The sequence below is a fragment of the Acomys russatus genome, chromosome 13 (assembly GCF_903995435.1).
Source record: "Acomys russatus chromosome 13, mAcoRus1.1, whole genome shotgun sequence".
Classification (NCBI taxonomy): Eukaryota; Metazoa; Chordata; class Mammalia; order Rodentia; family Muridae; genus Acomys; species Acomys russatus.
The window spans coordinates 50,469,793-50,591,688 of record NC_067149.1 but is presented as its reverse complement, the minus strand read 5'-3'; the positions used below and the strand labels follow the sequence as shown (position 1 = coordinate 50,591,688).

General features: G+C 48.1%; 3 protein-coding genes across 7 annotated transcripts; 2 read left to right on the top strand and 1 right to left on the bottom strand.

The window, feature by feature from the left end:
• Nucleotides 1-1,837: 1,837 nt before the first annotated feature.
• C1rl (complement C1r subcomponent like) lies at nucleotides 1,838-31,022 on the bottom strand. The gene is made up of 7 exons (XM_051155652.1): nucleotides 30,724-31,022; nucleotides 21,366-21,452; nucleotides 20,579-20,807; nucleotides 5,964-6,153; nucleotides 4,349-4,456; nucleotides 4,161-4,232; nucleotides 1,838-2,829 (listed from the first exon to the last, which is right to left on the bottom strand). Exons 1-7 carry the CDS (start codon nucleotides 31,020-31,022, stop codon nucleotides 2,057-2,059), a joined length of 1,758 nt encoding a protein of 585 aa, XP_051011609.1. The 3' UTR covers nucleotides 1,838-2,056.
• Nucleotides 31,023-44,623: 13,601 nt separating this feature from the next.
• Clstn3 (calsyntenin 3) lies at nucleotides 44,624-74,950 on the top strand. The gene is made up of 18 exons (XM_051155321.1): nucleotides 44,624-44,955; nucleotides 47,207-47,329; nucleotides 47,776-47,971; nucleotides 49,599-49,807; nucleotides 50,274-50,423; nucleotides 50,625-50,810; nucleotides 51,185-51,466; nucleotides 52,188-52,300; nucleotides 56,804-56,966; nucleotides 57,535-57,591; nucleotides 58,676-58,833; nucleotides 58,964-59,112; nucleotides 68,900-69,126; nucleotides 69,354-69,524; nucleotides 70,456-70,601; nucleotides 70,996-71,131; nucleotides 74,107-74,309; nucleotides 74,517-74,950. Exons 1-18 carry the CDS (start codon nucleotides 44,889-44,891, stop codon nucleotides 74,655-74,657), a joined length of 2,877 nt encoding a protein of 958 aa, XP_051011278.1. The 5' UTR covers nucleotides 44,624-44,888; the 3' UTR covers nucleotides 74,658-74,950.
• A 25,168-nt stretch (nucleotides 74,951-100,118) lies between these two features.
• On the top strand, nucleotides 100,119-119,457 carry Pex5 (peroxisomal biogenesis factor 5). 5 transcript variants are annotated; one of them, XM_051155319.1, is made up of 16 exons: nucleotides 100,119-100,200; nucleotides 100,780-100,942; nucleotides 101,228-101,263; nucleotides 101,531-101,663; nucleotides 101,857-101,988; nucleotides 109,622-109,727; nucleotides 110,152-110,242; nucleotides 110,636-110,746; nucleotides 110,974-111,069; nucleotides 111,417-111,536; nucleotides 116,579-116,722; nucleotides 116,888-116,958; nucleotides 117,501-117,713; nucleotides 117,976-118,141; nucleotides 118,380-118,537; nucleotides 118,676-119,457. In XM_051155319.1, exons 2-16 carry the CDS (start codon nucleotides 100,796-100,798, stop codon nucleotides 118,875-118,877), a joined length of 1,926 nt encoding a protein of 641 aa, XP_051011276.1. In that variant the 5' UTR covers nucleotides 100,119-100,200; nucleotides 100,780-100,795; the 3' UTR covers nucleotides 118,878-119,457. The 5 variants fall into 5 exon arrangements, with proteins under 5 accessions (XP_051011276.1, XP_051011275.1, XP_051011273.1 ...); XM_051155318.1 differs by lacking the exon at nucleotides 100,119-100,200 and having other exon boundaries at nucleotides 100,736-100,942; XM_051155316.1 differs by lacking the exon at nucleotides 100,119-100,200 and having other exon boundaries at nucleotides 111,441-111,536.
• Nucleotides 119,458-121,896: the final 2,439 nt, after the last annotated feature.

Below are 121,896 nucleotides of genomic sequence, written 5' to 3'. Positions count from 1 at the left end.
ATGTATTTTGCTCCATCAATAAGAAAATACATACTTTTTATAAAAATAAAATTTAAGTAATAAGAATGATGTATGCTTATTAAAATTTAGCGAGTAGAAAATAAGAGAAAATTAGTCAAATTCTCTCTAACCAAAACAACTTTGGTTTAGTATTTTTAGAATACGTTTACTTTAAACCTGCTTATTTATTTATTTATTTGGTTTTTCAAGACAGGATTTCTCTGTGTAGTCTTGGCTGTCCTAGACTCGCTTTGTAGACCAGGCTGGCCTGGAACTCATAGATATCACCTACCTCTGCCTCCCTAGTGCTGGGATTAAAGGCGTGCGCCACCACTGCCTAGCTTATTTGTTTACTTTTTTGAAGATTTTACTTATTTGTATTTTATGTGTATAAGTGTTTTGTCTGCATGTATGTATTGTGCTGTGTGCATGCAGTGTTGCCTGTGGAGGCTGGAAGAGGCTGTTGGAAACCTCAGAACTGGACTCGCAGGCATTTGTGAGCTTCTGTCTTTTGTGGTCCAGTTCCAGGGACCTTTGAAAGAGCAGCCGGCGCTCATAACCTCTGGGCCATCTCTCCCAACCACTAGACTATTTTTTCTTTTTTTTTTTATTAATTTATTCAGATTACATCTTAATTGTTATGCCCTTGCTTGTCTTCTCCTGTTCCTCCCTCCCTCTTACACCCTATTCCCCTCCCCTAGGTCTGTGACAGAGGGGGACTCCCCTCCCCCACCATATGGTCACAGTCTATCAAGTCTCATCTTGGTAACCTTCCTATTCTTTCTCTGAGTGCTACCAGGCCTCCCCACCAAGGGGAAGTAGTCAAATATGGGGCAGCAGAGTTCATGTACTAGACTATTCTTAATAGTCTTTTGAACTATGCATAGGACTTGGAAAGTAGAACCAACCATATTCAGATACCACCAACTTTTAATTTTATTATTATTATTATTATTATTATTATTATTATTATTATTATTAATTATTTGGTTTTTTGAGACAGGGTTTCTCTATGTAGCTTTGACTGTCCTGTACTTGCTTTGTAGACCAGGCTGGCCTCGAACTCACAGCGATCCACCTGCTTCTGCCTCCTGAGTGGTCAACTTTTTATTGATTGATTTTTTTTTAAGACAGGGTTTCTCTGTGTAGCCTTGGCTGTCCTGGAGCTGACTCTGTAGACCAGGCTGGCCTCGAACCTCCCCCAAGTGCTGGGATTAAAGGCATGAGTCATTACCATCCAGATATTTTGTTGTTGTTAACTTTGAAATGAGATCAAGGCAGGCCGTGAACTTTTAATCCCTTTTTCCTCAACCTCCTGAGTGGCTTAGATATTGGGTGTGTATCACTTGCTCAGCTTGTGGGGAGGCATGAAACCTCAAGCAAGAGCCAGCTCTGGTACTTCCATGAGCCACCGCACCTAGCAACTCCTCATTGTGAGACAGGGACAACATACCCTTTGCCAGCACAGAGCCAGCATTAGGTGAGGTAACAGGTGATGCTCCCAGATTCCCGCAGATGTAAAACGAGAAAGGAAATATTACTGTAACGGCATGTAGGAGTTGGGATAGGTGGGGAAGCCATCTGCTTTGCGTATTTGAAGGTCATTGTAAGGGTCTTGGGAATAGTTCAGAAACACAAGTCCATGAGTAAATACAGAAGAAACTGTCAGTAGATGAGGTAGAGGATTAAAAAGACGAACATGATGACGCTGTGTTTGCGAGCCGGAAGTGGGAGCACGGCCATGGGTCTGAGGCCAGCCTGGGCTACAGAGTGAAATCCCGCCTTGAACAAATGAAAGGATGCTCTAAGCAAAAGTTGCTTAGATGCACAGGGTACAAAGCCCAGGAGAACAGAATGTGAGACGGGTGCAGTGGGCGCTGCTTCTGATTTGGGATGCTGTAGGTTGGGGGAGGGGTTTCCTCTTGGCATTGGGGTTGCTGAATCGGTGACTTAAATCGGGTTCCCTGGCTCCAAGTGGATCCTCACTCCTGCACAATCTTGGCTGGGACCTCCACAGCGCTGCTTGGCCACTGCTCAGCCTCTCCCCGCCCCTCAGTTAGTCCTTACCTTCCATCACCCTCTTGATCCAATCCACATAATTGAGTACTTTGGTGTAGAAGCCATACCCCTTGCCACACCCGACGCCCCAGGATACAATGCCTGTGGCCACCCAGTGACGAGCACGATCGTCCCACACCACGTAGACGCTGCCACTGTCTCCCTGGCAGACGCTATTCGTCTGTAACTCGTCCCCAACGCAGAACATATTGTCGGAAAACACCTCAGTCCGCTGCTTCCGGCGGAGCCAGGCTTCACAGGCTTGCCGTGGAGCTACAGGCAGCTTTGAGTATTTCAATTTTGTCGTTAGCCAGCCCATCTCCACACCAAACCCACTGACGTAGCCCCACAGGCCGCTGTGGTACAGGGTCTCATTGTCGGGCAGACAGACTGGGAGGAGGTTGGGGCCCAGAGGGACACTGTGTTGAAGCTCCAAGAGAGCGATGTCCCCATTGAAGTTGTGGGACTCGTGTGGGCGGTAGTCCGGGTGAACCACCACCCTACGGACAGGATGGCTCCCCAGTTTCAGTAGTTCGTCTATGTCCGTGTGACCCAGAAACACTTCTACACTCCGGTTCTTTCTGAGATAGATGCTGTCCTTGGGATATATGGTATGGGCAGCCGTCAGGATCCATTTGTCACCCAGCAGGGCTCCGCCGCCACGACCATAGATACTGGTGAAGGCTTGCCAGGGAAAGTTGCCCAGTTTAGCTCGGGAAGAACCAGAAGTCTTTGGGTCCTGGGTAACGGGGATGACTGGTCTTCCACAGACTGCAAGAGAGGTGAGGTAAGGTGAGCAATCAACAGCTGTAGGAGATTACCCTCGAGGCCCATGAGGCGGTGTGGTAGGTGTAGGACGTTTCCAGGTGAGACTCGGGAGAGGGCCACGACCTTCCAAGCGTGCAAGGCACAAGTACTGAGGTGAGCAGAGAATCAGTCCTGACACCAGGAGGCACAAATCCTGTGCGGGACAGGACAGTCCTGCTGTTTCAGACATTTTCCAGTCCTTTCTTAACCCTGTTGTGCAATCTCTGGTCCACAGTTTGTCTTCAGTGTCTCTTGCTTCTGTTTTCTGAGTCCTTCTTTCATTTGTAATATCTCCCATGTCACCTACACTCCAACCCAGGCTGCCCTGCAATGTCCCATAGATCAGACTTGGTGGTGGGGGCAGTTCTTTCATTAGAAAATATGGATTTTGACAGGTGGCTTGGTGTATACTTGTAGTCCCAGAACTTGGGAAACAGGCAGAAAAATCAGGAGTTCAAGGTCATCCTTGGCTACATAGGGAGTTTGAGACCATTCTGGGATATACGAGATTGTCACAAAAACAAAATACATACACACAAAAAAAGATTGAGGTGAGGTTAAACGTGGATGACCTTGAATTTATTATGCTAAGGGGAGAAGCCAGTCATAAAAAGTCTTATGTGATTCCATTTGTACGAAATGACCAAAATGAACTCACGGAGGCAGAAAGTAGATTAACTGTTGACAGGTCATTGGGGCGGGGCAGAGAGAGGCTGTGTGTGTGTATGTGTGTGCGTGTGCACACACACCCATGCGCATTTGTATGTGCTTTCTTTTCTTTCTTTCTTTTCCTCTTTTTGTTTTTTGTTTCTCGAGACAGGGTTTCTCTGTGTAGCCTTGGCTGTCCTGGACCCTCTTTGTAGACCAGGCTGGCCTCGAACTCACAGAGATCCACCTGCCTCTGCCTCCCCGAGTGCTGGGACTACAGGTGTGCGCCACCTCTCACAGCTGTGTGTGTTTTCTTCATCTCCATTTTCTTTCTTTCTTTCCTTTCTTTTCTTTCTTTTTTAAAGATTGATTTATTTATTAAGCATACGGTGCTCTTCCTTCATGCCCGAAGAGGGCACCAGATCTCCCTATAGATGGCTGTGAACCACCCCGTGGTTGCTGGGAATTGAACTCAGGACATTTGGAAGAGCAGCCAGTGCTCTTAACCTCTGAGCCATCTCTCCAGCTCCTCACCTCCATTTTCTATTCTAGTACTTTCCTTTCACCTCATGTGCCAGCCTCCCAGGTACAGCTGAGGCCTGCTGGCACCTGGCCACTGCAACAGCACCAGGCATGTGGCTACTCACCTGGCACACAGTGAAGAATGTCTCCATCCTGTCTGTCCTTCCAATCCCCCAAGGATGGGCCACTAATTGTCCCTGCAGAGCAGAATGAGGGACAGCAAAGAATTGGGGGGGTGTCCAGCTAGGAGGACAGGCTCAGAAGGCCCCAGGCCTTTTTGTAGAAAGTGCTTCCTCAGCAGGCAGGGACTCACCAGTCTGTCCCGCCTGATAATAGGGATCTTGGCAGTGGTTCTGAATCTTGGGAGGGTCAGCTCCAGATGTGGTGACAGCCTCAGCGTCCCCATTGGGCTGGCTCACAGCTGTAGAGAAACAGCACTTCTCAGGGCTTCGCACAGACTTGTGAAGTGGCAACTCAGGGGATGGTTCTGACTGTGTCTACATGGTCAGTGCACAGGACTTAGCAAAATCCAAACTCTTTTTTTCTTCCTTAAAGATTTATTTATTTACTATGTATACAATGTTTTGCCTGAATATACACCTGCAGGCCAAAAGAGGGCACCAGATCTCATTATAGATGGTTGTGAGCCACCATGTGGTTGCTGGGAAATTGAACTCAGGACCTTTGGAAGAGCAGGCAGTGCTCTTAACCTCTGAGCCATCTCTCCAGCCCCCCCAAACTGTTTTTCATTGATCAGGTTTTCAGAACTCCAAGAGCTTGAAAACAACAGTTAGAAGTGAGTTGTGGAGAAACTAGCCTTTCCAAGCACAGCTGGTGAGAGTATTAATTAGCAAAACTTCTGTGGAGAGAAGTTAAACAGCTACCAAATTTAAAAATGTGAATGTGTTGTAACCCAGCATTTAAACTACTAAGAATTTACCCCAAAGAAATTGCCATACCTGTGCTCAAAGATGTGTGTGTAAGGATATACACAGCCACATTGTTGGTGGCAAGAAAGTATCCATGGTGGACTCACTAAATATATATGACAGCAGTGAAGGGAATAGTGTGTGCTATTAAAAACACAATGTGTCAATGCTCACTGTATGCACAAAAGAAGGCCCAAAAGACATACTGGAGTTGGGACTGGAGAGATGGCTGAGCAGTGAAGACCATTTGCTGCTCTTCCGGAGCACCCAGGTTCAGGTCCCAGCACCCACATAGCACTTCAGCACTCTAGCACTAGGTGATCTAATGCCCTCTTCTGGCCTCTGTAGGTACTAGGCACACACACGGTGCACAGACATACATGCAAGCAAAACACTCACACACATAATAAAAATAAATAAATCAAATAAATAAATAAATAAGTCTTAAAAAAATAAAGGCATACTGCACTTAAAATGGCAGCCCCAGAACGTTCTGTACATAATACAACAAACAGATGCAACGTGTCCTCAAGGGTGTAGCTGGAAAGCAAGGATGCTTCTGGAAAGTGTGGTCAGTGACAAAGACCAGAGATCAAAGAATTTTACTTTCCACACTTGAATTTAAAAGGTATCTGTTATGTGCAAATATTACTTTTTCCAAAAAGCAAGTCACTGTTTGAAAATCTAGATTTCCACCCACTCACCTGACTTTCTGATTTCTCTTGATCTGCACAGAGGGCCTGTAAACTTTCCTGAAAGTAAAAAAAAGTAAAAAAAGGAAAAAAAAACCTTTCCTGAAAGTAATGGCTGGAGCCAAGCTATGACAGCTGCCTAACTGGGCTGCTCACTAGCAAGGTCAGCACTGGGACAAGGATAGAGTCAGCTCAGGTATCCCCAAGTCTCACTTGTCACCCATGCTTCCACTTGGTCTGTCAAGGGTCAGGGACCAGGAATGGGGTCACAAAGATTCTCTGCCTACACTCCCGGAGGGACCCTCACCTATGGCTTGGTAGAGAGCCAGGAAGCCTTTGTGGAGGTTTGTGGTCTTGTTCTTGGAGGAAGAGTGTGCCCGGAAGGTCAGCCGCAAACTCCTCCCTAAGGACACAAACTCCCTGAGACCAGGAGGGCTCCCCAGAGAGGAGCCATGCTGCCCACACAGCCGGGTTGCATCTGTTCCTCTGGTTGAAATCTGAAAGAGGAAGCAGAGGATAGGAAGTGTGGGGCAAGTCTGTGCCACTGGCTACAGGGTGCGGGGTCATGCCCGCCATCCCTCCAGCTCTTCTGGGAAATGATGCACTTCTGTGGAGCCCAGAAGCTGTTCATGTTGAGGTCTTCCTGAATTAGCGTTTTGTCTCATTATTGACCCCCAAGGGTCCTCCAGAATGACCATGTAGTTGATGCTCTCTTACCCCTAATTACCTTGTAAAACTTTACTGTTTTTTTTTTCTTCCCTTCCAGAAGATTCCTTGACTCTCTGCATTTCTCGCTGGATTGTAATTTCTAAGAAAAGACTACATCTGCTTTGCCAAGTTTTGAGTCCCTGATACTTGTAACAGACCCCCTAGACCTTAGTAGGCCCCAGACCTTAGCACAACGATGTCATGATGGAAATGCTATTCAGGCCATAAAACTCAGCACGCAGGCAGCACCACCTGCTGAAAGGAAAGCAAAGACCGAATCCATCAAAGACCAAAGTTCTAGGCAAGAATCTAAATGCACTCACCTTGCTTTTTGGCTTTCACAGTTCTGCTTCTGGCTAATGTTCTTGTTGACTGGAGTATGCCAACCCAGGTTTTGTTTTGTTTTTTTGTGCTCAAAAGCTCTCCCTGAGAAAGGCTCAGTGCTATACTGGGGTCCTGTACAGCCAGTATAGTCACTGGCCATCTAATAAAGACTTTTTATTGGCTTAAACCAATAGTCTTCTCTGCTGGATATTTCACTATGTTTCTGGAAGTTCCGCAGAGATTCCCCAGAGATGAGACCTCAAGACATCAGGGGTCTTAGATCCTCTCGGAGCAGAGACCCAGTATGGAGGCCAAAGGGCTCCTGGTGGGCATGCAACCTGAGATGGTCCAGGTCCCTCCCTTTGATCAATGCCTGCCTAACGACATGCCAGAGAGATCTGACACTTCCACCCCACAAGGAAACGAATTAGAAGGTCTGGTCCGTCACCTCTGGGGGTAAGTCTGGTTAAGGTGCCTTCTGTTTGGACACACAGGAGAGGTCAGATGTGGTGCTGACCCAGTGTCCTGGATCCATCTGTGAAGCGTCACTGGATCTTCTGTTCAGGTGTATGAGTGTGTGGTGATCACTCTTGGTTGTCTTTACTGGGGCTCTCTCTGTCTCTGTCTCTGTATCTCTCTCCTGCCCCCCATCTTTTCTATATATTTTTGTCTGTTCTCTTTCTCTGTATTGACCAGTGGCTTTCTCTGGTGTGAGACTCTCCCTGCACTGCCCATCTCCCAAGCTTAACAACTGTGTCTCTTGTTGGGCACCCAAATCCTTTTGGCTTTGCCAGGTCATCCAGAGAAAAACAAACCAAACCAAACCAAACCATACCAAACACAAAACAACAATCACAACAAGCCAAAAAGGTGTGGGGGAGGGGGAAAAAGATAGAAAACTGAAAAACAAAAACAAAAACAAAAACAAACAAACAAGCAAACCCACCCCACCTGTCTCACACCCAGAGTGTCCACTTGCTTTGCTGCTTGACTCCTGCTTATGGTCCAGGTTGGGCTGGTCCCTGTGTGGAGGTGCCGGAGGGGCCGGGCCTCTCTCATTCATCTTAGCAGATGCAGACACGAGGGAGAAATAGCTCCCCACCGTGTGCATTCTCTTTGCTTCCCTGCCTGCTCTAAGCAGCCCTAAAGACAGGGGGAAGTCGACTCCTTCTCCTTTCATGATTTGTGCCTCCTTTTCAACCAATATTCCATATAATTGGAAAATTCGAAACCCACCATTCCCTGAAAAAAAATCAGAAAAACTGCTCTTGGGCCAGGTAAAGGGATCACTTCTGCTCAGTATGGCTTGTGTAGAGTGGATTTTCCCTTCTATTCAACACAGACCAAGGAGACTTTAAACAATTTTCTCTAGGTCCTTTTTTGAAGGAATAAATACAGCTGCTAAAATGATGTCCATTGTCACTGAGTTATTAGAAAAAAAATTGATTTTTTTTCCTAAAAAAAAAGATTTTTAAAAACTTTCTTTTTAAAAAAAATATTTATTTATTATTACGTATATGGTGCTCTGCCTGCACATACACCTGGGCGCCAGAAGAGGGCACCTATCACATTATAGATGGTTGCGAGCCATCATGTGGTTGCTGGAAATCGAACTCAGGACCCCTGGAAGAGCAGACAGTGTTCTTAACCTCTGAGCCATCTCTCCAGCCCCGTAAAAGTTTTTTTTAAAAAAAGGTATAAATAAGTCCTGGTTGCTGGAGGTAACTCAGGAGGTGTTTAACAACACAGGCTGCTCGAGAGACGAGACCTTTTGCATAAACTGAAAGCCACCGTCACCTCTGCTGATGGGATACAGTTAGACTTACAGATACTCAGCAAAGATGTTGGTGTCTTACTCTCTGTCAGAAGACTATCTCCTAGCTGAAGCTCTCTCTCTGTCTCTGTCTCTCTCTCTCTCTCTCTCTCTCTCTCTCTCTCTCTCTCTCTCTCTCTCTCTCTCTCTCTCTCTCTCTGTCTTGTAGCCTTGGCTGTGGCTGTCTTGGACTCACTTTGTAGACCAGGCTCGAACTCACAGCAATCTGCCTGCTTTTGCCTCCTGAGTGCTGGGATTAAAGGCGTGTGCCACCATGCTTGACTCACTCCAGTTATTTTTAATGATAGCACCTATAATTGTTCAATCAGTTCAGCTACCCTCATCCAGATTAAACACTACTCAATAACCTGGAAACAAAAAAGGGAAACTGCAGTCCATAATGCCTGCCTTGGAGAGACAGGCACCTGGTGCCCTGCCAGTCACCCTGAAATGTTCTTCTCTTGCCTGTGAAGAAACCTTGGACCTCTGATCCTCATGATTCTGATTCCTCCAGAGGAACAGGTATACACTTGCACCTGAAATATGTATTCTTAAGTCTCCCATTGGTAGAGGTGAGTTAACCCATTTTTGCTTTTACATGGACAGACCCAGAGGAGGTTACGGCAGCTAACTTACCTGGACCAGGTTTCCCCCAAGGACTTAAAAATTCTCCAGCTCTGTTTGATGAGACACTAAATGCTAAAGCTGAAGTAAATAATGAAAGGACCACTGAGAGATTGCTGCGAGAGTTGCCGCTATTGGGCTGCAGAATGTCAGTTAAGAAAGGCCAACTTTGTGCATCAGAGGCTCCCTACCTATCTTGGCTACTAGCTGAGAGGAGGAAAGAGGAGCCTGTCTCAGAGTAGGGTTGCTGCCACCTTTCAGATCCTAACCCCAAAGACTAAGAGACAGGGTTGAGAGGTCCTAGGTGTGGCTAGGTATTGTACCTCTGGATACCAGAGTCTGCAGTAGAGCAAGGCCTCTATACAATAGCACATGGTTGGGGGGGGGGCGCACTGTGCCCTTAATCAGGACTGAAACTAAACAAAGGACATTTGAAGCTTTAAAAACTGCTCTGACTTCAACTCTTGCCCTAGAACTTCCAGATGTCTCAAAAACCCTTTCATCTGTTTGTACATAAACAAAAGAGATTACAAAACTGATTTTAACCCAAACTATGGGGTCATGGAAATGTTCTGTGACAGATAAATGGGCCCTGAAGCCTCAGAATAGTCCGCCTGTCTAAGAGCCGTGGTGGCTACTGCTAATCTAATGAAAACAAAAAACCAAAAATGAACAAACAAACAAGTTAACCATGGGTCAGAATACTCACAGAGCCCCACTGATACCCTCCTCTGAGGAGCCCCAGAATGCTGGCTGTCTAATGCCTGTGTGACCCAGGACCAGGCCCTACTCCCGGACCACCTTTGAGTGCAGTTTGAGAAAGCCACCACTATCAATCCTGCCACCTTCTTGCCTGATGACGACCTGTAGAGGTTCATTTATGATGTCACGAGATGAAAAATAAAGCCAGGTATGTGGGAGTAGCAGTAGCCACTTTAACTGAAATGATTTGGGCCCAAACCAGGTACCTCAGCTCAGAGAACAGAGTGGATCGATCTGACCCAGGCTCTCGGATGCAGAAAAGGAAAGTCCACCACCACCACCACACACGAACAGTTGCTGTGCTTTCACTACCAGGCATGTCCACCATATGACCTAGACAGAAAGGGGGCTTCTCACCACTGGGAGAAAGGCCATTTAAAACAAAAAGAAAATCTTGGCCCTCCTGGAGTGAATTTGGACACCAAAAAGAAAATTCCCCTGAGGCTTGCTGATCTTGGAGCCCAACAAGAGGCTCCAAGAGAAACAGAGTCTATTAATATTCTGATGACATCTCCCCAACCCAGTGCTGCCTGAGATTCCATAGTACAAACCAAGAGGAAATAGAGACCTGGAGCCCACAGGTTGATGGAGGACACCAGAAATCGTTCTCCTAGAAACAATGTGGTGGACTCTGGTAACTGACCCTCACCAGGCTACTCATCAGGGTCCACAAGACTTTCTAACCAGACCAAGATATGTTATACCTAGACTGAACAGCCTGGGTCTCGGGGTATCTCAGCCTGATGCCAGTTTGTATTCAGGCAAAATCCAAATCAAAGAGCCCTATGCAGGAAGGGGTCTGAATGAGAGGCCAACATCCATGTGAACTCTGGGAAAAGTGGCCTTACCAAGACCCAGCCTGCCAGGGAAGGATGTAAAGACTTCCTAGTTTTTACAGATGCCTATTCCAGGTGTGTAGAAGTGTTCATCATTCGGACTGAAACTACTTAAATAGTAGCTGAAAATCTCCTCCAGGAATTGGTCCCCTGATAGGCCTCCCCGTAGAAACTGAGTCTGACAATGGCCAGCTTTCATAACTAAAACATCTCAATAGTAAAAGCTTTAGGCATGGATTGGAAACTTGATTGTATATATAGACATCAGAGTTCTGGGTAAATAGAAAGAATAAACAGGACATTAAAGCCGGGTGGCGGGGGGGTGGGGTGGTGGTGGCTCATGCCTTTAATCTCAGCACTCGGGAGGCAGAGGCAGGTGGATCTCTTTGAGTTTGAGGCCAGCCTGGTCTACAAAGTGAGTCCAGGACAGCCAAGGCTACACAGAGAAACCCTGTCTCATAAAAACCAACCAAAAAACCAACCCAAACACAAACAAACAAATAAAACACAACAACAACAGCAAACAAGGACATTAAAAGAAACTAACAGCACTCTCATTAGAGTTCAGCAAGAGGTAGACAGAATTCCTTTCCTTTCCTTTGCTTTGGCACCCCATATAGGGAAGGATTCACCCCCACACGATTATGTTTGGAAGACCTCCCCTACTGCTTCCCTGGTTCAGAGACTAGCAGTGGCAAAAGTCTCTAACCATTCCACTCCCTCCAGTCCTCCATACAGGCTAGTCACTGAACTACACAAAAGACCCAGGCAACCTCCAAGTCCACCATCAGCTTCTCCTTGTTTGAGCCCAAGCAGGTAGCCAAAGGGGTGCTGGATCCAACCTTGAAAGGAAGCCAAACAGTGGTTTTCTCTGCTCCTAGGTCTCTGACGGTGGCTGTCCTTACACTATGGGTCTGCCACATCCAGGCCAAAAACAGAAGCGACGGCTGCCATCACATAGACTGTCATCAGATTATGGACCCATTAAAATCAAGGTTTTTTTTATCAGGTCCTGGGCCCTTCCACTCCTTCCTCCTTTTACCTTCTCCTGAATCTTTTTTTTTTTTTTTTTTTTTTTTTTAATTATGTGTGCAGTATGCATCAGATCACATTATAGATGGTTGTGAGCCACCATGTGGTTGCTGGGAATTGAACTCAGGACCTCTGGAAGCACAGTCAGTGCTCTTAACCACTGAGCCATCTCTCCAGCCCCCCTTCTCCTGAATCTTATGTTTGGTATGAATGCAGTGCCATGGTCCAGTGCCTGCTGCCCTCAGGTGGGGCTTGAGAACTGAGGAAGACAGGTACAGGGAAGGCATTTGAATGTGAGTACAGACCAGCGGCCCATATTCATCTTGACCTTTGCTCATTGGTGCCCACTTAAAATTTTGACTATATTGAAAAAAAGATGTAGAAGTTTACCTTTTGAGACAGGAATCTAGAGCTTACAATTTTATGCAAGCCCTGTGGCTGGTCCCTCTAGTTGCTGAAAGCAAGGGAGTTTCCATTGCAAAAAATTGGGGTTGTGAAATAGAGGCTTCCTGGAAAATTCATTTAAAGAGATTTTGGCTTTTGGAAAACAGGGAAAACTTGGGGAGTCAGATTTTATGCCACAGGAAGAGACCTGAGGAAAAGATTTAAACTAGGCCTTTGCGTCCGACATATGCCTAGACCCAAGCAACTCTCCTCTCCAAAGCATTTAACACACCCAGGGCCAGAGTCCCACCTCCCACTTTTCTGGATCCCATCTCTATCTTCCACTCTTGACAAGGTCCGCTGCTTAGTTAATCATCCCCATACAGAGATGGACCAGGATTGCTGGTCAAGCTTAGAGCTCTGGCCCCATACTCCAACAGGGACAGGAAGTAACCATATTGCTAGCCCATTGACTTACAAAGCTCACAGTGACCAGGACAGCCCAAATTAATGTGAGAGGACCTGGAAGTTGTCTAATATCCAAACCCTTTTACCTAGGCATGCCCCCTTATTCTGATGCCTGCTGCTCTGCCTTGTGGGCTAGCTCATGTGGACAGCAGCAATGTTGCTGTGACCCCAAGGCCACTTGGTGGGCGGGTACTAGTGGTTTGACTACATGTGCCTCTGCGAATGCTTTCCAAACCGAGAAAACACTTCTACACATTTTAGTACACATTCTGTCTCTGGTATACCCATATCATGGGGAAGAGGGAAAAAGTACATTTTGAGATGGACACTGAACTATTAAAAGAGAGAGAGAAAAAAAAAAAAAAAAAAAAGCCATGCCTTCTTTCATTTCACTCCTGGTTGGAGCTGGTACAGACATGGTACAGACAGTCTTTATCATGGGAGATTAAAAAAAAAAAAAAAAAAAAAAAACAAAAAACCCCAAACAAAAGCAAAAAACCAAGCACACAGGCTGATCAGGACCTAGAGGTATTAAAAGTTTCTATTTTTGAATTAAAACAGCAGTAGCCCTCCTTTCAGAAGTGGCCCTACAGAACCCAGAACCCAAGAGGCTTACACTTATTTCTCATGAGATAAGGAGGTCTCTCTGGGGCTTTGGGAGAAACCTGTTGTTCCTATGCAGATCCATTAGGAGAAATTATAAAAACAAAAACTTGTCACGGATGGAGGGAAAAAGCTCAAAAAGAAAAAGAGACAGAGATATAAGCCGGATAATTAGTACCCAGCTTTGTCCTCTTGGGCCCCCTGGCGAGCTGTTCTGCTCTCAGCCCTGGCTGGGCCTTTAGTTCTCACTCTGACTGAATTCACAGCAAGGCCCTGTACCTTAACCTACATGGCCAATTATGTACCAGGTCAGTAAAATTAATGGTCCTTAGGACCAACTGCACCTCTTCAGAGCAGAATGAGTGTGATTTAACTCATTCACAAAAACCAGTGGGGGAATGTAACAAGGCCTCTGATCTTAGCACAACTGACTCCATGATGGACGTGCCATTCGAGCCATTAAACTCAGCACGTAGGCAGCACCACCTGCCAAAATAAAAACAAAGACCTAATCCACCAACGTCCATTGCTCTGGGAAAGTCTCTAAATGAACTAAACTTGCCTTTTTGGCTCCTGTAGTTCCACTTCTGGCTAGCTGCTCTTGTTAACTGAAATGTATTAACCTAGGATATATTCTCTTGTGCTTGAAAGTTCACCCTGAGAAAGGCTAAGGGCTACACTAGGATCCCGAATAGGCAGTGTAGCAGCTGGCCAGCTAATACACTTTCTGTTGGCTTAACCCGGACTCTGAGTAGTCTTCTCTGGTGGCTACCGCACAACAGCTCTCACCACAGTGCCTCGAGCGCCGCAGCTTCAAATCAGCGCATGCCCACAGTGACTCCCAACCTGTCCCCTTCCATTTTTCTAAATAACTTTCTACAGCCAACTAACATCTGTGAAGCCAGAAGACCTTCTGTGAAGACAGCCTGAGCTCCGTGCCCTTTCTAGTTTCCTCATGGGCTGTTCTTCCTCTTGCTCTGTTCACTCTACATGAAATCCTCACAGCGTGGGAATCCAAGGACATAAAATACACACGATGTGGGTATACTGGAGGCTGGATATTCTTGCTCAACTTAGTAAAGTTTTCCCTACGCCTATAGGGCTTATGATGGAATCTCAACAAGTGGTGCACTTCAGTCCTTGGTTTTTGAAGTGTGGGTCTCCCTACACAGCGTGGGGTGAGGCCTCAAACTCTTGTATGAACTCTTATTTCCTGGATGATGCTTCTGCCCCTGCCACCTCCTCCTCCTCCTCTTCCTCCTCCTCCTTCTTCTCTCTCTCTCTCTCTTTCTCTTAGACTATAAGTCTGGCCTCAAATTTATGAGTCTCTTGCCTTAGCCATCACGTGCTAAGATAACAGATGCATACCACCACATCTGGTTTATTCTAGGCTGTTTTGTTTTAGGCGGAGTTTCACAATGTAGCCCAGGTTGGCCTGGAACTCAGTATGTAACCCAGACTAGCATTGAATTTGTCACAGTTTCTGCCTCAGCTGAGCTACCACACCAAGCTTACTCTGACACCTTGCTAGTTCTCCATTCGCCCATTTTCTACAAATTTCAAGTTTCTTTCTTTCTGTTTTTTTTTTTTTTTTTTTTGAGACAGGGTTTCTCTGTGTAGCCTTGGCTGTCCTGAACTCACTTTGCAGACCAGGCTGGCCTCGAACTCATAGTGATATACCTGCCTCTGCCTCCCGAGTGCTGGGATTAAAGGTGTGCGTCACCTCAAGTTTCTTTATGACTTCGTCCATCCCGACTCTGTATGGCCACATCCACTGAGAACTTGGCAGGAAAACACTTCTCAGTCCCTCTAAATGTCTGGCTCAGACAGGCCCAATACTGATCTTTCAACGCCGACAAATGGAACGCCCCACATTAGGAGGCAGAAAGCACTTGCCATAGGAGACATCTCGGCTGGTTGACTTGAGTACCTCTTACTCTTTCCCGCACTGCCTCACCCTTTTCTTTATCTAACCTTCCCTTCTCATCCACTTCCCCTCCCCTTCTTCCTCCCTTCTTATTTTTCTTCTCTCTGCATGTATGAGCACTGTGTGTGCAGTGTGTGTGTGTGTGTGTGTGTGTGTGTGTGTGCAGTATGTGTGTGTGTGTGTGTGTGTGTAGGGCGGTGCACCCATTCTTGAGTACATGTGCAGCGGCCAGAGGTCAACACTGGATATCCTCTTTCATTCTTCTCCCTGTTGGTTTCTGAAGCATGGTCTCTCACTGGGCTGGCCAGCGGCCCCTTGGGATCCACCTATCTCTGCCACGGCCCCTCTAGGCCTGGGGTTGCAGGTATGTGCCACCATGCCCGGCCTTTGCGTGGGTGATGGTGATCTGAGCTCATGTCTTTTTGTTTGTGAAGCAAGTGCTTTACCCTCTGAGCCATCCCCCAAGCAATTTTTATTTTTCTTAACGAGTTGAGTCAGCATCTATGTAGCTATCCTCAAACTTCCTGTATAGCCGAGGCTGGCTTTGAATTCCTGATCCTCTTGCTTCTACCTTCTAAATGCTGGAATTATAGGCATGCACCACCGTGCCTGGATAGCCCTCCAGTTTCTTTCTTTCTTTCTTTCTTTCTTTCTTTCTTTCTTTCTTTCTTTCTTTCTAATCTCATCTCATGAACTGTCTAATAAACCAGATTACGCAGGCTTCTAACTATAGTGAAGAGTCAGCACATAGCTGAGAGCCATAGAGTCTAATTAAATCTAGATTTTGTTCTTAGTTCCCTGTGGGACATGGAACTTTCTTTTCTCTCTTCGTGTGACTTTCTCTGGAAGGAGAAAGGAGGGAGAAATCACATCCTCGAACTTTAACTCTTCAACAAAAAGGGAAGAGCCAGTCTAGGATTGACACTGTCTGTGATTAAAGAGGAACTGAGCTCATAGCAGGTGCCCAATAGATACAGGCCGAACTGGATATGACCATGGCCGGTTAAACTCGCAGGCATAAATGCAAGTACTTTGCAGATGAGGATTTTGCTCAGTGGTGGAGCGCTTGTCTAGCATGTGAGACGCTCTGGGTTAGAGGCCCAGTGCTGCCCCCATCCCAAGGAACTTAGTGCTGGACCCAGTGGTTGCATTCCCACACAGTTGTCTCTTTTCCTACTTTAAACCCCGTTAAGATGACTCCAAAGACACACAACAGCATCCACAGGCAAGGACAGAAAGAGAGGAGATGATGGCCAATAACAGCCAGGGGACACAGATGGCAAAGTGGAGAATTGGATTTGGAAAAGTGGAAACCAACATGAAGCTAGCAGGTTCTCACCACTGAGCTCTGCAAAGATTCTGGGTTAGGCAGAACCAAGAACCTTTCAGGGGAAAGAGATGAGGGAAGGGCTGATAAGAGGCCAGCAGACAGGAAGTCTGGGTGGGAAGACCACAGGGTTCTGAGTCTCCACCCTATCCAACCAGGCAGCTCTTTCTAACCGACCTCGGTAGAAGAACTTAAACCAGTAGCCCTAGGTTGAGGTCCTTGGGTACACCTGACATGGGTGGTAAAGTCTAGCACCAAAACCAGAGGAGTAAAGCAAACACCAACCAACCCAACACTGAGAGGCTTCCTCGTCCTTGATCCCTGGTCTCAACTTGTTTCCAGAATGTTGGGAGCCCCCAGTGGAAGGGCGGGGGGCACCTTGCTGAGGAACTTTACTGTGCCAAGCAAAAGACATGTACACGCTAACCTTTGAAAGGTCCCCCAGGATACCTCTAGGTCACCCAGTTAATACTGTCTGCTATGATCTGGCTAACTCAAAGCTGGATATAATTTAGTTGCATTGTCGGTAGTGGTGCCTTCTGCCTTTAATCCCAGCACTCAAAAGGCAGAGACAGAGGATCTCTGAGTTGGAGGCCAGCCTGGACTACAGAGTGAGTTCCAGGACAGCCAGGGCTACATAGAGAAACCCTGCATCAAAACACAAACAAACAAATAAACAAAAACATGAAACAAAAAATAAAAAGAGTTAGGCTAGAGAGATGGCTCAGAAGTTAAGAGGTTGATCTTCCACCGTCCATTTCCCAGTAACCACATGGTGGCTCATAACCATCTATAATGAGATCTAGCGCCCTCTTCCGGCATGCAGGTGTACATGCAGGCAGAACACTGCATACACAATAAATAGATAAACCTTTTTAAAAAATCAAAAAGAGAAAAGAGGTAGCCCCCCCTCTAGGGTTTCTCTGTGTAGCCTTGGCTGTCCTGGACTTGCTTTGTAAACCAGGCTGGTCTTGAACTCAGAGAGATCTGCCTGCCTCTGCCTCCTTGAGTGCCACCACGCCTGGCAGGACATGGGTCTTTTAAGAGGTAATTAATGTATTTGTGCCTTTATTGTAAGAGTGGGTTAGTTACTGAAGAAATGTGCTCCCAATGAAAAGGAACTAGGCCCACATTTTCCTTGCTCTTGTGCTTGCTTGCCATTCCACCATGTTACGACAGCAAAGCCTTCTCCTCACCAGCACCATGCTCGTGGACTTCCCAGTCTCCAGACCACGAGCAAGATAAACGTCCAATGCTTATAAATCACCCAGCCTGTGGCATTTTGTTACAGCAGCAGAAGATGAACTGTGACGCCATCGTTTGTTTTTCAAGACAGGGTCTTTCTGTGTAACCTTGGCTGTCCCGGACTTGCGTTGTAGACCAGGCTGGCCTCAAACTCACAGCAATCCGCCTGCCCCTGCCTCCCGAGTGCTAGGATTAAAGGCGTGTGCCACCATGCCTGGCTGCTGCAATACCATCTATAAACCCATCCCTTGACAAATGTTAGCTATTCATGTAGAACTTTTAAATCAGCAGCTTAGTGGTTTAATCTTAAAAGTACAAATGGCTAGGCAAATATTACTAGACATTGCAAGACAAGTCTCTCAGACAAAAAGCAGAGGTGAAGACAGGCAAACGGTGAAAAGAAACTTGGATAAAACACTGATAATGCAGAAAACAGAAGAAACATTTAAGACTAATCCCCACGAGAGGAGAACAAGCAGATATTGCACATGTGGGGTAAGAACCACATATTTAGAAAGAATGAGTCCTTATGAAGACATCATCAACTAAAAGGTTTGAATGTGGGGAAGTTGGGGCCTGAACTGCAGCTCAGCAGCTCAGTGGCAGAGCATCTGTCAGTGTGTGGGGGACCCTGGGTCAATTCCCAGCACCACAAAAAGGAAAGACAAAGAAATATTCTAGAACGTGGAGCATAAAGACCAGGAGTTGGAAAACGGAACAGAGAAGAGAACTGAACTAGAGACTAAGTCCACTACATGTGACTGCTGACGCGCAGGACAGAGTGGTGGCTCACAAGCACCTGTTACTGCAGCTCCAGGGAATCTGATGTCCTCTTCTGGCCTTCACTGGTACCTGCCAGCACAGGGACACACATATATACACGTGTGAGAGAAAGCGCGCGTGTGCGTGCGCGCACATACCCACACACACATTAAAAAGCAATGTGAAAGGAAGCAGTTGTCTGTAAATTATTAAATAAGTAAAGCAAGAATGTTTCCAGAATTAAAGGACTAGGTTAAAAGTATCTTGATTTAAAGCCACTCCCCCACCCTACAATGAGTGAAGTGCCATCTGTATCACAGCACACATCAAGTAAAAGTTCAGAACACTGGAATAAGGAAAATATTTGCAAAATTCTAGATAGAGAAATGGAAGATTTAGAATGATAGTAGCATCATACCTTTTTTTTTTCTTTCTTGTTTTTTGAGACAGGGTTTCTCTGTGTAGCCTTGGCTGTCCTAGACTCGCTTTGTAGACCAGGCTGGCCTCGAACTCACAGAAATCCACCTGCCTCTGCCTTCCGAGTGCTGGGATTAAAGGTGTGTGCCACCACACCCAGTCGAGTAGCATCATACTTTTAAGCAATATTAGAGATAGAAGACAATGTCATCAACATTTTGGAAACAATGACTTCAAATCTGGAATATTATACCTAGGTAAACTGTCCACCCAAGGTGGGGGTCAAACAAAGGCACTTTAGGCCATCTAGAATTTCTGCTGGGAACGATGGTGCAAACTTTTAATCTCAGCACTCAGAAGGCAGAGGCAGGCAATTGCTGTGAGTTTGAGGCCAGCCTGAGTCCAGGATATTCAGGGCTACACAGAGAAGCCCTGTCTCAAAAAACCAAAAAATTAAAAAAAAAAAAAAATTAACATATCCTTTTAAAGGAAGTTATTGGAGAGTGACTCCTGGGAAACCCACAAGCTCTAGAAGAAAGGAAATGTAATTGCTATCTACTATGTGCTCAGACGCGAGTGTTGTAAAGTCCTAACTGTAAATAATAAACATTGGGGAGTTTTAATTGATAATACAGGAAAGTGAGAGAATGGGTGAGGGGGACTGAGGGTGGTTAAGGTCTTACAGCTGGAGTCAGTACTCACCTTCTATAGTTGGAAGTTTAAAGAAAAACGAAAGCGAGACAAATATTAAAAAATGCATAGAAGAATAAGCACCCCATTTACACATATGAAGGTAAATACAGCTGGGACAGCTAAATTGTAAATGGTTGCCCCTCACAGAGGCTGAGACCACTGCTTCTCACCCTCACCCCCCTAAGCCCCTCCCCCCCAACCTCTGTACAGGGAATTGGATCTGAGGTCCTGGCAAGCACTCTACTAATGAACTGTATCCCTAGCCCTTTAATCAGACATATAACCAAAGCACTCAGAAGGCTGGGGCAGGAGGGTTGTGAGTTCAAAGCTAGCCTGCATGACTTAGTTTTTGTGTCTGAGACAAGGTCTCCCCCTATGTAGCCCAGGCTGGCCTTGAACTTGCTCTATAGCCCAGACAGGCCCTCATCTTCTGATCTCCCTCCCTAGTCTTTTAAGTTCTGGGATAACAGGTGTGAGCCACCACATCTGGATAGGATGAATTACAAAATTATGCACACAACTTATTTTGACATATAATAAAATTGAACCCCCCAAATAACATAAAGTATGATTTAAAACTACTCTTATTTTGAATAATGCCCTTGCTGTAATTTTGTGACCTCTCTTTCTAGATGAAGCTGGTCCTCACTTGATACTTAAATCATTTGTCATTAATTACGTCCGTTTTCCTAATTAACAAGACCTACATACAGCATGTGCAGTCCCAGACCTTTGCCTGGATTGTAGACCAGTAATATTTATGTGTCTCCTTGTAAGTCCTCAAAACCCAGGGCCCGCCCCGTAGCCTTCCCTCTAAAAGTTTGGTCAGACCTTGTGGGTTGCCCTGGACAGGGATGTTGATGGGATGCCGTAGCTAGGCCTCAGGGTCTCTGACTTGGACACCTGATCCGTCCTCTAGTTGGGTAATTCAGGGCAGAGCTACCTCCCACTGCGCATGGAAGCCTCCCTCCCCAGAACCCCTTGGAGGCGAGCTCACTATGACAGAGTCTCCTTCACAGCCTGGGGACGGCTCCAGATCAAAGTCCTGGAAGAACAGCCTCACAGCAAACCCCTCTGGAGCCTCGATGTCAGCATGGCTCTCCTGACCTTTGACATATGGCTCTGGGTATCCGGGGGATGTCAGTTGCTGAGGTAGCTGCTGGGCCAGGAGCACCGAGGCCTTTGTGGGACAAGTTTGAAGGACTCCCCAGAGGAGCAGCCAGCACCTGTGAGTGAGCAGGGGGAGACAAGGAGAGGTCATAGAACTCTACCAGAGGCCTGTGGATAGAGTGGGTTGTGGCAAGTGATGGCAAAGTATTGACAGGCTTAGGGCCCAGCAGCTGTGTCCTTAGCCCCAGAGTGTTGGGTATTTTCTAATGGCGCCTTCCTCACTGGAGTCAGTGTAGGTTCCCACCCAGGTTTCTCGGCAGCCTGATCCCCACGACTGAAGGCTTTCTGTCCTATGAAGGCATTGTTACGGCTCCTTTCCCTCAGGAGTCCTGTCTAAGCTAGGTGGCCTCCTGCCTCAGCCAGTCTCAAACCTATCCCAGAGTACAAGTTAGGGGGCATTTAAATATGATTCAAACAGACCACATCCAGGCAAATTCAGTTAGTTTCCACTGGGTTGTCCGTCCGTCCATCCACACCCTGTCCTCCCCCCACCCTACCCCGTGTGTGTGTGTGTGTGTGTGTGTGTGTGTGTGTGTGTGTATGCAACCCTGTGCCCTGCCTTCCTCTCTCCCTGCCCCTTTCCTCCTCCAGGGCCCTCTATGGGGCAAACTCACATCTTGCCCATGTAGCGTGTGGAGGGAGAACTCCACAGATGGTTCTCCAGCTCAGGGGGTACCAGGCCTCTGGAACAGGTTAGAGTGCTTGGCCCAGGTCAGGCAATAGGAGGTGGGGCTAGAGGAGGCCCTTTGGGGCGGAAGGCAGAAATTACTGGAAATGACTTAAGATACTCTGGGTTAAGGGCCACCTGCTGGCAGACCGAGGAATAGTTCTCACTGTAATTGAAAAATCTTCAAAATCATGCTGGGGGCTTTAGAGAGCAGAGTGGGAGAGGGTTGACCCTTGACTGTTGTGTATTTTGGGGTGTGTGTTGAGATATAGTCATATACAACCTGGACAGGCCTCAAATTTGCTATGTAGTAGAGGCTAGGCTGGTCTTGAACCCCTGACCCTATGATAATAGGTGTGTGCCCACGTTGGCCTTGGAACTCACTCTGCAGTCCAGACTGGTCCCCAAACTCATGGTAATCCTGCTGCCTTAGCCTCTGGAGTGCTGGGATTATAGGCACACACTCGCACACCCAGCTCTTCTGGAATATTCTTTTACTCTATGTGTCAGTCGTGGGTACTGTGATGCTTCTTATGACTGGACTAGCCTGTCATGGGCTAATCTTTTCTCCCCTTCAGTTACATCAGCGTGATGCCTCTTGGAAAACTTGAAGATTGTGACCCAGGAACTTGAGTCTTCCTTGAACTTGAACTTCCTTGAACTTGAGTTCAGGCGCTTAGTCATTTTAGTCCCAGCCACAGCACCTGGAGGCTCCTTGTCTGGCAGGAGCAGGGCTGCAGTCCAGCCGAGGCATCTCCAAATCCCTACAGCTCAAGCTGTAAGGCCAAGATCAGGAGCCACAGCTTGAGGTAGAGGACTTCACCCTGCACCCAGCAAGGGAAGACACCCAGTCGTGGCTTGGGGAATGTGGGACGGTTAGGGAGCACATGTGGAGGCAGGTGGTCCTGCTCTTAGAGGAATCGGGTGCTCGGAAGGGTTTGCATTCTAGAGCACACGCCAACCTGAGAGAGTTGGCTGCTTCTTCTGTGTTGCGTGTGGCTGCGTGGCTTCTCCCAAAAGCAACACATCACGAACACAGAGATGGCCCCCATTGGCTCACATGTTTGAAGGCTCAGTCCCCTTCAAACTGTGCCCCTTGGGAGGGGGCTTTGAGGGTCAAAGCCTTCAAAAGCCCATGTTAGGCTCAGTCTCGGTCTCTTTCTGCCTGCAACTTGTGGACCACATGGGAGACCTCAAGTTCTCCAAAACTGCGCCTGCCTGGTGGTACATGCCCTCCCCGTGATGACAAGGAACTAGCCCTCTGGAACTGTTAGCAGTTAATAGCTTTCCTCTATAGGTTGCCTTGGCTGTGATGTCTCTTCACAGCAATAGAATAGAGACCAGGAGAAGGATGTTCAAGGTTTTTGCAAACTTAAAAAGGTTAGGAGCTGGGCAGTGGTGGCGCACACACACCTTTAATCCCAGCACTCAAGAGACCGAGGCAGGTGGATCTCTGTGAGTTCAAGGCCAGCCTGGTCTACAGAGTGAGTTCCAGGATAGCCAGGGCTACACAGAGAAACCCTGTCTCAAAAACACAACACAAACAACAACATCATCATCATCATCATGGTGAGGAGCACTACAGTCCATGCCGGCAAGGGAATGGCCAAGAGTGAGGGTCAGGGCACATACAGTTTCCCAGACACAATATTGAGAAGCAATCCACCTCTTGTGTGCCATGTTCCAAGCCCACGCACACCTGGGGATGATTCCCCACTCTCCCCCTTTTTTCTGGCTGGGATAAAATCCAAGGCCTGGCACATTCTCAATAAGTGCCCAGTACTGAGCTACATCACCAGCCCTTTTCTGTTAGTTTGTTTTGAAATAGGGTCTCGATGTGTAGCTCAGGCTAGCTGTGACTTCTTAGCATCATGAGTGCTGGGATTGTAGGCAGGTACCTGTTCTAATGCCATCTTGGGGGGAGTGAGCCCCTCTGGACAGGCTCCTAGGGACCACTGAAACCTATTTCTTCCTGTAACTATTAGGGTCACACAGAGTTCCTGAGAAGCCAGAGGTTGTTCATACCTGCAGGGTGACAGTCATTTTGGCCCCCCTCCCCCCCTACCACCAACCTGTCAGAAAGAAAGCAGCTATGGCTATGGTGAGGAATCCTTCAACAGCTGGCCTTGTCCTCTTGTCCTTGACAGTCTGCAGGGGCCCATCTGCATTCTATTCCTGAGCTGCTGGTCAGTCACTAAGAGACGCGGGAACCTGAGTGCCCAGGCTAGCCCCTTAGACAAGATGTCCTTGGGACTCTTTTATAGAAGAGAAATGAAAAGGCTTTGAAAGGTAGACTCCTGAGCAGGTGTCAGAACCCACAGCTGTCTTGCATGGGTCTAAGGGGTATTTTGGGACACACTGTTCTGATTTAAATGGGACTTTGGGGTTTCCTGGGGCAGAAGGTTTTTACTTTAAAAACAGAAGAAGTCCTGGGAGAAATCAGAACGGGCACTCATCCTGTGTGGCTAGGAGCTGAAGTACTGGCTGGGGGCTGGTTGGAAAGACACAGGGAGTTAAGAGGAGAAAGAGACGGGGCCAACATGTGCTGGTCAGTCCCTGTGGTGAGGGACCTAATATGAACATGAGGGTACAGTTTACTCCCACCCTGGTGCTAAGGCCAAAGTTTGTGTCTGGGTAAAGGGGAGGAAGCCTCCGGGGCTCGCGACTGGCAGGGGAGCTTGGTGGCTGTGTGTGCAGCTGGTAACTGATGACCCTATGCTCTGAGGAGGAACAAGTATGTCTCTCCTCTGCCTTCATCACCACCTCCCTCCCCTTCTCCAGCTGGTAGAGACATGAATGTGGAGTTTCCTCAGTAGCTTCTTTCCGGACCAAGAGAAGCAGAGGATCATGAGGTACACAGTGAGACACTGTCTCAAAAAATGCAACAGAAGTGGCCATGGTGGCACACGATTGTAACTCCAACACATGGGAAGGAAGTGCTGGAAGATCAAGATTTCAAGCACACCCTTACATACACAGAGGCCACAAGCCTGGCCTATATAAAACCTGTCTCAAAACCCACAAACAAACAAGCAAACACCAAGCATACTGACTGCCAGCGTACATGTTTTTAGTTCTAGGTTTTGGGAGGCGGTGGCAGGCTGATCTCTGTGAGTTTGAGGCTAACCTGGTTTAGGCCACCCAGGACTACATAGTGAGACCCTGTTTTAACAAAACAAAGCAAAACAAAACAAGAAGAAAGAGGGGAAAGGAAAGAAAACAAATGCATGACTGTAATCGCTTAATAGAACAAAGCAGAGGCAGAGGAGAAGCCCGTGAGGTCGAAAAAAAGTGGAAATAACAAGAGTCTTACCCAAAGAACAGAGAAAACATTTTAAAAAATGAGCAGAAACTCAAGGGCCCGTTGGAAAATGTAAGGCTTCTGAATCCTTATGCCCCTGTAACTTCAAGAGGAGATGGAGTTATACAGAAGAATCCTGTGAAGAAGTAATGGCATACTCCACTGATACAGAATCCCTGTTTACTGAGGCATTAGTCACTACAGCCAAGATATGGAATCAGGTTAGAGGACCATCAGCAGGCCAATAGGACATGCAACACATAGTGGTGTTTTATTCAGACAAAAGGAGGAGGAGGACGGGGAGGAGCAGAAGGAGGAGGAGCAGGAGGGGGATGAGCAGGAGGAGTAGGAAGAGGAGGAGGAGGAGCAGGAGGAGGGGGAGGGGGAGCAGGAGGAGGAGAAGTAGGAGTAGGAGCAGGAGGAAGAACAGGAGGAGGAGCAAGAGGAGGAGAAACAGGAGGAGGAGGAGCAGGAGGGGGAGGAGGAGCAGGAGGGGGAGCAAAAAGGGGAGGAGGAGCAGGAGGAGGAGGAGGAAATGAATAGAAGTAGAGATCATCATGTTAAACAAAACAAAGCAGACCCAGAAAGACAAATAAATGCACGTTTTCTCTCATGGGAGGAATCTAGATTAAAGAAGAAGCGGATGGGGCATGGACACAGAAAGGAGATTATTTGTCAGGGGAAGGGAACCTGCAGAGGTGGGACTGAGAAGAAGAGAAGAAAAAGGGTGCGTGAATCTGAGCAAAGTACAGTGATATAAATCAAACCCGTTGTTTTGCATGCTAACTAGAAAAATGAAAAGTAAACTGTGGCCAATCCTTTCCTAGCTTGAGGGAGAGATGTGTTTTCAGATTCAAGAAGCTCAGTAAACCAAAAGCAGAATCAAAAATTAAAAAATAAAGTCAACTGGAAAGAGGAAGGAAAAGTCTAGAAAGTAGGCAGAGAGGACTAAGGTTAGAGAGCTTGCTCAGCACATGCTAGCCCTGGGTTCAAACCCCAAGGCCAAAAATGAACAAATGAATGAATGGATGAATGAACAAATGAAGTCCCCTAAAGAAGCCAGAAAAAAAAGACTCACCGCATACAGAGGACATTTTTTTTGATGACTTCAGTGTTTTCTTCTCAGAAACAACATAGAACATAAAGATCATCTTAATGCTGTTACAAAAAGAGCTTGTTGATATAAAGAGTGCCTGTAATTCAAGCCCGTGTGTGTGTGTGGTGTGTGTATGTGTGTGTGTGTGTGTGTGTGTGTGAGCACGGACATACGCACACATTCTCAGGTGCCTGCAGAGGCCAGCAGAGGGCATCAGAGCCCCTGTTGTTAGAGTTCTAGGGGGCTGTGGGTCATCAGTGTGGGTGCTGGCACATGAGCAGGATCCTCTGGAGGAGCAGCGAGCATTCTTAACTATCTCTCCAGCTCCAAGCTTTTCTTCCTAGTGTCTGTAAAACACATATAGTCATTTAGGGCAAAACCACACCACTGTTTGGCATGCCTTAGGGCTAAGTGGACAGAGCCTTTGAAGACTGGGAGTCAAGGCTTCCCATGTGTAGCTGCGGAAACCTTAGGAGGTCCTTCAGAACTTTTCTCTGGGTCTTCCCACAAAAGGTCTTTTTGAGGTCTTCCACAGAAACCTCAAGATGTTGTTTTCTATTCTCTCATTTCTCATGAGCATACAGTGGAGCACGTTGGAGGTCACGGGCATGTGATGACTCACTCATTCCGAGATAACCAAGGGAATACATGTGGCATATTTTTTGGATTTTAAAATCTTCCATTGGAATTTCCATCCCAATAGCTTTGACTAGACAGAACTTACATAAGCAAAAGCTCTTTGGGGTTCTCAGGAGTTTTTAGGGTATGAAGTGTGAGATGAGCCACCTGACATCAGCAGGGGACCTGGGGCCAAGGAAAGACACAGCTAAAAGGAATGGTGTCCCAGCTAAAGAGGACTTCTGAACCCCAAGCTTGTTTAGTCGGAGAGACCTGTTTCTGACAGAGAGAACATATTGTCACTCTTCCTGCACTGTGACTAATGCCTGACACAAATGCACTGGAGGTAGGAAGGGTTCAGTTTCCAGGAAGAGCAGGTCAGGCACGGTGGCCGGTGGCCGCAGTGGCCACCAGCCGATGGGTGATAGGGGGATTTAATGACTCAGTGATTTTCACCTTTATGCTCTTTACCCTGTGCAGGCGCCCCCAGCCCTCAGGAAAGTGGCACCCACATCCAGGGTGGGTCTTCCCTCTTTATTATACCCAGAGGCACATCTCTGTGTGAGTCACTGAGGAGCCCAGCCTCTCCGCACAGCTGTATGGGATTATCCGGATCCAGTGTCTAAGAACAACTGTGAGTGGCAGCCATCTTCAACCTGAGACAAGCTCCTCACTAGAACCTGAGGAGATTAGAGTGCTACACCAACCCGGGACCTCTGGCCCACGGAGGAACTACGACAAGTTAGTCTCCGTTAGTCCCTGATACTTTGTTACCACAGTTCAAACCACGGAGTGCGTGGTTAATGTGCTGGGCTGTGTTCCTTCCAGCTGTTCGAGGTGATCAATTGGGTTGTTGTTGTCTGTGTAAATTACATAAGAAATAAAATCTGAGTTATTTTATGTGAAAGAGACACTTATGAGGAATTTTCTTGATTTATTAATTGATGCAGGAAGAGCCATTTTTGTCTGTTTCTCTGTCTGTTTGTCTGTCACCTACCTATGTATCTATTTATTTTGAGACAGGATCTCACCCTATATCCATGGCTTTCTTAGAACTCACTGTGTAGACCAGGCTGAACTTGAACTCACAAAGATCCACCTGCCTCTGCTTTCTCGGTGCTGAGATTAAAGGCCTAGGCACACCCATCTTGACTGTGGGGGAGACTGTTCCCTGGGCTTGGGTTTTGGACTGTATAAAAAGAAGGAATGCTTGTGAGGAGCACAGAAACGTCATTGTTCTGTGTTCTGACTGTGAATGCGACAGGAACAGCTGTTCCGAGCTCCTGTGGCCTTGACCTGGCCACCATGATGGACTACACCCTTGAACTGTGGGCTGGAATGAGTCTCCTTCAAGTTGCTCTTGTTTGGGGAATCTGTCACAGTAACCAGAAAACAGATGGAGACATTCTTCCACATGATTCTAAACTCAGTCGAGGTCACTGTCACAATGACCTATTGGACCACCTTAACTTGCTGGGGGCCCGCAGGTCTCCCGGGACACAAGCCTTCCAATGGGCTCAGCTTCAGGAAAACTGGGAGGGAGTTGCTGATCATTTCATTCTAACACGTCATTCTGATGTCCTTTCCCTTAGCCAGATGTCACACTGGCCTCCCAAGTCAGGAATCTTGAAAATAATGTGACCCCCACTTGGGGGGTGAGGTATGTTTAATACTCATTATTAATGAGGGACCTAATAAATTAAAAAAATATCTCTATACATGTGTATGTGCTGACCTAGAAAGGTCAGAAGTGGGTGTCCGATACCATGGAAGTGGAGTTATGGACCACTATGTAGGTGCTGGGAAACCCTGCTCCTCAGCAAAAGCAGCAAGTGTTCTTAACAGCCGAGCCATCGCTCTAGTCGTGAGGAACTTTTCCACCTTAGACTTAACCTTGGAGAGCTGAGTGAGTCGGGACAGTGGGCTCCAGAGACCAGGCCTATGAGTAAGCCAAACTGATATCCTGTCCTCCCCTCTGATGTCCCCCCTCACCCCGCCCGCCCCGCAATGTTCCCTCTCACCTTCTAAGTTTGTTTCTGGGTCTATTGACTTTTGTTTCTCATTAACTGAGAGGGGCAAAGGGCACGGGCATGGGCATGGAGGGGGGAGGGGGATGGAGGAAAGCGGAGAGGATACGTGGGGTTAAGCCTAGAAAGAGCACAAGCACATTTAGTTTTGGTTTTTTAGCTCTGAAAAACCACGTTCGTGCTGCCACCTGCTGTTCTGTGCGGGGATGGCACAGGAGAAAGGGCTTGGGTGTTCCTGGGCGGGGTTTTCTGTCGCTTTCACTGGGAGAGAAGCTTTGCAACAGCAAAGGGCAATAGACTTGGTGGAGAGGCGCTAGGGACAGTGCTGACTGCTCTACCCTACGCCGTTTTTTTATGTTTGTTTGTTTATTCTTTTTGGGGAAAGAAGCATTGTGTGTGTGTGTGTGTGTGTGTGTGTGTGTGTGTGTGTGTGTGATGCCACATAGCATATGTGTGGAAGTCAGAAGACAATTCCAGGCAGTTGCTTCTCTCTTTCTACCATGTGGGTCTTGATATCACTCAAGCTCTCAGGTTTGGTGGAGAGCGCTATTACTCAGCTGAGCCATTGCACCAGCTCAGTCGGCTTTTCCTTTCCAAGCCTTGCCTCCAAGCCAGGACCCTCCTTGACTCCTGGGTCCAGGACCAGGGTTGAAGGGAGATCCGGGATAGCATCAGAGGGCAAGGATGGCTCCGGTCAGTCTGGCTGCGGGCTTAGGAGACAGGGGTCAGGCTGTGGGAGTGTGTGTGTGTGTCTCTGACGACTTTGTTCTTCGTACTGTCCCACCCGCCAATTACTGGTCATAGACACTCACAGCAGGATCCAAATCAACCCCCAAAAATCCAGCCATGAGTCCAAGCTTTTAAGCCCACCCCCACCCCCTACTGCCACCATCTACAGCTAATGACACCCTCCCTTTCTGAAACCTTTTCAAAGACTGAGCCCTCTGAGGAATCTGTCTGTCTGTCCTGGCGGGTTCTTCCTTCCTTACTGTGTTCTCCAGCGCCAGCCTCATTCCGCCCTGTTCGTCTGCTCTCATGCGTTACACTCTCACTATTAATCTTATAGGGTCCCAAATATTTCTCCTCACACTTGCCCAATTACCTTCCCCTCCCCCCACCGTCATTGCCGTTCCCTTCAGTCACGGGAGATCAAAGACTGGTGCACCACAGCTGTAAAGGGGGTGGGTCCAAGCCTCGTTCAACAGGTTTATGCCAAGGCACCACTACCCAGAAGCTTCGAGACTGCCTCCAATGTGCGCAGTGTCTCTGTGCTGCCGAAGTCCTCCTCCGTAGAACGCAGAGCAATGAAGCTCCCACTAAAGAGCTGTTGAGAGGATTAAATGAGTTAATAACCTAAGTAATTTAGGAGATGCCTGGTCTTTAGGTGAACAGTAAACTTCATTACGAGTTTATGGAGGTAAGAGAGAAAAATGGTTAGCTCAGTGGCTCCCAACCAGAAGCAATACTCAATCTATAGAGATTAAAAAAAAAAAAAAAAAAAAAAAAAGTAGTGGTGGTGGTGAGGAAATACTACTGCCACCTAGTGGGTTGAGACCAGCGATGCACTCTGATTTATACCTCTGGTAACAGTTACCTGACCTGAAGTGACAACGCTGCCCAGGTTGAGAAACCTGGGGTTAGGCGTTCAGTTCCAACTTGCCTAGGCTCAAATTCCAAATTTCTTTTTTATTTTATATATAGCCTTTAGTAAATGACTGAAAATTGCTCTTTAGTTTCCTTAACTGTAAAACGGAGACAGATAAAGGCAATGCATCACACACACACACACACACCAGGCACACAGCAGACAACAATCTTGAATCTTAAACTGTTGCCCCTCCCTCCTGCCTCTACCTGTCAGGTGTGCACCACTGGGCCGTGCTGTGGCAGGGCTCTTTTTAAAAGATTTATTTTTATTTATGCAGTGGTGGCGGCGGCAAGGAGAGCACAGGATCTTCTGGAGTTTCAGTTATGAGTAGCCGTACATCACTGGACATGGGTGCTGGAAATTGTACTTGGGTCCTCTGGGAGAGCAACAGGAGCAGCAAAAGCACTTAACCCAGAGCCACCTCTAATCCCGGCGACAGGGTTCTTAAGTAGCGTTCGTGGCCAGCCGCCGTTATTATTACTTGCCACCTTACGTTACGTCTCCTCCTCTGGGAGACCTTGCTAACTCAGGGTGACACCATTTCTCTTGTGCTTATTGGATACAAGAGCATATCTTAACTATGACACCCACCTGTCCCTTGTCTGTCTTTCTCACAGGTCTGGGAGCCCCTTGAGGGACGGACTTTGTCCTGCAGATTTCAGCATCCTCAGGACTAAGTGCAGAATCTGGTACATCAGGTATGAGTTACATCTTTGGGAGGGTGTGGCCAGAGCAGAGCAGGGAAGTAGGTAGCAAGCATTGACCTTGTTGAGGGAGGTGGAGCAGTTGCTGGGGAGGTAGGCTAGGATCTGGGTGGTAGTGGAGCAGGTGATGGATGATGTGGGCACAGCCATGCTCCATTTGTGATTCCATAGTGCGAGTTCTAACCGGCAATCTGTGCCTTTCATCTCCATTATTGGGCACTATTACAATTGGTATGTAAACATTCCTCATAGGTTCATGTGTTTGAAACCATGGTCTCCAGCAATGGTGCAGTCTGGGGAGACTGTGGAACCTTTGGGATGTGTGGATTCGCTAGCAGAAGTGGGATGGCTAGGGGTCGGAGGCTGGTAGAGTATATCTGTTATGATTAATAAAAAGAAAATAAGATGATAAGATAATAAGATGTCAGGCGACAGATAGTATATTATATGAGGTTTATTAAATGAGCATGGGGGGAGAAGGAAAGGAGGAAGGGGCACCCCAAAGATGGAGATGGAGACAGAGGAAGAGAGGGGAGAGTGAGGAAGAGTAAGAGGGAAGGGCGAGGTAGGACTGTCCTTTTATATAGCTTTGGACAGGGCCATGCCCCCACGGCAGGTAAGCAATGACATCACAGGTAGGCCGACTGAAGCAGAACCCTAACAATATCGGTTTCTGTTCCTCACCTGAAAGCTCTGAGTGCTCTGCTTTTCAGTCTCCCAAGATGTGAACAGACGGCGCCACAAGCTCCCGCTGCCACAGACTAAACCTCCACGCCTTCCTCACCACAATGGATTCATACGCCCTGAACCCACAAGCCAAAATAAAGTCTCTGTAAGTTGTCAGGAGTTTTGTCCTAGTGACTAGAAATCACCAGTCACTTCTTTATCGACGGGAACCTTATTTTTCTTTTTTAAAGATTTATTTATTTTTTAAGAGGGCACCGGATCTCATTATAGATGGTTGTGAACCATGGTGTGGTTGCTGGGAATTGAACTCAGGACCTCCGGAAGAACAGGCAGTGCTCTTAACCTCTGAGCCACCTCTCCAGCCCATGGGAACCTTATCTTCTGTTGGAAGGAACAGTCCTGTGAGTAGATGAGTAGGTGGCCCAGCTGCTCCTCACTGGGCCTCTCTCATTTGGTAACGGGGTCCTGGTAGGTGGTTGACAGCAAAAGGTTCCTGTTGCCACAGCACAAGAGCACACATGCGTGAGAGGGACGGGGAGCTGCCTGAAATGCTGGACACTCATTTTACCAGTTACCTGGGGAGTGGGGTGGGGTATGGGTCCACTAACGTCACTGGGACAGGAGGAGCTTGCAGAGGGAGGGAATGTGCCCCCTCCCCAACCCCACTCTTCTCAAAAGTCCAGAAAGCGTAAAGTTTGGGGTTTTAGTAAGGATGGACGAGAGGGCTGTGAGAAGAGAGAGGCCAGTGGCCTTTTGTGGTTGGATGGGTTTTTATTATTCCAAGTCATCTCTGGCCCACTCTTTTACTGATTTGGTAAATATTGAGGCTAGGACTGAGTCACTTGAGATGGAATCCAAATATTAGTTATCTGTTGTGTAACACGTTGTCCCTTTCCTCTGTTTAAAGCAGGTATCACGTGTGATTTCACACAGTTGTTGGAGTCAGGCATCAGGAACTGGTAGAAGGGTGGTCTAGCCTCAGGGCCCCTCACAGGCTTCAGCTGTGCTCAGGCCTTTAGGCACTCAAGAGCTTGCTTGGGCAGGTCTGCTTCCAGGGTGTGGGGTGAGGTCTCAGCTCCTTGACACACGGCCCTCTCCATAGGACACTTGGGAGTCAGAGTGTTATGCAAGACCCAAGATTAAAAAAAAAAAAAAGCAAGGTCAGAGGTCAGAGTTCCTTTTTAACCCTGTTAGTTACTCTTATCACCATGATAAAATGGCTACAGAAAGGACTTAACAGAGGAAACCTTTACATGACTCTGAGTTTCTGAGGGATTCAGTTCACCGTGGCTCAGAAAGTGCAGAGATGTGGGCTAACCTGTGCTGGTGGGAGCAAGAGGCAGTGGTGTGGGTTAGCCTATCTATAGGCCCGGCTAGCAATCAATCAAGACACAGACACTTGTTATATTTTAAGATAGCCTTAGTTAACCTGGGGCAGGGCAGATATCAATCCTCTAAACTGCCTCCCATAGTGGGGCAGGCATGGGATCCCTGTCTCAATCCCATGCCATCTGCTTCTAATAACTTTTATCAAGCTACCTCCCATCCATAATCCCAAATACTTGCTCATGTTCTTCATCTGGGCTGGATTCTCCATCCACGCTGCGGGCCATGTGCTTCTCCTCCATCTAACCCATGGCGGCCTTCCTCTCTTCACTTCAGGTCTCCTTCTCCTGGTGGGGTCCTTCTTCTTCCCAGAATTCCTCTCTCTCCTAGCCCCAACTATTTCCTGCCCTGCCCAGGTGGGATGGCTTTTTATTAAGCAAAAGGTGGGTCAGGCAGCAAGTAGTAATTAACATCAAAATACATCAGATTATCCCGACATTAGCCTGTGCTGGTGGGAGCAAGAGGCAGAGGTGTGGGTTAGCCTGTGCTGGTGGGAGCAAAAGGAGCCTGTTCACAGGGCAGTGGAGCAGGGGCAGAGAAGGCCGGCTTGAGAACAGTGGTGGGTATACCCCTCAAGGCTTCTGCCAGCCACACACAATTTTCTAAAGGCTCTATAAGCAACGCTTCTCAGCCTTCTTAATGCAATGACCCTTTAATGCAGTTCCTCATGTTGTGGTGACCTTCCAACTACAAAATGATTTTCGTTGTTACTTCATAACTGTAATTTTGCTACCATTATGAAATGTAATATAAATCACTGTGTTTTCTGATAGTTTTAGGTGACCCCTGTGAAAGGGTCATTTGACCCTTAAAAGGAACACGACCCACAGGTTGAGAACCACTGTACTATTACAGCCTTTGAAACAGGCTACACACTGGGAGCAAGAGCTAAAAACAAAAGCTAGTGGGGGGAAGCTTCCAGAGTAACCTAGCCTTAGACAGTTTTACTTCCTTTATCTTCTATTTCTTACTCAGACCACCCACCCCCTAAACCCATGCACTGTGGGAAGAGATGGTGTGTGAAGGGATCTTCAAAGACAGATCTTTCAGGAAACATTTCAGCTGGGTGTGGTGGCACAAGCCTTTAACCCCAGCACTTGGGAGGCAGAGGCAGAGGCAGGTGGATCGCTGTGAGTTCGAGGCCAGCCTGATTTACAAAGTGAGTCTAGGACAGCCAAGGCTACACAGAGAAATCCTGTCTCGAAAAACAACAACAAAACAAAACAAAACAAAACAAAAACAAAAACAAAAACAAAACAAACAAACAAACAAAAAAAAAAAACAAAAAAAAAGAAAGAAAGAAAGAAAGAAAAAAAGGAAAAGAAAACATTCCAGAGCTTGGATTGGATAGCTCGAAATGACCCAAAGGAGACCAAACACAAGAGGAGGCGGGCTTACCACATCCCATCGGCTTTGTTTGGACCTTCATCTTGCAGCAAAGACTCTTTAAGTAAAGTAAAGTAAAGGCTCCTTAACGCACTGCCTATGTGGGTAGCTTGTCACCTGGAGGGGTTCTGTTATGCCCTACACATCTCTTCCTCACAAAGACGAGCTCATGGCTGAAGCTGTGTTTGTGCCTCAGCCATTGAGCTGTCTGTTTCTCTGTTCTGTCCCCCACCCCTTTTTTAATGACTTTGGTAAATCGATTCTCAGACAGTCCACCCTGTCCCACCTGTGCAGTGGCTATGGTGGCCTGAATGGGGAGCAGAGTGGTGGTGGGGAGCAAATTCATGGAGAAGGGGCGTTGCCATTCAGCTGTGTGTATGCTCTTTGCCCAGGAGACCCAGAAGATATGTTTTTCGTTTTGTTTTGTTTTTGCCACACTGAAGATGATGATAGTTTCCTTGCAGCTGTGTCAAGGGGATGGAGCAAGCATTTTCCTAAAATAACCAGGAAAAGAGAGAGGAACCCAAGTGGATGGGGGTGGGGGTAGGGGTAGGGGTGAGGGCAGGGAGGGGGGCAGGAATAGAAGGCAGGAGAGCAGATCAGTTGTGGATAGCAGAACTCAGACCTGAAGGAACTTGCTTAGGACCATTCAGTGGGGTCTCAACAGTGACTTGTCTACCTTGGGCCACTTGCCTTGACCAGTGAGGAAGCCATAGTTATTGTTACGAACACAAAGGAAGGAGAAAAGAGGCTGGCGGTCAGCAAGCCTTTAGGACACTGTAATGCACAGACATGTCTACACATGCCACAAATGGAAGTGCCGCGTCCTAGCGTAGCTCCAGGGACTTGACCTCACTGGTGCAGTGGGGAAATGGACGGGCACACAGACAAATGGACAGCTGGCACTGGGTGAACCGGGCTGTCTGACGGAGAAGACTCAGCACCAGAGAAGCACAGTGTGCTTGCTTATTTTACACAGTTGAACAGGGAGGTGAGGTTGCTGCATACAGCTGAATCAAGGGGAAAGGGCTTATGGTATACAGCCTATCCAAGGGTAGTTAACGTCCATAGGAACGGGTCTGTAGGGGAATGGTTCTCAAGCTGTGGGTCGTGACCCCTTTGGATATTGAGTGACCTTTTCATAGAGGTTGCATATCATATGTCCCACATATCAGATATTTCTATTACAATTCATAACAGTAGCAAATTACAATAATGGAAGAGCAATGCAAATAATTTTATGGCTTGGCGGGGGGGGGGGGGTGGTGGTGGTGGTGGCGAGATCACCACAACATGAGGAACTGAATTAAAGAGTTGCAGTAGTAGGAAAGTTGAGAACCACTGTTGTAAGGGATCAGTCTTTAGGCCCAAACCACCTGGGAGGAGAAAGCTATGGTGGGCATTTTCTGCACACAGTTAACATTTGTGTTAGGACCAGGAAGGCTTTGCCATTCCCCATGGGCCCGAGACATTGGAGTCCTTGATACGGCCATGTCTTTGTCAACACCATATGCTTGCTCAGGCTTTCACACACCCAGGCTTTTGTCCACTCTCCTGGCAGAAGACAGGTGTGACAGAGCGAATCATGCAGCCTGTGTGAATTTTTGTGGGAGAAAAGTGTTCGGTGCCCCTTCGCATCGACCCTCTTTAAGTGTCCCCTTAGAGTGAGGGGCAAAGGCACTTGGAAGTATGTACACCCTACTCCATGCGGGTATAATGTCTTTCTTGGGCATGAAAGGGTAAACTATTTTGGGGAGTATGGTCTTGGGGCTCAGGCTGGGGAACAACAATTCTCCATCATCTAGTTTCCCCAGGTGGGGAGCTCTGGAGAGTAACCCCGCTTCTCTGACATCAGTCACTGAGACTGTGGTGTGATGACGTCAGCGGCACGATGACGTCAGTGGCCTCTCAGTATCAGCGTGGATGTCTTGTCCTTATCTGTACAATACATGCTCTGCTTCCAGTTAGGAGAACCCTGGTTATTACAAATTCAAATAGTAATAGCCATGCTTTTCTGTGTACATTCTGTTCCCGGTACACTGCCAAATGACTGTACGTGGAAAACTGACAGAATTCTGGGAGAAGGAAGTTTTCTTGGTATTTCCTCCCGTGACTGGTACACACAGTTATCGGCTGAAGTACCCTCGTTCTTATTGTAGGGCCGGGGTGGAAAGCCAGCCCATCTTGTCCCCTTAGGATCTAGGTGGTCTCTGGTGAGGAAGACAGTTTTCGTCGAGGAGCACAAGTACCTACATAGCTGCTTTTGAGAGCCAAGGGGTAGGAGGGCAAATGGCTGCTTGTTTTGGCTCTTGGTCGGACAACCTGATCTCAGGGTCTGGGGAGCAGAGGTCTAACTTGTCAATGTAGCCACTCCATAGATTATAGAAACAAACGTTCAGTATCCCTAAGTCCCTAGTGACCAAAGCCAACTCCACAGTTTCACATGCCACAGGAAACATCAGGGATTGGACGCACCCTTTCTGTGGTCCTTGACCCTTCTCTTGCCTTTTTTTTTTACTCACATGTTGGTCCCCTTGGCAACCATCTCCTCCTTGTAAGGATGAATAGAGGTCGATTTGAATGAGGGACTCGGTCTTGTGAGGCTGGGTATGTGGGCTTGGGAACGGGGAATGTGTATATATGCATATGTACGGGCTGTGGTACAATAGAGTTTGACTCGGTTGCAGAGTAGCGCTCTCTGCTGCCCACAATGGGAACAGCACCCTATCTTCTTAGAGGCTGGGTGTGTAACTCCTTGGAGTTGCTTCTGGGGCTGCTCAGTCCTGCTCTGGGTGCTGTTTGTTTGTATTTTCTCAGGTGATGGATCTTGGTGAGGTATTCCTGAGTGGAGGGTGGGGGGACTTGTGGTGTGGGTGGCGTAGACCCCTGAGTCATGGTGAGTTCTAAGGGACTAAGTTCTACACTTTAGCTTATCTGACATTCACCATGGAGCCTTCCAGCTCCTTGGATGATCATTGGCTACCTAGGAACATGTTCCTGTGTCGGGAGGAGGCACATAGTAGGATATGGCAGTCCACAGAGGTTTTTCTGAGAGGAGGGCACTCCACTTCCCATTGTACTGAGGATATTTAGAAAGGCTGGAAGAGGATAAAAAATGTCTGGTGTAACTTTGTGTTCTTTTCCAGATTTGTTCTGGGATCAATGTAGGGTCAAGCCTAATTCTTTTTTGTTTGTTTGTTGTTTTTTTTTCAAGACAGGGTTTCTCTGTGTAGCCCCCCTGGACTTGCTTTGTAGACCAGGCTGGCCTCAAACTCACAGAGATCCTCCTGCCTCTGTCTCCCTGAGTGCTTGGATTAAAGGTGTGTGTCACCATTGCCTGGCAAACCTAGTTCTTGGGCAAAGCCTCAGTCATTGTCTTTTATGGGCAAGGGACCTAGCTATTGCAGGAAGAGAAATTGGGAGTGCTCATCTGGTGACAACAGCACCTGCCTCCTTGCCCCTGCTCCCCCCTCCTCCCCCCAAGGAGAATAATGTCACTATATTTCCTGACTGGGCCTTACACTTGTTTCCCCCTCCCTCACTTTCACAAAAGCTAACATTTTGCATGTTGTCCCACAGTGCTCTGCTCTGAGTCAGCCACCATCTTTCTAAGGTCAGTTGTATCTGCTTACACCAGATTGCCACAGCTGGGCTTGTTGACTGTGGACAGTTCCTCATAGAAAGACAGGTGGGGAAGGTCATTGGACCCTCACCTGAGAATCCTACCACGTCTCCCAACCAGCTGTATGCAAGTTTGCCCCAGTTGCACATGGCCTTCTAGGTCTCAGGGAACAGCTAGGGTTGTAAGGCTGGGAGGGAGTGGGAGGAAGTGCCATCTATGCAGCTCTGAGAAAGACATCATTCATGTTGGGTGGAGTCTTTCCAGTGTGGGTGCTTCGGGGTCACCCATGCCCCAACAAGCAAGGCCAATAAACTCAGCAGTTCCCTCAGCGGGGGGCCGGGGGGGACTTTCGTGGGAAATACTTTGATTTATTGTTGTGACTTTACAAAGAAGGGGGTAGAAGTTGCCTATTCTTCCTCCTACCCCCAGGGGGAACATTCTTGCCACCTGTGTACCTCCATACCTGGCTGCCAGGGACTTTCCAGCACCCACTCTTTGCCCTTCCACCTCACTCTGTCTTACCCCTACGCTGAGCACCTTTCTGTCTGACACTTCACCCGCAGACTTTTATTCTGAAAGAACTAAAGCCTCCAGTGGGAGGGAGGAGGCTCCAGCTGAGGCTGGTCCTGAACCAGCTCTACCCTTCCTGCTGCTTTCTAAGACAGTGACTCTGCAGCTCTAGGCTTCTTTGTCTCCAGCTGTCTCTCCTGTCCTTGTTGGCTCATAAGCAGAGAGTCTCTACAGTCGTTCCCGCTGGCCCTCTCCATACTGTAACTTCCACTCCCAAATGTAACTGATCTCTCTGTCCCCTGGCTCTGTGTCTGCTCTCGCCTTTCCTCACTCTCAGACTTTTTGATGCTCGTGTTTCTAATGTAGCCATGGAGGTCTGGTTGTTATTTGGCAGCCTGTGGCTTCCTCCAGAGATGTACAAGTCTTGCCCAGCTCCATCTTTTGCTTTAGCTCTCGAGAAAGACATGTCCTCTCCACTGTGGGTGAGGTGGAGTCTGTGGTCCTCTGTGGGCATGGCCTTGGATCTCGTTCTGGTACATGCGTAAGGTTTTCTGAACAGTGGAGACTAAAGAGACTCTACCTGGGCCCCGGCGAGACTGCGCGGTGGATAAGCCTGATGACCAAGCGGGGTCCCTCTGAGACACACATGGTGGAAAGAAAGAACAGATATCTGTAAGTTTCCCTCTGACCTCCTAGGCTGAATTGAAGTCTCGACTGAGGCATTTTTGGCTCTTCTTTGCTTCTCGGGCCTTCTTGAAGACCTGCTAACACACTTCATCCCTCATAGTCACTTTCTGGGCATAGACGAGGAGAAAGACAGAGAAAAGGGGTCTGGTCTGTGGGTGCTCACTCCTCTTTCAAAGTCCTTGACTTTCATTTTAGGCCTCAGGAATTGGCAGCTAGGGCATTCGAAGTGTGGAGATGGTATCACTGTTACAGCTCCTCATCTTTTCCTGGAAAACGGAGCTTGCTGGGAAGGTCAGGGAAACATACTAGCTCTGTCCAGCTCTTCAGTTGTGATTTCTGGGTGTCCATTGGAAGTGTAGCCAGGGCCCATCTTCATCGCTTTGTTTTTCCCTCCCTACACTTGTTCTAAGCGCTTTTGTTTGTCTTCCTTAGCCACGTTCTTGGACAGGCGAGGGTTGGGTGGAACAGTGAACTTCCTTGGTGTGGACAATGGGGATGCATGCTCACCGGCAGATCTGTTCCCAGATACGCACGTTTGCATCTCCAGCCCCAGTTTCTCTCCCTCTAACCAGCATCTCCAGCCCCAGCTTCTCTCCCTCTAGCCAGCATCTCCAGCCCCACCTTCTCTCTCTCTAACCAGCATCTCCAGCCCCAGCTTCTCTCCCTCTAACCAGCATCTCCAGCCCCAGCTTCTCTCCCTCCAACCAGCATCTCCAGCCCCAGCTTCTTTCCTTCTAACCAGCATCTCTAGTCCCAGCTTCTCTCCCTCTAACCAGCATCTCCAGCCCCAGCTTCTCTCCCTCTAACCAGCATCTCCAGCCCCAGCTGGGGGTCCCTGTTTTCTGCACAAACATCAGTTGCTCCTCTTCCCAGGTTACTATGGTCTATAGGGGAATCCAGGATGAAAGAGAAACTGGAGGCAGGGCACCCAAAATGATGTCCAACCCACTCTGTCTTCTGCAGGACCTTTCTTCTGAGAGATGCTTTTATGCAGGGCTCCCCCCGCCCCCCCTGTTCCTAAAGACCTGAAGTTTGGGGCCTATGTTATCTACAGGGACTGATGGGAGAGCAGAGGAGGAGCAGGATGACTGGGAGTGAAGCTGGGGAGCCAGGTGATGAAGATGGGAATCCCATCATCTGGGACATTATGGGCTGTTTTGGAGAGGCTGTTTGGGGACTCAAACCTGCTGGTCTTTCCTCTCCTCCTTCCGAGTTGACAAGCCCTTGGAAGTGACAGACAACCCTCCCTGCCTCCTAGCTTGGAATTCCAGTAGACATTAATGGATGCTTCCCAGAGGATAGGCTTGCTCAGTCTTGGACTGTGGATGATCAGTGTTTAGGTAGCAGACATCTGGCAAGAGAGATGGGAATGAAAGGAGTGAGGGAGGAACCAGGTTAAGGAAGTTAGGAGTTAAGTTAGAGAGATGAGACTTGCGAATATATTCCTCCCCGCCCCACAGCCTCATTCGAGAGTCTGAACTTATGTCGTCATTGCTCTGTCACTGAGCTGTACCCACATTCCTTTCCCTTCTTTAAAATGTGAGTATGTGCATGTGTGTGCAGGCATGTGTACGGTCACAGTTCACCTCCTCTGGGAGCTCACCATTCACACAACAAACAGCCTGCTTGGCTAATTCTCCTTAAGACCCTCCTGTGTGGCCTTCCCTGGTGTGGGGATGGCAGGCACGCGCCACTATATGGACATTTTTATGTGGGTTCTAGGAATGAAAGTTAGGATCCACACTAGCAAGACAAGTGCTTTACTGACTGAACGTCCTCCAAGCCTCGCAGCTCTCTTGAAACGGCCTAAGTTTCTCAGGCTGACCCTGAACTCTGTAGCCTAGCTTGGCCTTGAGCTTGCAATCCTCCTGTCTCAAGCCTACAGATATTATAGGCCTGTGCCATTAGGCATGGCTCATGATGGGGAATTTCAAGGAAAGCAAAGGAAAAGCACAGAAGCCAGAATGAAGGTAGATGCTCCTGAAAGGCTGTAGGGATACAGTGAGGAGCTGGTAAGCCCTCTTAAGGAAGGGGCCTTTCTCTGGTGTGTGGTGAATCACTGGTGAATGATTTAAGTGAGGGAGGTCACGGTCACTTTTGCTTTTTAGATGGGTCCTGTGGCGACAGGTTGTGCAGCCTTGGTTAGAGGAAGACTAAGATCGGGGATCAGTTTGGGGCAGGTGAGAAACAAGGACCTTAGGGGAAAAAAAGGAAGGAAGGAACAGCAGACAGACACTTTAGCTGAGTGCCATGCAATAGAAATAAGTCATAGAGGCAAGCCACATATGCAAAACATTCCAGAGGACCTAATAGAAGACCAAGGGAAGTAAAATTAACTTTAGGAAAAAAATATATATATATTTTTACAATGAGGTATGTATTTTAAACTTAGCACATTTCCATTTGGATTAATTACATACCAAATAGCTATCATATTGGCTAGTGAAGAAAGCTATTTTGGATGTGGTGTGTGTGTGTGTGCGCGCGCGCGTGTGTGTGTATGTGTGTGTAAGAAAACAAGGGATATCAATGTGGCTTAAGGTCTGGCGATTGCCACCCACAGACACAGTAAATATAAAAGTGGAGGCGCTTCGGGGCCCCAGGAGAGAACGGATTCAAGTTTGACCTTGGGCACACACATGGAAATGTTTTACAGACAGTCAAGAACATCCCTTTGGGGCTCATGCGATGGCTGTGGTTGGAGAGCAAATGTTGAGGACAGTTTACACATGGCAGTGGGAAACAAGGGTGCAGTTGACTTAGCACACAGAGGACAGGCAAGAGAAAAAGAAAGGCAAGAAAAAAAAAATCCTTTAGGGGCCCTGGCGTCGGCGTCAGCAGAGGCCTCTGTCTGCAAAGGAGAAGGACCTCGTAAGAAGCTATATGTAGTAAGGGGAACTGGAGGAAAAGGCGGCTAAGGAGGCAAAGTGAGACTGAGAGGCCCAGTGCCGCAGGCTCCAGGGTGAGCAGGTAGCAGCTCATTGGCCTGCATGTTTTGCTCTTGTGACTGATGATGAGAAGACTGGAGAGGTGGCTCTCTGGTTAAGAGCACTTTCTGCTCTTCCAGAGGACATGGGTTCAGCCCCAGCAGCCACATGGTGGCTCACAACCATCTGTAACTTCAGTTCCAGGGGACCTGATGGCCTCTTCTGACCTCCTCGGGCACCAGGCATACGCATGGTGCAACACACATGCAGGTAAAAGATTCATCATGGAAAAATATTTAAAGGAAGATAGGGCAAACTAAATAAACTCTTCTATTAAAAACGTAGATGAGAGCACACCTTTAATGCCTGCACTCTGGGAGGCAGAGGCAGGTGGATCTCTGTGAGCTCCAGGCCAGCCTGGTCTACAAAGCGAGTCCGGGACAACCAAGGCTACAGACAGAAACCCTGTCTCAAAAACAAAAACAAACCCCCAAACATAAAAGGGGTAGAGAAGTAGGAAGGAGTTGGAGAACAGAGGGGTTTGTTGGTCTCAGAGACTTATTTGGGGACCCTATGTCCTGCTTTGGTGGTCATTGTCCATGGCTTTGGTTTAAGGGATCACTGTTTTGGTTCACATTGTTAGGAGGTGCCCTGTCAGCCCAAGGGACGGTACCTGGCCTTTTCATCCACCCACGATCCTTATACCCTCCTCAAACTCCATTTCCACCTCAAGTTCCAAAAAGTAGTTCCAGTCCCAAGAGCTGTCATGTCCCGTCTCAGCAGCACTGCCTTTCTCAGAGCCACATGGATGTCTGTGGAGGCTGAGTCTCAGTAAGAGCTCTGCTGGCCAGCCAAGCGCTTCCTACCTGCTGCAGCTTTGTCCAGGCTGTGAGGGGCAGTGCCTGGGAGGGAAATGGATGCTAAGCCATCAGGTGGGGTGTTGGGATCCCTGCTCTCCAACACAGCTTCTCAGCAGGACCTGGAGGAGGAAGGGTGAGGTCATTACTTAGGACTTCCTGGTAGCCCTCCAAGTTCTTTTGGGACAGGTTGGGAGGTGTTATTCTCAGTGTACACAGTAATAGACCGAGTCATGCATGGGGTGCTGTCTGGAAAGAGGCTCCGCGCAGACACCAGATCAGTCTCCATACACGGTGTGGGAAGGTCTGACTACCTGGGGCTTTAATAAGGCTGAGCCCTTGCTGTATAGTGAGAGGTGCTCTCACCCCTCTGGCCCAACGATGAGCGATGAGCTCGGGGTCTGGTGTCTGCAGCCTGAAGGAGAGGCAGGGACTAGGCAAAGTCAAGGCTGGCTTCAGCTTTTTCTGTGGAATAACCTTGAAGCTGTCAGTCATTTCCAAGAGTCAGTTTTGGCCTTCATGCGGTCTCTAGCGGGGACAGGAACCCCAAGGGGCAGGCTCCTGTTGCAGGTTGCTGCGCTGGTGTGGCAGCGTGAAGCAGCTGTGAATCCTAGCTTTATTCTTAGACGTGTGTGTGTGTGTGTGTGTGTGTGTGTGTGTGTGTGTATGGTGGGGGTGGGGCAGGGAGAAGTGGCGGAGGGAGGGGCATCCCGAGGTGTGAGAGAAGATGAGAAAGGCATGGACCCCAAGCCTCCACAGCTCCCTCACAGTTGGCTGAGTTGGGGGGGGGGTTCCTTACACAGGTGGTTCTTGGCCTTCTGAGGCTTGTAGGAGGGAGACAGAGTGCTGAGTTCAAGAGAAAGCAAGGGGGTTCGGGACCCAGGCTTTCCCCGCTCAGTTCTGAGTCCTGGTTACCGTCACCCCTCAGCCCTTTCCCAAGACACATCATCATAATGGCTTGGGAGATACTGAAATCATGGTATACCCTGCCCCCCAGCTGCCCGCTTGCCTCCTACACTGGCCAACGTTCTTGGCCTCTGGCTTCACAGGCCGCGGGCAGGCCAGCTCCATCATTGTTTAAAGGTGGGGGAAAGCAGGAAGCGTGAGGAGCAGGGAAAAGAGAGCTTAACGTTCCAGATGCTGGTGAACTGCCCTACAGGAGCCTGTGCCGAAAGGGTGCAGGGAGTCCTCCCTCTTCCTCATCTCAGGGCCCTTGTCATCGTTTCTTTTTCTTTTCTTTTCTTTTTTTTTTTTTTTTTTTTTCCTGGCTCTCCTCTGGCTCCCACGGGCCCTGGGTTGGAACTGAAATGCTAGAATTTCCTACTCAAGGTTTTGCCTCCCGGTTCCCAGAAAGCACGCAGCAGGCACTAGCTGATGGAACGGGCTGTGAAAAGAGGTTAACGCAGAATTGGAGGTGGGTGACGCGCGCGCGGATACTGCCTCTCTTGGCCACCCTTGAGTCTGTTGACGTCTCTGTCTCACCCCACCTCCTGGCTTTCAGCTAGGTCTTCCGATGCCCCTTGTATCTTGTACCCTCCCTCCATGGCTTTTCAGCGTCCTCTCTAGCCCCCGCAGTTCCTCCGCTCCCCCAAACTGCAACCCAGGGGAAGAAGCCCTAACACGTTCTCCCGCCTCTGCTCCCCAGTCGCATTGGTTCCCAACCCCCCTTGCAGCACCTGGCGCCCCCAGTCTTCCAATTGGCCAGTGGCCCCATCAATCTTTGCCGGGCTGTGCTGACGTCATCCTGCAGTAGCGGGGATGGGGTGGGAGTGAGAGAGAGCGAGAGTGAGGACGCTGGGCTGGAGACGGAAGAGAAGCTACTGCAAGTCTCCCATCTCAGCCACCCAGCGGGTCTGCTGTATGGACTAGTGTGCTCAGCAGGCTCCTTCCCGGTCGTGTCCCGCTGCCCTCCCCTCCTTGCAGACTCTCTGCATTCCTCCCCCAAGGTGGCCTTAGCAGGCTTGTGGCTCCCAGGGGACAGGAACGCCTGGCCTGGCGTGCTTCACACCGCACCATGACCCTGCTGCTGCTGCTGTCCCTCTTGCTGGCCTCTCTGCTTCAGCTCAGCTCTGGCAACAAAGGTGAGATAGACTGGAAAGGGGGCCTTTGAACTAGGGCGTCAGGCTGAGCTATGTGGAGGTTCGGAGGGAAGAGGATGTTGAGGCTCTCTGGTTCCTGACAGGTGTCCTTTCCCCTTTCTGACAATCGCTTTTCCATCCTTTCCTTAGACCTGGTCCCATCACCCATCTCACTTCCGAGGGCCACCCCCTCCTCTCTGGTCCATCTCTACATGTGCTTGCCCAGCGTCCTGCTTGTATTTGCTCTCCATTCCCACCTGGGGGTCTCTTTGCCCGCCCCCTCCCCCAACTCCTCCATACTGGTATATACCTCCTGTCTCAGAGGGACTTGCCCCCTGGGGGTGACATTCCCTCAGCTTCGTTTTCACTGGGTGTGCGTGCACACTAAGGGTGTGTGACAGATCCATCTGGTAGTCTTCATCCCTTCCTGGGGGAGAAACTGTGTACCTCAGCTCAGCAATTCTGAGCACGTATTTTTTTTTTTTCTCCCCGTGTCCCTCTGCCTGCATCCATACCCTTCTGCCTGCATCCGCTGGGTTGTGGGTTACCACAGCTGCCCTCTCTGGCAGACAGCAGATAAATTCAGCTGGATGAGACTGCCAGAGGGAAGGGGAGGGTGGGGCTCCGGGGCAGAGGGTTCAGGTAGGCAGGGTGGAAGGAGAAAGGCTGAAAGGGGCAGAAAGGGGCGTGGGGTGCTCCAGGAAAGAGGTGAGGAGGGAATGTGAGGAGGAAAGGGAGGCTGAGGAGTGGGAAGGGAATTAGGAGGGGACAGGAAAGGGAGAGGTAGAAGAAGGAGGGAGGAAAGTCAGGAGGAAAGGTGAGAAGTGGGGGAGGAGAGAGCTGAAGAAGAGGCAGGGAGCAAAGGCTGGAAAAGAATGGACACTGGAGAGCAGACAGCCATTGGGGAGAGGGACGGGGAGAGGGGCTCAGAGGCCGCAGAGACAGGGGTTACAGGGTCCCTGGCTCTGCCCTTGGTGTCCTCAGCTCTTCTGTCACCTATGACCTACCTCTTGGTTCTTGACCTTCTTGTCACTTCCTGCTTAGCCTCCCATACACCATCTTGAGGCTTTCTCTTTGGCCATTAGGGAAGGAGGTTATCGTGGTCATTTTCAAGAAACGGGGAGGCCCGCAGATACCAGGACATTTGCTGGGCTGTGGCTAGAGGAGTGACTAGAAATCGGAATTTCTTCTCATCATGAGATACTGGGGTGAGAGTCCTCTGATGACTCAGTTTCCCTCGGATGATCTATCTATTCTCCCCGCTCTATGTCTGGCTTTGGGAGCATGGGTGGGTGTAATGGAGTTTGGTAGACCAAGTGGTGGAGGCTGGATCTAGGGAGGAGATGGAAGAGACATGTGCACTCCCCTACAACCTCTCAAGAGCTGGAGGGAAGTTGGTCCTAGAGAAGAGACCCTACTTGAGCAGTGTCTGGTAGGAGAAAGGGTGATGTGGGGTAGACAAAGCTAGGATTCAGTCAGGTCTGTAAGAGTTCAGGGAGTGTGGGGTGTGGAGGTCTTGAGCGGATGGACCTAGAAATGGACTGGTTCTGACTGGATTCTCGTGAGTGCGGGGATGGGAAGAAAGGAGGGGGTTCGCTGTGTTTCTAGGCCAGCTCTATAATCCCTTAGGATGACATCTCTGCTGGATCCAGTCATGACATTGATTTCTCTGTGTTATCCCTGCCCCTTGCTGTCCCCCTCCCACTGTCCTATATACATGTCTCCTTTCCTGTCTCCTTTCCTGGCCTGGAGTCTCAGTCAGACCTGAAGCAGTAGAGAGGAAAGGGTTGGAATTCAGTAGGAGGTGGGAGAAACCACTGAGCTCTCAGGAGACTGGTCCCCTCTTTCCCTAGGTTTAACTCTCCCTTCTTTTATTCCATCCCTGTCCTTTCTCAGGACCTTCTGAGGGCTTATCATTGCTTCTCGAGTCCGCAGTCACCATCTGCTAAGACAAAAACACCTTAAAGGAGAGTCTTTGTCCCTAACCACGATCCACCCCCGTCCCCCCGGGGCGGGGAGGTAAGATGGTGGTCCCTCCCCACAGGAAGGTAGTTGCCATGAAACTCTCTATCCAGTTATGGGAGAAGTCTGTGACCTCCCACAGAGACTCAGATTCCTTCGGTAGTGCATCCTTGCAAGGTGGCAAGGTATGGGAAAGGCGTTGCTGTTGGATGTAGGCTTAACATAGACTGCATCCAGGGAATGGAGGTCCAGCTCATAAGTCCTTTCTCTCTTCTCCCTGGGTTGGGGCCAGCCAACAAGCACAAGCCATGGATCGAGGCAGAGTACCAGGGCATTGTCATGGAGAATGACAACACTGTCCTGTTGAATCCACCACTCTTTGCCTTGGATAAAGACGCCCCGCTGCGCTATGCAGGTAATTGGGGCTACAACAGCAGGGTTGAGGAAAGTGGGTGGGAAGGCAGAAGACAAAGAGGGGGGCGGGGTGGCGGGGTTGGTCCTGGTAGTGGGAGCAATAGGAAAGTGGGGCACAGGCCTGGGAAAGGCATCAGAGAAAGTCGGGGGGGGGGAGTGCAAGAAGGGAAATGAGCTGCACTGAAGAATGAAGAAGTTGCAAAGGATGCCAGAGCTGATCAGCCAGTCGCTAGCCGTTATTAGAATATGCAGACCTCAGAGCTGCTGTCTCTGAGCGTGTTGCTCAGGAAACCTGGCCCTCACCGTTACTTCACGTCATCAAGAGAACAAGGCTCGAGTTTGGGAGGAGATGTGCAGCTGGGCATGGTCCAGCCAAGAAGGCTAAGGGCTGGCAAAAGATGCTCCAGGTCACATGAAGCCTCACTTCTCCTCTTCCTGCCTTGCCAGGTGAGATCTGCGGCTTCCGGCTCCATGGGTCTGGGGTACCCTTTGAGGCTGTGATCCTAGACAAGGCAACAGGTGAAGGGCTGATCCGGGCCAAGGAACCTGTGGACTGTGAGGCCCAGAAGGAGCACACCTTTACCATCCAGGCTTATGACTGTGGCGAGGGGCCTGACGGCACCAACACCAAGAAGTCCCACAAGTGAGCAAGGCCTGTCCCCTGCCTATTGTTATGAGACCCTTTCTCCCTTCTTCAGCAATGGCCTCTTGGAGGTGGGGCTCTCCTTTGTAAGCTAAGACTCTGATTCTCCATTGAGCAAGTTCAGTTACTTCAGCTGCTTGTTAGCAGAGGATAGACCAACCTCAACCTGGGGAATATAACCCATGACCTCACTTATGCCAGGGAAGCACACTACCAATGGGCTATGTCTCCAGCCCAAATTTACTATTGCAAAGTTACTACACAACAATGCCCACTTTATTCTTTCTCTGTGACAACTAGATTGTGGTTTGTTCTAGCATAAAAATAGGGCTTTCTTAGTCCCTGATCAGACTGACTAAATGGCACCCTGCCCCAACTATTCATAGCGTTTAGGGATCTCTGGTTAAGGTCACAAGCACACAGGAGAGTTACAACCTTGGACAATATACTTAGCCTTTCTGGTCTTGCTTCTCCTTGTCTATGAGATAGAGGTGTTGCTGGGAATATTATGTGAGGTGTGCGTATAAAAAGTGTGTACTTTGCACTTGCTGTACAGCATACAGGCATTATGGTGATGGTGAGCACAGTGCACACGAAGCCAGACCCCTACCAATCGCCCCCTCTGGTCCATTTGCAGCACACAGCACAGAGTACACATCAGGCTTGTGACATCCACACAGCTTGGAGGGGCCCAGGAGGTTAGGGATGGTCCTGGGCAGGCCATAGATGAGGATCGGGTCTCCAACATCTACCTCTGCTACCTGCTAAGTTCTCGCTTGAGAATTGAGAAAGGTCAGCAAGACCTAACCCAGGACCACCAAGAGGCATCAGAGGTTAGAAGGGTCTTCGTGGCTAGTTTCCTATTTGGAGAGAAGACCTTTGTCTCTGAGCCTGCGAGGCTGGCTCTTGGCTTGAGGGGGGGCATAGAACAGAGGTCCCAGACCTTGTTCTCTTTGCCTGGGAGGGGGTGTGAGTGGGGGAGCGCCCCGACTGACATGTACGATTTAGGCAGGAGAACTGCTCGATGGTATCAGACAATTTCTGACTTTCAGTCAAACGCCACTTCCCTGATGGCTGGTTTTAACTTGGTAGTCTCTGTCTTCCTCATTTCTTCTGTAAGAATTGATTTTTGGTTAAGTCTGGGACCTGGTGAATTTTTTTTTTAATAAATTTAAATTTTTCTTTCCTTTCCCTTCCTTACCTTGGCACCCTAGTGAGGGTTCCCCAATGACACTCAGCTGCGTGTGTTATGGGACACGTGGACGGACAGAGCGGGCATCTGAAAGGGATTAGGTGTATGCTGAGTCTACTCATCCCCTTTTTCCTCATCCCCCTGTTCAGCCTTCCAGACAAAAGTCGCCCAAATGGCTTCTTCTATTCTCTAGACTTGTTTCCTTCCCCTGTCCTGCCCCACATCACTAGCCCCTCCCTTGGGCCCTCCTCCTTGTACAGTTTTACATCTGCCATGACTTAGGCACAGTCTGGTGCCCCTCGGAGTGGGAGTGAGCGGTCTCACGGGTAGACCGGCTTCCTCCTGCTCATCCCCGAGCTGGATCCTTGAGTGCGTGTTGATCGGTTTCTGCAGCCAGCGAATGCGTCCATGTCTGTTCTGTTCCTGTGCGCGCAGGGCAACCGTGCATGTGCGGGTCAACGATGTGAATGAGTTCGCCCCAGTGTTTGTGGAGCGTCTGTACCGCGCTGCAGTGACTGAGGGGAAACTGTACGATCGCATCTTACGCGTGGAAGCCATTGATGGGGACTGCTCCCCTCAGTACAGCCAGATATGCTACTATGAGATCCTTACGCCCAACACCCCTTTCCTCATCGACAATGATGGTGAGTCTCCCCCTTTTTCCCCCTAGCTGCCCAGGACCCTCTGCTCTCCATGTGACTGACTCATGGGAGCATCTTCTCTACTCCTGCCCCTCTCTTCAGACCCCTTGTTTCCCTCTTTGCCCCTGTGTGAGCCGCCCCCCCCCCCCCCCCCCAGGTACTTCCTTCCTACTCTCTGCTAAGTGCACCTGCTGATGCTGTCTCCCCTGAGCTTCCCGGACCTTCCTGGTCTTCTCTAGAGCAGCGGTTCTCAACCTGTTGGTCTCGACCCCTTTGGGGGCTTGAGTGACCCTCTCCCAGGGGTCTCATATCAGATAGCCCACACATCAGACATTTATTGTAGCAAGTTACAGTTATAAAGTAGCAACAAAATAATTTTATGCTTAAGGTTACCACAATGTGAGGAACTGTGTTAAAGGTTGACGCTCTAGTGCGCCTGACCCGCGTGTCCTCCCGTTTCCCACCTCAGGCAACATTGAGAACACAGAAAAGCTACAGTACAGTGGCGAGAAACTCTACAAGTTCACGGTGACAGCGTACGACTGTGGGAAGAAGCGGGCAGCGGACGATGCTGAGGTGGAGATCCAGGTGAAGCCCACCTGCAAACCGAGCTGGCAAGGTGAGGGAAGCGCTCACCAGGGACCGGCTTGCCAATCATCTGTCACCTTGTCCTATTGCAACTCTTCCCCGCTCTGATGGCCGTGGGAGGTAGTCTAGATCCTGGAAGCTCATTTCCAGGCAGGCTTCCATCCTGGTCAGGCCATCTTCTTCAGTAGGGGCTGCCTTGCCATCTGCCTTTCTCTCTGTCTCACCTGTGCAGGCTGGAACAAAAGGATCGAATATGCCCCAGGCGCCGGGAGCTTGGCTCTGTTCCCGGGCATCCGCCTGGAGACGTGTGATGAGCCACTGTGGAACATTCAGGCCACCATAGAGCTGCAGACTAGCCATGTGGCCAAAGGCTGCGACCGAGACAACTACTCCGAGAGGGCGCTGCGGAAGCTCTGTGGTGCGTGTCCCCTTTCTCCCAGGACCATCCCTTCCCAAGCATATCCCTCACCTCCTCTGGCCGTTGCAGGGAGAGGCGCGTGGGTAGCTTTTGTGCTCCTTAGGACAGGCAGAGAAGGCTTTGGCAGAGATGTGTCATTGTTGGACCTGTCACTAGGTGCATCACAGAACAGTCTCTGGGAGTGATGAAGAGTTGGTGAATGGGTTGAGTTAATGAGAGATGTTTCTAGAAGAAAGAGAGCTATCCTCCTCTTGTCTTTGAAAGGCTACAAGAGGAGGCGAACCATTGTCTGCCTCTTCTTTCCTACTCCCTTCTCATTTCCCCAGCTGCTGCTGTTTCAGCTCTGATGCTTGTGCCTCTCGGGGTCTCTGCAGGTGCTGCGACTGGGGAAGTGGATTTGTTGCCCATGCCCGGCCCCAACGCCAACTGGACAGCAGGGCTCTCTGTGCACTACAGCCAGGACAGCAGCCTCATCTACTGGTTCAATGGCACCCAAGCTGTGCAGGTTCCCCTGGGTGGCCCAGCAGGCCTGGGCTCTGGGCCACAGGACAGCCTCAGTGACCATTTTACCCTGTCCTTCTGGATGAAGCATAGCGTGACTCCCAGCAAGGGGAAGAAGGAGGAGGAGACCATCGTGTGTAACACAGTCCAGAATGGTGAGCCCTGACCTCTGAGGTGGGACACTGGCTCCTTATCCTGCATTTGTCATCTGTCACTACCCAGTGAGGACTGTTGACAGGTCTCTTCCCCTGTTTTAATTTGTAAGTTGCTGTTTTTTTTTTCTTTCTATTTTTTTTTTTTAAAGACCGGCTTGCAATGTGGTCTTGAACAGTCCTCCTGCATCAGCATTCTGAGTGCTGAGGCTGCAGGATTGCCCCATTGTCCTCCCCGTGCCCCGCCCACCCCTTGCCATGTTGCCTAGGCTGACCCTGAACTCCTGGCCTCCAGAGAGCCTCCTGCCTCACTTTGCCTAGATTGCTGCAACTATGGCAAACACATCACGCCCAGCTCACGGGCTGGTTTTCCACCCCTGTGACTTGCTGAGACTTGCTGAGATGGTATTTTGAGATGTTCCTGCTCAGGGTACAGTGGGACTGGCTCCCAAATGACATTATCCTTCTCACTGGCAGTTGCCAAGTTAGCCTCCCTGCACCCTGTCCTATCTTTTCACCCACCAAAGCCACCATTGCACACAGTGATGGTTCATCCATCCCTTCTCTTTCACCCCTAGTCCGCCCTTCTTTTCCTAGGAGCTGATTGGCTCTGTCTCCACACACCCTTTTCAATGGCACTGGGAATGAGAGCTTGCCTTTGTCCCTTTGAACCCTTTCTTGCCTCAGGCCTGTGCTTGACTCCTGTCCTCTTCCTGCCCCTTAGAGGATGGCTTCTCTCACTACGCCCTGACTGTCCATGGCTGCAGAATCGCCTTCCTCTACTGGCCATTGCTTGAGAGTGCACGTCCAGTGAAGTTTCTCTGGAAGCTGGAGCAGGTGAGGCTCGGCGGGCTCTGAGAGAGCCGGGTGGCTGGAAGTAACTTTTAGGGATGGGGGCTTCAGAGCTGCTGGGGTTGTTGTTGTCTCCGATGCTCTGTCAACAACCTCAGCTCCCCGCCTCTCCCATTAGTCTACCCCAGATTGTCCTGTCCTCGCAAGGCTTGCGGCCTAGAGAGGCATTCAAGGATGGAAGGGAAGGAAGGACCGCTGTCTACTCAACCTGACCTGCCATCTTGGCTCTTGTTTTATTGCCTTTTCTTCTATATAACCCATATAACAGTGTATGTCTTTGATTCTTAGCTGTAACCAGGAAACAGAGTGACGCTGGGGTGCAGTTCACAGCTTAGCGTGGAGTGTTGATTGGGAAGCCAGCTGCTTTTCAGTACAGGTTATTTATTTATTTTTTTGTTTTGTTGTTTTGCTTTTTCAAGAAACGGTTTCTTTGTATAGCCTTGACTGTCCTAGAACTAGCTCTGTAGACCCGGCAGGCCTAGAACTCACAGAGATCCACCTGCTTCTGTCTCCTGAGTGCTGGGATTAAAGGTGTGTGCCACCACTGCCCAGCTAGTATTTTTAAATTTTGTAATTTTCACTTTATAGGTTTTATTTTTATTACTTCTTAAGATAGGGTCTCTTGCCAGGCAGTGGCAGCACATGCCTTTAATCCCAGAACTTGGGAGGCAGAGGCAAGTGGATTGCTGTGAGTTCGAGGCCAGCCTGGTCTAAGTGAGTTCAGGACAGCCAGGACTACGCAGAGAAACCTTGTCTTGAAAAGCTGAAAAAAAAGAAAGAAAAAAAAGGATCTCTTTGTAGCCAAGGCTGATCTTGAATTTGCTAAATAGTAGGGGATGGCCTTGAACTCCTGACCCTTCTGTCTCCACTTCTCAAGTACCTGGGTTACAGGTGTTACCACCACGCCACGCTAAACTTTAGCCTTTAAAAAGAATTCTACATCCTGAGGTTGCTGTATGATTAAAAAATACAATAGAGGACTGGAGAGATGGCTCAGAGGTTAAGAGCACTGTCAGTCCTTCCAAAGGTCCTGAGTTCAATTCCCAGCAACCACATGGTGGCTCACAACTATCTATAATGAGATCTGGTGCCCTTGTCTGGTGTGTAGGCACATATTCAGGCAGAATGCTGTATAAATAAATAAATAAATGTTTTTTTAAAAAGTCCAGTTCATTTCTCTTTAAAAAAAAAATACAATAGAGCTTTATAGACTTAAAACCACTCTCCACACGTAGTTATCACTATTTTGCCCATGCTTATGAAAGATATGTAAAAATGGACAAGAGTTAAGATCCTCTCTTAAACCCACACCTCCAAGTTGCAGTCTGTTTTTTGAGATGGTCTTTACTCTTGAGTCCAGGCTGGCCCTGGACTTGTAATCCTCCTGCCTCTTCCTCCTGGGTACTGGGACTGTAGGTTTGTGTTGCCATGGCCAGCACATCCTGTCTGTTGACTCTCCAAGTTGACTGCAAAGACCAGTGAGGGCCGGTTTGAGTTTCTGTCTTCTACCTTCTCTATAAACCTGGCGGTGTGATTTATAAATGGAAAAAAAGTGCAGCAAAGAGGAGAGAGGGGAGGGCCTGGAAAGCCTATAAGGGTACATAAGTGGAGTCTGCTTACACAAGCTTTGCTGTCTGTGCACATGTTTAGGGGCAGGATTTGCCATTTGCTGCTTCTGGATCTTTCCCCATGTCTTGGCCTTCTTACCCTGCCTCCTTCTTTTCCCTGGGATGCTGAAGATTGAGTTTAGGGCCTTACTCTGCTACTGAGCTGTGGCCCAGCCCACTTTTTGTTGTTGTTTTGTTTATTGGTTCTCTTTTTATTTATTTTTCCCTTGTATATTATATCCCCTCCCGACTGCAGTTTCCCCTCCCTCCCCTTCTTCCCCTCCCCCTCCCCACACTCCCTCTCCCCATCTTCTTTTTTCCCTCTGAGCCACCCTATTTACCTCCCCTCAGAAAAGAACAGGCCTTTCAGGGACATCAACCAAACATGGCATAACAAGCTATAGTTTGGCACAGATTCTCACGTGAAGACCGGATGAGGCAGCACTGCAGGAGGAAAAGGGTTCCAACAAGTAGGCAGAAGAGCCAGAGACAGGCCCTGCTCCCACCGTTAGGAATCCCACTAGAACACCAAGTCCCAGCCAGTAGATTCTGTGGGCCTTGTTCTTGTTTCGTCTTTGATCTCTTGGCTCCTTCAATCCTTCCTCCCCCTCCTCCGCAGGACTCCCCGAGCTCCGCCTAATGTTTGCCCAGCAGACTTTCTACTTTTTATTTTAGGACAAGGTTTCACTAGGTTGCCCAGGTTGGCTTTTAACTCACTCTGTAGTCAAGGCTGTCCTTGAACTTGTGATCCTTTTGTCCCAGACTCCCAAGGAGCTGGATGACAGGCCTGTTCACCATGCTAGGCTGAGTGTGTGTGTGTGTGTGTGTGTGTGTGTGTGTGTGTGCGTGTGTGTGTGTGTGTGTGTGTGTGTGTGTTGCTGGGGACTGAATACAGGGCCTTACATATGCTAGGTAAGTGCTCTGTCACTGAGATGCATCCCTAGTCCTACTTTTTAAATTTTTCTTTATCTTTTTTTTATTTAAAAGCATCCATTAAACATCAATTAAGTGCCCACCTTTTCAACAGATAGATTCTAGGGATACAATGGAGTTCAATAACATTAAACAAAATATTCAGTTTCATATTCAATTTCATTAGCTTATATTTTAGTTAGGTAAATAAGGTCTTTTATCTTTTTTCCATCCATGCCTTCTGTTTCTTTTTCCACTTCCTCTTTTTGGCAGAGTTGGAGATCTAGCCCAGGACCTTTTGTGTGGCAGATTAACCCTTGAACCCTGAGTCAGCCCTAATGGAACTAGAGGAGCTAAAAAAAAAAAAACAAAACAAACAAAAAAAAACCCCACCTAAATAGGAGCAGCAGATGGAAAATCTCTGAGGCAGTGAGGTGTGGCACAGGAGGCAACTGGGGGGGGGGGGGCGAAGCGGTGCTCGGAGAGACAGCAGTGGCTTTAGGAAGCCTTTGTCTGAAGGCCTTGAAGCAGAAATATGACTCGTCAGAGTTATGTTTGAAGACCATCACTTGGACAATTGTGAGGGGAGTATACTAAATAGGTAGAGCAACGGAAGTAAGCCAGGTCTAGTGGCATAGGCCAGTGATCCCAGCCACCTTGGAGGATGAGGCAGGAGGATTGAAAGTTCAAGACTACCCTGACAATTTAGTGAGACTTTGTTTGTTGTTGTTGTTTTGAGACAGGGTTTCTCTTGTAGTCCTGGCTGTCCTGGACTTGATTTGTAGATCAGGCTGGCCTCGAACTCACAGAAATCCATCTGCTTCTGCGTCCTGAGTGCTGGCATTAAAGGTGTGTGCTACCACTGGTCTTGGCTCTTTTGTTGTTGGTTTTTTTTTGAGACAGGGTTTCTCTGTGTAGCCCTGGCTGTCCTGGAATTAGCTTTGTAGACTAGGCTGGCCTTGAACTCACAAAGATTGCCTGCCTCTGCCTCCCAAGTGCTGAGATTAAAGGTGTGTGCCACCATTGCAACAGCATTGTTGTCCTAGTCACCATCACCATCATCATCATTTGGGGATATAGCTCAGTTGGCAGAGTGCCTGCCTACAGATGGCAGTCCAGAGATGAAGAGAAACCCATAGCTGTTAGTTTTGCTTGGCCTTGAGATGAAAGCACCTGCTGAAGGTTTGGGTTGGAGGATGGGGATGTGAGGAGAGCTGGGGAGCCAACTGGCTTCTATCTTATATGTGTTAAGTTTGAGATGGCCAAAGACAACTGAATGGAAAGCCCAGAATTCAAGGAGAGCTCTGGGCTGGACATAGACATGCAGCAGTGTTACCAGTGTGAAGGTGGAGTCTCCCAGAAAAAGGTGTAAAGCAGAGAGGGGAGAGGGCCTGTGCTGAGCCTCGAGGGCTCTCAACACGGGGAAGGGCAAGGCAGAGACCTCTGTTCCCTCCTCTACCCATTTTGATGACTCCAGGAGAAACAGCAGAGGCTCCTGTTGGGTTAGAAACAACCCTGGAAATCACAATGTCATCCATTTATTTATTCATAAATATTTCTGGAAAAATTCATTTACAACAATGTTTTTTTGTTTCTTCTTCTTCTTTTATTATTATTATTATTATTATTATTATTATTATTATTATTATTATTATTATTATTATTATTCTGGACTCAAATGATCCTTCTGTCTCAGCCTCCTGACTCGCTGGACTTTAGGCATGTGCTCCTGTGGCTAGCTCTGTTATAGTTTTACATGCTTCTCTGACTCACGGAGTTTTCTGTACTAGGCTGCCTGTGCTGTAGATTTTGGGTGAGGTTACTGTACCTTGAGCTGAGCAGGGCAGCCCTGCTGGAAGAACTGGGGTTGTGTAGATCCGTCCTATTTTAGGACACAGAGTAGGGTTGGGAACTAGTTCCTTGGAGAGCAAGTAACTGTGGGGCTCTTGCCTTCACTTTGCACCTCCAGGTATGTGACGATGAGTGGCATCACTATGCCCTGAACCTCGAGTTTCCCACAGTCACACTCTATACTGATGGCATCTCCTTCGATCCTGCTCTCATCCATGACAACGGTCTCATCCACCCCCCCAGGAAGGAGCCTGCACTCATGATTGGGGCCTGCTGGACTGGTGGGTTCCCTGACCTTCTCAGTAAAGACTCAGTGGCTTTAGGGCTGTTAGGGGAGGGGGTCAGGTGAGGAGCGAGGGTGGCCTGGCCCTGCCCCCCCTCCCCGCTGAAGAGGCTGCCCCTTGCATGTCCCTAGAGCTAGGCGGGGTGACTCTACTCTGAATGACCTCCGCTGGAGGAGACCTCTGTTTCTGACGCACCCTCCCCATTGTGTGGGTCAGCAGCCTAAGCATGGTGGGATTTCTACCCACAAATCCACAGGGTAACTCCAGCTAGCTCTCACTTTGTCCCCTCAAGGTGATGAGGATTTCCACAGCCTCTCTGTAGCAGGACAGGAGCACTTCAGAGGACTGTTAGTCTCCCGTTTGTACACCCCAGAGTTGTCCTGTTTCCTCTGCCACAGAGTAGTCTGTAACAGAGGCCCACAAGGTTGGGGGATGGCACGAGAGCAGTTGGGACTCTGCTCAGAGCCTGCCAATCCTACATGGCCTAAGAGGACTTAGCAGAATTACAGAACTTCTTGTCGCTGCCCTCAGCTCACTGCCACTTTTACCCCCTCTTGGTTTGCAGAAGAGAAGAACAAAGAGAAGGAAAAAAGCGGAGACAACAGTACAGACACAACCTCAGGTACACCGTGTGTAAGAATCGAAGACCAGAGTTCCAATCTCGACTGTCCCACGTGCGCTTCTCTTTCTGCCCCAATCCAGCCTTTCCAGTTTCTGCTTCACCTGCCACCATGTACAGGGTCTCTAAGTTTTCAAGACAGGGTCTCCTTGAAGCAGGAAAGCTGGATGTAGCTTGGCTGGATTCTGAGTGTTTTTTTCCCCCTGCCCATAGAATGTAGCAACATTTTTCTTGCTGATTTTCTACACAGCAGAAAGCAGGTGGCAGGAGGGAGCAGTCTAGGTATCTATGAAGCGCGCGCGCGCGCACACACACACACACACGCATCCTCGTCTCCCTGCGTGTCCCTGGAAAGACGCTCTCTCTCACAGCCCATACCCTCATTTCCTGTGGTTTCCTCCTTTCTCCTCTCAGAAGCTTCTTACATGTCCACTCTTCTTCCTCTCCTCCTCTTCCTCCTCTTCCTTCCTCCTCATTGTGTTTTACCTCTTCCCCTTCTCCCTTTTGTTCTTCCCGTGTGCGCTAGGGGATGGAACGCGGAGCCGCACACACTCTAGTCAAAACTTCTGTCCTGCCTTTTACGTCACCTGTCTTCTCCCTCCCATCCCTCACCCCAACTCCTCCCTCCCATCCCTCACCCCAACTCCTCCCTCCCATCCCTCATCCCCACTCCTCCCTCCCATACCTCACCCCCACTCCTCCCTCCCATCCCTCACCCCCACTCTTCCCTCCCACCCTTCACCCCAACTCCTCCCTCCCATCCCTCATCCCCACTCCTCCCTCCCATCCCTCACCCCCACTCCTCCCTCCCATCCCTCACCCCCACTCCTCCCTCCCATCCCTCACCCCCACTCCTCCCTCCCATCCCTCACCCCCACTCCTCCCTCCCATCTCTCACTCCCACTCCTCTCTCCCATCCCTCACCCCCACTCCTCCCTCAACCCCCATCTCTTCTAGTTCCATATTTTCATTTTCATTCTCCAGCCTGTCGGTTCTTCCTTTCTCTCAGCCCCACCCTCAGCCCACCTTTCCTCTGCTCCTCTTTGCTCCTCTCATCACCCGGCCTGCTCCTGTGTTCCTGCCCTAGGAAACCCCTTGCTGATCCACCACTACTTCCATGGCTACCTGGCTGGTTTCAGCGTGCGTTCAGGTCGCCTAGAGAGCCGTGAGGTCATCGAGTGCCTCTATGCATGTCGGGAGGGGCTGGACTATAGGGATTTCGAGAGCCTGGGCAAAGGCATGAAGGTATAGTCCTTTCCATTCCCTCTCTTTCCCGGCATGCCCCTGGCCTTCCCCTTGGCCCCTCTACACTTTTGCACCTTTCCTCTCCTGCCTCCTGGTCTTGCTCTCAGCTGTGTCTGTGTCTGGGACCCAGGTCCACGTGAACCCCTCGCAGTCCCTGCTCACTCTGGAGGGGGATGATGTGGAGACCTTCAACCATGCCCTGCAGCATGTGGCTTACATGAACACTCTGCGCTTTGCCACACCGGGCGTCAGGCCCCTGCGCCTCACCACCGCTGTCAAGTGAGTGTTGGGTGGGCGGGCTAACCATAGAGCAGCGTTAGTGTCGCTTTTAAGACATTACATCCCTCTCTGAGTCCTGAGAGAGGGCAACACAGCCAACGTTATGTTGGTAGAAGAGCTTGGCCCAGAATCAGGCTCCCCAGGGTTTGAGGGTTTTGATTTTCTTTATGCTGACGTATAAAGTGGGACAGACAAGATCGGGAACTTGGGGGCCTGACATTAATTCGGACTCAGTACTAATCGTTTGGATGACCTTGGGCAAATGGTGGGCTCTGTTTTTGCCTGTTTTAATTTTACTTTACCAAGTTCGTGCAAAATGAATATGACGAGCCCAGGCCGCCAATGGTCCCAGGACAAATCCGGCCTGCTACCTATTCTGGAAGGTTTTAGTGGAGCACAGCCCTGCGGGTTTGCTTCCTGTGCCCTTCATGACCGCATTTATAGGATGCAGGCAGGTGAGTAGCTGGGGTTGAGACTGGGTATTTCCAGAAGAGAGAGCTTATATCCTAGCCAGTCCTTCACAGGAAAAGTTTCCTGAACTTTGTGTGCTAATGGGATGCTTTTCGAGTTCTTGAGCAGAAAAATTGTGGATGAATTCAAGGTTTAAGTGTTTAGTAGATATTTTAAAATACGGCTTGACGGACCATAGACCCTGCCTAGTGGAATTGTTATGGACTAAATGCTGCGATCCAGAGCAAGTGGTCACCAGAGTGCCTGTTCTGTGGGTGTGACAGGCTCCTCTGGGAAAGGCGGTTTCACCCCTACTATGAAGGGCAGTTGTAGGAGACACTGCCATCTAGTGGGTGGATCACACACTGTTGGAGCTAGATTTCCTGTGTTCTCCCTTCTCTGCCTCAGTTTCTCCATACATTCCCTGAAGCATGTGGCTTCAAATATCTTGGGAGAGGGACCCTGAGCCCTGTCATAACTGGGCACAGTTATCAGGCTCCAGTGAGACCTGGAAGGGGGCTGATGGGTCATCCTGTGGTTACACTGTGGAGTTGAAAGTCACAGGCTGTTGAACGTCATGTGGACAAGGTTCAGAGCTGTGTGCACAGCACTAGCAAGAATTTCTTTTGTAAAAAAAACTGATTGTTTTTGTGTATATGGGTGTTTTGCCTGCATGTGTGGCTGCGTACCACATTTGCAGTGCAGTACTGGCAGTGGCCAGCAGAGGGCATAGATCCCTAGGATTGGAGTTTCCCCCTCTATTGAGGCGTCACCTGGGTCCTATGAATGGAACCTAGGCCGCTGGAAGAGCAGCCAATGTTCTTAATCACTGAGTCATCTCTCTAGCCCCCTAGTCAGAATTCTTAAGGTACTTCCATCTCAAAGGAACCAAGAAGGTGCCTCACAGCTTCCATGTACTTGGGTTACGTCAGAGGAGAGAGCTGTGTTTAGCCAAGGGTGAAACTCTGGCAGGGGCATCCCATAGGGTTTGTGTCAACTTCTTCATTCTCTGGGTCATCTGAATCCCTCCTGCCTCACTCAGGCCTAGACTTTAGGCTAACCAAGGATCTGGAAACGGACTTTGGTTTTGTCACAAGAGGGAAGGTGCCTTGGCTTTTTTTTTTTTTTTTAATGAGGTCTCTCTCTTCTCTTCTTTCTTTCTCTCTTCTCTCTCTCCAGAGTCTCATGCAGTCCATGCTAGCCTCAAATTCACTATCTCTCTGAGGATGGCCTCGGCCTCTCTATTCTTCCTCTTGTGCTTCCCAAGTGCTATGATTACGGGCACACACTATCATATCATTGTGGTGTTGGGGTCAAACCTCAGCTGTTGTACGTGTTTAGCAAGCATCTTCCCAACTCAAGCTAATAAGCTCCAGCCCTTATTTTTCTATGGCCTACTATGTGGTTGTTGTCTGCCTTACTTCCCTGAGGTCACGAGAGGAAATTTGGAGGTGTGTGTGTAACTCACAGTGGACACATCCTACAGCTCCTGTCTTTGTCTCTGTGTGGGCTGTGCCCGCCACACCCCATTGGCACCAGGACCTTGTGCGTGCCAGGCAAGCACTCTATCACTGAGCTATATCCCTGGCTCTACCGTCACATTTTATTTTGAGGCACAGGGTCTTATTAAGATGACAAAGAAGTTCATGAACTTGTTCTGTATCTCAGGCAGGCCTTGAACTTATGATCCTCCTGCCTCAGCCTCTCTACTAGCTGAAATTATAGGACTGTACCACCGGGATTGGCAAAATTAAATACTATAAACTGTAAAAAAAGATGTACTTGTTGGAAAGCCTGCTGTATTGGCATCGGCCCCTGGAGAGATGGAAAGCCATCCTTTTCTCCAGCTTGGCCGCCTCCCCATGGTTCTTGTCTTTATACCTACGTGCTGCAGCTTCTGCCCAGTTCTCGAAGTGCCTCAACCCAGATGCGCCAGCGTGGAAGTGACTGACTTTAAATAACCAACATCCAAAGGGGCAGGGCTCCAACCTTCTTCTCTAGCGGCCTCTCTGACCTTGAAGTCACTCGGGCCTGAGTCACCTCTGGCTCTTCTCTGTCTTTGTCCTTCATGCTCTACCAGTTGTCAAGTCACACGGGGGGCTTGTCCCTGAGCTTGGACATCTGAAGTTTAACTCTTTAACTCAATCCTCTGTGACTTTATCCTGTCCTATGGTCTTAACCTTTCTAGCCATCTGATTCCGCTCGACCTCACCTCTACCTAAGACTGGGCCAGTGATCTTAAATCAGACTTTTTGTTGTTGTTGTTGTTGTTTTTGTTTTTGCTTTGCTTTTCTTCTTCTTCATGATCTTGCCCGGTAGTTCAGGCTGGCCTTGAACTTGATACAGTTCTGTTGCTGCCTCCAAGGCACTGGAATTATAGGTATACACGACCATGGCTGGCTCAAAACAGACTTTAGTAATTCAAAAAATAAGATGCCAGGCAACAGATAATATCTTATATGGAGAAGTTTATTAAATGATCATGGGAGAGCAGGGAAATGAGGGGAGTAAGCCAGAGAGAAACAGAGAGACACAGAGAGAGACAGAGAGACAGAGAGATAGAGAGATAGGGATAGAGAGAGAGGGAATAAGAGAGAAACAGGAAAGACAGAGGTAAGAGAGTGGTAAGAGGGGGGGCGAGGTGGGTCTGTCCTGTTATACAGTCCTGAGTAAGGCCACGCCCCATGGCCACGCCCCAAGCAAGTAAGCAATAACATCACAGGTACACTGACTGGAGCAGAATCCTAACACAGACCCTTTCCTAATGAAAAAAAGACACCATGGGGTCTGTTATCATACAACTGCAAACCAAACTCTAGTCACTGACTCAGGCTCTTAGCCACGCCTACCTGGCAGCTTTCTTGCCTCTCACTCTGCACCCATTATCACCGCACTAACTTCCTCCTGTGCAAAGTCCGCCGGTCTTTCAAAGCTACCTCAATTGCAAATTTTCCTAATTCTTCCTCCCTTCCTTTAAAAAAATATACTCTGTAACTGTCCTGCCCAGAAAGAATTTCTCCTTCTTCGGAAGTCTCACTCTTCTTTTCCATCCCCCCTACTCTTTCTGGGGCACCCACAGTGGCCCACAGTGTGGGTCTGTGTGTCATGCAGAATCTCTGAGCAGGTCATTTATTTGGCTTTTGGGGCCGCTTTCTTCCTGTTTGAATCTCCTAGAGCACTAGTGAGCCCAGGACTGCTACCTCCTGGGCTGCGCTCCCAGGCAGCTGGGCTCGTCTGTAGGTTATGACAGGTTCCTTGTGGGGGCTCCCAGCCCTTCATGCCTGACGGTCCAGCTTTTTTCCCTTAAATTATTTATTATGTATACAGTGTTCTGGGTGTGCACTATAATACTGATGATTACAGTCCTCTTCCCCAAATCAATCCAATTCGTACAATTATAGACCAGAATTCTCAGTCCTTCAGAGCTACAACCCTTTTGTCAAGACTGCTTGCTCAAGAGGGATGAGTTGGCCCATTTCTTCTTCTTTGTTGTTGTTTTGAGACTGGGTCTTAGGCTGTAGCTCAAGCTGTCCTTAAGCTCACTGCAGTCTTTCTCTGACCTCAGCTTCCTGAGTGCTGGGATCGCAGGCGTCAGCCACCACACCTGGCTTTAGTCTGCTTCAGGTTACTATAACAGAATACCTGAGACTGGGTAGTTTAGAAAGAACAGAGGCTTAATTTTCTTATACTTCTAGAGGCTGGGATGCCTATCTATGATTGGTGGCTAGCATCTGGCTAGGGACTTCCTGCTGTATCATCCCCTAATGGAACAGCTGAGAGGCTGGGAGGGCGGAAAGAAGAGGGAGAGGAGAAGGGAGAGGAGGAGGGAGAGGAAGAGGGAGAGGAGGAGGGAGAGGAGGAGGGAGAGGAGGAGGGAGAGGAGGAGGAGGTAAGAAAGGAGGACAGGAACGGATCGGAGAGGAAGAACATGAACAGGCAGAGGAGCTGTGAGGCTCACGGCCCCTCTGTTCTATCAGTGCTAATCCATGAGGGTGCACCGCGCACCACCCGAGGCCTCTCATTAGGGTCTACCTCCTAACACCGCGCCACTGCTGATTACATTTCTAACATGTCTAGAGCATCACATTCTGTCCCCGGCCTGGTAAATGTATGTTCTTCTCACACGCAAACTACACTCATTCTATCCTGACAGTCCTGTCTCATTCCAGCGTGACTCAAAACAAACAAACAAACAAAACAACAACAACAAAAACCCCGAAGTCTTGAGTGTCATCAGATTAGATCTGGGGTGTGACGTAGGGGCTGATAGAGCCTGAGGCAAGTTTCTCTTCATTTGTGACCGGTTGCAACTGAACAAATTGGCTGCTTCCCAAGAACAATGCAAGGAGCCCCATAGGTTAGACACATTCCGGAGGGGAGAAGGAAAGGGAATTCTGCCTCCAAGCACATCCTCAGGTGATCAGGATGGACAGCATCTCAGGATGCAGCCCAAGCTGGCCTTGAACTCATGACCCTCGTGCTTCACCACACCCATCTAATATTATGTCCTTTCTTCTCTTTTTATGTATGCACACATGCACCTGTTTGTATGTGAACATGTGTGTGCACGTGAGTGGAGGCCAGAGGTCAACACCAGGTGACAACACCAGGTCAACACCAGAGGTCAACACCAGGTGTCTTTCTCAATCACTTTCCACCTAATCCTTTATGTGCCGGCTCGTCCAGCCTGGCTAGCTAATGGGTTCGAGGATCCTCCCGTCTCTGCCTTCCTAGCACGTTAGGTACGGGTATGCTACATGCCTAGCTGCTGTATGGGTGTTGGAGATCCGAACTCAGGTCTTCACACTTGTGTGGTGAGTACTTTAGTACCTAGGCTGTGCTGATTTCCAGTTGTAAGATTTCAGAGACGCACTTCAGTAAGCAGAATGGCTCTCCCTGGATTTGAGTCCCAGAGCATCACAAGTTGGGTGTGAGTACTGGTACGCGAGGGAGGAGGATCAGGAGTTTAGGGTTATCCTTGGCTACACAGTGAGTTTGAAGCCACCCTGGGGCTACATGAGGCCCCATCACAAAACACAACACAACACAACAAACACAACAAAACAAAAGCTTTTAAAGAACCCCTGACTCCATGTGCTGCTTCTAAACATACTGGGGTGGGAGTCAGCCTGAGGCAGCAGACAGCCCCACTCCCATGACTTGTTGGCCTCAGCCATGTAGAAGCTCAACTTGTAGCTCGCCCAGGCTGTCCCATGCCTGCAGCTCTGGGGTCTTGGTGGTGACTTTGTCTTCGTTGCTCTAGAGGGCTGCTGGTCCCACTCTGCATTGCCCTAATACTGTCTGTATTGTCTCTGCCCTCATGGCTCTCGGGGCTCTCTGTGACATCGTTTGATTGAAATCAAGGTGAAATGAACCATGCTCCCTTCTCTAGACTCAGCACGGTGTGGATGCTACAAAGCTCTTGTTGGTTATCCAAGCTGACCCTGGGATGGCTGTGTTAGGACGCTTGGGGGAGGGTGGGGCTCTGTATCGGAATGCAGAGGGCGGAAACCTGAAGTGACCCAGGCCTGGAATATTGAGTTCTCACTCTGAGGCTGCCTTGAAGATCTGTGAAATACCTTCATTTTCTTTTCTTTCTTTCCTTCTTTCTTTTTTTACGATTTATTTATTTATTATGCATACAATGTTCTGCCTGTACATACACCCTCAGGCCAGAGGAGGGCACCAGATCTCATTATAGATGTTTATGAGCCACCATGTGGTTGCTGGGAATTGAACTCAGGACCTTTGGAACAACAGTCAGTGCTCTTAACCTCTGAGCCATCTCTCCAGCCCTGCCTTCATTTTCATCGTTTTGATGAATAGCACATTCCTTTGGTCCACACTGATCCCCTTTGTTAAAGGATCAAGCCTGCTTGTTCAGCCTTTGCTTGAGAGGCTGTAAATCCTTCAAATCTATAAGCTGTTTGCTTTTGAATTATGAATTATATCTTTAAATTATTTTTCTTTTCATTTCAATCCTATGACTAATGGCACTCCTGCAGCCTTGCCAATATTTTCTTAGATCTTTTTACACACACACACACACACACACACACACACACACAATCTTTTATCTACATGTATGCACATGTGCTTGTGAGTGCCTGTGGAATCCAGAAGAGGGCATCCGATTAACTGATCAGCCGGAGTACAGGCAGTTATGAACTGAACTGGACTAGGAAGTTATGAACTGCTGAAGTGGCTGCTGGGAAATGAATTAGGGTCATTTGGAAGAGCAGCGAGTGCTCCTCGTGGCTAAGCCATCTCTCCAGCCCCTACCAGCTGTGCTTGTTCATCTACTGTAAGTTCTGCTTCCAGAAATGCTCAGACCTGGGCAGACTGTAGCTCAGTCCTTTGCTGGCATACACAGGGATGGCCCTGACTTCAGTTTCCAGGAGAGCTGGCACTTCTACCTTCCTCATTTGGACCGGTCTAAATGGTCCTTTATGGACTATGTATATTTCTAGAAAAATCCTGATTATGTCATCTTCAGTCATCTCTGAGAAGTTCCGTGCTGGGGAGATGACTCAGTAGGTAAAGGTCCTACCAGTCAAGCATGAGAAAGCCAGGAGGTGGCGAGCACCTGTGGCCGGGTGCTGAGATGGCTGGGGGCTGTGGAGCAGGAGTCAGTGGATCCTCAGAGTGCGCTGGTCACCCATCCAGTACAGCCTGGTGAGCTCTGTGCTCAGGGACAGGCTCCTTCTCAAACGAAACCAAACCAAACCACACGAAACAAAAAAAGATACTTTCTTCTCTCTGAAATCTCAACACAGCTCCCTCCCCGGCTTTGTCTTTAAAATTGCTCCATCTTATAACCTGTCACCTGGTTTCAAAGCTGCTTTCTCAGGTTTGACATTTGTTACTGCAACACCTGCTTCCCTGGCCCCGATTTCATGACTTGCTTTGTTGTAAAATGGAATAGCTGAGCCTGGGGATTTATTAGAAGAACTTTATCTCTCATAGTTCTGGAGGCTGGGATGCCCAAGGCTGAGGCACTGGTGTCTGGTGAGGGCTGTCTTGTTGCATTGTCTAATGGTGGAAGGTGAAGAAAGAGCGAGAGTAGGGGCGGGCAGATTTCCCTAGTACAAATGTGGGCTTCAAACCTGGCCTACAGCTGGACTTTGAAGCCTTGACTCTCTGGCAAATACTGTGTGGCCCAGCTGCTCCACCTGGAGGCTTCTTTTTCCTTCCTTCCTCCCTTCTTTCCTTCCTTCCTTTCTGAGATTTATGTATACACAATGTTCTGCCTGCATGTGTGCCTGCCTGCCAGAAGAGGGCACCAGATCTCATTATAGATGGTTCTGAGCCACCATGTGGTTGCTGGGAATTGAACTCAGGACCTCTGGCAGAGCAGTCAGTGATCTTAACCTCCGGGCCATCTCTCCAGCCTCCCCCTTTCTTTCCTTCTCCATTTCCTCCCTCCTCTTTCTCCTCCTACCTTTTATTTCCTTTCCCTTCTCTTTCTTTCTTTCCTGCCTTTTCTCTTTCATGAAATGTGTTTGTTTTGTTTTGGCGTCTGTATACGGCCTCACTATGTAGCACTGGCTGGCTTGGATCTTGCTTTGTAGACTAAGCTGGCCCAGGAAATCACAGGGAGGGACCTACCTGCCCCTGTCTCCTGAGTGCTGGTATTAAAGGTGTGCACACCCACGACGGGCTTAGAATCGCATTCTTTCATCGAGAGACTACCAAGTTCCTCAAATTCTACTTTTAAAACTATTTTAGTTCTATTTATGTGCGTTTGTGTGCATGTATGCCTCCTGTGTACAAGTGTCCTTGGAGGCCAGAAGAGGCCACCAGCTACCCTGCAGCTGCAGTTAAAGGCAGGTGGGAGCTACCCAACATGACTGCTGGAAACTGAACTCCAGGACCCTGGAAGAGCCAAGGATTTTATCTAATGTTTAAAAACCATAGACTGAGCCATATGTTTGAAGTAGTGAATAAACATACTGGGATCACACTCATTGTAATTAACCATTGATTACAGTGGCACCAAACTGTTGATTATTGATTTACTATATTAAGCTACTTGAAGTGGCACTAACTAAAGACACTCTTATTTTAGCCACTGAAGAGCCTGGGGTCGTTCATGAGTAGTGTTCTACACATGCAATATGTAGCACGGCATCACCATGGCATCCTCCTAGTTGGTAATTAGTGTCTAGGATAATTAGATTATATGTGCCATATTCCTTCCCCCCCCCTTGGATGTAGGGTCTTGCTATCTAGCCAAAGCTGGCTTGGTACTCAGATGTGTAGTTCAGGATAACCTGAAGTCTCAGGGATCCTCCTGCCTCAGCCTCCTGGTGCTGATGGTAGAGACCTGCACTATGTACACTCCCATGCACGGCTACAAAGCTTTGGTCTCTTCTTCTTCTGCAGCACAGAAACACTGCTGTAAGGAAATAATGTGGCAGAATGTTCCATGAGCTGACGAGAGCTTGAGAGTGTGAGAGGGTTTGGTGATCTGCAGAGGCTGTGGCTGGAAGAGTGTGCCTGGGAGCATAACCGCCTGGTTGGCTGACAGTCTTCTGGGCAGATGTCCAGTAAGGGGGATAGAAGACACACCAAAAAAAGGAGGAGGATGTTATTAATAGACACGTGACCCTGCCCCACTTTTAGTGTTGGATGTTTTAGGGTACATATCTGACAGATATTTTACTGAACCCATGTAACTTTTACTGGGTTAAGAACTATGTGTATATATTTACATTTTTAAATTTTTATTTTTTGAAACAGAGTGTTAGGCCAGGCTGGCCTGGAACTCGCAATCCTCCTGTCTCAGCCTCTTAAGTCTTGGGATTACAGTTGCCATGCTTAGGTGGAAGGGCAGAAAGAGGATGAGAATATCAAGGCTCTAGCTCGGCGTATGTACATTTTTGTTAGGCCTGTCTCCCTTATTTTTTCACTAACGTAGAACGTGACAGACATCCCTCGGCTTACAACTTTGGTGGCGTGACTACCCCCACAGCCTGGCCTATCCTACCTTTAGCTTTATCTGCAGCAGTGCCATACTAGGAGGGACAGATACCTGGGTGTTGCCTTCTCTCTTCTCCTCACTCTCCCTGTCATGGTCCTCTGTTGTAGAGGTTGGGGGCTCAGAGGTATGAAAAAGACTCTAGACTTCTGTTTTGTTTTGTTTTTTAAGTCAGGGTCTCACTGTGTAGCTCTGGCTGGCCCCGGAACTTGTATGTAAGCCGGTTGGCCCTGAATTTACAGAGATCCACCTGACTCAGTCTCCCCAGTGCTGGGGGTTAAAGGCGTGCTCTGCTGTGCTCGGGGGAGGACTCAGGGAGGGGTGTTGGCATGACGAACCGCCTCTCTTCTCATGTAGGTGCTTTAGCGAGGAGTCCTGCGTCTCCATCCCTGACGTGGAGGGCTACGTGGTGGTTCTTCAGCCCGATGCCCCCCAGATCCTTCTGAGTGGCACAGCCCATTTTGCCCGCCCAGCTGCGGACTTTGAGGGACCCGAGGGGGTCCCTCTGTTCCCCGATCTTCAGATCACCTGCTCCATTTCTCACCAGGTGGAGACCAAAGCAGATGAGAGTTGGCAGGGCACTGGTAAGGATGACCCTAAGACGGGGCACGGTCCAGAGTAGGGTGACGTCTGTAACAAGAATAAGGGACTATGGGGGCTAGAGATGGAGGGGCTTTCTGATAATGTTTGCTTTCCTGAAGGAATGGCCCTGCATGGGAAGGAGGAGTGGCCATAATGTGATGATAGCGACTGGGTCTCAGACCCTCAGCAGGCACAGCTCTCAACCTTGACCCTGACTCTTCCTCCACAGTGACAGACACACGCATGTCGGATGAGATTGTACACAACCTGGACGGCTGTGAGATTTCTCTGGTGGGGGATGACCTAGACCCTGAGCGAGAAAGCCTCCTGTTAGACATGGCGTCCTTGCAGCAGCGAGGCCTGGAGCTCACCAACACATCTGCCTACCTCACCATTGCTGGTTAGTGAGGTCCAAGGGTCTGTCTGCTTTGTGGTGTGTGTGACCTTCTTACAAATGAGCGCGCGGCTACTCCTTCCTTCCCTGGGATGTCGCTCAGATGCTATTTGGTTCCTTCTTAGCTGGAAGATAATTTGGCTTCCATGTTGAGGGAAGGCAGAAGCTCTGAACATTTCTCCCCACTCCCACCCCCAGAGATTTATTTATGCATAGTGCTCTGCCTGCATGTACACCCGTAGGCCAGAAGAGGGCACCAGATCTCATTATAGATGGTTGCGAGCCACCATGTGGTTGCTGGGAATTGAACTTAGGACCTTTGGAAGAGCAGCCACTGCTCTTAACTTCTGAGCCATCTCTCCAGCCCCTGAATAGTTCTCTCTTTACTTTTGCTCTCTGATGTCTGGCTTACCTCCTCTCCCGGCTCTCCTTCCATGTCTCCCTTCAGGGCTCACTTCTGCTTCTGTCCTCCCCTACCAGGTTTTGAGTCTTCTCCCTCTGTGATGTGTTTACCTTCCCTATCTTTCCCTGCATCCACCCCAGCTTGAAATGCTCGTTTCAGTGAGTGGTGGCAAGTGATGTTTTTGTGGTTCCCTGAGGAAGCTGCCTATAGGAGGGAGGACGGGAGACAATGACAATATCCAGTCCCTCTCCACTCCAGGCCTCACCAAAGCTGTGTCCCTTGAGGGATGTCTTTGCTTTCTGTTCCATAACTATGTAGATTCTTTCGTCCTTGGGGAGGGGGGTTCCATAAGCACCAGGCTAGGTGAGAAGGTCAGAGAAGCAAATGTGGCCTTGTTTACTCTACCCCTGTAGACCAGAGTGCGCGGGAGTGGTTTTTTTTCCCCCCTCTGAGATGTGTCAGTTTATTATTATGCCTCTGTTTGAGGGATGGGGCTAACCAGCCCTCCTACTGTGCTGTCTCCTTGTCTCCCAGGGGTGGAGACCATCACTGTGTATGAAGAGATCCTGAGGCAGGCTCGTTATCAGCTTCGGCATGGTGCCGCCCTGTATGCCCGGAAATTCCGGCTTTCCTGCTCTGAGATGAATGGCCGCTACTCCAGCAACGAATTCATTGTGGAGGTACCCAGAGACTCCCTTTCCTTTCTTGGTCACCTGCTCCTGGTAAGAAGCCAGGATGTATTGGACTCAGATAGATGGTTGATGGGTCAGGGACATCATGGCATCCAATGTTTCCTAGACCCATGATGGAGGAGATGTGGGGTGACGCTTCAGGTGATGGGGTGGGTGAGACGGTTTGCTGCTACTAAGCCTGAGTTCAAATGTGATCCCCAGAAACTGCACGGCAGGCAGAGAGAAGTGTCTCTTGCAAGTTGTCCTCTGACCCCCCCCCTACACACATTGTGTGCTGGGAGTCCCACCCCAAATGAAAGAGGGGTGTACTGAGGGAGTGGAATGGGGCATGGAGGGCCTTGGGGAGAAGCCGTTGTACCGACAGGGGCCTCTTTTTCCTTAGGTCAACGTCCTGCATAGCATGAACCGGGTGGCCCACCCCAGCCACGTGCTCTCTTCACAGCAGTTCTTGCACCGGGGTCACCAGCCTCCTCCTGAGATGGCTGGACACAGCCTGGCCAGCACCCACCGGAACTCCAGTACGTAAGCTAAGTGGGAGTGTGACAAGCTCAGTGGGAGTGTGACGTAACACGCAACCCTGTGTCCTCGGGAGGGAGAGCAGTGGGTTCTGTTCTCTGTGGTATCAACCTTAGTGACAGTGTGGGGTAATAATCTCTTTTTTTCTGAGGCCATTTGCGAGTGATAACGGCGTGACTCACCAAATAACACACTTCATCCACACCTATCAAACCTGTTCCATACATTGCTTCTAACTCCAAGGTGTCCCCTCCTTTTCACCTCCCAAGCCCAAGCAGAATTAGGGGTTCATGAAGCTGAACTACCCTAAAACTGAAGAAGAAGAAGTAAGCGTTACTGTCTCCTCCAATGACAGGGGCTAGTTACGGGGCAGCTTCTTAGGCACCAGGCAAAAGAGATCTGTGACTAAGAAAGGTCAAGGAAGATTTCTTGACATGTGTGGAGTTTGCACCTGGGTCCTAGAGAGCAGGAGGTCTCGGGCAGAAGCCTGATAGACAGTGAGGATTTGGAGGGTAGTTAAGGAGAGGGACAAAGTGACGGCGGCATTGTGCACAGCAGCTGCCAGTGTGTTGTTTATATGAACTGACTGAGGTCCCTGTGAGCTGCTGTGTGGTGGTTGCAGTGCTGTGCCGGAGTTTCGACTCTGAGCTGGTGGCTAAACCAAAAGAAGTCCAAATAACCATGGAACCACAGGATAGAAAGTGGCTGCAGAAGGACGTCTCGGCTGAGGCGCTTTCTCCATCAAGGGGTCGGTGTTATGTTAAGCTGTGGACAGCGCTTTCAACAGTTTCCCAATGATCCCATGACCCGTTTGCTAAAACATCCCTTGGTGTTGGCAGAAGTGGTTGCTCAAGGCCAGAATTCGTTGCATAGATTGAACGCAGCAAGATTTAAGGGGCTTTGTGAGGTCTTGATTCTTTTTTTTTTTTTTTTTGCCTGTAGCTAAATTTAAAAATTCTCCCAACCTTCCTTCTGACTTACCCTTAATGAATCAGAGTTGTTAGCCTACAGCTGGGGTGTTTGCGGTTTGTCTTTTTTTGAAGTCACTATGGCTTGCTCTCTGAAAGTGGGATTGCCTGGCAGAGCCACGGGGGCCATCTGATGCTGGCAGGGTTGTTACACCTTGGACTTGTTCATTGACTTGGGGACCCAAGAGGGGCTAATTTGGATGGTTGCATGGAAAGAGGGGCTCTGACCCCTTCCCTTTCCTCCCCCAAGCCCAAGCAGTTGAGAAATGCTCATCCAACCAGGCCGGTCTTTGACTTGAAGCCAGTGCCCAGTGAGCCTGCCAGAGCCCCGCCCCTGTTTGGCAAGTGGTCCAAAATGGGCCATTGGTCAGGTCAGGACGGGGAACTAGCATGACGGGGAAACCATCAGGGCGGACTCAGGGTGCTGTGTGGGTGAGTGGCTGCTAGGACAGCCCCAGCAGGCAATTCTCTACTTACCTGCTGGTCCTGGAGCGGTGACACTGTGTGCTTGGCTGCTGTCGAGAGTGGTCTGTGGCTGGGTCTGTGGGGCCTTTAATTCATCTCCTCTGTGCTTTGTTCTGTGGGTTTTAGGATGTAGGTGAATTTGAGGCTGGGTTGCAATGTGACCTTTGTGTACGGCTTGCTTGTGTGTGACTGCTGGTGTGTGTTGGAGACACACACACACACACACACACACACACACACACACACACACACACAATTTCTCAGCAATAGGACTGCCTGGGGTGCAAAGAGAAGTGTGAACCCATGTGGCAGGTAGCGATCCAGCTGCCCAAGAGGGCTCTGGGATTGGGGGTGTATCTGTGGGGGGTCTTCCTCTTATTGCTCTCTCAGGTCTTTTGGGCTCCACTACTTTGCCTTCTCCTGCTTCTCCGAGTGCTCTCTGCGTGTGCACAGAATGGGGCCCGGGGTGTGTTTACAGCTGTGAATTCTGCGGCCCTTAGGGCCCATGCCTGGAGTGTTTGTGCCTTTCTTCAGGGGGGTGCTTGGATTGCTCAGCTGGTAGGGAGTTGGATGACCCTGCCCGTACTGCTCTTGGGTGCCATGCTAGAGATTCTGACACATATCCCACTAATCCTGCTGTGTGAGCAGGCTGCTAGGTGGCTGGTACAGGCAGGTGGGTGGGCAGCTAGAGGCCTGGCTAAGGTATGGGGCTTGGCCATGTTTGTGCAGATGTGTGCCCACTCCCTTCTCATTGGCATGGGCTTGTGTTTGCACATCTGTGTCTCCACCATCAGCTCCAAGGTCCATGTGAGAGTGCATGTGCCCTTCTGTTTCTCACTGCCTGTGAGAGTCCATGCGCCCCTGAACCTGGGCATCAGGATGGGGTCACAGGGAGGGAGGCCTGAGGGTTCTGAGATCGGGGTGAGAACACCTCAGGAGGGGACTGGAAAGGAACAGAGGCCCCTCAGGACCAGGAACATCAAGCCTACAAGGAGAAGGGACATGTCACGGAGCAGGAGTGCACTCAGACCAGGTGGGTAAGTGTAGGGGCCGGTCCCGGCTACTGGAACCTGTCCCTAGCCTTGGGGACAGCAATTCTTGTAATAGGCTTAGGGCTGTTACTCTTCTCATCCCAGTTAGTCCCCTGTAGCGGCTCCTCTCTTTCCCCCTGGAGAGTAAGTGGTCTCTCAGGAAGATCCAGACAGAAAGACACAGGAAGCTTCTAATTTTTGTCGTTTATCCCAAAACAATAGGGCTGTTCAAGGTAGCAGTAGGCTGGGCCCTTCTCCACACCTGCCTTTCTTTGTATTTCTGCCTCCTTGAATGCGTGGGTCTTTGGCCCTTGGAGCAGCCTCTTTCCACTTCCTTCCTGTTTATCCTCCATGGTGGGGTCTGTTTCTCTTCCAACTTCTCTTTCCTCAAGACCACCCTGAGGGCTGTTGTTTTACTCTTGGACTTTTCCCCCACAGAGCAATGTCTTCTCTCAGCACCCTACTTTCCCAGGCTGTGCTGGGTTCCGCTGACTCCTTGTATGTTCCCTGCAGTGGTCCCTAGTGCTGCGACTCTCATCATTGTGGTGTGTGTGGGCTTTCTGGTGCTTATGGTCATCCTCGGCCTCGTGCGGATCCACTCCCTTCACCGCCGCGTCTCGGGAACTGGTGGACCCTCAGCGGCTTCCGCCGACCCCAAAGACCCTGACCTCTTCTGGGATGATTCTGCGCTCACCATTATAGTGAACCCCATGGAGGTGAGTGGCACGAGGGGAGCATGTTTATAGCAAATAGCCCTGACGAGGGCCCATGCCCCAGGTGAAAGCTCTTCATACGGTTGCTGAGAGCATGGAAGAGGAAGGGTGAGACTGTGGAGGGACGCGTGCGTGTGCGTGCGTGCAGAGTGGTTCTGGTTCTGGCTAGGCTGTTGAGCTCTCGCTCTCTGTTTTTGTCTCCCTCTCCAGTCCTACCAGAACCAGCAGGCCGGCGTAGCAGGGGTTGCTGGTGGCCAGCAAGAGGATGAAGACAGCAGTGACTCCGAGGTAGCCGACTCCCCCAGCAGTGATGAGAGACGCATCATTGAGAGCCCTCCACACCGCTACTGAGGCCCCAACCCTGCTAAGAGAGAGAGGTCTACCCTGGGGAAGACAGGCACCTAGGAGAGAAAGGGAGAAAGGCATTCGAGAGAAGAGAGACCACGGGGGAGAAAGAGCTCTTCACGCAGAGTGGTCCTTCAATCTCAGAAGCCTCGCAGGCGCCACAGGGGTTGCCCTCCTCTTCCATCTTAGCCCCTGCCTTGGGCTGCCATTCCCTTGGCAGGCTCCTGAGGTGTCGGCCCCAGCTGGCTGCACTTGGGAGAGTAGCCAATAGCTTTGGCTGCCCTGTAGCCCACCCGTGGCGCCACACCCTGCCAGCCAAGCACTGTATCGAGGACGGCCATGGTTGAGGTGGGGATGGGATTGATGGAAGCCTGCTGCTGTGGCCCTCCCTACTCTGTCCTGTCTGTGGGGCCTTCCTTCTGTTGAGCCTCCCCGCTTCCCCCTTAGAATCCCCTGGCCTCTACTTCCCTTTCACTTTGGGGGTATTCCTGCGCCTGCCTCTTCTCCCTGTCTCCTCCCTCTCTCGTCCTCTCTTCCTCTCCTGCCTGAGCAGTCCCAAGGTCTACAGTCCCCGTTCCTTTCTTCATGGCCTGCTTGTGCCTAGGTCATGGGGAAGGAGGAGGAGGAGTGGGGGCCCTGGGTGTATTATATATAGTGTATATTTTTTCAATGTTGTCGTGAGCACAGCTCCTGTGTTTCTGTGTGCAGCTCACAGCCTTGTATGTGTGCGTGTGTGTGGCATTGTCATGTCTTGGGGTGAGGGTAGGGGATATGGGTGTGGTAAGGGAGGGACACACCCTAGGGTTTTCAAATAAAACAACCAGAAAAAAAAAAAGTTCTAGCCTGATGTCTACCTGGAAGATTCTGTGTGGCTGTGGGCTTTCTGACCCTCAGGGGGGCCGTTTAGCTTTCTGAGCAGGTTGATGTGATGGGGCAGGGTTTGGTGGCTGTGGTTTGGTGGCCTGGCTGTGCACATCTCTTGAGTTGTCAGGTCCCTGGGAATGTAAGATGGGGAAGATGACTCACACTGCATCCTGGAAAATAATGACATACATGCATGGGCAGGTGCCCAGTGCCCTCTGGGGACACTGTCATCCCTTCTCATCACTTTCAAAATCCCACCCTGAGCACATCAGATCCCAACTGGAAGGTGCGAGGGCGATGCTGGCAGTCTGCTCTTTGCAGCAAAGAGTTCATGAGCTCTTCTTTGCAGATCAGTCTAAGGATTCAGGACCAAGGGAACCTCTGATTTGCCACACCCTTTGACGTGGCTGCTAAGCAGCCTTAGTGCTCTTCACACCATTTAAATGTTGCCTCTTTCTAAGAGCTCTTCTGTCTTCAGATACCCCGTGGTCACATCTCCGTGACAGCATGTTCCATGAGGCTATAGCACACGTATCTTCATCAAACAGATTCTCTGTATCCTCTGCACCTTGTATAGGGCCAGGCCCATACTAGAGGCTCAGAAAATGATGCATGGAGTGGTGTGCAGTCCTCGGACTCACAGAAAGCTTACTGGCAAGAGACAGGAGAGCTGACTCGGTGACCCATTGGCCTGGGAGGCCAGGAGGTGTAAGGTGGCCCAGAAGATGCCGTGCAGTGTGTTCCTACAGCCGTCGGCTCGCATGTCCACCTGTTGTCAATATCTGCGACAACACTACATGGAAAACAGCCTTCCAGCTGCTCCCGTAGTCCCTCAGGACCCCAAGGTGGGAGGTCAGGGGCTCAAGACAACGGGAAAGTGTAACTCCCCAAAGAATAAGAGAGTTTGACTTCCAGTCTATCCAACCTTCCTCTTCTCTCTCTTGTCAACCTCCTCCTGGTCCTCACTCACCTTGGACGTCAGAGGCTAAGGCTTCCTATGCAGAAGAGCAGAAGCTAGGCCTACTATTACTTTTACTTGCTTTGGAGCCCCTTATGCTCTGAGGGAGGCTAGGGCATTGCAGCCTTTATTCACCTACAGTTTATTTTTTGTAACCTCTGAACCATGCATGCCTTGCATTTGGCTTCTGCACTCTTGATTGCTCTCTTACCTGGCCTCTCTCAGCATCCCTGTTTCTGTTCCTATGCCTCTCTATTTCTGCCCTAGCATGCATGTGTGTGTGCGTGTATACCAAAGTCCAGCTTTGTCATCAACTGTCATAAATCCTGTGGCTGGCTGGCGGGTGACCTTGCAGACTTTCTCTGAGGGCAACCTTCCAGGCCGGAACTGATAGTTACTGGCAATAACTTCCACTGATGGTGGCAAGCTGGGGCTAGGGCTGATGGCTCCTAGTGGGGGCTTTTGCTGATAGTGGCAAACGTCTAAAAAAGAAAAGGAAATAAGGAAAGAAACCCCCCACACATACACACTTACACACACACACACTTACACACTTACACTTGATGGTGAAGTAAGACAGACTCCAGCAGGTAGGTTTCAGCAAGCTCCTCCTCCTCCCCCTCCCTGTTCCCTCCTTTTCTCCCTTAGTTTATATACACCAACAAAATCTTTCAAGCAGTACAAAATCACAATGTGTTTATATTCTATTTCTTTATAATAAATGATCACAATGGATATACATACGAAAATCATATTTCCTAATGCCTTCATATGACCAAATGTTTTACGTATTATGGGTGAAGAACAAACATGAATAATAAGTTATTTCTAAGAACCCACATGCATTTGTACCTAAGCAACTTGTTACATATTAACAGAGTATAAGCAAGCAAGGGAATTTCTCATCCAGCTTCTCTTTACTGACAGGCTGCAATTTGTGCTAACAAAGAAGGAATCAATTATCTTAAGTAATCTTATAAAGATCTTAAAAGAATCATAAATCTAAACTCTTATATAAAAATAATCAGCCATGTCTACTTTAAGTCCTAAAGCTGCTCATTTACTCATTAGTATGCTTTATTAAGTTATATCAGAAGCTGAGGGCAGAAAATAGAATAAGGAAACCAATCTCAGTCACCAGCCCAGCTTGACAGAGTCACATCAGCCAGTGCTGCTATGGGCCATTGTTCTTGCTTTGCCAACCTCAAAAAGTCTCTAGATTTACTAATAAGTGGCACATGCCTTTAATCCCAGCGGTCGGGAGGCAGAGACAGGAGGATCTCTGCGAGTTCGAGGCCAGCCTGGTCTACAAAGTGAGTTCAGGACAACCAAGGATACACAGAGAAACCCTGTCTCAAAAAACAAAACAAAAACAAACAAACAAACAAACAAACAAAAAAAAAGGTGTACTTTCTCTTAACTTCAATTGTCCCTTAAGATTTCCTGCATCAGGGCCACTAGCAAAAACGTCTTTACCTGGGCTGGAGAGATGGCTCAGTGGTTAAGAGCACTGCCTGCTCTTCCAAAGGACTCGGGTTCAATTCCCAGCACCCATATGGCAGCTCACAACTGTCTGTAACTCCAAGATCTGACACCCTCACACCAATGCACATAAATTAAAAAAAAAAAAAAAAAACTTCACTTGGTTCAGAAAAAAAAAAAAAAAAAAAAGCCTTTACCTACCCTTGTTGAACAATCTTGGTTTTCCAAATTGTTTCTAAGGGTCGTGGTCATTGTCAGCAATCTACATCTGCAGGTTCTTTTCGAGGGTGGTGGCTGGGTCTGCTCCAACAGCAATGCCTGAAAGAGATCAAGCATTGTTATTGCTTATGCCAGTGATACTGCCCAGTGAGGGGCTGGAAGCCCCCCTTATAGTACTCACACAACTCGCATATTGAGGGGAGTATAAGCACTGCAAAGGTAACAAGCAGACCTATGCTCCATAACAGCATGAAGTCCTCAGGACACGGAGTTTTTGGGGTTATGCCTCACTGAGACACAGCCATCGTGGGTTTGCTAACCAGTGGGCTGCATTCCATGAGTTCTAGAGCCTTTTGCTGTTTCTCTTGCATAGACCCGACCCCTGCATGTACACACACACACACACACACACACACACACACACACACACACCGGGGGAGAGAGAGAGAGAGAAAGAGAGAGAGAGAGGGAGAGAGAGAATTAAGCAAGATGTCAACTTCAATGATCTAGGGAAAAGGCAGCAGGCAAGAGTCCAAATGGATCTTTATTTTCTTGCTCAAGATCTCCTGGAGCATTCCCTAATTCCCCTTCCAGAATCTGGCAAAGCCCCAGGAGCTCAGGTTTGGCTGGGTTTCAAGTTCACCTAGTCCCAATTTAATTAGAAATAGCAGACATATTTCTCTTGGCTTCACTCAATTTCTCCTCCTGCAGTGTGTATGTGGGGTGGGGTGGGGGCGTAGGGGGCTCTTTCCCTCTTAAGTCTACTCTTGGCTGTGAAACTTAATTAGCTTAATCCACGATGAAGATCCGAACCCTTGAGAGGCGCAGTGTGGAGGCAGGTGTGCCAACTGCAGTCCAAGAATAAACTGTGTCATTCTTCATGTTACCAAGCCGGAAACCTGCCTTTGTGTCATCAGGGATGGTGGATGCAAGTCCAGCTCAGGTGTGCATAGATCCACCTTGCAGCTTTTGGGCTGATCAGTAACACTTAGAATCACCGACCATCAGCCCTCACCTCAGGGGCTTTGTTAGGAAGGGTCAAGAACATGTCCTCTCTCATTCTTTGAGGAGCTGTGGAAGATCTCAGCTTCCTTTCAGACTTCAGCTTTTCAGGGACTCTCTGAAGTGGAGTCACTAAAACCCCAAGACCAGTCACAATGTGCGTGTGTGTGTGTGTGTGTGTGTGTGTGTGTGTGTGTGTGTGTGTTTTCCTCTGGGCTGTGTAAGAACTCCTTAGCTCCTGCAGACCCGTGGGTGTTTTCTGGGGATGTCTGTAAGCATACTGTGTGAGGATGGACTGGAGGTCATACAGTTCCGCTCTGCACTGTGGCTATCAATTTCCTGAATCCACTTCACTCAGCTGCTTGTAGAGGCTCAGAGCTCTCTCCCTCCAGTTGCCTTCTGAGAGGCAGGAAGGAATGGGAAAGAGAGATGGGCGTGAAGATGATGGGTAGGCCCCCTGGCAGGTAGCAGGAGGATCTGTTTTACCTACCTCCACAGTGCTGAAGTTCCTGCCTCTCCTCCGACATCACCCTGGGAGTGCTTAAAATACCCTCATCCTACAAGAAAAGGACAGACGAAGCTCTAAATTTATAGCCGGTGGGTAGAAGGAGGGGGCTGGAGACTGGTGTATATAGGAACCGGCTCTGTCAGAGAAAGAATAAGAAGCCGGTGCCTCCCAGCTGAGGCTTCCAGTCCACAAGGAGAAGGGAGCCTCTGTTTGAACTTTCAGGTTCCTACAGCCCCTCCTCCCACCTCCCACATCAGTTGGTTATTTTCCTTTTACTCCCCCTGTGGGTTGCAATGTGGTGGGCTCTACAGCCAATTGGAGGATGCCTTTCTTTGTTGCTAGGTCACCGCGAAGCATCTTCTTTCCTTCCAAGGCACTATGGAGAGGGAAACTAACTCCAAAAGAAGGCACAGTCGTGGCAACTTTGAGATAACAGTAGGACTACCGTGCCAGAGTACCAGGCCCAACGTGGACCTGGGATGTTTGCGCCAGCTGTCTCCTTGGAGCTAGTTCCTTCATAAACTACTGGCCCAATGACCCTTACCTACTAAGCTTCCTTGGCCCCACCTTTTCTCCTAAAGCAGATTGTCTCAGACATTTGCTAAGGCAATAAAGAGTTAACAAAAAGGCTGTTTGACAGGTCAATAGTGTCTGCTGTAGACAAGCAAAATGCCAAGGGCAGTGGAGCCTGTTGTGTGAAGGGAACTTTGCTGAGCTCTACAGAGTGCGCTATCGCCCACATACCCAAGACCGGATAAGGCACCGGGCAAACGATTGCCGATGCCCAGCTGATATGAGTCCTGAATTACTGTCAAAGGGGTTGTGCTGTCAAAAGGGGATTATGGGTCCCCGACCCTTGCCTTTTCCTGTTTGTTTCCTAGCCACGAGGTGGGCAGTTTGCTTTGCCGTGTGTTCCTGTCATAGCCACTTGGCATGACAGCAATGGCCAAGAAACATTGGTTCTGTCTGGTCAGGTTTATAAATCTCTTTATAATCATCTCAGGTATTTTGTTAGATCGATAGACAGTTGACACCCAGTTTGGGCTGTTATAATGGAGGGCTGAGTGGCTTAGACAATAAGCGTTTACTTGTCACAGTTTTGAAGGTTAAGGTGTCTACAATGTAGATGCCAGCAGATCCAGTGTCTGGCAAGGGCTGTTTCTGGTTTGTAGATGATTAGTTCATTTCTCTGTTCTCACAATGAAGGAAGCAGCAAGAGTTGGGGCCAACGGTCATATCCCTTCCTAGAGGTGTACAGGCTTAGTGCCTTTTTCTATTGCTGGGAGGAGGTACCTTATGAAAAGCAACTCAGGGAGACGTTGTTTATTTGCTCAGTTTAGGTGACGGTCTATCTTGGCAGGTTTGTTTCAGCAGCAGGAGCTCGTGGAGCTGGGGCTCCTGTTCTCACAGTCAGTAACGAGCAGAGCTTCAGTGGTGCACATCAGTGCTCATCTTGATTTCTCCACATACACATTCCAGAAACCCCTAACCAGGCAACAGTTCGCCCGCAATTAAGAAGGGTCTTCTCAGCTGGGCATGGTGGTGTACGCCTTTAATCCCTGCACTTGGGAGGCAGAGGCAGGCAGATTGCTGTGAGTTTGAGGCCAGCCTGGTCTACAATGTGAGTCCAGGACAGTCAAGGCTACACAGAGAAACCCTGTCTTAAAAAAAAAAAAAAAAAAAAAAAAAAAAAAACCACCCCAAAACAAACAAACAATCTACCACCAACAAAACAACAATAACAAAAAACCAAAGTCAACAACAACAACCCCCCCAAAACCCCCAAAACTAGAAGGGTCTTCTCACATCATTTAATGCAATAAAGACAATTCTCCACAGAACTGTCTAGAGGCCTACCCGCCAGGTGATTCTAGGTTTGTCTAAGCTGACAATTAACACTGACCATTGGCATTAATCCCATTTATTGAGTCTCGATGCTATGTCCTAATCACTTCCCCGAGGCTCCAGCCGTTTATATTGTTGGACTGGATGTTCAGTGTATGAATAGGTGGATGCTGCATTTTTGTTCATAACAGACACTATTTTTATTTTTTACTTATTTGTGGTATTAGAGATCAAACTCAGGGCCTCGTGCATGCTAGACAAGCACTCTGCCATTGGGCCTCCCAGTCCCCTCCCCTTCTAACTTTTAAACCGAATAACTTCAACTTCCCCGAGAAGATCAAACCTCACTGCTTAGTAGGACAAAGTGACTTAAAACCTAGAGCAGCTGTAGAATTTAGTATAGAGACAGTGAGGAAAAATCATAGAATCTTGATGTTAGTTTAAAAGTAAGTCTTGAAAGTCTGACTTTAGAATTAAGTTAAATTTTATGTATATAAACTTTTAATTTTAATTAAAATAGAATTGTATCACTTTCTCCTTTCTCTTTCCTTCTTCCAATTCTTCCCATCTCTCTCTCTCTCTCTCTCTCTCTCTCTCTCTCTCTCTCTCTCACACACACAGAGGCATGAACACACATGTGTGCATATTTATACACAAATATACATACAAATACATACAAATGAAAATCTGCCCATTTAGTGTTGCTTGTGTATATGTGGAATTACATAACCTGCAAAAGGCTCTGATCAACATTCATCTGTTGCCTGTAGTTCTTTATCTAGAAGCGAGGTCCTGTGAGACTTCAGTTAGCATATCTACTGGTTTTGTCATTGCTCATGTCCTATTTAGGCAGCCACATAGTTAAGGTATTATGGGGTAGCTTTCCTGTCATTTCTAGGAGACACAATCTCAGAGCAAAAACTGTCTTCCTGGTCCTCTGGCTTTTATAATCCTTCTACGGCCTTTGCCATGACATTCCCCGAGCCTTAGGTACCGGAGTTGTATCTGCTGGGGCTGGGCACCGCATGATCCCTGAACTTTGACCAGATGTGGTTTTTCTGTACTGGCTTTCGTCTGCTTTAAAACGATGCTTGTTTGATGAGGGGTGAGAGCTACACTTATCTGTGGGCATAAGCGTAAGTGTTTAGAATGCAGTTAGAAATTGGGCTGGCTTGGTAAAGTAGTAGTAGTAGGCTCTTTAAGCCCGTGACTTCACTAGCCTTGGGTAGTTAGGTAGGTTTTCAGTACCAGGCATGGTTTCCTTCCTGTTGAGTGAGCCTAAGTCCAATGAGAGAGATGGTGCTTGTCACCAAGATGTGAGTGCCACTGCTGCACCTTTAGGCATATCTTGGCATGTTGGTCACAGTTGTGGTTCATCGGAATCACAGCTGGGTAGGACTGTTCACTGCTTCCTCCTCTTGGTGGCTTGCATAGTACCTTCTGGAACTGAGAAAGCTGGTCCCCAGGAAGGAGCTTTCTGGTCAGATCAACTGAATTCAAGCTTCCAATTCTTGTGTCCTAAGTGTGTGGTGTCTTCAGCAATGGGGGTTTACCATTGACCTCTGAGAGGCAGCCAAGGGTGATGGCAACACACACACACACACACACACACACACACACACACACACAGCTTTGGGAGTCACCTGGATTACCCTGACTAACAACTTGAAAGATTTCTCATGACTGGTACTGTGGCTTTTGTTAGACTATGGCTCTTGGAGAGAGGGGCATTGTCAGCTCAAGTATCATAATGTGTGTGTGTGTGTGTGTGTGTGTGTGTGTGTGTAGTATTCCATTTTGTGCCACAGTTTCATTATCCACTCACCTGTTGAAAGACGTTTAGGTTGTTTCCATTTCCTACCTATTGTGAATAGAGCGGCAATGAACATGGCTGAATATCTATGAAATAGGATGTTGAGTCCTTTGGCCATCTATATGCCAAGGAATGGTGGATGAGGTTGAGTATTTTTACTAAATTTAAACTATATTTACTAAATCAGCATAATTTCTAACTGTATTCTAAATACTTACCCTTATACCCACAGCTGGGTCACATGGTAGACTTTTTAGCTTCTGAGGATGCTCCATTACTCATTTCCAGAGTGGATGCACCAGTTTGCAATCCCCATCAACAGTGAACGAGGGTTCCCTTTCCCCATATCTTCTCCAGCACTTGTTCGTTGTTTTGTTCCTCTTAGCCCTTCTGACTGAGGCAAGATAAAAATCTCAAAGTTGTTTTAAATTTGCATCTACCAAATTGCTAAAGATTATGAATAGTTTGAAGCATTTCTTGACCATGTTTTTCTTCGTTTGAGAGCTCTCTGTTCAGATCCCAAGCCCAGTTTTTAATTGGGTCATTTGTTTTCTTGGTTATTTGTACTTTGAGTTCTTCATATATTTTGTATGTTAATACTCTGTTCAATGTACAGCTGGCAAAAAACCACTCTTCCACTCTGAGGATTTCTTCAGTCAATTGCTTCCTTAGCCATACAGAAGCCTTTTAGTCATATGAGGTCCCACTTGCCAATTCCTGAGCAAATGGTGTCCTGTTCAGAAGGCCATTCCCTACATTAGTGTTTTCTTCTAGTGTTTTAGTGTTTCTTGTTTCCCAGTGAGGACTTTGATCTACTTGGAGTTAGTTTTTGTGCAGGGAATTGACCCAAGTGTAATTTTCCTCTTCTATGTGTGGGCATCCAGTTTTCTAATGACCATTTGTTGAAGATGCTGTCTTTCTTCAGTGGATGTTTTCGCCTCTTTCCCAAGTATCATATAGCTGTAGTTATGTGTATTCCTGTTTGGCTTTGTTGTTTTGTTCACATATCTGTTTTTGTGTCAAATGACACTGTTTTTTTTTTTTTTTTTTTTTTTAGCTATGTCTTAAAATATGGAATAGTAACCCGTTATTGTTCTTTTTGCTTAGGATTGCTTTGGCTCTCTGGAATTCCATATGGACCTTGGAATTCTTTTCCTACTACTACAGGGAGTATTGTGAGTATTTTAATTAGGATTTTGTTGGATTTGAAAATTGTTTTTTTTTTTTTTTTTTGAGACACGTTCTCACCATGTAACAGTAGGTGGTCTTGAACTCACAGATATCTACCTGGCTCTGCCTCTTGAGTCTTGGGATTCAAAGCATGCACCAGCATGACTGGATAAGCTCTACATTTTTAACTGGAAATGTGTTTTGTCTTTAGGTTAATTTCTAGTTGAAAGTAATATGATGCTACTCAAGGTAATAAACAGTATTTTAACTATGGTGCTTTGAGTGAGAATGGCCCCCATAGGCTCATATTTTTTAGTAGTTGGTTCCAAGTTGGTGGAATTGTTTGAGAAGGATTAGGAATGTGACTTTGTTGGTGGAGGTGTTGGATGTTGGTAGCTTTGGGGTTTCAAAAGCCTCACACCCTTCCCAGTGTGTTCTCTCTGCCTCCTGCTTATGGATCAAGATGTAAGCTCTCAACTGTTCCTACTGCCACCATGGACTCACCCTCTGAAACTGGAAGCCAAATTAAAGGCTTCCTTTTGTAATTTTTCTTGGTCATGTTTTGTCACAGTAATAGGAAAGTAACTAAGATAATCACATTTAATGAAATAAAATTTTTTTAAACATTTATTGCATTTTAACTTACTTGTGGTGTGTGTGTGTGTGTGTGTGTGTGTGTGTGTGTGTGTGTGAGATATTATGTGAGAAAATGTAAGGGATCCAGTGACATCTAAGAGATTGGGAAGAGGTGATTCAGAGACACATCTGAGGCCCAGCACACCGTTTTGAGATGGTCCCTCATAGCTACTGTCCATGGCAGAGCAAGTGTATGTACTCTGTGTTCTCTGGCCAACACATGACCATTGTCATTATGGAGTCAAGGCTGTAGTGACCATCAGGTGACCCTGGCAATGATGTAAACAGACTTGCATACAAATAGCTGGGTCCATGGTATTGTATCCCCACTCTCCCTGAAACAAGTTCTCATGTTGCATAGGCCAGTTTTAAACTCACTATGTATAGGCGGATGACCTTGAACTCTTTATCGGGGACTACAGGCATGTACTTAGCTGCCAGAGCTGTTAATATTTTCTGTCAGAAAGGAGCCCAATCACCACGCCCAGCTGTAATCATCTAAATTGTCTAAGAGGAACAAAATTGACTGGATGGGGTTTCTCAGTAGAGCTGCTGCTGGTGCCACAAGGGCACCTGTAAGTGACCTCAATTCAGTCACTGTTTCATCAAGCAGGGCTTGGCGGAATCTTCCTTTGATATGTTCACTCCCTCCGTATTTTGAGTGACTAGACGTTTCTTTTATGTCTCCCCAGAAACAGCAATGAGAAAGTGGAAGATTAGAAAGCCACAGCGAGCTCTTTGCGGGATGATCCTTTCATTAGCGTTTAATTCTATAGTGGCTGTCTATTGTGTGGCTTGTCCTGGGGACACGCGAACAAATATAGAGCACTGGCCACAGATGGAAGAAACAACGCCATCAGAGTCTACCGTGGTGAGCCAGTGAGTTTATTGGAGTTACTTTTAGGAGAATGGATGACTCAAAGGCGTTACCAAAAAGCCCACCCCCGCACAGGGGAGGATGCACACAGGTGATGCCCCTGGAGCTCCCTGCACAACTGCAGCTGGAGGGAGAGTGTCTTCTCCCCGCCCACTTGTACTCCCCGCCCACTTGTACTCCCCGCCCACTTGTACTCCCCGCCCACTTGTACTCCCCGCCCACTTGCACTCCCCGCCCACTTGTACTCCCCGCCCACTTGTACTGCTTATATGACTTGGGGCTCGGCCTTGTGAATGTTGTAATTGTCTGAGCTTCCAGTTTCTGGTGGATGCACGCACTCTCTCTTCCTTTCAGAAGGGAATGTTTCAACTCAAAAGAAAACGGCTACAGCACCGGAAGTGCCTGACACCAGAACCGGAAGGGCAGAATGCTGGAGAGACTGCCAGAGTGTGTTGGGCACAGAGATGAGCTACATCTCCCCGCCTCTGCTGCCGCTCATAAGCTAGTGGGCTGTGAACACTCAAGTCATTCATAAGCTAGTGGGCTGTGAACACTCAGTTAGTCACTCATAAGCTAGTGGGCTGTGAACATTCAGCCACACCAGCCTCTGAGAGTGCTCTTATAGATTTTAATTTTATAGTCAACAGCATGTCCCAACACCGAGACCAATTTTCCCTCCACTCTTCTGAAGACATACCTGGGTCAGCTGTGAGCTTCGGCCTTTTTACTTGCTCTGAAAGGCAAAGCTAGATGTAAACGCTTATTAAACATGCAGTCAATGTTGATGGGTGTTTAGCCATCCATCAGTGGCAATGCCTTCCCTGAACCGCTGGTGAGGCTGTTCGTAGTGGTGAGACTTCATTTCAGAATAATAACCGTACATGTTGCTGAAGAAGTTTAGTAGGTTCGATATTAGGGTGTTGCTTCAACCATCTCTGGGGACCATATATAACTAATATGTGTGGAGATAAAGTACATATACTGATTGCCTTATTGAAGTCCCCCAATTTCTGAATACTAAATTGGCCCCAAGGGTTTCAGATAAGTGATTGTGGTCATGAGGAAATGTAGGTTTAGATAGTAGCGAGCTTCCGGGAACACCATTGTGTTTGGGGGTGTGTGTGTGTGATCATTTTTTTTGAGTTAGAGACCCCGGTTATCTCTATGTGGTTCCTCTGTTGTTCTCAGTACCAGGCTTCCAACCAGGTTGCTGTGCAAGAACGGTTGCATCAAATTGGGAAGGACTAGGACTGGAGGATGGCGCCTGGGAGGGTTTCACAAGGAAGGCCTGGGAATGGCATTTGCCATTCTTATGGCCCACTAGCTGCTATTAATTCTGTGGCCGTTTTAACAGCAGAGGAGGCTGGGGACTGTAGTTCAGCTGCTTCCCTGTAGTCAGCACATACCCACCCCAGTCTGCTTGCTGCGGCAGGGATGGACACAGCCCCTAGGCAGGCGTGGTACCCAGATGAACCTTCAGAGTTTCTGTGTGCAGTGCTCTACATAGGACTCCGTACGGCCTGGTGGCCTATGGTCTAAAGACAGGTTATCTGAACACTGTTCTTCCACACAACCTTTGCTGTTATTTCCTTGCAGTTGAGCTTCTGTTTGCCCAACCCTTCTCTAGCCTGCCTGCAGATGTTGGCCCTGAAGCGCTTGCCAATAGTGTCAGAGTGCGTTTCCTAGGCTACTTGACCGGGGACGATAGAGTTGAGCGAAGTACACAGTTTCATGTCTAAGAAAAAAGGCTTTAAATTTTTCCTGATTATTTCTTCCTTTTCATACTACAATTTTTTCCTTACTCTAAGTTTTTTTTTTTTTTTTTTTTTTTAAAGATGGCTTATTTTCTTAATTTCCCCCCAAAGGACCATGCTTTTGATAAATCCTTTTAGTTTTTCTAGGTACAAATTTCAAAAGCAAGTACACTCAATTTTGTTTTTGTTTTTGTTTTTGAGACAGGCTTTCTCTGTGTTATCTTGCCTGTCCTGGACTTGCTTTGTAGACCAGGCTGGTCTTGAAGTCACAGGGATTCACCTACCTCTGCCTCCCAACTTCTGGGATTAAAGATGTGCGCCACCATGTCCGACACTTTTATTGTATTTATTTTTTTAGACAAGATATTGTTATGTAGTCCAAGATGGCTTGGGGTTCAAATTCCCCTTGCCCCAGCCTTCAGAGTCCTAGGATTACAGACCCATATCACGAGCCTTATTTATTATTTTTTTCTTTGGTAAATGAGGTTCTAATTTATTTACTTATTTGTTTATCTAGGAATGTGTAGTATGCACACTTAGATGTTCATGTATATGTGTGCACTTACATTTGGGTGCACGTATACATGTGTGCACATGTGTGTGGGGGCCAGAGTGTTGGGTGCCTTCCTCAGTGGCTTTCCATCTTATCTTTTGAGACGGATCTCTCACTGAACCCAGAGCTCACCAGTTTGGCTTCCGCCTGACCTGAAAGCACCAGGAACTTTCCTGTTGTTGTCTGCCAGGTGCTGAGGTGCAGATGGACAGTGATATGCCCAGCTTTTTTTTTTTTTTTTTTTTGGCAGGGGCGATGTGATCATGCTTGTGTCACAAACACTTTATGAACGACTGCAAGAGTAGTTATTCATTTAACAAGTTCATGGCTGGAGAGACAGCGTGGGGCAAAGATCACTGGCTGCTCTTCCAGAGGACCCAGGTTTGATTCCTACTGCCTACAGGGCAGCTCACAGCCATCCGTAACTCCAGTTCCAGGGATCTAGTGCTCTCTCCTAGGATCTGTGGACACCAGGCATGCACAGACACATGTGTGTGAAACACCTATACTCATAAACACAAATAGATTAAAAAAAACTTCCTCATGTATGCTAAGCATATCCTGCCATATTTCCTCTACCTTCCATTCTGTTGTCTCTCTCCACTACTGCTTGTCCCTAGAAAATTTCACTTCTGATTTCATTTTACACACACACACACACACACACACACATACGATTTTATGTGACTATATAAGATGTAGGGCCACAGATGAGAGAAAACATACAGTATTTGTCGTTCTGAGACTGACTTCATTTGCTTTAAAGGGACTGTCTTCAGTTGTATCCATTTTCCTCCTAACAGCCTGACTTCATACTGCTTTGTGGCTGGAAAAATTTGATCGTGCCCTTTGCCACATTTTCTACCTATTCCTCGGCTGTTGGATGCCTAGATTGTTCCACGTTTAGCTATAGCCTCATTCTTCATCCACCTAACTCAGACTATAGAGGATGATGAAGATCTTTGGTACTGTGCATGTATTAAAACTCCTACTTTACTCCCTGCATATTTATAAAAGTATTGTCTTTGCTGGGAATTGTATATATTAGCTTTTCAAAGTTTATTTTTCCTTCATGTAGTACTTTTGAGCCTGAATTCATTTTGTTTGGTTTTTATCTTGTAATTCTTTTTCTTTGCTTGGGTGTGCTTTCTTTTATCTACTCTTATTTTGAATACTTCATAATGAGTGTATTTATTTATATTTTAGACTTATTTTTATTATTTTTATGTGTACATGTGTTTTGCTTTCATGTGTGTCTGCACCACATGTGCTGGTGCTTGAGGAGGTGGTGAGCCTCCATGTGGGTGCTGGGAATCGAACCCGGGTCCTTTGAAACATGTGCTCTTGACCACTGAGCCAACTCTCCAACCTAGAATAAGTTTATTTTGAATGTGTATTTTTTGAATATAGCGTGAAGACCTAAATTAACCATTTCTTTTAATTCAGTAGTGAAAAAAATGTGAGAGAAGGGGGACTATTGTAGGTGAGGAAAAGGAAAAGGGTGGACAGGAGAAGCAGATGGAATGAATGATCCAAGTATGTTACATATATGTAGGAGGATGTAAGGTACATCATGTATGTATAAAATAATGTAATTAAATATTGCTTCATAAATTAATTTACTAAATAAAAATGGACGAGTGACTAATACGATAGAAATAAAATAAACCTGGGTCTTGCTTTTGACATTATATTTTGTGTATGGACACTCATGTATGTACACTCTGCAACACTCATGCAGCTTGGAGGACACCTTGCAGGAGTTTGTTTTCTTCTACATGTGCATTCCAGGGACTGCACTGAGGTCGTCAGGCTGGGTAGAAAGCATTTTTACCTGGTGAGCCATCCCAATGGTCCTATGCTTATTATTATTTAGTACAAATATGTAAAATATATGTTAACTGTTATGTATATTAAACATTGTCTATTTTCTTAGTTCTCTCTCCCTCTTCTCTCTCTCTCTCTCTCTCTCTCTCTCTCTCTCTCTCTCTGAGAAAGGGTCTCACTCTGTAGCTCTGGCTGGCTTAGAACTCATTGTGTAGTCCGACCTGGCCTAGAATTTGTGGTAATCCTCTTGCTTCAGGTTCCTAAGGACTTTCAGCCTTGAGTACAGAGTAACATCTAATCCTGACCAACCCTCACCCTCACCCTAACCTACCCCTCATCCTCACCCTCACCCTAACCTACCCCTCATCCTCATCCTCACCCTCACACTCACCGTAACCCTAACCCTCACCCTAACCTAACCCTCACCCTTATCCTCACCCTAACCTAACCCTCACCCTAATCCTCATCCTTACCTAACCCTCACTCTCACCCTCACTCTCACCCTAACCCTAACCTTCAAGTTGATTTGATAAACCTGAAGTTTTCATACATCCTTGGGCCTTCTGGGAGGAAAAGCTATGCTGTGTTTTGCTCCAGGCTGATTCCTAAAGGAGGAGTGGCTGGTGCTGATGAGGAGTGGCCCATGATGAGGAGCAGCTCTGTCTTTACAGAAGTCATGCCCTTGGCTGACAACAGGTTCAATGGATGCCCAAGATCAGTGGATAAAGGGGAAAGATGGTGAACGGTTGCTCTTGTTTTTCCATTAGGAGGCTTGGCCTTACTGGCCTCCGCATCCCACAGGAGAGTTACCTGCTCTCTGGGGAGGCTGACATGCGGCGAGCCATGATTTTCAGATTAGGTGAGACCAATCTATGAGAAGTGTGAGGACTTTCCTACACCTCCACCTTGCAGAGCAGGTTTGATGTTCTGGATGACTGTGTTGGTGTCACAGACCCTAGTGCTCCCTCAGGGAGCTGTGCCAAGACCTGGCCTGTCAAGTGGAAAGCGTCAGCAGCTTGTTCCACAAACTGAAACTATGTTCTCTGACATAGGTTTAATGAGGGTAAACTGAGACTTGAGACTTCGAGCTTTCTTTCTCTGAACTCAGAACATGATAAACCCATCTCTTTATTCCAATTCTACAAATACTTACTAATTATCTATGTGTGTGTGTGTGTGTGTGTGTGTGTGTACACACACACATATGTGCTTGCACGTGTGCCTGAAGGTGCATGTGTGGAGGTCAGAGGACAGCCTAAGGTGTTATTTCTCAGATGTTGCACATCTTTTTTTTTTTTTTTTTTCAAGACAGGATGTCTCATTGTCCTGAAACTGGCTAGAGTGGTTGCCAGTGAGCCCCAGGGTTCCACCTGTCTCTTCCTTCCCAGCCCTGGGATTATATAAGGATTTGCTTTGTAAGTGCAGGACTTACTTTTGTATGTGTAAGGGGCATGGTTTCCTATCCTCTCCGTGTGTGTGTGTGTGTGTGTGTGTGTGTGTGTGTGTGTGTGTGTTATAAAGAGATCCCCTCTTCCCACAGCTCTGTTTTTATGAGTTAGGCATGAGTGGCCCTGTGGTTTGGGTCCTTTACAGGCAGTATAAGTGCTAATAGATTATAGCAATAATTATTAAAAAAGAAGCATCCAGGTGGTATTTCGAGACCAGGTACAACTTTCCTTACCTGAGAAAAGAGTAAAAACCAATTGGTTACTGTAGTGGAAGTTTTGGTTTCTTTAAAAACTCACTTATGTTATGTAAATATGTTTTTGTTTTAATCACAAGTGTGGGATATGGGCCTGCTTTTAGTTTGTCCACAGCTGTTAACTATGATTGTCTTGTGTGGTTTCTGAGAGGGGCATGATCTTTGCCAACTGCAGATAGTTTAATTCTGAAGACTTTGAGAGGTTATAAATGCCAGAGCACCGAGAGGAAAAGGAGTCCAAGGAGGAAGAAGGCTGCTGCGGGTTCATCTGCTGCTGCGTTTGCTGTCTGCTGATTAGCTGGATACACTGACTACAAAGATTAGAATTGCTCCAAGGAGCAAAGTCTAAAGATGTCTATGTCCCCTTTCCCTTCTAACTTTCTTTCTCTTCTATCTATTGTTGGGGGGTTGTAAGGGAGGTAGAGGTATAAGAAACCCTAAAAAATTAGATTAAAACGCTCCTACAGTTACCTTGGAAATTGAGTCCTAGAGTGGCCTGTCCCTCTGGGAGAAGGTGTATATGGGGTCACTGTCCTACCCTTCAAACTATATTGTTGCCAGGCAACTTGGAAAGAGTCTCACATCACTCACCAGACAATCCTGCTTGTTTCCACATATACTAAACCATATTAAGAGTATTCGGGATGTGTAAAGGGCTTTAGGAAGTGCCACATCAGGATGTCAGGAGGAAGACTCGTGCTCCTGAACTCATGGCTACAATTATGACGTTAAACAGACACATTGTGGCCAACCCTTTAGTAGCTCGATCCTTCTGTAATCTTTGTAGGGGGAATTTTTGGTATCATAGGCATCAACAGTTGCTGCTCCTGAGACACATATTTTGCTCATCCCTTCCATCAGCCAGAGCCTCTGTGTGCCCGGGAATGTCTTGCTTTCTCCTGTAACTGGAGAAAAATAGCATCGGCAGCAGAGCACTGAGCTGGCCAAAGCTGTAGCCTCAGGCAATAAGAAATCCATTTTTCTCCAGGATGGTAGTGTCTGATGATCCCTCTGAAGATAGATGAGCTTTAGAGCAATTTTAAATTCACAGAAAAATTGAGCTAAAAGCAGAAAGTTCAGTTAGGCCTTCTGCCCCAACCCGGGTCCTGTCTACTTCCCATTTTTCCTCATCAGAATAGCACATTTGTCAGAAATGATGAAGCAACAGGGCCACTATTATACCCAAAGCCCATGGTTTCCACTTGGCTTCCCTCTTTGTTTTCTCCACTCTGTGGGGCTTGACAAGGATACAGCACTGCACACTTACAGTCCAGTGCTGTGTAGGTGAGCTACCCAATTCACCCTCCTCTCTGACTGCACCCGACAACTACTGGTCTTTTCCTGTATACAGTTTTGCTTTTTCAGAATATGTCATAGATGTAGAACCACATAGATTAGCGCTGAAGTTTCTCCCTTGACCTTCACTGCTTGATAACTCATTTCTTTTTCATGCAGAATAGTTTCCCATTGTGTGGATGAATGAGCCATACTTTGCCTACTCATCTTGAGCTTTTAAACTTTGGTAATTATGAATAAAGTTATGCTGTGTTTTGCATGGATGTAACCTTTTTTTCCTCCTTTGGACGTAACCTTTTAACTCATCTGGTTAATTCCAAAGAAACATGCTTTTTTGTATAGTAAGACGATGTTTAGTTTTTATGGAGTAGCCACACTCTCCCAAAGTGGCTACACCGTCTTGCATTCTTTCCAGCATTGACTGGTAATAGTTTCTCGTGACCCACATCTTGACCCAGAATTTGAGAGAGTCAGATTTAGGATGCTGGCCATCTTGATAGGTGTATAGTGATCCCTCCTTGTTGTTTTAGCTTACAGCCACCTAAGCATATGGTGATCAACATCTTTTGATCCCTCTGTCACCTGAATGTCAGATGAGGTTTCCACTCCTGTGCTGTAGATGAGAAAATCAGATGAAGGTCAGAACACACTTACTGCAACTCATGTGTGGTAAATATAACTTAACTTGTTGGAGAATTGTGAATCAAATTCTTTTTAGCTGAAGCTCAGGCCAACAAACAGTGACTTGGTTTGGCTTCAACAGTCAAGCATATTTGAGAACACTCAAGGCTATTGTTTTTAGCAGTATTTTGCTTGTGTCATTCTTTCATTCTATTCCAAGATTCCCTCTTTTGTTTTCATTCTGTTCTTAGCCCTTTATTTAGCCCACTCATCTATACTAACTCCGCTTTATTTAGCCACTTGTCTATACTAACTCTGCTGGGGACAAACCATCCTTATTTTCCTTCCTTAAGAATATCCTTTTTTTTTTTTTCTTCTTGTTTTTCCTCTGGTTGCTTTAAATTTTTCTCTTGTTTCTAGGTTTTGGAACTTTGCTAATGTGTGCCTTGGTATGGATTTCTTTGGGTTTATTCTGTTTGGATTTTGCTTAGTATCTTTTATCTGTATTCTGGAGCTATTGTCAAATTTGGGGCAATTTTGGTTGCTACTCAGAGTACCTCCTCAGCCATCCCTCCCTCCCCCAGCACCTTCTCAGCCACCCCACAAGCAGGTTCTGGAGCTTGTGTTATGGGCCCCACAGGTCCTGGCTCTGTTTATTTGATTTTTTCTCCAGTCTATTTCTCCTGCGCCACTCAGCTTGAATAATAAGCTCCCATCAGCCAAGTGGCTGATTCTTTCCTCTGTCCCATTCATTCTATTGGTGAGCATATAATGTCCTAAACTTTCCATTTGGCTTTGTAACCATGGAACAACCTACATGGTAGACTCTTTAGCTCGCTTGTTTTTAGTTAGGAGCTAATTTTGAAGGTTATACACCTGACCAATATATTATTATCCTCTCACTGGCTTTGTGGCGCACAGCCTTTGAGACACGTGGGGATGATGATGATGATGACAGCGTCTAGGCTGCCCTTCAGGGGCCATGAGGGCTTCAGCTGAAAGCACTGACTTTTCACGTGGGAACACAGATGACTCAAGGATGACTGAAACAGGATGAGTCAAGCTTGGTGTTGCTGCCTCCGTATTGGATCAGTGTCCTCCTCTGATATCTTAACCTTTGTGTCAGATTTCTGCTCACCTCGGCACATAGTCATACTGACCATTCAGAAACGTCCTCTGTGGAACTGGCTTAATTTGACCGAAACCTCCAGGGCTGATGATAGCAAGAAGAGGGCAACTAAGACAGGATCCTATTCTGGGTCAGTGGAACTTTGTCTAAAGGTCTCTAGACACCAGCTCCTTCTTGCCTATTGTGTCAGCCCCGGCCCCCCACCCCCACCCCGCCCTCAACCTGGAAAACTGGGTAACACATCTTAGTTCTCCAGAGAGTGTCTTTGGTTTTATGGTGAGAGTCCACAATTCTTGGCCTGTCAGAGAGGTCACTGCATGGAAGTTTTTGTCTTGTAGGTTAGTTGTTTGGCTAGAGAAAACGTTTTTAACTTGTGCCCCCTTCCCTCCATTTTTTTCTGGTGGTGGCCTTTTTTGGCACCGAGCCTGGGAAATGTTAGGCAAAAAGAAATCATTATGTTGCTTTCTGGATCCTCTTGTCCTTGGTTTGCCTATTCACTTATCCACCTTCCAGAGTTTTCTTACGTTTGCTTTATATTTATACAAGGATGTCAGCTATATGTAACAGAGGAAATAGAGCAAGGTACGCTTACTTCATTCTCCCCAAAGAAGCTTCCCAAACATGTTTCTAGACACATGTACACACACACACACACACACACACACACACACACACACACACACACACACACACCCAACTTGTTTGTACAGCAAGAAACTTCCATCTCCTTTTTTTTTCTTCCTTTTTTGTATCCACAGAGCCTTCCAGTTGGCTCCATTCTTAAAGCTTTGTCCTGTCAAAATTGCCATACTGGGGACAAGCTGCCAGCACATGATGCATTGGGGGAATCACATTCAAATTACACCCGAACAATGGCAGCTTGTATCCTCCGTGATTCAGAAGCCCATCCCCACCCCGCAGGGCTGATGGTTGTGAGGACTCTCCATCATGAATGGGGTTAGGACCTGTGGAAGGAGAGCCCAAAGAGGTAGTCAGTGTCTTCTTTTCTGAGGGCTGCAGAGACAAGGCATTATGAGGAGGCAAGACCCTCATCAAACACTGACTCTGCTGATGCTTTGATCTTGTCAGAGTCACCCAGTCCTGGGTGCTTTATTATAGCCAGTGAAAGGGACTAAGACAGGGACAAAGGGTGAGTGCAGGACATGTTTCTCTGGGGGGCAGATTCCCTGATGGATGGACAGGGAGTGGAGGTAAGCCCTTTGAGTCCAAAATTGGTGTGGCGTGTAGATACGCCTGGGAATGTCTTCGTATTGCTACTTTGAACTATTAAAGCCGCCTGAGATTTGCCTAGGTGCGTTCAGAGGGGCCGGCCTTGGGGATGGCTACATCTTACCACACATACAACTTTATTCTGTTGCCTCACTGCCTCAGCCAGGAATGACCTGTAACCAATAGACCCTTGTGCCTGCGTGAAAACCCAACCTCGGTCCGCAATTGCTAGAGAACGAGACTACTTGTATTATTCTGCCTCTATGTAGTTAAAATAGTGAAGAAACAGAACTGGAGAGAGCTCAGTGGTAGAGCAATTGTATAGCAACCTGGGGGTGGGGATTGGATCTGTAAAAGGAACTTTAAAAATTTTTTTATTTTATTAATTTATTCTTATTACATCTCAATGGTTATCCCATCCCTTGTATCCTCCCATTCCTCCCTCCCTCCCACTTTCCCCTTTCTCCCCTCCCTGTAAAAGGAACTTTTATTCGCCTGAGGTAATTGTTATCTGGAAGGTTTACTGCCTGCCTGTTAACCTAGGCCTAGACCTGGAAGCTTCTAACGTAGGCATAGAATGCTTCAGCCTCTGAGACTTAATGCTGAATAATTTCACTCTCTGGTTCTTTTTGAGCTCTGGCTGGCTTGGTCATTCAACTCAGCTGTTCTGGCTCACAACCCTCTCCATGCTGACTGATTCAATCTGGCCTCTCTCAGTTTCTCACTGAATTGCTCTGCTTGGCCTCAAACTAACTCTAGCAATCTGTTCTAATCTTCTGGTTCCTTCTCATTCTCTGGCTCCTTCTGTCTTTATCTGTGTCCAGATTGTTCTCTCTTTAAAACTCTCCCAGTAGAAACTGCCTCTGAGTTGCATGAACTGAGCTGCCACAAACTCCACTCCACTGCACTGCCTCTCAACTCACTGACTCAACCGAACTGCCTGAACAGAGAACTGCCTAGAGTTCAGAGATCTGCATGCCTCTGTGTCCTGGGATTAAAGGCGTGCTTGTACTCCAGCTGTGTCACACAGACCCAGAAGGTGGTTAGATGTGACCTCTTGCAGAGCGGCCATGTTCTGAATTAACATTCTTCTACAGTTCCATGTGTGTGGTCTCCGCACTCAGAAGGTAGAAATAGGATCAGGAACTCAAGGCCAGCCTGGGCTACATAAGAATGACCATAGTGCCCCTCCCCACAGAAGCCAGCCATGGCAGCTCATGCTTGTGATCCCAGAACACAGGGCGATGAGGCTGGAGGATTGCGGCAAGTTTGACATGTTCTTGGGTTGCACAGTGAGACAGTTACAAACCCAAACCCAGTTACAAACCCAGTTATAAGTATAGTATAGCTTAGTCTCTGGAACCGGACTATCTAGATCAGAGTTCAACAAAGCATGGCCTGGCCTGCTATTTCTGTAGAGTCTAAAAGCTAAGCGTGTGTGTGTGTGTGTGTGTGTGTGTGTGTGTGTGTGTGTGTGTGTGTGTACATTTTAAAGTGATTGGAGTAAAGTCAAAAGAATGGTATGTCAGGAAAATTATATAAAACTATCTTTAGAGTGCATAAGAACTTTGAATGGAAAACACAGCCACGCTTGGCGTACAACTCTATTGTGAGATGACAGAGAAGCCAGGACAGACCGTAGATCCAAGTGTGTCCATTGTTTGGCTCTTTAGAAAGTCTGATGCTATTTGCCTAGGTTCAAATCTCAGCTCTTAAAACTCACAACACAATCCTGGGCGAGTCCCAACATTTCTGAGTCTTCGCTTCCTCACCTGTTAGATGGGAGGCAGGGGGCTTGATATTAACAGTTATTAGGTAGATTACATAAACCAATATTTGATCCGTGCTTAAAACCTTGCCTGGCATGTGGTGAATGTAACATGTGTCTGAAAATTAGAGGATTTCTTGTTCCTCTTGAATCGGCAAACTATTAAGGCATATTTTTATAAAAAATTTTCTTTTATTGATGCAAATATGATTTTAAAGTTGAATTTAGCTGTTTTCACATTTAGAACTTTAATGAGTTAAATATAAACGTTAAGCACTCATAGAACTTAGTTTTTTCCCAGCACCCCTAGGACTGTGGGCCAGGCTCTGTGAAGGTGTCTTTGGCTTATCTCAATGGTCTTTAGGGACTATAAGGAAGACTTCTCCAGGTCTGGGAGGCAAGGTTGGTGTCTGGAGCTATCCTGGCATAACACACACAGACACAGACAGACAGACATAAACACAGACACAGACAGACAGACAGGCACGTCAGAGGACAACTCTCAGGAGGACTCATTTTCTCTGCAACTTTGTGGGACCACCAGATTAAATTTAGGTTATCAGGCCTGTGTGCAAATGCCTCTACCCACTGAGTCATCCTGCCAACTCTGCTTGCATGGATTCTGACTTCCGAGATACTTGATTTTTGGGTGAGTCTAATTTGCAAAGAAGGGCTAATAATATCTTTTTCATAGGAGTACTAGGAAGATTACGATGATTAACAGTGCTAATGCTCGCCAAGGGTTTAGTGTAACACCTGGGGCTTACCGGGCATCTCATAAGCATCAGTTATTATCACAAATGTTCTCCCAATTTCTTGGTACAGTGAATTACGGCTGATCAGCTCCCAACCTGCCAGCAGAGCAGAAGGTTATGTGTTTGGTGGGCTTTGAGTGCTCCTGGGAGATGCTCTCCTGTTTCCGGGATGTTCTGAGATCCAGAACATCATATATTTTCCTTAAACACTGCTTTCTCTAGAGAGTCTCCTGTTTAAAGCATTCATCTTTCAGGAAGGCATCCTCTCCTCCCCGGTGTGATCTCGTTTATTAGTTGCCAGGCTTTTTCTGTACAATAGCAGCCTAGGAGCAGTGGACATCCAAGGGCTGGGATTTGTGGTCAAGGAGAATAGGGGTTAGGGCCTCTGGGGATTTTGACAATGTACTAAAGACAGAAACATTGCACAGTATTCTGCCTTGTTCAACCGTTGCAGTTATAAGGGCAATTTTGATATTTTTAGGGCTGAATTTACACAGCCTTTGTTCCCCAAGGAAGGCTACCTTTGAAATCTTCAGGGCAGCCAGGACCCAAGCCTGCCCCAGGGCACCACCTGCTGACTACCTGCTTCATCTGGCCTGGGATGGTGCTGCCTTTCAAGCGCCAATCTTGCTTTAGCCCACCTACCAGCACTCTGAGCCCTTCCCCTTCCCAGGACATAAATGTATCACTTGCTCTTGGACCACCCAGGTGAGATATCAAGGTTTGTTTTCCAGTGACCTTGAGGTTTGGCACCCGAGCCAGTTCTCTGGCAGATGGTGGAGCCTGAGGCTTAGGTTCATAGTCCCCGATCAAAGGTATTTCTTGCCACGTTTTCTCAACTTGGAGTTGCGGTAATTAGGCCATCATGACCTTGACCAAGTAGTGGTGCTGGAAGGAGAACAGAGGAGTGACTCACTGCACTCTCCCCATCCATCACCGGCTTGAGGCCTCAGAATGCGTTGGACCCTATTTTAGTCATCAGAATTTGTCATCATCCGGCGCTATTTTCCTCATTACGCAGACAAAGTAAAGGAATTGGGGGCAGGCCTCTGTCTCCTTGGGAGGCTGTGACGCTGTCCTGAAGGAGCACGTTGGAAGGAGGTCAGGTCTAGGAGGCCCGAAGCAGGTTATAGATTTGACCCTTGAGATCTCCCGGGCTCTATTCGGGCGATTCAGAGAAAGAGGAGATCCCATAAAGAGAGCTGAGCCTTGGATCTTGCGACCTTTGTATTTCTCCGAGAAGCCTCTCGTAGCTCCATTCCTCTTAGAGTTTTCCCACTAAATAAATCCTGGCGTTCTGAGGACTACAAGGAGCGCGACGCAAAGTAGTAGTCCAGGACTTCCCCTTTAAGGCTCTCGGCTCCACCCACCACGCTGCGCAGGCTTAAGGCCCCGCCCCTCACCCGTTTCCGTTGAGCTGGGCCGCAGCGCGGCGGTCCAGGCCCCTTTAAGACCGAGTCCCGCCCCCTGGCTCCCGCCCCCTCCCCTCCCCCAGCCCACCCCAGGTGCCCCGGCGGGTCGGAAGGTGCGGCCCGTGACGGTGAGCGTTGGAGTCTAGGGGGCGCGGGGTCGGGGCACGCGTGCCCCTGCCGCTGCGGTGGCTTCGCGGGTCGGGGTTGGGGCTGGGGAGGCGGGGCTGGGGGCTCGGGGTGCTGGGAGGGGACCGGCGCGGCGGGGGGAGGGGGCGCAGGTGACACGGGTCGGGATCAGGTCCCGCAGCGCTCACCCGACCCCGGGTGTGGGTCCCGGTGAACGTCGGCGGGGTTGGCGTTCCCCCCTCTCCCTTGTGTGGGTAGAGTCCCGGTCTAGTCGGGTTGATGATGCGTTACCCGTGCTCCCCAGGGGTCCTGGTCCATTTGTAGAACTGCTGTTGGCGCGTAGTGTCTGAGGTGCAGCCGTGACGGCGGCCGCGAGAAACCCAAGCCGAAAGCCGTGGCTTGAAGTGGGAAGGCAGGAGGACACAGAGCCCCCCTGGAGTCAGGACACAGCTAGGGGGTGGCCCTTAGAGGCCTGGCCCGGGTGGGACTGTCGCGGGCCCACCTGCTCTAGATTGGGGCCGAGGCGTGCGTTGGGAAAGAGGCTGGCTCTGGGACCGCAGTTCTAATCTTCTGTCCATCAGGGAGCTGGTGGTCACCATGGCAATGCGGGAGCTGGTGGAGGGCGAATGTGGGGGTGCCAATCCGCTCATGAAGCTGGCCACCCACTTCACCCAGGACAAGGCCCTTCGGCAGGAGGGATTGAGGCCCGGCCCCTGGCCCCCAGGAGCCCCAGCCTCGGAGACGGTGAGTGTTTATAGAGTTGGAGAGACCATTTCTTCAGCCTGATTGATAGCTGCTTTCCCTGTTGATAAAGTCGGTGCAGTCACCATTCGGTAACGCTGGAGTGAGCACTGTGCATCCTCACTCGGAGGAGGAGGACAGTATTTTATAGACAAAGAAGCCGAGGCTTTGTGGAGTCTCTTGACTTGCCTCGGGTCACCTAAGCTGTAGAGTTAGAGTTGGGCTGTACTCCATGTGCCTGCTGCCTTCCTCACTAGGCATATTGCCTCTTTTTTTTTCTTGTCTTAGGTTTCCAAGCCTTTGGGAGTGGGCTCTGAAGATGAGGTAAATATAGCAAGTTTTTTATTTTCTTTCTTTCTTTTTTTGTTGTTGTTCATGGTGATTTTTCTAAAAAAAAATTTAAACAGTCCACTCCCATTACCAAAAGATGTGTGCCAATGTTATTATTATTATTTTTTCTTGTTTCCAAATTTACTGACTGAATTGTTTTCTTTATCTCCAGTTTCTGTTTTTCTGTCCGGCATTGGTGGGCCCACCCCCTGGCTGAGGCCCTCAGACCCTAATGGTTCATTTCACATCTCTCTGTAATAGTTGGTGGTGGAATTCCTGCAGGACCAGAATGCACCCCTTGTATCTCGTGCTCCTCAGACCTTCAAAATGGATGACCTCCTGGCAGAGATGCAGGAGATTGAACAGTCAAACTTTCGCCAGGCTCCTCAGAGAGGTGGGTTCAGGGGCTAGTGAGAAGGGAGACTAGTGGATTCGGTGTGAGGAGGCCAGAGGCCTTCCATCCTCTGACTTTGCTGGCATCAGCAGGGTGACATGCAGAGGAGACAAGGCGGAGCCATCCAGGAGTGATGGCAGCAATGACAGGCACCTGCTTTCTTTCTTCTTAGTCTTCTCTTGTCTCATTTAAGCCCCTGGTGTGGCGGACTTGGCCTTGTCTGAGAATTGGGCCCACGAGTTTCTTGCGGCTGGAGATGCTGTGGATGTAGCTCAGGATTATAATGAGACTGACTGGTCCCAAGAATTCATCGCTGAAGTTACAGGTGAGGCCTGTGGGAGAATCTGTGCTGGGTGTTGTAGAGTGTTTAAACGTTCTGTTCCGATGTCCTAATTCCTCTTAGGATATAAGGAGGTTTTGGCTGCTAATGACTTTCTACATCTTTGATTCGTTTCTGTAGGATGTTAGGTGTGACTTCTTGTAGTAATCCTAGGTAATCAAAACATATTAAAGAGAAAACTGGGTTTGAGTGGAGAAGAAAAGAGGCGGGGCCCGGGGGAGGAGAGGGAGAGAGCAGGAACGTGAACTAGAGCTTAGGTCTGCCTCTTTGTCAGGAACTTGACTTCTTAATGTCTGGAGCTAGAGATCGGATGGAGGGCCCAGGAAGAGAGACATAGTGACGGAATCACCTGGGATGGCATTCAGTTATTTTGCATAGGATTGGGGTCTGGGGAAGCGTGTGGGTATGGAGTTCAGAAGCTTGAAGTAAAGCCAGGCCACGTGTGTGTCTGTGCCTTTCTCACCTGTAGATGGAACAAACTGTGAATGGTCTGTACTAAGAGTGTGTATGCTTTTTGAGTTTTTAGGCAGGGACCAAGCTGTCCTCCAAATCCCTGTGTAACTGTGATCTTTTCTACCTTAGCCTCTTGAGTGCTGAGACTCCAGGTATGAACCACTGTGCCTGGCCGTGTGTGTGTGTGTGTGTGTGTGTGTGTGTGTGTGTGTGCGTGCGTGTGTGTGTGTGTGTGCGTGTGTGTGTGTGTGCGTGTGTGTGTGTGTGTGTGTGTGTGTGTGTGTGTTCATTATTTCCTAATTGCTGTAATTACTATATACATAACATTTACATTATATTGTGTGTTATAAGTTGTATAGAGATGTTAAAAATCATAGCGGGATATGTGTGACTTTTATGCAAGTACCTTATTTCATATAAGAGACTTGAATCTTCAGTATGAGTTTCAGGAATATCTTTTATAGATGTTGAGGAATGACTTAATGGTCTTTGAGGGTAAAGATCTGTGATGATAAAAAATAATACTAGCTTCTGTGTACTTGCTGTGTTCTGAGCTCTGTGTTAAGTGCATTGAATACATTATTTCTATGAGAAGGCAAATTCTAGCGACTGTTTTTAGGACCATTTTACGGATAAGAATACTGAGTTTTTGCGGTAACTTGCTAAAGATAACATAGTATTGTAAGTTTAAAAAAAAATAGAATCTTATTTATTTTTAGGCATTTTTATACATGTAAACAATACATCTTGATCATATGTCACCCCAACTCTTTAGAACAATTCCCAACTCCTCCCTCCACTTGCTCTAGATACCCTAAACATGTCCTTTTCCCCTGTTAATAACCCACTGGGCCCAGTTAATACTGCCTGTCAGAGTGTCAGAAGATGTTGTGCAGGTAACTGTAGCTGAAATGAGTTCATGGTGCGATGAGCCTGTTGTCTCAATGAAGACAGTATTTTACAGCGTCCCGCTCCCTCCTCTGGCTCCTACATTCCTGCCACCCCCTCTTCTGTGATGTTCCCTTGGCGAGGGGCTTGAGATAGATGGCCTTTTAGGGTCACGTCTTCTCAGCACACTGACCAGTTAGGAGTCCCTGGTGCACCTGCTGACCACTGCAGAGAGAAGCTTCCCTGGGCAAGGCTGAGGGCAGCAGTGATCCTCGCGTATGAGCACAGGTATTTAGCAGACGGCTTGACAGCGTTTTCCCCCTAGGTGTGGTCGGGATCTGCCTCAGTGGACCCAGCTGTTGTTCTGCCCTGCCAGGCCTGTACTTTATGCTCTGGCTTGGCTAGGCCCCTTGGCTTATTGCCTCCCTGCAGATTCGCTTTCTTCCCTGAGCCTATCTGATTAGGGCAAAAGGAAAGCCTTCCTCTTTCTGGTTGCTCACAGCGAGAAGCATTGTTTGGCCTTGTTCATGCCAAGAAATCCAGATTGGGAAGAGATACAAATGAAGAAAGTTACAAACCTTCTCGACTAGGCAGCCACATGGCCCTGAACAGTTGATGGTTTGAGATGATGGGGCCTTAGTTGTGTCTCCTCTCACCACTTCTTACTCCGCTGAAGGCAGGGCTCCCTCCACACACAGGGGACTTCACCCAGATGCCTTTCCTAACGTAAGCGGGGCAGACAGTGTTCTAGGTTTCTTACTAGTGTTGAGCATTCTCTGCTAGGCTGCGATTTAAAGGTTTTAAGACTCTACAAAGAGTATCAGTGGGAGACATGATACTCAAACTGAGGCCTGTTTGTACCAGGTGCCATGCTCTTCAAACCTAGACCCTAGACCCTCAAGTCTTCCCTGTGTGTGGAATTGCCTTAAGCCCAAATCCAAGCTGTCCGAAGACCCGAACCTTTCAAACCTTAAGCCCAAGTGACACATCTTAGTTCAGAGAGACTTCTGTTGGAATGGGTGGGCATCCATCATTTTCCATAATTTAAAGCTAGCAGACAAAACCCCAAACCCTTCATGTAGCTAAGCACAAAGCAAGAGCCAGATTTTCTTAGAATCCATTGCTTCCTGTTGGTGAAGTCTTCCCTAACTCACAAACGAAAGCCCCTTAGGAACATGCTGGACCTGCCTGACCTGTCAGTTGTCCTTGGAGAGCTCTTCAGTTTTGCACATTCTTTTTTTTTTTTTTTCCAGCTGTGTCTGCCTCACAGAGGCCCGGAGCTGTGAGACTGGGCTCTGTAAAATTGTCCTGTTGTAGTAGGACTTTGGTAGTGATGAATGAATGCGTTGAGATTTGGAGGAAAAAGCTAAAAGACACTGACTTTCTGGGAATTCATGTTTAATTTATTTAGAAGATTTATTTTTTTGTTTTATGTGTATGCGTCTTTTGCTTGTATGTAGTCTGTGCCTCACATGTATTCATTACCTGCAGGAGAAAGGGATATAACACCTCCTGGCACTGGAGTTGAGACTGTTGTTAGCTGCCACATGTGGTCTGGGAATTGAACCCAGGTCGTCTGGAAGAACCCTTAAATAAGACAGTGCCCCAATCACTGAGCCATCTCTGCAGCCCTAGAATTCATGGTTTAAAAACTGCCTTTTCCTAGTGTTGGTGGCTAATAACGTCAATTATGTAAATTAACAGTTGTTTTATAGATAAGTAGATGAGACAAATTATTATACTTTTAAAGGTCTTATTAATCAATTTATGGTGTTTGTGAGACAAAAATCTCATTGTAGCCGTGGTGTGCCTCCAACTCCCTTTGCATACCAGCTGGTTTAAGTTTCTGCTGTCTCTGCTGAATGTCAGTGTTACCAGCATTCATCCTTATGCCTGGTTTATTTTGATTTTTTTGTTTGTTTTTTTGTTTTTTGTTTTTTGGAGACAGGGTTTCTCTGTGTAGCCTTAGCTGACCTGGACTCGCTTTGTAGACGAGGCTGGCCTCGAACTCACAGCGATCTGCCTGCCTCTGCCTCCTGAGTGCTGGGATTTAAAGGCGTGTACCACTATACCTGCCTTATTTTGATTTTTTTGAGAAAAGGTTTTACTATGTAGCCTGGGCTGGCTTTGAACTCACAGTCCTACCTCTGTATCCCAAGTGCTGGGATTATAGGCATGCTTTGTATACTTTTCCTCTTTTCTTTTCTTTTCTTCCTTTCTTTCTTTCTTTTTTTTTTTTTTTGAGACAGGGTTTCTCTGCATAGCCTTGGTTGTCCTGGACTTGCTTGTCTCTGTGAGTGCTGGGATTAAAGGCGTGTGACACCACTGCCTGGCTCTTATTTTATTTTTAACACCCCCCCCCCACATTTTTTAAAAAAAATGAGACAGGGTTTCTCTATGTAGCCTTGGGTGCCCTGGACTCTATTTGCAGACCAGGCTGGCCTCGAACTCACAGCGATCCGCCTGCCTCTGCCTCCTGAGTGCTGGGATTAAAGGCGTGCGCCACCATGCTCGGCTTTAATCCCCATGTTTAATGTTCTAGAATTATTGATGCTTATCTTTCTATTTTAGCTTTTTATATGGAAATTTTTACATTCTTACTGGTAAGTGTGGAAAACAACAACAACAACAACACCCATACAGGAAAGTTCTGTGTGGCCATGTCACAGATTCTCCCAGTGGTGATCAGGAGATTCACTCTAGTGCATCCCACAGAGCTGCTGGTTTTCTCTAGTTTTATGTGCTGTTATCTGGGGGGGGGGGCAGTTTTATGCACCTTCATCAGATGTTAGATTTGCATAAGTACCATCCCAGTTCAAGAGCTGGTCCATCACCACACAAGAGCCTCCCCGCTATTTTGGTCTGTCATACTTCAGATAGAATCATCTGTCATGTTTTCTGGCCAGACTGTATCTCACGCTTACTCAGCTCTGGAGATGAAACTCCGCCCTCGGGTGGTCTGGAATTAGATGACTCAGTTGGCATAGAGTGTGTTTTACTCAGGGTTCTCCAGAGGAATGGACCGTTATAGAATGAAGGGGGAGGGAGTGGGGGGGTGAGGGTGAGGGGGTATTTATTAGAATGGCTTACAGGCTTGGGTCCCGCTAGTCCCACAGTGGCTGTCTACCAATGGAAGGTCCAAGAATCCAGCAGTTGTTCAGTCCACAGGGCTGGATGTCTCAGCTGGTCTTCACTATATGCCAGAATCCCGAAGAGGTGGGCTCCAATGCTAGTGAAGGGATGGACTTGGCAGCCATATGGAGAGTAAGCAGGCAAAGAGAGCGAGCCTCCTTCTTCCATGTCTGGAACAGACTGACTGCTAGATATAATATATAGGCTGCCAGAAGAAGGTGCCGCCCACATTGACGGTGGATCTTCCCGTCTCAGAAGATCCAGATTAGAAGTGGGTCCTCCCACTTCAAATGATTTAATTGAGAAAAAGGCTCTGACAGGTGCACCCAGCTGCTTGGGTTTTAGTTAACCCAGAAGTAGTCAACTTGACAACCAAGAATAGCCTCACAGCGTGTGAGGTTCATAGGCAGCTATGAAATACCGACTTGTGCTGTTACGGGAAAAGTTGTCGGAAGCAGTAGCGTAAGGCGGTTGTGCTAGCTCTTTCATGAGTAGAGGATGAAGAGCTATGACGTGAACCAGGGAGGAAGTCTTCCTGTGATGTTCTGTAAGGTTTGCCCTCCCCAAACAGTAATGGCAGCAGCTTCCTTTGTGACTGTTTTTATTTTTGTTGACACTCTGATGGGCTGTCTGCTACTGTCTGTTGGTAGATAAGGAAGTGGATGCTCAGGAGTTAAAACAACTACCCTGAAATACGTGGTGGATGGTGTGTGGAGCTGGGGCTTGATTGTGGGTGACCCTAGGCTCACGCCAGAACCTCATGCTCTCCTACGGAACCCTCGCTGATTAGGGTGGGGTTCTGAGAGTTTGACTTTTCACCTGTAGGTGTTCTCAGAGCACAGACTCACAGTGACAAGCTGTACGATGCAAACATGAGTGTGATATCTAGATAAAGGCATGTCTCAATGGGTCTGGTTTTCTGTAAGGATTTCTCAAAAAAGGCTGTGAAGCCAAATGTTGCTCTGTTGGGGCAGGTTCCCAGTGCCAGAAAACTCAGGGCCTTGAGAGCCTGAGCCAAACTGTGCTATTGTTTTTACTGTTTTGAGGTGCTGGGGACAGAATTCACGCCCCTGTGCATGCAAGGGACACTCTTAGCCCTAAATTAGAGCAATTTAAGGATGATGTTTCCCATCTCTGTGTCTTTCTCCCTAATGTGTGGTTTTTACGTGGTAAAGTCCAGGCATGTTAGATTTTTTTTCTATTTTTTGTTGTTGTTGATGAGAACATTCTACTGACTTGCTTTGTGAGGAAGTAAGGAGGAAGTGGAGAGGAAATAGGAAGAAGGGATATTTTCAACACATCTGGGCTAAGGAGATGTTACTGAAATCTGTTTTGATATTAAACATTTGTTTTTCAGTCTCCACATGTAAGCCAAAGCCTAGCTAGGGTAAGGGGAGAAAAATGTTACCACAGGACCTGGAGGCAGAGCCTGTAGTTGTTGAGGGTTCTCGAAATTAAAACACAGAATCTGTAAACCCAAGCAATTGCCAAGCATACTTTTTATTATGCTGATTATACATGGCTTGTTCACAAGTAGGTGTGTGTGTTTTGAGACCCTTGGTTCTTTTTTTCTTTCAGATTTTGACATTATTTTCTCAGGTTTTGAGACTGCTTTGTTGAAATTACTCAGGTCAATTGGTAAATTGTACATCAACACTAAGGGGCTAGCGGTGTCTTCTCAGTGTGAAAGCAGTGGCAGACTTCCCAGAGGGGATTGGATGAGCGAGTCAGCATCTGGGATGTAAAGATGGCAAGGAACCCGGGCTGGTGCCTTCTCCACTTCTTCTGCACACGGATCTGCTCACTGCTTGCTAGGACGAAGTTCAGGGGGTGGGGAAACAGTTCAGTGCCCTCGCTCAGTGTTTGGTCCCATGCTCACGGTGCCCTTTGCCACTGAAGTTTCTAAGATAACTTTAGATTTTGACTGAAAAACATGGCCTCTTACAATGAATCAAAGTAACGAAAGAGTCAGGAGTTGTGACTGCGGCCTGTAGTCCCAGCGCTTGGGAAGCTGTGGCAGAGGACCCTGGAGTTCAAGGCCAGTTTGGGCTGCGTAGTGAGACCCTGTTTTAAAAATCCCAAATACAAACAACATAGTGACAAAAGCCAGAACAGTGTTTATCTCTGAGTGTAGGGGACCGAGAACACCTGTGAGGGCACAAGCATTCCTGCCATTGCCAGACCGGGGCTGAGAGAACTGTGTGTCTAGGTTTGGCACATACCTCCTATTTCATGCATAGTTCCTGTGAGAAAGCCCCGGTGACCCCTGCTTTTTACCAAAGGTTGTAGCCTGCAAGAGAAAGAATTTGGAAGGATGGGAAAAGGGAAAGGAAGAAAGAAGAGGGAAAATAGGGAAAAAGGGTGTGTGTGGCCAGGCATGGTGGCTCATGCCTTTTATGCCAGCTGGCAGCAAAAAGAGCTCTCTGTGAAGTTGAGGCCAGCCTGGTTTATGTAGTAAGCTCCAGGACAGCCAGGACAGCATCTCAACACTCCTTTTTCCTTCCAAAAAAGAAAAGAGGGAGCTACTGTGGTCAAAACTCATATGGATGTGTGGAAATGATTTATTGAAGCCCCTTATGCTGTACAACAAATACACCCTAATAAAGAGTAAAAGGAAAAAATATTTTATGTGTATTTTTTCCAATGTGTGTCTGTGCTGTACTTGTGTGCTTGGTGCCCTTAAGGTCAGCAGAGGACATTGGGTCTCCTGGAATTAAAATTACAGTCAGTTGTAAATCACCATGTTGGTGCTGGGACTTGAACCCAACTCCTGACGAACAGACAGTGCTCTTAGGCACTAAGCATTCCCCACCCTTCTGTCTTTAAAGGATAGGCTCTTTTATAGCCTTCAACTCTTGAGCCTTCTGTTTCGCGTTGCGAGTGCTAAATTCTTACCTGAGCCTTCTTGGTAGGTCTCCTATTCCCAACTGTCCATAAACTTCCATCCCAGCCCCCTTGGAATGGCTCAGCCCCTGAAGAGGATGTTGGGGATTTATTAGGACACTCTTTTGAGGAGGTGCTCTCACAGACTTTCTAGGCTTCTGCTTGCTCCGCTTTGGCTGAGTTGGTCCATGGGTCTGTATAACTTTCTCTTTCTCTGATCTTACTCTGGAGCCTTGATGAGTTCCACAACGGCCTTTTGCAGACCCCTTGTCTGTGTCCCCTGCCCGATGGGCTGAGGAGTATCTGGAGCAGTCTGAGGAAAAGCTGTGGTTGGGAGAGCCAGAAGGAACATCTTCCACTGATCGATGGTGAGTCCGTGGGTTGCTATGAAATGAGTGCAGTTTGGGGCAGTTTCCCCAGCTTCCTCTATGCACATTCCTACCAGCTTGCACATTCCTTTTTATTTCTATTTATTTATCGACACTTCCACTAGTGTTACTTGTTCTTCCCCTGTGGGTAGTAATTCTACACATTCCACTGGAGATTTGTAACTGTCTTAATGCCCCCTGTTTCCTTGAGCTTTTTCTTCTCCCCCACTGCAGACCCGTGTTTGTGGAAGGAAGGGTGAAAACACTTTCCCACTTCCACCAAGACATTCTTCTTTAATGTGGAGCTTGTAGCTCCTCCAGGGAGTGGGGTAGCACTGTTGCCCCGACCCTGTACGAATTATGGTCACCATAGGACATGAGTGGGGAAGAGCGTGGGTGACTCGGTCTTTCTTCCTTGCCACAGGTACGATGAATATCATCCTGAGGAGGATCTGCAGCACACAGCCAGTGACTTTGTGTCCAAGGTGGATGACCCCAAATTGGCTAACTCTGAGGTGAGTCACGTCCTGGTGTATTGCTCAGCAGAGGTGGCATTGAAGGCAGAAGCCCTCCTTCCCTCACACTGCTGTGCTGCAGAGAGGGCATGAGATTCTAGGACTGTCTCCCTCTGGGAAAAGGAGATGTGGATCCGGCTACATCTTCCCACTGTTTCCCTTATTTCTTCATCTACGAACTTTTTGCCTTTTCACTGCCTTCTCAGTTCTGTAGAGGCAGGGATCCCCTTGTTTTTGATCTCTGCCCCCCTTCTTTCAGGGCCTTTAGCATTATCTTGATGCAATTAGAGGTGTTGATAGGGAGGGGAGAGTGCAGGGTCTCCTTGGGCATAGTTGAGAGTGCACACCTGGAAGTCCTGTCCCAAGGTGCCTATGTGTGTCTCTGTGCCCCAGTTCCTGAAATTCGTGCGGCAGATTGGCGAGGGGCAGGTGTCCCTGGAGTCCGCTGCAGGGTCGGGCCGAGCTCAGGCAGAACAGTGGGCAGCAGAGTTTATACAGCAGCAGGTAGGATATTGTCGCTCCCTAGCCCACTTCAGACTGCTGCCAGAGGCTGGATCAGGGCTCAGTGGGAAGGGGTTTTGTTGACAGTTTGCCTTGTAGCGTCTGGATCCTGAGTGGGTGGGGAAAGAGTCTCAGAGCATCTGGGCTGGTGGTGTTTAATGGGGTTTCAGTCAGTCTGTGGGAGTGGGAAGGGAGGTGGTGGAGGGGGCAGAGATGATTGTTTGTCACAGGGTGCATCAGAGGCCTGGGTTGACCAGTTCACAAGACCAGGAAACAACACGTCTGCCCTTGATGTGGAATTTGAACGAGCCAAGTCAGCTATAGAGGTGAGAGCAGCTGGTGTGGGCATGGGTGCTCCAGGACCATTCCCTCCTACGAGAGTATGGTGGCTTTAATAGTGCCAGAGGTGATGGGCATTGTCTTGTGGTGTGCTGGATCATAAGGGACGGAATTACATAGGTGTGGGATGGGTGCTTTTTTAAAAATGCAAACTCTTGGACATCACTCCAGATTCCTGCATTGGAATTTGCATTTTTCAAAAGCTTCTCTGATGATTGCTGAATCCATTGAAGTTTATGACCTATTGCCCTATAGACTGTACCTCAGTAGAGTGGAGGGTGGGTGGGGTGGTCATGAAGCATCTCCTTTTTCTATCTGCTTCCCTTCCTTACAGTCTGATGTCGATTTCTGGGACAAGTTGCAGGCAGAGTTGGAGGAGATGGCAAAACGGGATGCAGAGGCACACCCCTGGCTTTCTGACTATGATGACCTTACATCCACATCCTATGACAAGGTAGGGGCCCCTGGCTTTCCAGGTTCTAGAATCTGAAGTGTCTGTGCTGAAGCTATTGCTGTTTTTGATCCTTTTTCTATGGAGAGAAATCTGATTGATACCTTGGCGCCTCCTGTCCAGTAATTGAGTGTGCTACATTCTTGAGGATAAATTGTTAGTGAGAATACCTTTGGCAATAATACAGTGACACCATGCCCTCAAGGGAGGCTTGCACAAGGACAGATGAGCAACTCCTCTGGAGGTTGCACTGGGCAGTGTTTCTGTTGGTGACTCCCTGCTGGGCTGAGCAGTGCTGCTTGATGGGTCGTCTCTCTGTGCACACTGTGACACATGTCTTTTTTTTTTTTTTTTTTTAGCTCATGAGTTCAAGCTTCCTACTCCAATATTGGGGATTAAACCAGAGGTGGTGCATGCTAGGAAGGGCTGACTGTCTCACTGAGCTACACCCCTGACCTCTTCTTGTAGGAACCAGGCTCTTGTCCCAAATTCAAAGAAGTATATTAAATAACTTAAACAAAGGAACATTCCCCAGTAGTCTGTGGTGAATGATGGTTAGATTTTACATGTGGCGTGTACTCTTGACTTAGAAGTGTGTGATTTTTCTGTAGTCTCTGTGAGTAACTCTGCTTGTGGGTTGCAGGATCGCTGGGCTGTGGCTGTGACTGAGCTGAGTTGAAATATGAGAGGTTAGGAAAAGACTTGCTTGCTCTTCAGGAAGATGGAGTAGGAACTGAGTAACACCTCTTTCTCAGTTTACATGTGGAGGTTCCTGAGAGGCAAAGCTGAGTGCTGGAGATAGATTCTGACATGAGAAGCTGTGCAAAGACAGGAGAGGGAAGCTCAGGGGACTGTGAGGAGGTTAGGGCTGGAGAGCCTTGTCAACAGCCTAATGCAAGGGAAGATGTGGCTGTGCTGTTTCCATCTGATGCGTGCTTGTCTGAGAATGGTTTTATGTGGTATGTTAAGGAGCAGCTGCTAACTTCTTGGGACCTTGCCTTGTATTTTGCCACAGTATATAAATTCGTCTTATGGAATAACACTTTCATTATTCTACACTAGCAATTTGCTACACTGTTAACTTATAATTGGCATTTCTATACATTTGATAAATGGAGATGTAAGTACTATTTTCATATGGGCAATATTTCCTCCTAGTGTTTATTACTCCTGTATTTATGACATGTACGCAGAATAGCTTTTTAAGTTATAAGCTTCATTTAGCACATATTATTCCCATATTTATGACATGTGGGGCCAAATACACCTTTAAATTAAAAGCCTAAAATACGGTCAAGGAGCCAGGCATGAATGGTGGTGCATACCTGTAACCCTAGCACTTGGGAGGCCGAGGCAGGAGGATTATAAATTAGACTATATTGGGTTAGTGAGATTGTTTTTTAAAACAAACAAAAACTGTAATTAAGTTATTAGATTCATGAACCCTATTTGATATCATTGATACCTTGAAATATTGCAAAAGTAGGCATAGAAACACTTGCACAAATGCTTCATGACAGTGTTCCACTTTATTATTCACTTATAGTGAAAAGTTAAGTGTTGTCTGTCCTTAAGCTAAATTGTACTGAATTATATGGAATTATCTGAGTTAATTATTAAACTCATGGGTCTTTTTGTTTTTTGCATGTGCCTATGGTGTGCATGTGTATGCTGACGCCAGAGATGGTCATGGCTGTCTTCCTTAATTGCTTTCCACTTTCCTTTCTGGGAGGAGTCTCTCAGTGGACCCAGAGCTCACAGACACAGCTGTAGTCTAGCTGGCCTTCTTGCCCTGGAATCCCTTGCCCATCTGGAATGGGTGTGTGGATGCTGGGATCTATACCTGGTCCCGCCTGGCATGGTTGTGTGGGTGCTGGCATGAGTGTGTGAGTGCTGGGATCCACACCCTGGTCCCACAGGGCATGGGTGTATGGGTGCTGGCGTGGGTGTGTGGATGCTGGGATCTATACCTGGTCCCGCCTGGCATGGTTGTGTGGGTGCTGGCATGAGTGTGTGAGTGCTGGGATCCACACCCTGGTCCCACAGGGCATGGGTGTATGGGTGCTGGCGTGGGTGTGTGAGTGCTGGGATCCACACCCTGGTCCCACAGGGCATGGGTGTATGGGTGCTGGCGTGGGTGTGTGGGTGCTGGGATCCACACCCTGGTCCCACAGGGCATGGGTGTATGGGTGCTGGCGTGGGTGTGTGAGTGCTGGGATCCACACCCTGGTCCCACAGGGCATGGGTGTATGGGTGCTGGCGTGGGTGTGTGGGTGCTGGGATCCACACCCTGGTCCTGCATGGCATGGGTGTATGGGTGCTGGCGTGGGTATGTGGGTGCTGGGATCCACACCCTGGTCCTCATGCTTGCTTGGCAAGTGCTTTGTCCACTGAGCCATCTCCTCATCCCTTTTTATACATTTTTTAGTTAAAATATTAAAAAAAATTGATAATCCTTAGATTTTTCAGAGGCTACATACACCCATGGCTTAAAAAGGCACTGTAAACTGGACTGGGCATGCTGGTGCATGTTTTTGATCCCAGCACTCAGGAGATAGAAGCAGGTGGATCTCTGTTAGTTTGAGGCCAGCCTGGTCTACAGAGTGAGTCCAGGACAGCCAGGGCTACACAGAGAAACCCTGTCTCGGAAAACCAACAAAACAAAATGAAACACACAAACAAAAACCCAAAACAAAAACTCCACTATAAACTGTCATCAAAAGCATTTCTGTGATGGGAGACTCTGATGCTGTGCTCTTTCTGCAGTGTGATCTGTGACACTTTGGAACAGCCCAAGACAGTGGGCCAGACAAGATGGCTGCCTGGCTTAGAACTCTGAGGTGGTGAAGTGATGCTTAGCTCATTCTGCATTCTGTAGCCTTCAGAGTAAATATCTTATCTTTGCACAGTGGACTAGTAAGGGCCTAGAGGAAACTTAGTTTGAAAGCGATGGCATTCATTTGTTGCATTGTCTGCTGAAGACACACAGCATCGCACCTCAAGGAAGTAGCTACAGCCACTGTTAGTGAACACTGCCTTAAGATTTTTAGTAAGGCTCTCAGTAGCTTTGAGGTATGAATTATAGTCATTAGGAAATTCCGTTACATGAGATAACAGTCTGTTTCCCACAGAGTGGCTCATAGGATGGAGTGATGATGGGCAGCAGTTAAGGTTGAGTGTGAAAATATTTCTTCTATTAAATTCAGATGATCTAGGGTAGAAGTGGCCTATGGAATAAATGAACTTGCCACTTGTTTGTAAATGGTTCAGTGGCTGATAATGGTTTTAGCATTTTTAAATGTCTGAAAGAAACCAAAAGAATAATATAATTTGTAATACCTAAAAATTAAAATTAAAATTTCAGTGTCTGTGAATAAAATTTGATGGTGACATAGCCATGCTCATTGCTTTACATTTGCCTCAGCTCCTCCTGTGGTGGGACTGAGTAGTTGCAGTCAGACCTGCAAGGTGTGATGTATTTGTTGTCTGATTGTTTACTGAGAAAACATGCTATCCTCTGTAGTGGCATTTTTTTTTTTTTTTTCTGCCTTCTGATTTTCTTTTTCTTCAACACAGGGTTTTCTCTGTGTAGCCCTGGCTGTTCTGGAACTTGCTCTGTAGACCAGGCTGGTTTCCAACTCAGAGATCCGCCTGCCTCTGCTTCCCAAGTGCTGGGATTAAAGGCCTGCACCTGGCTACTTTGTGAATTTTTAATATTTCCTGGCTCTACTTGGGACACATTTTCCTCATCCATCTCCAACCGTGCGTCTTATGCCTCGAACCCCGGCTTCTTTGTAGTGATGACTCGCACTTTAGAGCTTCGAGTCTCTGGTTGTTCCCTTGTTTCACAATGACGACCACCCAGGGCATCCTGTCTTTATTCTGTGCAGTTTAATGTAAAGTTCTCTGTGCAATGTTTGAAGCCATGTTCACCAAACTTTCTGGTGTCCTGCATATGTTTTGTGATGGTAACTTTACTTCCCTGAAAGGAATATTTTACCATATTTTTCAGACTGTAAGATGCACCTGACCATAAGATGCACCCAGTTTTTAGAGCAGTAAAAACAGCAATTGGGCCATAAGGTGCACCCTAATTTCTGCCCCCGCCCCCCGGCCACTTTTGCGGGGAAAGTGTGTCTTATGGTCTGAAAAATACGGTATTTGTCCAAAGCCGTGCGACTCACCAGTGACTTTGGCCTTGCCTTGTTATCTGTCTTCTTTATGCCAAATGCCAGTTGGCAAAGCTTTTTAGGTGACATCGTAACTTCCTCAGCTGAGAACTCCCCAGCTAGAAGAGAACAGTGTCCTACAGAGACATTCTCCGCCATCAGATTTCGGGGTCCAAGCTTTACTTAAAAGCTAGCCCAATATGGTGCTTATATCTGTAATGCTATCACTTGGGAAGGCAAGGCAAGAGGACAGCTGTGAGTTTGAGGCTAGTTAGGCTACATAGCAAAGTATGTAAAAATTTAACAAATGAAAAAAAAAAAAAAAAACCAAAAAAACCCAAACAAACTTAGTTATGGGGGATAAACTAAGTGTTTCTGATGTTACTCAGTCAGTTCATGGTCAATTACCTGAGTTGGGTAAGCCTTGCCTGGAAGGCAGGGCCTCTGCCTCACATCACATTTACCTCATATGTCATCACGCTATGGGAGGGCAAGATCTACACTAGGAGTTAAGATACCGAAGAGAGCCTGCACTGTGACCTGCAGGTGCTGCGAGAGGCGTGCTCTGCCCACTGGGAAGAAGTTGACCATACAGTGCAGGCTTGTGAAGACTTCCTGAAATGACTTTATAATCCCAGCACAGATACTTGCAGAGTCACGCAGCTTCTTAGATGCTGTAAAGAGGAGGTGGAAGCTGAGTGGAGGCTCAGCTTTGCTTTGTCATGGACGATCTTCACAATACAGAGTGTTTGCTACTCCTGTGTGGAAGGAAGCCTTCACCTTCTCCACCTGTCTTGGCTGCTGTTCTCCCAGCCCTGCTGCCCTGATTGTCCATATTCCCTCTTAGGAGTCCCCCGTCACTTTCCTTCGTCCTAGGGGTACCAGTTTGAGGAGGAGAACCCCCTGCGTGACCACCCTCAGCCTTTTGAAGAAGGGCTGCGTCGCCTTGAGGAGGGAGACCTGCCAAATGCCGTGCTGCTCTTTGAGGCTGCTGTGCAGCAGGACTCAAAGCACATGGAGGTGAGTGCAGCCTTGTTCTGACACTTCTCCCAGTGTTATGGGAGAGCCCGAAGAGGCATGCGGATGGCTGTGCTCTCCTCTGGGGTGTGAGTGAGAGGGTGAGTGGGGGATGCCAGTGGATGAGCGGATGCAAAGTCAGTGATGGAATTGTCAACTTCCCTCTAGGCTTGGCAGTACCTGGGCACCACCCAGGCTGAGAATGAGCAAGAGCTCCTGGCTATCAGTGCCCTGCGGAGGTGAGTGCAGGTAGATAGATGCAGGCCTCTGCATGGAGCCCTTAGCTTGATAGGCACCCAGAGCCAGGTCTTTGTCTTCTTTTCTGGTCACAGATGAACCTGTGAGATTGTTCCAAGTCATCATGGCTCAGTAGAGGCTAGAGGAGAGTGGAGATGCTTGGATTTCATTTGTGGGATCTTGGTTGGTCTTTGGCTGCAGAAACTTTGCCCATCTTAGTCAGATTGGGCTTCCCGCTCCCTTCCCCCCCCCCCCCCCCCCCCCCCCGCCCACTCTCCCGACAGGCTTTTTCTATGGAGCCTTGGCTATCCTGGCTATCCTTTGTAGACTAGGTTGGCCTTGAACTCAGAGATCCACCTCTCTGCCTCCCGAGTGCTGGGATTACTGCCTGGCTTCAGATTGGGGTCTTTAATATTAGCTCAGGCCATAAGGTTCTTCTCTCTGTTTAGTTGAGAGGACAGAAGTGGGGCCTCCATGACTATTTCAAAGCTCGGCTGTGGGTGTCATTTGCAGATTCTCAGTCTGCACCTCTTTGTCCCCTCAGGTGTCTGGAGCTAAAGCCAGATAACCGGACTGCGCTGATGGCGCTGGCAGTAAGCTTCACCAATGAATCCCTGCAGCGACAGGCCTGTGAGACTCTGCGAGACTGGCTGCGCTACTCACCGGCCTACGCCCACCTGGTGGCTTCTGGGGAAGAGGGGGCTAGTGGGACAGGACTGGGTTCCAGCAAGCGCATCCTGGGATCTCTGTTGTCTGAGTGAGTGGACGGGATTCCTGGGTGAGGCCAGGACTGTGAGTCCTAGTAAGGACATGACCTTGATTTGGGAGATTGGGGTATGCTGAGATCCAACAGCCTAAGAATGCAATGGGTTGCTCAAGTTCAGCTGAAGGGGTCAGCAACCTGCCGTGCAGTGCTGTGGGGAAGCAAAGCAGGCCCTAAGCCAGAGTGTGGGTAAAGGAGGTGACTGGGAAGTTGATGAATCCTGGGGGCAGGGTTGACTCCTCCTTCTCCCATTTAGCTCCCTGTTTCTTGAAGTGAAAGAACTCTTCCTGGCAGCTGTGCGTCTGGACCCTACATCCGTTGACCCTGATGTGCAGTGTGGCCTGGGAGTTCTCTTCAACCTGAGTGGGGAGTACGACAAGGCTGTGGACTGTTTCACAGCTGCCCTCAGTGTCCGTCCCAATGTGAGCCTCAGGGGAAGAAGGTTGACAGTCATTTGCATTCCAGTGTCCTTGGGGGAAGAAAGGGGGGTCAGGGAGAACAGGAGCATGGGATGATCCAGTGACCACACTGGGAGCTGCTGAGGTGAAGAGGGTGGGCTAGTGGCTACATTAGCCAAACAGTAGCGAAGCAGGTGAAGGAGTGGGTAGAAGTAGGTCCAATCCTAGCTCATGTTTCCAGACCTCTCTGTCCCTTTCCTAGGACTATTTGCTCTGGAACAAGCTTGGGGCCACCCTGGCCAACGGGAACCAGAGTGAAGAGGCAGTGACTGCCTACCGCAGAGCCCTGGAACTACAGCCCGGGTATATCCGGTCTCGCTACAACCTAGGCATCAGCTGCATTAACCTTGGGGCTCACCGGTGAGTATGGATTCCATCGTAAGCAGATGAACCTTGTCTTCCTGGTTTTGGTTTCTGCTGTCTGGTCCTCCTTCCCTGTGCCCCTTCTGCCTCGCCACTTTTGTTCAGCTCACCAACCCTCATTGCTCTCTCCTGCAGTGAGGCTGTGGAACACTTTCTGGAGGCCCTGAACATGCAGAGGAAGAGCCGGGGCCCTCGGGGCGAGGGGGGCGCCATGTCAGAGAACATCTGGAGTACCCTGCGATTGGCGCTATCTATGCTAGGCCAGAGTGATGCCTATGGGGCAGCCGATGCGCGGGATCTGTCTGCCCTCCTAGATATGTTTGGCTTGCCCCAGTGACAGTGGGATGGGCTCCCCTGTGAGTGTCTGCCTGGAGGGGTCGTCGCTCTGGGTGTGACTCCCTCTCCTTCAGTGGGCCTACCAAGGGGGTGGGCTGATGACCACAAGCGGTACGACCTCTCAGGAGCTGCCTCAGTGTAGGGGTGCATAGCTGTGTCCGAGGTCCTACATAATTGTAGGGAATGAGCTGTCTCCGGCCCTTGGTAATTCAAGGGCTGTGTATCCAGCTACAGATCTCTCTCTGCTCATCATGCCCTTTCCTGGTGCTGCTTTCTGGGTAGGACCCAATGACATAGAGAAATTGTTGTCATCAGCTGCCATTTCTGATAGGGTCTACCACATTTGTAAGTCTCCTTGCCCTACTATTCCTGGGAATTGGTAACAGTCCAGCCACCGTGGGCAGCTGTATGTAAGAGGTTCTCCTGAGCATCTGTGTGATGCTGTCAGGGATGGATGTTAGGATTTGGCCTGTTAACTGAAACATTGATGCGGCTCCACAGAGCCGAGCTTGGGACAGGGCTCATAGTTCTGTCACTCACGGGAGCGAGCTTGGATTCTCTGGGTGCATACTGACGCAATGGATGCTTATGTGGTTACTGTAGTGTCCTCAGGGCCAGGGCTTGTCAGTGCAGGTGCCATGGCCAAGAGGGAGCGAGGTTCATCTGTGGGATGAGTCCAGAGTCTGAGGTGGGACAGTAGGGGGTGTGGTCAGTACTGCAGCCCCCTCTTCTTTTTTGGGAGAATGTAAGTAGGAAGTGAACAAACTCTTATAGCAAACTGGTTCAGAAGTTGCATTCTTGCAAATTCCCAACAGAGGGAGGGTTCAGGGTTACCATAAGCCTTCTTGAAACATTTATAGGGGATATCATTGAAATCTCCCCCCACCCCTGCCATATTACTTCCAGAAGGTGAAGATCAAGGGATCGTGAGGGAGCAGCTGGATTCTTCTCCACTGTGTTCTGTGTGGGAAGACGTACAACCCCCTACAAGTGACTGCTATGCCTCTTGCCTTGTCTTCAGTAGCTAATGATCAGAGATTTTTTTTTAAACTGCCATGGTCCCAAGGTTCCATACTGAAATTTATTTTTCTTTGTATGCATATGTGTAAATGGTTTAAAAATAAAACTGTAAAATATTTGTATGAAGAATAAATTGAGCTGATGCGGGTAGGACTCTGCTGCTGTGTGAAGTTGGGTGGTGAGGGCTTGGCCAGTGCTAGACTGAGCTTCACGCTTTCCCTTCTCTGTCTCCTGAATTCTCACTGGCGTTGGGATTACTCAGGCCTTTCTCCAGAATTAGTGAGTGCCAACAGCCTGCCACAACTCAGACGTTTAATACTCACCTGCTTTTCTCATCCCTCCCTCCCTCCCTCTATTTGAAACATTCCTCTTACTATTACACAGAGGATGTGTGTCTGTATAATCTCGAGTCTCTTTCTTTTTCAGTGCTATGGATTTACTTCGGCTTTAGACCTAACTGGCATTTACTCAGAGGCTGTACCATGCCTGGTTGTACAGGTACACATGGCTCTGGGGTGGAGGTATCATTAGCATAGCCCATGTGAGTGTTGTGCATTGTGAAATGTGTCTTTGGTCAGTAGACCTCCATGGGTCCCCACCCAGCTCCCTTTTACGTGTCCCTTGGCTTGCCTGCTCATTGGCTGTCGCTGGTCTCCAGGACTCCAGCTTTGTCCTTTACTCTGAGGAGCCTCATCTGCACCTGTGGGTGTGACTGCTGTATAGTGTTGCTGACTGCGCAGCCTCCACCTCCACCCCAGGTCTCAGGCATGTCATACACTCACTCTGTGTCTCTACGTGAGGGTATTTCCAGGCACTGTGGACTCAATAAGTTCAAACAGGAGTTTCCTTCCAAAAATCTTTCATGTTCTTAGAAATCTCAGGAGAAAACAGAGTAGATCTGGCCATTTCTTGTTACCCCACAAGAACTTGTTAGCCCCCAATTCTTGAGGGCCTGCCTACCTGCTTCATAGCTTATGGAGGTTTTCTGAAATTTAGGCCTTTAATTTTTTTCTTTTATTTTGGGGCTCATCATATATTTTTTCTTATTACCATGAAAACTTATTTTTCTCATGTCATTCACTCCTCAGCACTGGAGCTGATGTCCCACAGTGGCACGGTATGGTGTCTGACCTCTGACTTTGCACAGTTGTGGACACATGCAGAAAGTGTGGCCCATGCCTGCTGAGTGAACAGTGTATATTAGACGTATGCTGAAGGGTAAAGATATGCTGAAGTATGGAGGTGATGAGTCCATTCTCCCTATGTGCGGAGGATGGCTGAACTTCCTGGTCACCGGACCTTGTTTCTCTGAGGGGATGAGCCTTGGGTCAAAAGCACTTTTGGAAGTTCTGCTAAGAGAGCACCCTTGAGGGCCTCCCCCTCAGAACAAAGCTGTAGTACGAGCTGCACTCACTCACTCTCAGGGTGGAAGGGATAGAGGCCTAGTCCTGATGAGGGAGCTCAAGGCAGACCCTTAGAACTCCATATTGCCAGTGAGGTACCTGGCAAGACCTGCAAGGACACAGTGGCTTTGGAGCTGGCTGCAGCTGGCCACAACGTTTATGTGCAGGCAGTGAGGGGACCTGATGCTGAGTGCCAGAAGACAGCAGCATGGGAGACTGACAGGCAGGAAGTGCCTGCAGTGAGTGACCAGTGATTGGTCACTGCTGGCTCTACAGAGGTCACAGGCATCCAGATAGGTCACTTTCTAATTCTAGTTTTTAATCTCACATAGGTTCTTCCCTAAACAATGACATGCTTAATTTTTTATGCTTTTTTGAAAATTTCATACAATATATTTTGATGATATTCTTCCCCATCCCCAGCTCCTTCCAAATTTTCCCCATCCCCTTATCTACCCAACTATTCAGAAAATGGAAACAGAGTTCTGGGAAGATGACATATTTAGACGTTACCTAAATGTGACCCAATGATGGGGAAGAATCAGAATAAGAAAAGACAACTTTAAAGAGATGAAGAGCTTTGGAAATGCACACAAG

What these genes read in the sequence shown, in the direction of transcription:
- Pex5 (XM_051155319.1), top strand. Translation starts at nt 100,796, where the DNA reads ATGGCAATGCGGGAGCTGGTGGAGGGCGAATGTGGGGGTGCCAATCCG. An exon ending in CCAAATTGGCTAACTCTGAG is followed by an intron (nt 110,243 to 110,635) that starts GTGAGTCACGTC and finishes TCTGTGCCCCAG; the next exon opens with TTCCTGAAATTCGTGCGGCA. An exon ending in GAGCCAAGTCAGCTATAGAG is followed by an intron (nt 111,070 to 111,416) that starts GTGAGAGCAGCT and finishes CCTTCCTTACAG; the next exon opens with TCTGATGTCGATTTCTGGGA.
- Clstn3 (XM_051155321.1), top strand. Translation starts at nt 44,889, where the DNA reads ATGACCCTGCTGCTGCTGCTGTCCCTCTTGCTGGCCTCTCTGCTTCAG. An exon ending in CGCCCCGCTGCGCTATGCAG is followed by an intron (nt 47,330 to 47,775) that starts GTAATTGGGGCT and finishes CTGCCTTGCCAG; the next exon opens with GTGAGATCTGCGGCTTCCGG. An exon ending in GATTGGGGCCTGCTGGACTG is followed by an intron (nt 56,967 to 57,534) that starts GTGGGTTCCCTG and finishes CTTGGTTTGCAG; the next exon opens with AAGAGAAGAACAAAGAGAAG.
- C1rl (XM_051155652.1), bottom strand. Translation starts at nt 31,022, where the DNA reads ATGGAGATGAAAGGCACAGATTGCCGGTTAGAACTCGCACTATGGAAT. An exon ending in GTGAAGGAGACTCTGTCATA is followed by an intron (nt 6,154 to 20,578) that starts GTGAGCTCGCCT and finishes TTCCTCTTTCAG; the next exon opens with ATTTCAACCAGAGGAACAGA. An exon ending in TTATCAGGCGGGACAGACTG is followed by an intron (nt 4,233 to 4,348) that starts GTGAGTCCCTGC and finishes TCTGCTCTGCAG; the next exon opens with GGACAATTAGTGGCCCATCC.